General features: G+C 32.2%; 19 protein-coding genes and 1 long non-coding RNA gene across 30 annotated transcripts; 12 read left to right on the forward strand and 8 right to left on the reverse strand.

The window, feature by feature from the left end:
• Positions 1-2,300: 2,300 nt before the first annotated feature.
• Positions 2,301-6,473, forward strand: LOC114191683 (glycogen synthase kinase-3 homolog MsK-1). Of its 2 annotated transcripts, none has more exons than XM_028081028.1 (13): positions 2,301-2,407; positions 2,994-3,162; positions 3,269-3,361; positions 4,011-4,070; positions 4,176-4,448; positions 4,522-4,596; positions 4,756-4,812; positions 4,939-5,079; positions 5,159-5,209; positions 5,377-5,472; positions 5,592-5,675; positions 5,854-5,956; positions 6,063-6,473. In XM_028081028.1, exons 2-13 carry the CDS (start codon positions 3,046-3,048, stop codon positions 6,143-6,145), a joined length of 1,233 nt encoding a protein of 410 aa, XP_027936829.1. In that variant the 5' UTR covers positions 2,301-2,407; positions 2,994-3,045; the 3' UTR covers positions 6,146-6,473. The 2 variants fall into 2 exon arrangements, with proteins under 2 accessions (XP_027936829.1, XP_027936828.1); XM_028081027.1 differs by having other exon boundaries at positions 2,364-2,668.
• A 2,951-nt stretch (positions 6,474-9,424) lies between these two features.
• On the forward strand, positions 9,425-10,289 carry LOC114190566 (zinc finger CCCH domain-containing protein 3). Of its 2 annotated transcripts, none has more exons than XM_028079508.1 (3): positions 9,425-9,678; positions 9,750-9,834; positions 9,983-10,289. In XM_028079508.1, exons 1-3 carry the CDS (start codon positions 9,496-9,498, stop codon positions 10,078-10,080), a joined length of 366 nt encoding a protein of 121 aa, XP_027935309.1. In that variant the 5' UTR covers positions 9,425-9,495; the 3' UTR covers positions 10,081-10,289. The 2 variants fall into 2 exon arrangements, with proteins under 2 accessions (XP_027935309.1, XP_027935308.1); XM_028079507.1 differs by having other exon boundaries at positions 9,959-10,174.
• On the forward strand, positions 10,287-11,152 carry LOC114190567. The gene is made up of 2 exons (XR_003605828.1): positions 10,287-10,346; positions 10,788-11,152. It is a non-coding gene; the product is annotated as an uncharacterized LOC114190567 (long non-coding RNA).
• Positions 11,153-18,880: 7,728 nt separating this feature from the next.
• Positions 18,881-22,529, reverse strand: LOC114191659 (pyrrolidone-carboxylate peptidase-like). 2 transcript variants are annotated; one of them, XM_028080979.1, is made up of 5 exons: positions 22,303-22,529; positions 21,277-21,610; positions 20,170-20,274; positions 20,014-20,061; positions 18,881-19,458 (listed from the first exon to the last, which is right to left on the reverse strand). In XM_028080979.1, the coding sequence occupies exons 2-5, from the start codon at positions 21,550-21,552 to the stop codon at positions 19,219-19,221; spliced, it is 669 nt and encodes a 222-aa protein (XP_027936780.1). In that variant the 5' UTR covers positions 21,553-21,610; positions 22,303-22,529; the 3' UTR covers positions 18,881-19,218. The 2 variants fall into 2 exon arrangements, with proteins under 2 accessions (XP_027936780.1, XP_027936781.1); XM_028080980.1 differs by lacking the exon at positions 22,303-22,529 and adding an exon at positions 21,864-22,254.
• A 6,020-nt stretch (positions 22,530-28,549) lies between these two features.
• On the forward strand, positions 28,550-29,179 carry LOC114190692 (protein NIM1-INTERACTING 3). Its single transcript, XM_028079674.1, has one exon. The coding sequence runs from the start codon at positions 28,714-28,716 to the stop codon at positions 29,065-29,067; it is 354 nt and encodes a 117-aa protein (XP_027935475.1). The 5' UTR covers positions 28,550-28,713; the 3' UTR covers positions 29,068-29,179.
• Positions 29,180-32,768: 3,589 nt separating this feature from the next.
• Positions 32,769-34,799, forward strand: LOC114192589 (WAT1-related protein At1g09380-like). The gene is made up of 7 exons (XM_028082357.1): positions 32,769-33,036; positions 33,126-33,188; positions 33,316-33,432; positions 33,524-33,776; positions 33,850-34,008; positions 34,087-34,238; positions 34,342-34,799. Exons 1-7 carry the CDS (start codon positions 32,858-32,860, stop codon positions 34,562-34,564), a joined length of 1,146 nt encoding a protein of 381 aa, XP_027938158.1. The 5' UTR covers positions 32,769-32,857; the 3' UTR covers positions 34,565-34,799.
• Positions 34,800-35,579: 780 nt separating this feature from the next.
• LOC114191120 (ADP-ribosylation factor-like) lies at positions 35,580-38,818 on the forward strand. Its single transcript, XM_028080303.1, has 7 exons — positions 35,580-35,766; positions 36,311-36,468; positions 36,652-36,722; positions 37,789-37,908; positions 38,190-38,308; positions 38,404-38,485; positions 38,568-38,818. The coding sequence occupies exons 2-7, from the start codon at positions 36,321-36,323 to the stop codon at positions 38,571-38,573; spliced, it is 546 nt and encodes a 181-aa protein (XP_027936104.1). The 5' UTR covers positions 35,580-35,766; positions 36,311-36,320; the 3' UTR covers positions 38,574-38,818.
• A 1,209-nt stretch (positions 38,819-40,027) lies between these two features.
• Positions 40,028-42,520, reverse strand: LOC114191117 (ABC transporter I family member 20). Its single transcript, XM_028080298.1, has 7 exons — positions 42,120-42,520; positions 41,898-42,031; positions 41,560-41,679; positions 41,012-41,107; positions 40,773-40,925; positions 40,621-40,698; positions 40,028-40,515 (listed from the first exon to the last, which is right to left on the reverse strand). Exons 1-7 carry the CDS (start codon positions 42,298-42,300, stop codon positions 40,279-40,281), a joined length of 999 nt encoding a protein of 332 aa, XP_027936099.1. The 5' UTR covers positions 42,301-42,520; the 3' UTR covers positions 40,028-40,278.
• Positions 42,521-43,062: 542 nt separating this feature from the next.
• Positions 43,063-44,651, reverse strand: LOC114191118 (galactinol synthase 2-like). Its single transcript, XM_028080299.1, has 4 exons — positions 44,220-44,651; positions 43,811-44,131; positions 43,580-43,714; positions 43,063-43,483 (listed from the first exon to the last, which is right to left on the reverse strand). The coding sequence occupies exons 1-4, from the start codon at positions 44,550-44,552 to the stop codon at positions 43,286-43,288; spliced, it is 987 nt and encodes a 328-aa protein (XP_027936100.1). The 5' UTR covers positions 44,553-44,651; the 3' UTR covers positions 43,063-43,285.
• A 1,921-nt stretch (positions 44,652-46,572) lies between these two features.
• On the forward strand, positions 46,573-51,125 carry LOC114191119 (Golgi apparatus membrane protein-like protein ECHIDNA). Of its 2 annotated transcripts, XM_028080302.1 has the most exons (6): positions 46,574-46,781; positions 47,086-47,142; positions 47,236-47,439; positions 47,564-47,623; positions 48,698-48,824; positions 50,717-51,125. In XM_028080302.1, the coding sequence occupies exons 1-6, from the start codon at positions 46,767-46,769 to the stop codon at positions 50,803-50,805; spliced, it is 552 nt and encodes a 183-aa protein (XP_027936103.1). In that variant the 5' UTR covers positions 46,574-46,766; the 3' UTR covers positions 50,806-51,125. The 2 variants fall into 2 exon arrangements, with proteins under 2 accessions (XP_027936102.1, XP_027936103.1); XM_028080301.1 differs by having other exon boundaries at positions 46,573-46,781; positions 47,086-47,439.
• Positions 51,126-51,929: 804 nt separating this feature from the next.
• Positions 51,930-54,409, forward strand: LOC114190040 (AP-3 complex subunit mu-like). Of its 4 annotated transcripts, XM_028078793.1 has the most exons (9): positions 51,945-52,163; positions 52,276-52,375; positions 52,458-52,568; positions 52,649-52,738; positions 52,839-53,086; positions 53,174-53,193; positions 53,281-53,383; positions 53,548-53,755; positions 53,968-54,409. In XM_028078793.1, the coding sequence occupies exons 1-9, from the start codon at positions 52,129-52,131 to the stop codon at positions 54,214-54,216; spliced, it is 1,164 nt and encodes a 387-aa protein (XP_027934594.1). In that variant the 5' UTR covers positions 51,945-52,128; the 3' UTR covers positions 54,217-54,409. The 4 variants fall into 4 exon arrangements, 3 of the variants coding, with proteins under 3 accessions (XP_027934595.1, XP_027934594.1, XP_027934593.1); XM_028078794.1 differs by having other exon boundaries at positions 51,930-52,163; positions 52,501-52,568; positions 53,174-53,383; XR_003605761.1 differs by having other exon boundaries at positions 53,174-53,383; positions 53,548-53,875; positions 53,968-54,190.
• Positions 54,410-56,727: 2,318 nt separating this feature from the next.
• LOC114189626 (60S ribosomal protein L5) lies at positions 56,728-59,242 on the reverse strand. The gene is made up of 9 exons (XM_028078248.1): positions 59,097-59,242; positions 58,585-58,654; positions 58,405-58,496; positions 58,101-58,227; positions 57,934-58,013; positions 57,743-57,859; positions 57,529-57,663; positions 57,256-57,425; positions 56,728-57,050 (listed from the first exon to the last, which is right to left on the reverse strand). The coding sequence occupies exons 1-9, from the start codon at positions 59,097-59,099 to the stop codon at positions 56,939-56,941; spliced, it is 906 nt and encodes a 301-aa protein (XP_027934049.1). The 5' UTR covers positions 59,100-59,242; the 3' UTR covers positions 56,728-56,938.
• Positions 59,243-67,851: 8,609 nt separating this feature from the next.
• On the forward strand, positions 67,852-72,145 carry LOC114192331 (alkaline/neutral invertase A, mitochondrial-like). The gene is made up of 6 exons (XM_028082022.1): positions 67,852-68,806; positions 69,544-69,703; positions 69,866-70,077; positions 70,453-70,946; positions 71,114-71,162; positions 71,551-72,145. Exons 1-6 carry the CDS (start codon positions 68,108-68,110, stop codon positions 71,875-71,877), a joined length of 1,941 nt encoding a protein of 646 aa, XP_027937823.1. The 5' UTR covers positions 67,852-68,107; the 3' UTR covers positions 71,878-72,145.
• Positions 72,146-79,385: 7,240 nt separating this feature from the next.
• LOC114190582 (DUF724 domain-containing protein 3) lies at positions 79,386-82,226 on the forward strand. Its single transcript, XM_028079528.1, has 3 exons — positions 79,386-79,993; positions 80,075-80,569; positions 82,002-82,226. The coding sequence occupies exons 1-3, from the start codon at positions 79,535-79,537 to the stop codon at positions 82,014-82,016; spliced, it is 969 nt and encodes a 322-aa protein (XP_027935329.1). The 5' UTR covers positions 79,386-79,534; the 3' UTR covers positions 82,017-82,226.
• Positions 82,227-83,424: 1,198 nt separating this feature from the next.
• Positions 83,425-84,270, reverse strand: LOC114190573. The gene has a single exon (XM_028079518.1). It carries the CDS (start codon positions 84,204-84,206, stop codon positions 83,694-83,696), a length of 513 nt encoding a protein of 170 aa, XP_027935319.1. The 5' UTR covers positions 84,207-84,270; the 3' UTR covers positions 83,425-83,693.
• Positions 84,271-90,388: 6,118 nt separating this feature from the next.
• On the reverse strand, positions 90,389-103,775 carry LOC114190680 (intermediate cleaving peptidase 55, mitochondrial). Of its 3 annotated transcripts, none has more exons than XM_028079658.1 (14): positions 103,653-103,775; positions 103,175-103,252; positions 102,685-102,948; positions 102,106-102,198; positions 101,672-101,878; positions 101,430-101,533; positions 101,195-101,261; positions 101,015-101,122; positions 98,618-98,710; positions 97,964-98,054; positions 97,764-97,834; positions 92,939-92,994; positions 91,895-91,955; positions 90,389-90,868 (listed from the first exon to the last, which is right to left on the reverse strand). In XM_028079658.1, exons 1-14 carry the CDS (start codon positions 103,698-103,700, stop codon positions 90,767-90,769), a joined length of 1,443 nt encoding a protein of 480 aa, XP_027935459.1. In that variant the 5' UTR covers positions 103,701-103,775; the 3' UTR covers positions 90,389-90,766. The 3 variants fall into 3 exon arrangements, 2 of the variants coding, with proteins under 2 accessions (XP_027935459.1, XP_027935458.1); XM_028079657.1 differs by having other exon boundaries at positions 103,175-103,264; positions 103,653-103,765; XR_003605838.1 differs by having other exon boundaries at positions 90,669-90,868; positions 97,769-97,834; positions 103,175-103,264; positions 103,653-103,766.
• A 612-nt stretch (positions 103,776-104,387) lies between these two features.
• LOC114190679 (rhodanese-like domain-containing protein 6) lies at positions 104,388-109,851 on the reverse strand. 2 transcript variants are annotated; one of them, XM_028079656.1, is made up of 8 exons: positions 109,567-109,851; positions 109,215-109,485; positions 108,849-109,029; positions 108,099-108,180; positions 107,708-107,790; positions 106,441-106,573; positions 105,600-105,767; positions 104,388-105,347 (listed from the first exon to the last, which is right to left on the reverse strand). In XM_028079656.1, the coding sequence occupies exons 1-8, from the start codon at positions 109,726-109,728 to the stop codon at positions 104,649-104,651; spliced, it is 1,779 nt and encodes a 592-aa protein (XP_027935457.1). In that variant the 5' UTR covers positions 109,729-109,851; the 3' UTR covers positions 104,388-104,648. The 2 variants fall into 2 exon arrangements, with proteins under 2 accessions (XP_027935457.1, XP_027935456.1); XM_028079655.1 differs by having other exon boundaries at positions 104,388-105,400; positions 105,605-105,767; positions 109,567-109,850.
• Positions 109,852-113,238: 3,387 nt separating this feature from the next.
• LOC114191330 lies at positions 113,239-113,800 on the forward strand (the record flags this gene model as incomplete). Its single annotated transcript, XM_028080498.1, has 1 exon — positions 113,239-113,800. A coding segment is annotated over one exon (321 nt), but the record flags the coding sequence as incomplete, so codon positions are not given.
• Positions 113,801-119,059: 5,259 nt separating this feature from the next.
• Positions 119,060-121,575, forward strand: LOC114190623. The gene is made up of 3 exons (XM_028079584.1): positions 119,060-119,278; positions 119,393-119,541; positions 121,163-121,575. The coding sequence occupies exons 1-3, from the start codon at positions 119,152-119,154 to the stop codon at positions 121,238-121,240; spliced, it is 354 nt and encodes a 117-aa protein (XP_027935385.1). The 5' UTR covers positions 119,060-119,151; the 3' UTR covers positions 121,241-121,575.
• Positions 121,576-132,409: 10,834 nt separating this feature from the next.
• LOC114190367 (transcription factor bHLH149-like) lies at positions 132,410-133,372 on the reverse strand. Its single transcript, XM_028079217.1, has one exon. It carries the CDS (start codon positions 133,173-133,175, stop codon positions 132,582-132,584), a length of 594 nt encoding a protein of 197 aa, XP_027935018.1. The 5' UTR covers positions 133,176-133,372; the 3' UTR covers positions 132,410-132,581.
• Positions 133,373-134,202: the final 830 nt, after the last annotated feature.

The following is a 134,202-nucleotide window of genomic DNA, read 5'->3' on the forward strand; positions in this document are numbered from 1 at the left end:
TTCGATGTTTTGCATGTGTGAGCAAGGGGAGGAAATATGTCGTTTTCGTCCAAGCGGGTGACCCTTCGCCTAGGCGAGAATAGTAGAAACAGAACCTCGCCCTTGGTTTCCGCTTAAGTTGTCGCTCAGGCGATGAGCCTCTGTTTTGAGCTCTTGCTCAGGCGAGAACGCTTAGCTTAAGCAAGAGGCTTCTGTCACTTAGGCGAAGGCCCAACTTGAGCGAGACTGGTGTAAGGACGTGCTCCCACGCTGTTCTCTTCCATGTTTTGATTGTTTGGTTACATGATTGGGATATTTACCTTAAATGCATGAAGTATAATGTCATGAATGGTTTATGAGATTGAATGAGGCTGAGACTTTGTTGTACTGTGCATGGAATGAATCGTGGATTAATTTGTTGGCGGAGCATTGGCTTGGAATTATAATGCTTGAGATAAAATTGTGGTTCTGGTATGAGAAACAAGAATGTGGTGTAAGATAGACGTAATTCCATGAGACTCTTGGTAAGATTCCATAGTGGTGTTGTAGTGTATATAATTAGATAATGATATGTAAGGATTGCATCCTGAAACTCTAAAGAATCAGTTAGTCTTCTCACCTAGAGCAGACTGATTCAAACTGATTCAAGTGGTGAGAGTTAGAGTAGCGAAAGACCATAGTCTTTGGCAACTTGTGCGTGGTAGGGTGAATCCAATCTTATTATATGTGTCCGGATAATTGAGTCATAGAGTTCTCCTATTTGATTTCTATCACATGTTTGAGTGCCTACTGTTTTGTCTGTTTAAAGTCTGTGTAATGTTACTTGCTCAATGTTATGTTAAAAATCAATTTTTATCTCTAACTTCATTAAATCCTCGATATAAGTAGACTTGGAGATTTTTGGAAATCATTATAGTAGTGATGCTCCTACCTAGTTTTTGACTATATAACATGTTTGTACTACTGTAGTAATAATTATTACTTTTAAATAAATCATCCACATTTATTCCGAATTTTGAATATGCCACTACATTTAAATAATTTTCTCATAATTTCTAAAAGATCCACGTTATAACAGATATGGATAATAGAAATGTTGTCATGCATTATAGTTTTCTTTTTCAAAATCAAGGATTTGCTAAAAAACATATTAACAAGGATAAAAATTTAATAATGGTCCTATACAATTTTAGATATTATCATGCTGATATTTTTTCAATTTTATTGATATTTTAGTGATTTTTATTTATATAATATGATAATGAGATATGTATGAGTTGACTGTTACTTATAAGGTCTATATGCTTAAAACATTATTGTAAGAGATGGAAAAAAAACATAAAACTACTATTTTCATTAGCAATTAATAATTTGTAATCTTTCTTCTTTTGAATTTTTAAATGAATTTATTCAAACATATAAAACTGTTAAAATAGTATTTTTGTTTTAAAAGAACAACAGAACCACTTATAAATTTATTATCTTAATTTAATATCTTGAACAGATCAGATAATAATAAAGAAATAAATTATTAATAATTTATTATTTTATGATTTATATTAATTTTGAGAGATTAATTATTTCAGAGAATAATCTAATTCTAAATATTAATGTGTTGTAAACACTATTTGATTGTTTTATTAATTTCATTAGCCCATTTTAGTTATAATGATTATTTTGAAAGTTAAAATCTAAATAAGCTGTTAATATTTGTTAATATTTATTTAGCTAAAGCTCTCACACTATCTATGAAAAGGAAACTCCTTCCCATATCCTTATTTATTTATTGCATTCATCTTATTCAATGTTGATCAATAAGAAATAAACAAAACGAATTAGATTTTATCTAATCACTTTAATTATTAACTAAATTTATGATGACTTAAAAGTTATTTCAAAAATATGAAGTATATATTAATGTAATTTTTTATCCAGATGTACATACTCAGCCAAATTATTGAGCTCACTTATTCATTTCACATGTTAATTTGAGAACAAAGATAATAATATAAATTATTAAAGTGTCTATTCATTTGTTTGTAATTTTTCACGTGTAGTTGTAAATATTATAAATATATATGATTTTTGGAACTATAAAAAAAAACGAGGGCACTAAAGAAGGCGCCTAAAAGACACATGCCGCGGTGGCCAATTAATAGTTGTTACCATTTCAATACAGTGAGTTTGAACTTTGAAGTTTGAACGGTCAAAAGTGAAGGGAAAACTAGGTCACATTTTTCTATATTTTATTTACTCCAAAATACACAATTATTTAATTTTGTAATTAATTATTTAATTAATAATAAATAAATAAATAAATAGTTAGAATGGGTTGGTTTTCTTCTTTGACTGTCACCAGCGCATTATAGCACACCACACAAAAAAGCAGAGAACAACTGTTACTCACACAAATCCAAACACGCCATGGGTATGCCTCTCATGGATCTAACCCTCTCTTCCTTCTAACCGCCCTTTTCGCCTCCTTCTTTTCCATTCCAGACTCTAGATTCCTTATCTCTCTATTTTCTCTTCTTCATTTTCTTCCTCTTCCGTCGAACTTTTTTTTTCTCCGACGTCGCTGCTTTTCTTTCTGCTTTTCCTGTGTTTTCAACGCTCTGCGTTTGTTAATTTTGTTTTGTGTGTTCGGATCGTGTTGTTTCGCCTTCAGTTGCGGGGATCTTCGGTTTAGGTTTGTTTAGGGATTTTGTTGTTGTTGTTGTTGTTGTTGTCTCTTTCTGTTTCTGTTGATGAGTTTTCGGATGGATTTGTGGCTGTCTGTGAGATTGATGGAGTTTTACGTTGCTTTAATGTTTTCCTTTTTCACATAATGGATATTTATTTATGGACAAAAGGGATTTGCGTTTTTTGTTTCTTTAATTCGTGTTTGAACGGTGTTACTTTCCTATTTGGTTCAGTTTTTATTGTGTCTGTTGACTCCAGTTTTAATGCTCAAATTAAACGAAAAAAGTTGTCCATTTTTTTTTTAATTATGGCGTGATTGTTCATTCTGTCAGGTGTATGAGTGGTTTTTGAGCAGAAGTTAACGGAGAAAGGGATTCAGTGAAGATGACATCCGTTGGTGTGGCGCCAACTTCGGGTTTGAGAGAAGCCAGTGGACATGGAGCAGCAGGTGTTGATAGGTTGCCGGAGGAGATGAACGATATGAAAATTAGGGATGATAGAGTATGAATATTTGCACTTTTTCTTATTTTAGCTTTATTTCAGGAATGTCTTTGTGGTTGATTTTGAATTTGAGGCTAAGTTACTTTCAATTTGCATCATCTTGTAGGAGATGGAAGCCACAGTTGTTGATGGCAATGGAACGGAGACCGGACATATCATTGTGACTACCATTGGGGGTAGAAATGGTCAGCCGAAGCAGGTATATATGTTCTCTCTCAATTTTTCTACCGCCTGTTAAATGTGTATGTGCCATCTCACTTGTTGTGTTTACCATGAAAGGCTGTAAACAATCAATGTTCCTCCAGTTTCATATATTGTTTGTGCAAATGTTTTCCCAACTTCTATAGCTGCTGTGATTTAGAATAATGATATTTAAATTGAGAATGGTTGTGTTTGTCCTTGAAATCAAAAAATGAAAAAATAATTCTCAGAATTTGGCTATGATGCCGAGTCACTGCTTGCTGACTAGAAACTTTTTATGTCCATTTGCATAACTTCTTGCTGTGTGCAACTTGTTTTGTCGTGTCTTATCTGGTTGGTGATTATCCTTGCTGACTGGTTTCATGAAGCTCATGATATTATTGAATAGGATGAGAATGCCGTGATCTTGTGATGCACCTTTTTATGGTGTCTTGCATAACTCCTTGCTGTGACGTATTTTGTTGCTTCTTGTGATTGGCGATTATCCTTGCCAATTGGTTTCTGATTGATGAATCTCATGGTATTATTGGATAGGATGATAGTGCCCTGATGTTGTTTTTGATATTCTATTTAACAGTGTACTGTACTCCTTGCCACTTTTTTCTATATGTGCTTAACATAAACTTGTATCTTTGTTAATATTTCAGACTATAAGCTACATGGCAGAACGTGTTGTAGGTCATGGATCGTTTGGTGTTGTCTTCCAGGTAAAATCATGTTTATAGTTGACTAAATAAGATGTGTTGCTTTAGCCTTTTTAACTCATATGAAGATAATTGTTCCCTTAGTTCTGACATTGTGTATGATTATAGGCTAAGTGCTTGGAAACTGGTGAAACTGTGGCTATCAAAAAGGTTCTTCAAGACAAGAGGTACAAGAACCGGGAGCTGCAAACAATGCGCCTTCTTGACCACCCAAATGTTGTCTCTTTGAAGCACTGTTTCTTTTCAACCACTGAAAAGGATGAACTATACCTTAATTTGGTACTTGAGTATGTTCCCGAAACAGTTAATCGTGTGATCAAACATTACAACAAGTTGAACCAAAGGATGCCTCTGATATATGTGAAACTCTATACATACCAGGTATGCCTGTTGCCCTTCCTGAATTTAGCTTACATCCATGTTCAGGCTTTAACAATATTTTGATATATTGCAGATCTTTAGGGCATTATCTTATATTCATCGTTGTATTGGAGTCTGCCATCGGGATATCAAGCCTCAAAATCTATTGGTATGGCCTTTATTTGGTTATTTATTTGGATTTTATTTTGGTTCCTGCTTCATAGCTATGGTTGTGTTTAGGGTGGCTAAAAGATAGGGAATGACCAATTGAAACTCTGGTGATAGGACTGTTGGGTGGAAGATAATAATTGGATGTTTTTCTGTGCAGGTCAATCCACACACACACCAGGTTAAATTATGTGACTTTGGAAGTGCAAAGGTTTTGGTATGTTAAATATATGTCTCTGCTTTTCTGCTTCTTCCTCAAATCATTCCTTTCCATTGAAACTTCTTTTTTTTCTGAGTTAGATTGTCAGCTTTATTTTTCCTTACTTGGTTTGAACTTTGACAGGTAAAAGGCGAACCAAATATATCATACATATGTTCTAGATATTACAGAGCACCTGAGCTTATATTTGGAGCAACTGAATATACTACAGCCATTGACATCTGGTCTGTTGGATGTGTCTTAGCTGAGCTGCTGCTTGGACAGGTTGGTGGCTGTTGCTGTGAATTCTTTTACCTTTTGTGGTTTAGCATATTTACCTAAAATCAAAATTTTCTGTTTACAGCCTTTGTTCCCTGGTGAGAGTGGAGTTGATCAGCTTGTTGAGATTATAAAGGTAATCTTCTGATGTTTAACTTATTTCACTACTGTTGTACATGTTTCTTATTTGCAAATGTTTTGAACTGTCAATCTCATTTTTCTGTGGTTTCTTAATATTGAAATGGCCTATTTGATCCATTATATAGGTATGTGAATGATATCATTTGTTGTTTGTGTTGATAGGTTCTCGGCACTCCAACAAGGGAAGAGATTAAATGCATGAACCCTAACTATACAGAATTTAAATTCCCACAGATTAAAGCACATCCATGGCACAAGGTATCACAAATAGATTTAATAGCATTTCATGCTTTATTCTTGAGCTCATTATATTAACGCATTTGAAAATCTTTTGTTGAACACTGTACTAACATATATTTGATGTTTTCTTCTACTAGATCTTCCACAAGCGCATGCCTCCAGAGGCTGTTGATCTGGTATCTAGACTACTACAATACTCCCCTAACTTGCGGTGCACAGCTGTGAGTATCTGAATTGTTAAACATTTAGTATCTCACCGTAGGAAAAATATAGCATTGGTTCCCTGTTTCAGATAACGGTTTTGCAAGATTCTATGTGGCAATTTTATGTTTTCAAATGACTGTTTCTCATCTTCTGATAATGTCTGTGTAATTTGAGATTTTGCTTTATGTGGTTCAGTTAGATGCTCTGACGCATCCTTTCTTTGATGAGCTTCGTGATCCAAATACTCGCTTGCCAAATGGCCGATTCCTTCCACCACTATTTAATTTTAAATCTCATGGTATGTTGATTTGGAATAGGCATTGTGTTTGTGACTCCGCTCGTCTTTTGTTTTCATTAAATAGTTTTGGCTAACTTTATGTATGTTTTCGGTGCGTGGTTGCCAGAACTGAAAGGAGTCCCAGCTGAGATTTTGGTGAAATTGGTTCCAGAACATGCGAGGAAGCAATGCCCGTTTCTTGGCTTGTGAAAAGTGTAACAGAACTTCAAGTGTTGTTTCCGTATGAGAATGCTGCGCTTTCTTCTATTTGATGATATGATATGATATTTGTTGGTATCTTTATTGTATTCGGTTGCCCTGTAAAAGCAGATCTAGAGATACATGCTACTCCTTATTACCCAACCCCCGAAGGGTATGCAGAATACCCTGTTTCCTGTATCACAGCAGATTGTAACATACAATAGAAGACAAATGTCTGCAATTATCTATCTAAATGTTGCATCAGTATTTGTATTTGTTGAGACAATGACGGGTTGTTTAATTTAGTTAATGCTTAGCGTGGTGGTTGGAAGTTGTAGTGGCATTGTCTGTGCATTGTTTATTTTCCATTCTTTAGGTAGTCTCTGGCCGAACGACATGGGACGAAGTCTCGGGCCTGTCTTCAATGAATTGGCTCGATTCGCAAATATTAAACGTAGTAAGTGAAAGCGATATTTCTCATAGTTTAATCAAACAGTTAGAATAGAAGACTGGCTTTTTGTTTATTTTCTATTCGAGCTTGAGGTGTCTGAGTGGACTGATGCGAACACTGAAAAAAGAATTTGGATGTGTCTCTTATGTACAAAGAATATATACAAGCGCGTTCTGGTAAGTCACAATTTGCTTTGGTGTTTTATTCTCTCTGTACGTTGAAAATATCTTCGTCAACGGAGGTTATATTTTCCATGAGGCATTTTCATGTTAATAATAGGCATTCTTTAACAACTTTGAATCTCAGTATTCATCACCTACTTTTTTTATTAAGGGGTCTAACGTCAATTTGGTTGTTTCTGTCGTTGGCTTCTTTAGCATATGGGATGACTTTTGACCACTATTTTCTTACATCTAATTTTCTGTCTACTGTGATATTAAAGTAAAAGTAAGTTTTCATTTTGAAGATAGAATAACTTTTTCTTTGTAATCACATATTCCTCGTATTTTTTAATATAAAGTCAAGCGAAATAATATTTATTCTTTATGTAACTCTAATCAGAGGATTCTTTTGTTCAGATTCCTTATTATTTTAGCAAAAACTCAATTTTCAATCAATACAAAGTACACTGAAATATTTATAAACCACTTACTAAAAAAACGTTTTATTATGTAAACAAATGTTTAATGTATATTTAAATAATTTTGTTCTGTGTTTTACATTGAACGTATATTTAAATATTTTGGTAAGATCAATTATAAGTTGACTGATACAACCAGTCAAGCATATTTTTCGATAAATATTGGTAAATAATACATTATTTTTGTTAACAGAAATTCGAAACCCCTAGCTATCATTTTCTCGCTTAAACTATTCAAAGATTATTAACATTAAAGTCATAAATTTTATAAAAATATATAGGTTTAAATACCTTTTTGGTCCTCATTTTCGTAGTGTTTGTTGCGGATGGTCCTCAACGAGGTAAGTGGGTTTAGAGTTTTCTGGGTTATGTTTGCTCGTGGGTTAGCGTTTTCGTAATTTTATTTTGGGGTTTGTTTGTATTTCGATTGTTGTGATGTTCTACATGGTTTCTAAATTACTTCCATGATGGTTGTTTTTTAAAAGGAAAATACGGAGGTGAGTTGTTGAGTGTTGTGGGTAAAGATGCTAATGATCATTTATTGCTCTTAGCGTATGCTGTTGTGGAAATTGAAAACAAAGAAACTATTGAAAACAAAGAAACTTGGACATGGTTCTTGGAATTACTTAATGGTGATTTTGGAGGTATTGACATGTGTGAGACAATGAACTTTATCTCTGACCAACAAAAGGTATGGTTAATATATGTTCAACAATATATTAATTTTTGTTTAATGTTGTAAGTATTAATAATCTTATCATTGCACATGAATTAGTGCCTGCCATTCAGGACCTATTACTCGCTGAGCACAGGCATTTGTATGCAAATTTCAGAAAAAGATTCTCTGGCCAAAAATTAAAGATACTCATGTGGAAGCTGCTAGGAGCACAGTGAATGTGGATGCTCAACATTGCAGTTGTAGGAAATGGCTTCTGACTGCTATCCCTTGCTGCCATGCAATGAATTTCATCAATGTCAATGCTGAGGACTTCATCCCAATCATTGATGTAGTGCATTTTGATGAGGATGAATTAATGTTATGAATTTAACTTCTTCCAGACATAGATCAATTTAATTTTTCCCAAGCTTAGATCAATATCACTTATTTCAATGCTCAGATTAAGATGTCATTTTGAACATGTTGGGACTAATATCAACATCATCAAACTAATTCATTTCTTCATTTAACAATAGTACACAACAAATTGGACTTTAAAATGGACTTTAAAAGATTACACACAATAACAGTATGAATAATACAATAACAACACAAGTGAACCCTATTACTAATTGCAGCCTCTTCTCATCAACCTTCAATAACTTCTCCAAATCATTAATCTCATTAATCTGCCTCATCTGTGTCAAGATGAGGCCATCCTTTTCATCAACACCACCATTTGAAAAAGTTGCAGCCCACATTATTGGAACCACCACTCTGTAAATCAATACACCCAAAATTAAAACCAATTTATTATTAACACAAAAATAAAAACAGATTGTACCCAAAATCTTCTACCATTATTCTTTGGAGTTCTTGCCATCTCTCCGCAGCTACAAATCGGGATTAATCCATTTCTCGTTGAACCACCAACAGTGCAGGAAGTGATACAACACGATTGCCTCCAACGATTACGACCAAAGGTAAAGGAAGAAGATTGGGACCGTAACATACCTATATAATGGGATTGCAGGAAGAAGAAGATTGCAACAACACCAATTGGGAATGGAGGAACAAGATTGTCAAAACTCACCAATTGCCCAAATATTCCTTACCAAAACCCTAACTCACTTATTTATCCCAAATATCTAATTACCACACCTGTACAGTACACGTAACACACCCTAATACAAATCGTGCCACCTGTACAATGCTCCGTTAATTATTTAAATGGTGTTATAGAAAATGACCAAATAAAAAACGAATTGCGAAAATGAGGACCATTTTAAACATTCGGTAGAAATGAGGAACATTTTAACCATTATGTTAAAGTGAGAACCATCCGCAACAAACACTACGAAAATGAGGAAAAAAATATTTAAGCCAAATATATATAACATATCATATGTTTCGAAATAACTAATTTATTACATTTATTGTTAATATATAATTAGAAAAATATTAAAAGTCGGTGGCCAAGCCGTAGAGATATGGAGAAGTTTCCGTGAAATTTAATTTATCTGGTTAATCGCTTATAATAAAATAATAGAATTTGTTAGTTTATTTAGTCTGAAAGCGAAGGTGGTGGTTGAGTGAGTGTGAGCGTGAAGATGCCAGCAAGGAAATATTACTGCGACTACTGTGACAAGCAATTCCAAGACACACCAGCTGATCGGAAACGACACGTTAAGGGTATTCAACACCTCCAAGCCAAAGCTCGCTGGTACGATTCCTTCAATCAACACCACCAACAAATCCCTAATCCTCCCCTTTGCTTTCACTTCCTCAACACGGTACGTTTCCTTACGCTACCAATTCTTTTCTTTTCTCAATTTCATTTCTCATTCACTCTCCTCTATTTTAGGGTTTTTGCCGTTACGGCCACTCTTGCAAGTACCTTCATCCCATTCCCAACAATGCTACACACCACGCTCCAATCCCTTCACCAGGTAATTAACCAATCGCTTATCACTTTCTGCCTTTCAGTTCGTCTCCTATATGAATGTTAGCCAAACATAACAACTACAACAATTAATTTTACGAATGTGTAGTTTAATGATAAACAAATATTAGATATATGTGCAATTGTGCATGCAGGTAATGTGGTAGGAGTGTCATTGGGAAATTTGCCCCCGTCGCTGCAGCCTCCGCCGGAGGCTGGATATCCCCATCTCCCCTTTGTGGATTGGGGATAGATTTGTAGCTATTGAATCTGTGTGTGTAACGAAGAACTCTGTTCAGTCCCTTTTTTTTTGTTATTATTATTATTATATTATTATTATTATTTAACTTTTTATCTCCCGTCACATAACTCCACATCTTATTTGGAGTTTTCATATATCAAACACTATCCAAATCTATCTTAATGTTCAATCAATACTAATATAATATAATTTGATAGTGGAATGGTGATTTTGCTTTGGCACATTACCAAGTTAAAGGCATGCCAGCTTCTTCATTTGTAAGCATTCTCCACCTCATTATTATCTAAAGATTATAGCTTGAGGACAAAATTAAGAGCAATTGTAAAATTAATAAAACAATCCTACGAAACTTAATAGGAAGATGCAATTGTATCATTTGATAGGACTAAATTAAGAACAAAATGGTTATTCACATCATACGGCTGCCTGCCAGAAAAGCTTTTGGTGGCAGTTATGTCAAATTCATAAATTATAAACATTAATTTTGATTAATAGAGCGGTACCAAATATTGTCAGCCCACAAGGACACATATATTAATAGCTCTACAGAGTGAGTTCTTTAATACACAAAATAGGGTTTTAAAGAGGTAGGTTAGTGAATGTGATCTTGGTTGTCAAGATTTTTAGGATTTTTATCATAGTTGCAGAATCACAATTGTAATTGCATTGGTAATGTTTGTTGGCAATTTTTTTCGTAGTATAAAAAACATAATGGATGGTGACAGTAATGTAAATCCTTATCATGAAACAATTGATTGGCGACAAAGTTGACCCATTCCCATTTCAAGACCTTGACATGAAACGATTGGTTGGTGACGGAGTTGACCTATCCCCAATTTAAAACCTTGACACGGAACAATTGGTTGGCGGCGGAGTTGAGCCATCCCCAAGCCAATATTGGTTTGTAATGTTTAGTTATTCAGCTTTGCTGTATATGATCCATTCCTAAAACAAAAGTCAGAAAACGTTTGGTTTTGGACTGAAACACTCAACACCTTTAGAAGAATTTATGAATTTACAATGATGCGAAACAATTATGTAAATGAAGCATTATATTATGTCACTTTTAAGCTTTTTCTGTAATAGCAAATCATTTAACTGTTTGTGTAAGCCACCAACTAGGAAGAATAATTTGCTTTTTCGCTGCCTGTCCAAATTGAGGTGAAAGTGAAAGATGCTGAGTAAGTTATTTTACAAAAGTTATTGACTTCTTACGATTAATTTAGTGATGATAAATTTGAATAATTTGCATAAGCTAGTATTTGCATCCAGAGAAGGGTCTTCAACTATGATTTTAGCCTTCTGCGTTCCATTTTGAGGTTTCCTTTTCATCATTAAAAATCGAAAAATGCGTCCTAGAATAAAATGGATGTGTAATCAAGAGCATACAAAATATAGTATTATGTATTGGAACACTATTTAGGCAAACGAGTTATGGTTTGGGGAAAAAGAAACAACATTAAAGTACACCGCATGCGACCAGAGTACCCTCAACTCCTTTCGATCATTATATAGACTCTATTCAACATTTGTGCTAGAAGGAGAATGGATCAAACTAGAACCGGATAGAATAAAATTTCTTCCAACTTGTGAGAATATGTGAAGAGCATCAATCACAATAGAACACACAAAAAAGAAAAAAGAAAAAAGGTACAATTAGCCTACCCTTCTCCACCTAAGTAAGTGAGATACACAAACTTTAAATATTTGAGCATATTCTCCATATAAAAAAGTAGTACAAAAATCCAACCAAAACAATAATCTCATCAAATTTCAAATTTCCTCATATTATTGACTTAATCAAAACATCACCATCATTAATTATCATTAATATAAATACTTGCTAATTTTAACAAATTAGGATCTAAAGCATCTTGTATATATTGATATTGAATGAAAATCCAAACTCTTTCCAAAATGAAGACGAACAACACTTTGACTGTCTATTTGTGGTAGATGTTTCTTCTTGAACAAAACCAAACTTGTGTAATAATTTCTTCGTCTATAACAACTTCTTACATGTTTGTGTAATAAAACTCTGGTTCTTCACCATTTGTCAAAATCACAAACTCGTAAGGAAAGTACATATTAGACGGTATCTTCTCCATGTTACACCTCTTGGGTTGAACTTAAGAAGGTCTAGTAGCATCACTAATTTTTTTATCCTATGACACTTAATGTTCCTCTTGATCATCATATCCCTGAATAAGGACATAGATCCATCTTTATAGTCATCATGTTGTTCTTCATTCTAAGCAACTACATAAAAAATACGGATAGGTTTTGAATTGTTCAATGTCAGTCACGACATTATGCTCTTGACTATGTATCTCGTTAATGTCTTTACTGGTTTATCTTCCATGAATTTCGCATCACAACTTTTTACAAACTTTGTTATTTGTTCCATTGAACCCTCTTTCTAAAGGAACTTTGACACACTTTGAAGGGAAAATAATAATACCTCAATAACAAAGCAATGAGGAATGAAATAAATTTTTTTCTCAACTTGTAAGAACATGTGAGGAGTACCAATAAAAGTAGATGACAAAAAAACCAAATAAACAAGAGCATATGAAACACAAATTTTTAACTTAGAAAGCCCTCAATGAAAAGATAAATATCATAATCAATAACACTATGTTTACTTGAGGGAGAGTATTTGAGAGAGATTGAGCGGATGAGTTTAAGTGGATTTAAAAGTGAATTATGTATTGTTTTTTTAAGGGATTTAGAGGTGATTGTGAGTAAATTTAGAAGTTATTTTTGTAAAAGTTTGTGAGAAAATTGATTGATGTGATTGATTAAAAGATATGTTTTAATAGAATTATTTGTAAGATTACCGTTTTGTCCTTAATTTAATAAGTAGTATAAATTGATATTTGTACGAGTAAATTTACTTTCATAATTGTTTTTAACCACTAAAATTGAAAAAAAAAAAATATTTCAGAACCAAGCCACCTAAGAGATCCATTTCCATGCATATGGGGATCGAATCCCTCACCCCTAGATCCGAGATCGAATCCCTTAACAAATGGGATCGAATCTCTCAAGCCATGCCATGCACGTGAGAGAGAATAGAGGGTAAAATTGTCATTCAATAGATAAATCCACTCAAATTAGTGAGAGAGAATAGAGGATAAAATTGTCATTCACTAGCTAAATTCATTCAAATTAGTGTAGAAGTGGTGAGATTACAATCGTTCTGCATCTCGCAAATCATCCCTGTACCTTTCTCTTAAATCCTGTCAAACGAACATAAAAGAACATTCACAATCCATCTTCGTCTTGCCACTTTTCCTCGAACGATTATAGCATAAGAGTCTCCCGCAAATCCATAACCAATATACATATCAAAGATATAACCTTATATCAAAGCACCACTAGAGTAAAGTTCTCTGAATGTGCAAGCAAAATTTTTGTTCGGTTTGCATGTCTAATCACATATCGAAGCTCTTTGTGTTATTGTTGAATTTACAAGAACTTAAAACCAAGAAGAGCCCTTAAATCCATTTCCGAATTGATGTTTGTGTCAAAGTGTCCATACAGAAAAGCTTAAAATAATATCACCAGCTGAGTCCCTTCACTCATTAAAAACAAAAATGATGTCAACAATTACAATTCTGTCATTTCCAACTGTAATTCTATTAACTATTTTTTTATTCAAATTAGCATTTTGAAACAGTGGTCTTTTTTATTTCAGTTTATTATAAAAGAAGAAAAGTAGTTACAATAACTAAGAGAAAATAAAAAGTTAAAACACTTAAATGTAAGAGAGTTCAAAACTAAGTTCAAAAATCGTACTAAAAGATTTTATCAAAATTACTTTTTTATTTATTTTTATAATACATTTTTTCTTAAATTTAAGTAAGTTTGGATCTTGGATTAAAATTCAACGACTCAATTAAACCGCTTATTCTATTTAAATATAATGTTACATGTTTAGGATTAATTAAAAAAAAATAGCAATTATATAGAATATTTGTTTTATAATTTGATTGAATTGTATTTACAATATATTTATATTTGTTACAAAAAATAAAAACAATTTATTGTAACTTTTATTTATAAGGTTATGTAATTTATTTTAAATACAAGATAAGTTGAAATTATAAATATAAGAAAAATAATCCCAAAATAATTCATAAACATCTACTTATTAGAATTTTTTTATTATAAAATACTAAACATTTTTTTTTTTGTAAAAAGATACTTGACAATGAAAAAAAAAATCAACTCAAACTTTATGTAAAATATTGATTTGATTTGATTCGAATTCAATATTATATTAAACTTTTGCAGTGTGATTATTTGACTCGGTCTCAATTTTGTAAATATTCTACATTGGTCATTCATCCTTTGAATTTGTGTAGAAAGTAAATATTATATTAGTTGCAGAGAAAATTGATGAAATATTTATTTTCTGCATCAATGGGCCTTTGATACTATTGCGAACATCAAAGCCCAATAACATGATAAGGATCATGAAGACCACGGCCTAATTTAAGATTTAGGTGGACCCATGAAAAGAGGAAGGTTTAGAAAGGTTCAAGAGAGATCGCAACATAATGTGACTCATCTTTTGGAGGCTTAGTTGAAGATCCCACATCTTCGAGAGACCAAATTAATTACATGTATTAGATGATTGTAATATTAATATAAAAATATTTTAACTTTAGACCATTTAGAATGTGTCAACATGATTACAAGAACATATTATCTTTTTTTGGATTTTAAGGATTGCAATTTTTTTTATTTACCTGCAAATGAGGTAAGACTTACGATTTAATTTGTATTTATAAACCTTTTGAAATTTAAAGTGGATCATAACACTTTTGCCAAATTAATTGTAAGATTATATTAGCTAAGATTTCCCTCCATCTTGTGATCTTATCAACAATTCTCCAATTATTGTGGTGGTCATTCTTAGGCTTATCAAACATTTTTGCAGTGCCTTCCCTTCTAGGTTTTCTCTATTTTATTTTCAATTTACAATTTTTTGTTAATTGATTTCGATCCTTAATTATCCTTACATTTTTTTCACTGTTCACCTTTGCTCTATTTCGCATTGTTATGCATTGTTTCAAATTGTTCTGGACTGTTCACGTGGTCTTTGATACTACTGTTCATATTATTTTTTTTTTCAAAAAGAAAAGCATAAAAAAGGGAAAAAAGAAAAAGAAGAACAAAAAAGAAAATAAGAAGAAAAAAATTATAACAATTGTCTTGGGCACACAGTTTGTTCAAATTCCTAAGTTTCAAGTGTCTCCTCTATTATTTTTGTCTATACATTTTGTAATTGTCTTTCATGTGAAATTGTTCTTTTGTTACTTCTTTATGTTAAAATTTTGTTTTAATCTTTGTGATTGCTACCTGTAACATCAGTTTTTGATTATTGATTGCTTGATACTTGAAGAACCTCAAGTTAGAGAACAAGTGTTAAGAGTTATTGTGAGAATCTTTTTCTAAAAAAAAAGCTTTATTGTCTTAAACACGAGTGTGGAGTGTAAACATGTAAAGGAGTGTTGTGAGGAATAAAATTATTGTTATTTCTAATTTCTCTACTGGAGTATAGCAGGGGAAAACACAAAATGTTGGACTTTCACAAATTCAATGGTGGAAACTCATATTCTTTTAGTGAGACCAAGGGAAACACAAAATGTTGGACTTTCACAAATCCAATGGAGGAAACTCACATTCTTTTAGGGAGACCATGACAGTTTGATACCAAAGTCATCCATGATGATTTCACCAACATAATAACTTTCATGCACAACATGAATATCTCCTAGAGAGGTATGTGAGGATCAAATGAAAATGAGAAAAAAAGGAAGTGCAAGAGAAAAGAGAGATGGGTGAAACACATAAACATAGCAAGAGTTTGAAACACTTGAAAAGATAGAAATACATGAAAGAAAAATAAGTGGATTAGTGAAAGTGAGTGAAGTGAAGAAGTTGCTACTTTATAGCAAACCTCTTTATTTACTTTATGGCAAAAACAATATTTTGACTGTTGACCATTCTAATAAAATTAATCTTCGTTCTAGTGTTGAGTCTCTTTTGCAGGATTTCAAATATATGTTTCCAAATGAAATACCTAGAAGACTACCAGCATCACATTGACATTCTTCTCAGAACATCTTTACCAAATAGGCTAGCTTATCGAAGCAAGAGACAAACAGATTCAAACTCAAGTAGAAGACTTGATTAACAAAGGATGGATGTAAGAAAGTATGAGCCCATGTGTTCTTCCAGTCATTTTAGTACCTAAAAAGAATGGATCATGAAGGATGTGCACAAATTGTAGACCATTGAATAACATCACCATCAAGTATAAACATATCATCCCAATGTTAGATTATTTATGGGATGAATTGCATGGTGCTTGTATATTCTCAAAAATTGACTTAAGAAGTGGGTACCATCAAATTAGGATTAGGGTGAATGGAAAATTGTCTTTAAAACAAAACATGGGTTGTATGAGTGGCTTGTGATGCCCTTTGGGCTAACTAATGCCCCAAACACTTTTATGAGATTAATGAACCATGTTTTGAGAGTTTTTTAGGCAAATTTGTTGTGTATTTTGATGACATCTTGATTTATAACACTAGTCCACAATTGCATGTGGAACATTTGTGTGTTGTTTTACTTGTGCTTAGAAAGGAAAAGTTGAATGCTAATCTTAAAAAATGCACATTTTGCACTGAATAAATTACATTCCTGGGTTTGTTTGGTATGTGCCAAAGGGGTTCAAGTATATTATGAAAAGGTGAAGGATATTCAAGAATGGTCTACCCTAAATATTAGAGTGAGGTTAAGAGCTTTCATGGCCTAGCTAGTTTCTACAAGAGATTTGCAAAGAATTTTAGTACTTTGACAATGAGATTGTTAAAAAGAATATTGGGTTTTAAATGGGAAGAAAAACAAGAAAAATCCTTTATTTCCCTTAAGCATGAGTTGACTAATGCCCAATGAGGGTATATGGACAATTTTGGTGCAAGAAGGTCATCCAATTATTTATTGTAGTGAGAAGTTAAATGGGACCACTCTAAATTATCCCACTTTTAATAAGGAATTGTATGTCTTAACGAGAGTGTTACAAACTTGACAACACTATCTTTTACCTAAAGAATTTGTGATTTAAAGTGATCATGAGTTTTTAAAGTACTTAAAGGGCCAAAGAAAATTAAACAAAAGACATGTGAAATAGGTTGAATTTTTATAACAATTTCCATGTCACAAAACATAAAAACGGAAAAGGAAGTGTTGTGGTTGAGGCTTTGTCTAGAAGAATTTTTTTACTTTCTACTCTTGAAGCAAAGTTATTTGGTCTTGAATTTTTGAAAGAAATGTATCCACATAATTCAAAATTTGCTGAAATTTTACTGCTTGCACAAATGTTAGCACCAATGGGTATTTTAGGCACAATGGTTATTTATTTAAAGAGAAAATATTGTATGTACCTAAGTGTTCTATTAGGGATCTTTTAGTAAGAGAAGCACATGAGGGGTTTAATGGGACACTTTGAGGTTCAAAAGACTTTAAACATCCTGCCTCAACATTTTTATTGGCCCCCATATAAAACGTGATGCGCAAAAAGGCCAAATCAAAAGTGAAACCACATGGTTTGTAGGATGTTAATGAAACAAATGTAGGATGTTATTAAATTATGACACATTAACATCTTTTCTCCTCACTTTGGTGTTGCATGGACTCTTAATTCTCTCTTTCTTCCCTTATTTCTTTGTTCTTTGCTCGTTTTTTCTTTATGGTGTGGCAACACTACTTAATGTTCTCATTCACCATCATGACATTGCATGAAGTCTTCTTTCTCCCTGTGCTCTTATTTGTTCTCATTCTCCATCATCATATAGCAGGAACTCATCCTTCATCACACCACCTTTTGTACCTTTGTGATAGAGCACATAAGCGTTCCTGAGTCATTTTCTTTTTCCTCACACTATCATCCTTTACACTTCTCACACTTGTCATAACAAGTTAAATTTTTTTAATTTATTTGATTTTTACATTTTAGAAAATATAGGAATATATGTGTTACTTAAAATATAAAACTATGTTATATATATATATATATATATATATATATATATATATATATATATATATATATATGTATGTATAAAAATCACTAAGTTAGAATTTAGTTACATTGGGTAGTTGTGAATTTTTATTGTAATTTTGCAAGGTTGAAACAAAATAAACAAATAAATTTTAAAGAAATACATTCTACGCTAGTCAAGTCTATAATCAATGTAAAAAGTATTATATTACTCAATATAGAAAATATCATATTAGATTGATTATATTTTCAACTAATGTAAAAGATATCATTTATGTTCATTTTATACAGATAATGTAGAAACATCCTTATTTTTTTAAAATTACATTTCATTGATTGATGAATCAATTGATATAGTATTTTCTTTTTTGTTTTACATAATAAGTATGTTGAAAACTCTGGTTGGTGACATCTAGATGATTTTGCGGTTGATATAAAGCGTTCAAAATAATTAATATAAAATATTTAAAATAGTCCACTTAGAAATCTTCTATTCTAGCTAAAGAGAATGAGGAAGTAAAATTTGTTAACACTCAATATGTCTCTATTCATGAACTCATTCTCAAAAGATTGGTTGTCCTTTTTTAGATAAGACTCTTGTGTAGTTGATGATATTTTTTTCCCCCTAAAATATCATAATATCAATTGATATGCAAGTTATATGCAATTCCAATTTAATTATCTCAAGTAGGTTCAACATACTCTCACTGCATAAACTGAAACAACACTCAGAATTATTAGTTTTCAGTTTTACTGAGGTGTACCTGATACAATTCATTCATGCAAGTTACAATGAAAGATAAGAGCAGAGCATTATGGACAACCAAAAGGAACAAATATTCACAAGGTGACACTGAAGATGTCAACAACAAGTTTTGACAATTTGCCGAAGCCTTTAATCATAAACATTCACTGATAAAGCAAACACCTCTGCTACACATGCCATTTGCAATAAATCATTTTCCACCTCAAAACAATATCTTTTAATATCATCTCATTCAAAGTACACTCGTCCACTTTCACCAGAACATTTACATGATCTGAAAATGTTTCTAGCATGATGAAACAAGTACCTCTAGCAAGGAAGCAGCAAATTGCATTTGGGTCTCTTCATTGATTGTAGAGAAGAGTGGCACGTGCACAAAAAGGGATTTGATCCCGTTCTGCTCCGAAATGCGAAGGGAATGATAGTAAACATAGTTGCACACAAACCTGCCTGCATCATCAGATGTCATTACATTATAACCCTTACTTGTCAGGACTTTGGTGAAGTCCTCCACGGGAAGTGTAGTCTGCATAACAGTTAGGACACAAAATATCAGAGAATAATTATGTTAACTCATCATGTTTTTTGTATGCAAATCAATAACTTTGTATTTTGAATCTGTGCATGTCTCCATCAAGAGGCACAGACTGCTAAACCAAAAACTTTTTCTATAATTCCTTACTTTTAAGTTTTTGACAAATGAAGAACATAAAGGGTCTAGAGCTATATCCCAAAATACAGTCGAAAAGTCTGCTAAATGATATCAAATACAGTTTATGTAAAGTTAAACCAAAACCTTTTTCTAACTCCTTCCTTTTAAGTTTTGACAATAGAAGAACATAAAGGACCTAGAGCTATATCCCCCATATACAGTTTAAAGATCTGCTAAATGATATCAAATATGGTGTATGTAAGCTACAGCCTTATGACCATCAAAATAATTCAACAAAAAACAGGCACCTTAAATGCTATAAATTGAACCTTAACATTACAGTATCAGGACCAATAGATTGACACTAAACCAAACAGCAAACATCAGTTCAGGAATTTAAGTGTCAGTAAAATAAGTGAGTCAATTTACCTCACGTATTCGTGTAATTGGACCATCTGAAGGAACAATAGGCACTTTCTGCAACATAAAATTGTGGAAATTTCACTAAAGGAGGACATAGTTCTTAAAATTAGGTTTGATGAAAGCTGGTTTATAATGCATATATTAAAGTGAATCCAATTTAACCTGGGGTTTCCATCCCATTTCATCAGGGCAGCGGAAGGTAGCTTCATTGACAGCTTGACGCTCTATAGCAAACCTTGTTGCACCACTATTAACCCCAAAATGCAGCTAAATGACAAAAAATCAGAAACAGCCAAAGAATAAGATTATGGATGCTAAAATGAAAGAAAATTTACTCCAATGACTACAGATTTAAGATACATGAATGATTCCAACTCGTCAATTGAATAAAAATGCCTCAGAGTTAAGCTATCAGTTATAATCCAACTCCTTCTAGTTCAGGCTTAGTATCACAGTTAAGGTATTGAGAATGAAATCCAACAGAGGTTTCAGTTCTAATCCAAATTTTTCAAAGAAATCTCAGTTGATAGTCTAGTGATTATCTCTCCTAAACCTTAATTGTCTGAATCTAACTACTCTAAGGTTGGTAATGATTGTACATATGTAACAGATCATGAATGTAATGAAATACTAGCCATTTTTTTCATAGACATCAACAACAAACAGTACTTATTTTAACTTTGCTAGCTTTAATGGAGCCAAATCCTAATTGTTGAATCTATCTGAATATAGATCCAGCTGCTTTAAATATTAAGATACCAATAATTGTACAATAGCTCTAAAAGAGAAACTTTGATAGAGCAGAAGAGACAGACTACACTTGCCATGGTTTACATTCTGAGTTGCTTATTGAGATATTAAAAAAAAAATACATTTGCCCGCAGTTACTGCAAAACGAAACAGGTGTAGGCAGGTGAAGAAGAGAAAGTTCTTCACAACCATTTGTAGGATAAGAAAATCGAGTTTCTCTGTGATCAATAATCAACTTAAGCACATTACCCTTTGGAAAAGTTAAATGAAAAGAGATTAACTAATTTTACTTTATCATTTTTTCTGCTATAAATGTTTATGGTAAATTTTATTTAAATGGATCCTTAGTTTCATACTGTGTTAATGATATTGTCTCACTTTTGGTTTTTTATTTGTAAACAATTCACCTAGAAATTCATGGAGAGGTAACAATCTTGATCTGATATTATAACCAATAACTTCATAAAAAGATTAACAAGAGAGCATAAACTGAGAACCTATATAACATAGGAAACTCACCCAGATAATTCTGTTGGAACTTGGAGATTCAGACTCCTTGGAAGTAATGGCAGACTGCAATGTCTGATAGAGGGGAACGAGTGCTCCTTGACCAGCAGTCTCAAGAATGTTGCAGCTTCCAATAACTAACCCTTTTGGCAAACCCTTCTTCTTCAAATACTCCATCAAATTATTCACAATTGTCTCCGTTGGATTCTCTGAAACCCCATGGAATTTCTTGAAACCTGTTACATGAACTGTTGTTGTTACAGCTGCTGGAGAACCTTCAGACCCCATCTGCTGATGATGGTCTGTTAATATTCAAAGCTTCAAGGACAAACTATTTCCTGAATACCTGCATTAAATGATGAGAAAAATTGAGTGAAAAAGGAACAAAAACTGAATTGGTTTCTTCCTATTAGGTGGATCACATACTAAACAGAATCCATCTCACAATCCTAAACCACAGAAGCCGCCCCTATCAAACTTTATTTCAACCCAGAATTACTTCGATGAATTGCAAATAATAATAATGACAATAATCAAATTTCAGGGTTTTTTTGGAAAAACAAAAAGAAAAAACAAATTGGAGAAGGTGAAAAGAGCACCCCACGTAACCAAACTCAAAAAAGTCGCTAATTTGGCAAGGGCAGTTATCCTAATTTGAGGAGGCAAGGTGGCAGCAAGAAAGGGTCTTCAAATAATCTTGCAGGCAAATCAAAGATTTCAATTTTGACACAGAAGAAGGATAATTGAATGTCAAAAGAAGGACAAGGACAAAGACAAGGAGACACACATCTATGGGGTTTTTTTTTTCAAGATTTTTCAGAAAAATTTACTGTCTTGAGGACCAAGCACATGGCTATGTTATGGCCGAATTACAGTACACCCCTCAAAAAGGAACCTTGGACCAAAACACTGTACATGAAAACCAAACTGATCATTGATGATCGCAAAGCCAAATAATGAATCAGAAAAGAAGATAATTAAGATTAATCGTGCGTTGTGTGTCTGTGAGAGAGAGAAAAAGAGAGTGTTTTCCCTTACCAGGATGAAAAAAATAACAATATTGAACGTTCAATAAGAGAGATGACACATCCACGAGTCTTATCTACTCAAAGCTCTGATTAACTGGTGAAGATTCCGATTAGATTTATTTAGAGAAAAAGAGAGAGAAGGAAGAGAATATGTATATAATAATAAAGGCTTCGTGGGAGTCACCTTCAAACAACAAAGCATTAACGTCGTACTGTAATGTAATGGATTGTTATCATGTTCATATCATGCCACCTGCAACTGCTCTATTATTACTATAATTATTGTTATTACTATTAATCTTTTTTTTATCATTATTATCTTCACTAATAAATCAACTTATTTTTACCTAATCAACGCAATCTTTAATTTGTGAAAAGTTACACTGAAATTAGAATTAACGTTGTTTCAGTAAACGACACTAATTCTCTAGTATGACAAATTAGCTTAGATTTATTGATAACGTTGATTGACCCATTAATAATTAACTCATAATGAAAGAGTAAAACACTTTTTTGACAGCACTAGAATTTTTCATCATTATTTGGTAAACTTTACTTTTGACAATTGTTAATATGTTCTTATTTAATTAATACATGGTTTGACAATTGTTGGAAAAACTTGTAGTTATCTAATCATTAAAAAAAAAAGTGATTAAATTTGATGGTGGCATTATTTTTGTATTCAAACACATCAATGACCATTCCGCCGTCCATTCTAGATTATTTTTGCTTTGATTTTCATTAAAGTATTAAAAAAAAATCATTGTTTGAAAAGAAAGTAAGGATTCTTTTATTCGTTTTTTTTCTACCATTTCAAATCTTCACGGCATGCCCATCATTACTCGTTTCACAATTAAGCATAAGAATATTAAAAAGCCTTCACTTTAATTCGTTTTAAACCAACAACAAACTCTTTTTTGTCCTTTTCCTTTGAAATAAACCAATAGAAAAGTATCCCATCTTATTAATTAAATAGGTGAAAAAGTGAGATAATCAACCCCAACAATCTCAAGGATAATTTCCTAACAAATATATAAGCTTTTAACAAATCCAATGCTACCGGCTAAAAATATTCCAAAGTAACTAATTTATTCAAATAATTATTGTTGTAAAATACGAGTTGAATTTTTTTAACAAACAAAGGAATAAACAAAATTTTGAAAAGGTTTTCAAATAAGAAAAAAAGTAATATGAGGATTTTATTTTCATCACACTCTTTTCAAAATCTACTTAATTTTCTATAACATTTTTTTTCTAAATTAATTGTTATTATTGTTTTTATTGGATTTCGACAAAAGTCTTCGCGGTGAATTAACCCTAAAGATTTATTGCTGATGGATTAAGCTTTAAAAAAAATCAGGGAGGAAATCTACTTGTAAAAATATTCTTCAATACTTAAGTCGATCGGCAAGAAAATATAGTATATAAATAAAGTATATATAGATAAATAAAAGTTATTCTTCCTGTTATAATATATATAATCAGCAATTATGTTAATGTTTCATATATAATAACAGGATAATGAAATAATAATTATATAAAAAAAAATAACAAGTGTTTATATTCACCGGATTGAGTCGAAATCATCCAAACTTTATATTTTTAAAACTAAATCTCTCTATTAAAACTGACTTTGGACATTTACTTGGCCGTACAATTATTGTTATGATTAAAAAATTGTTGAAATGTATCATGTGTTAGATCTACAAATAATCAATGAAAAAATTGAATTATTATGAGTTTAATTGTGGGCCAAAGGATTAGGCCAGCCCAATCTGATTCGGCTATGACCGAAAGTTGCCTACAAAATACATTTTCTTCTGATTATTTATCATTTCGTTCAGTGACAGACAGATATCACTCCAATTATGTAGAATTAACATTATTCATTTTTTTTATTCAGGTAATTATCTTTTTTAATAATATATTTATAAAATATTACTTCCTAAAATATCTCACCTCTTTTATTTTATACCGGTATTATTGGATAGTTTGTTAAATTTTAAATATTTAAAAATATAATTTGTTTGTTAAAATAAACTAAAACATAATTAATTTTAAATTAGATAGATTAGACAAACACATAAAAAAAAAAACTTATTTCAATAAAAAAATAATTGTTACCAAATACACTCCAAAAACTGACAAAATATCATCACTATATGCATCACTCATTCATTTCCAATGGGTCCCATGTCTGTGTATGTGAGGTTTTTTTTTTTTATTCAATAAAAAAGCTAGAATATCCGAATTAGTAGTAACTAATAGTATTGATCAAGCATTTACACATTAATGCATTCAGAGTATACCTTAATATCAATAACACAAATTAGATCAATAAAACAGACTCTTGTGTCTATACCTCAACATCAAGCAGAGTAAAGAGAAAGGGTTTTGAACATGAATTTGTATTTGAGCTTTGTAATCACACTAATCTAAATTATCAAACGTTATTGACTTTATAATTGATCTTTGTGCAATTGGACACAATAATCTCCTCCTGTTCTTAAAGTTAATATATATTTTTTTAATGTAGAAGTAAAACTTAAAAATGATAAAAAAGTATTGAACTTATAAGAAATAATGAATTTAAACATGATTAAAAAAGATAATACATTTTTTATTTCCATGAAACTTTTAAAAATTAGTTTTAGCCTCTTGTTCTATTTATAATATTTTTGTAGTCTCTAAAAGAATACAAACGTGTTGTGTTAATTAAAATGTCTAACTTCTAAGTTGGTGTGTCCTTTTTTAATTTTTATATTTTGTGGGAAAGGACAAAAAGAATGGTGATGTAGTCGCTCTATTCAATTGCGAGCATCATCACATCCCTGTTCCATTCCCTGATGATATCATGATATGGGCCATATGGTGATGTAAGCCTGGGTCAGGCCCTCTTCGGCCCACATGAGCCTGGCCCATACGGTAAGACTGGGCTAGTTTCGGTCCTGTTCGTTATTGGCTAGTCAAAAAGAAACTCGTGAACTCGAATTCGTGACCCGTCCCGTTAATTGAACACGCCGATTATTTGACCCTCGGTACGATAATTATTTTTTAAATTTAATTTTATATATTAATATATTTAATTATATAAACATTTTTAAATCAAATTAATTATTTTTGGATAAATAAAATAACTAATATAAATATATTTTATTATAATTAATAATTTAAATTTAATTTGTAAGATCAATTATTTAAGCTACAATTCTATATTTATATACTTAAAAAAATATAAATAAAAAAGTTAACACTTTATATTAATTATTATTTTAATTTATAATTTAAAAAAGGTCAGTTAGTCAATCTATCCTATTCCATTTTTTATCTGCCAATTTTAACGACAAGACAAATGAGAGGCCAAAGCATGTGAAAAAGTTAAAGATTCAATTTGACCCATTTGGTTAGTTGAGAGGCTGCCAAGTTGTGACACTTTATAATTCCTTATTTTTAGTTGTTAAATTTTGACTTAATATATTTTTCTAATTTAATATTATCTTAATATTTTAAATTTTTTAATTTTATATGATTCTTAATAAATGAATTCATTTTTCTTTTCAAATTAATGATAATAATGTTATTACATCGATATGTATTGTTCAATGCGTCAATTTTAATTTTACATTGAGAACATTTAAATTAAAATAATGAAATAGAACTAAAAACTCTGCTGCATGCTGGAATTTTTGTGTTGTGCCTTTAAAATCACTTAATATTTTTAAGACGCGTGTAATAAATAATAAAAGAAATCCAACAAAAATCTTAACAAAGACATTCTCTCTATATATTATTTTTATAAAGTAAGTAATTACAATAAATATATTGATCTTAAAGTAATGTAATTATCCACATCATTTTTGTTTAAGTGAAAAAAACTTTCTTTAACCTAAAATATAGATTCTATTTTAGGGAAAAAGTAACTCACTTCGTCATTATTTCTTCAACTTATACATGCCTCAAAAACACATTTTTATATAGAAGGAAAAATTAGAGACAGTCAAGAGGTAGAAAAGGATTGATTTTAAGTGGGAGTGAAAATTTCTACATCAACTCCTTTTCTTTATATTCAATGGCAATATAACTTTGAAACACTTTTTGAATAAAGAGCTAAATATGAAACATGAGATTGATGGAAGTGGAGAATTATAATTCTCCCATTTATGTATCATTTAGAAAAGACTAATGTTATTGTAAATGTTTTCAGTTAAAAAATTGCTCAAATATCTATAACGATGTTGAAAGAGTTAAAGTTGATTCAATAATTTAAATATATGAATATGATAGTAGAATATTCAAATAATCATATCAGTTTTACACTAACAAAAATCAAAGGATTGTACCATACTCATGCATTAAGTAGTTAGTGTATTCACAACACAGATATGTGATATTCTATATTACCAATGTAAGTAATATTATTTTGTTGTTTCGAGTAAAACCAAAAGTAGATATTTTTAAACAAAGTAATCCGAAGCATGGTTATGCTTTTCTGGAGACCAATGTTAGAAAAATTCGATAAATGTTTCGTGTCAGCAATACAATAAAAATATGAACAAATTGATGCGTTAAAATATTAATAATTAACATATTTTACAACATTTCAAAGTCTATTTACTCATACACATGCCTATGTAATTTCGATTGCCAGTAATAATTATTTGTCATAGTTGATTTAACAGGAAAAAAAATATTGAATATTGGTATAGTTTTATCATAATTTATATGGGTGCGGGATGAAATAAAAGAAAAAGAAATATAAATTAAAAATGGAGTAAAACTAACAACTAAGTAAGTTGTACAGAAATAGTAGAAATTAAGCGACTTTTTTTTTCAATTTATTTATTAGACTAATAAAATAGTTTTTTTTTTATAATAATTAGAGATGTCAAAGCGGGTCAGGCCCGTCAGTCTGTTAAGAAAAGGATGGACCAGGTTGGAATTTTTAACCCGTCAAACCGCTGTAACTCAGCCCGCTTAGCTCACCAGTTTACGGGCCAAAACAGGTTGTCTGTCTTGACCCGCCAACTTGGTTTTTTTATGTTTAAAATTAAAAATAATTAAAAAATATTTTTATATTATATAAATAAATTTATGTATATAAAAAGATTTATAAACAAAAATTTTAACAAAGTTAAACAGAATTAAAAAAAAAGGAGACGGGTTAGCCCGCCGGTTCGTCAGTTCATCCTAAAACAGAACAGGTTATAATATCCAACCTATTTATTTGTGACAGACTAGTCTAACTCAGTCTATTTTTGGCAAGTCAAGATTAATCGGACCAAAAAGATCAAATCGACCTATTTTGTCACCTCTAATAATAATAAAATCACCGATGTAATAAAAATTAAAACTTATTTCTACATTACCTTCAAATATACGGTACCTTCGATAAAACTGTTTTAATTTCTATATATTATATAAAAAAATTAAACATTATAAGTAATTAAAAATAGCTTGCCGCCACCTTAGAGAAAAGTACTCTTAATAATTACCCACTCCATGATGGTTCAATCTCCTCCGTCCGTCCTCTCTCCCAACAATCACACTTCAAATAACTTTATAATAATTAATTCACAATAATCGATCAATCGCCACCATAATTGGTTCTTTCCTTTTCCCTAAAATCCAACTAATCAACTACAGTTCTTTTTCTAAAATAAACTTACCAAAAAAAATGAACATATATAATGTTTTGGTACACAAACACATGCAAAGATACTTTCAGAACTAAAAGAAAAATAAAAATCACTGAGTATGATGAAGACAGAGACGTGTTACCTCCTTGTTGAGACAAACAAATTTGTTGAGATTTTAATTTACTTTCTGATATTTTTTTTCTATTAGGGTCCATCTCCATCTGCAGCATGACCCACCAAAAAATATTATTCTTCTTCTCAATATCTTCCCAAAAGTGCATCCCTTCTTCTCATAAAAGCAACCCTCCTCCATTCCTACACCATTCCACTCTAAGCTCATAAGTAAAGACACAAAATTTTAATATTTTAAAAAGTATTTTCCATAATTAGAAATCAAATGAGTGACCTCTAGAAATTACAAATTAACAAAACTCTTTTTTCAATTATGAGAAGGATATAATAGTTTAGAAGGTAACCTTTGGGATCCATCTAACCACCATGGTACCCTTGGTGTCCTCAAGTTAAAACCATGTCTTTAATTACCCCTCTTGCCATTCAATTTGAATGAAGAGCATTGAAGTGGTGAGAGATCCTCTGCATGCTTAACTATGGCAGGTAATAGTAATCATTCCATTCTAGAATCGTTCGCTTTCACTGTATACTTAATTTAATTTGGATTCACTCTGTTTTTTTCTTTTTCTTGTGATTCGTGGTTTACAAAGGCGTGAAGTAAGGAAAAGGGAATAGTGAGTGAGTGAGTGATTTTGCTTTAAGAAGAGAGAAGAATGGAAGGAGGAAGAAGGAAGAGGAAAATGGAGGGGGAGGAAGAGAGTGAGGAGGAGCAGATGGAGAAGTTCTTTGCACTGATTAAGAGCACCAAAGATGCACGGCTTCGGTTGTTTAAAGAGAAGGAAGAAGAAAAGGCAAAGGGTGTTTGGAAACCGAGTTTTGAAGCAGAAGATTTCATGGATGATCAAGAGTTGTTCAAGATTAAGTATAAAGATGCACCAGGTCATTCTGGGAAAGAGACAGAGCAAGACCCTCTGCACAAAGAATCAGCAGAAGCAACACCAACCACAGAGCAAAATGGAAATAACAACAAACCAACCCATGATTTGGACTTAACTCTTTCTTTATAATGGATTGCCTTGCTTCTCATTAATTTCAAGGCTACCCAATTGCTTTCTTCCTTCGGTTTTCCCTGTATTTCTGAAATCAAGATATATATTTTATAGTTTTAATTTTCTTATCTATTTTAATTACTTTTTTAAAACAGTTTTAGTAGTTATTTATATATTATATATGAAATATGTTTTTGACAGTTTTCATGTGCGTGTGAAACTGTCAATGTAATCATTGAGTGTACAACTGCCTCAATTTGTTGAACTTAGCATGTTGGGAGAAAGACCACCATCACTTCAGTGGACCGATTTTCCATGCCAACAAGAAACAAGTCACAACCACAGACATAATAATAATAATAATAATAATAATAATAATAATAATAAGAGAGCGAGGAAAAATTCAGTGGAAGGGATGTACATAAGAAAAGTTAGGAAAATGATTTTTTAACTATTAAATTTGATAATTTTTTTTATAAGTTTAGATTATATTTTTTAAGTGATTTTTTATTTTTTTTATTTTTTTATTTTTAATATTTTAAAATTATTTAAAAAATAACACATCACATTATAAAAAAGTTATTAAAATTTAGTAATCATAATATCGTACGAAAAATTATTCCAAAATGATACTTTTTCACGTACAAAACATTGGACACAATCAAAATACAATTTACAACAGTGATGGTAACATTTATACATAATACAATTAAAACCATCACAAAAATAAGAAATTCATATCAAACAATCACAGAAAGTAAAACAAAATTTAATTAAAACTAGAAATTTCTAACCACTCTAATTTTTTTTACATGTAGTATCAAAATCATTATGCTCCTTACCTATAAATTCAATACCGGCAAAATGTGATGTTTACACGTGATCTTTCGGAATGCAAAAGTTGCATAAAGCATAATAACTATGGTAAGGAGCACAAAGCTTTTGTTTTTCTCATGATGAAAGAAAAAAAATGTATATTTTGAAAAATTTTCTGTCAATTATTTTTATTTAAACCCTAAGCTTACAATGATTTGTGATTCCATTCCTTTCCAAAAATTTTCATTTTTCTTTCAAACCGGTGGATTTAAGTAAGAATTCAAGTTTTCTCTCTTAACTATTACTCTTTAAACCCTAACAACCTAGTTGTGTGCCATTTCATTTTTTTCTAAAAACTTTCATTTTCTTCTCAAACCAACGGATTGAAGCAAAAATTCAAGTTCTTTCGCTCAATAATTTCTTCCAGATTTGTCTGCTTACTCTCGCTCTTCTATTTATTTTAAGTTTTGTTGCATTTGTTTTTTGCTTAGTAATACGTTTCTTAGATTTTCATTTCTTTTTTCTTTTTTTCATAACATGGTTACATTGACAAAAGGGTTTTTCAAATTTGTGTTCACATCTTTATTTTTAATTTGTTAAAGTCTGATTTGTTTACCCTTATTAATAAAGTACTATGCATATGTGCCGAAATTGTGTGCTTTGTGGTTGGACCTCTGATAAAGTTTGCATTTAGCTAAGATATTTTTCACACTTGATTTTTAGATTTTTTTTCTTGAAATTGTTGACCAAAACAGACCATGTATTTGGTTTTAGGTTTGTTCTACCAAAACCAAATTTTAATTCAAATTCAAATTGAAATCAAATTGTGCTATTAAAAGATGAGTTTTTCTACGATTACATTTGTTCAAAGTTGCATATTTTCACAATTATCTATTTTGGCGCATGAGTTTCACCATGTCTATTTTCCAGAAACACTCACACTTAATAGTAAAACTGAACTAAAAGAAGTAAAGCTGGAATATCATTGTTCTAGTAGTAAGGTTATTGTTTGTTCAAGATTATGTGAAAGACAAATCTCCATTATGGGAAATTATCCTCCAAGACAAAGAGGTTTTTTAATATATTTTTAGGCTTCAATTTTTAGTTATACGTGTGATTTTTTTTAAAAGAGATCAAATTTAATCTTCAATTATTGAAAAGGTTACTACACATTAAAAAAAAAAAAGGAAAAACTGTCCGAATATGAAGGTAACATTGACCATCTCTTTTTATGGTAAAGGACAAGAGAAAGAATAGAAAACTTATTTAAAGCTTTTAGCTTTAGGGAAGACCCACCTTGTCCTGCTCTTTTATGATTGTGTAACTTGCAACGGAAATACGTCATCCATAAAGATGAAGGAAAATCGTTGATCACAAGCACAATCCATATAATTTGTTTACTTCAATTGAAATTAAAAAAATAAAATTAAAAATTAAAAGTTTGTTTGAGTGAAAACGTAAGTTGAGAACAAAAAATTATGGACCATAAAAATAGCCATAATAATTCTGGAAAAAAAAGGAGAGTTAGTTTTTAGCTTTTCAAAAGTTAAACTATTTTAAACATAAAAAGTAAATCATAATTTTTTTTATCAAATTTCTTTCGACTCAATAACTTCAAGGTTTGAGTAAAACTGAAACATTATAGTATTGTCGGTGTAAGCACGTTTACAACAAGCTAGTTACGCCAAAAAGTAACACCAAAGAGATACGTACCGAACGTTTTCCTTATGTGTATTGAGATTGTCCTAAAAGTAAAAGAAAGATGGCACGTGTTAAAATAAAACTTGTAAAAGTAATATAGCTCATATACTTTAAATATGTAAGAAGTTGATATAGTTAAAATTCCATTTCACAAACACGCACTCCAAGTTTCAAATGATCACAAGCCATGCATTTGCTTATATATATTACAGTTTGTGTGGTGACCTTTATTCCAAACGAGGAAGAGGTTCTGGTGCAAAAATGTCTTAATCCAATTATTTCTAAATCTAAGATTACTTCTTAAAAAAATTAACAAATTCTTCTTAATTTTAAAGAAATAATGATTTTTATAAAATGCAATTTGAATAATTGTAATTTTTTCTATTTATAAGTTTTCAACTTTAAACAATAACATATTCATATATTGTCTGAGTGTTTAACTGGGTACTTGCATATTTTGTGTGACTGCTCTTTTTAAATTTGTCGCTTACAAATGTGAAGTAACCTAAGTAATGTGCTATCATCTATTGATTAAGCTCAATATACACATTTATTTATATACATTTATGTTTTTATAATCAATGTTTAGAGAAAAAAGTTACCCTTTCTAGGAGTTAACTTCAAATACTTTAAGATGCACATAATAACATTTATATATTCTTGTAAGTCATGCATACAGTAACTAACACTTAATGTATAAATGATGTCATGTTTAATGTGATTTAAGTATACTATTGTTTTATCCTTCTCAATAAAAACCTAAACATACAAAAAAAAAATCTTCAAGTATGAGTCTCTTGTATATTTGTTTAATTTACTTGAATTTCTAATTATTTCTGTCAAATATGGATATAAATCTCATATTCAGTAAAATATTAAATAATATTATATTAAAGTTTTGAATTCTCTTATATGAATTTCATTATTGTTAAATCTCTCATGTGAATTTCTAGACACAACATCAGAGACATTCATACTAATAATTACCTAAATTTGTTGTATTTTTCAATAGAAAAAGGCTCTTGTCATTTATATAGACATTGGCAAGAATGTTGGTGTTTGCGTAAGTAATTAGGCAATGTTTACGGTTCTTGTTTCACTTTTTACTTTAGGAACACTTGCGACTGTTTTCTCACGCTAATGCTGTATATCCACGATATCCTATACTTGTGTATATATTTGTACACAGCGACATACATATCTCATACTCTACAACATTTCATTTCTCATCCTTTGAACTCTTCTCTTGAACTCTCGCCAAATTCCCAAGAAGAACCTTTGAAGAGAGAATATGGGTGGTGGTAGCGTTATGCCACTCTTGGTCATGATTCTTGTACAACTGATTTATGCAGGGATGAACTTTTCCTCAAAGCTTGCGATACAATCTGGGATGCACCCTCTTGTCCTTGTTGCTTATCGTCAAATTTTTGCCACTTTCTCCGTAGCTCCTTTTGCTTATTGCTTTGAACGGTAATACACATTATACCATGCACTAATTACCTCCCTTAAACACTTTTACTTACACATTAACACCTATTATTTTCGTTTCCTTTCAATAGGAATACGGCTCCCCCAATGACAATGCGAATTGCGATGCAGATATTATCATCTTCCTTAACAGGGTAAGTTTAATCTCGTTAATGTGTTTGAGTTATAGTCTAATCAAGATAAAATCTCTTGTTTTGTTTATTGGTTTAGTGTTTCACTCATTCTATTGTTTAGTAATTTTTAGTTTGAACCTGAATGCAGAATAACAGGAAATCAGATACTATATTTCGTGGGTCTTAAGCATTCAACCGCTACAATTGCATGTGCACTAAACAACTTGCTCCCAGCATTCACTTTCGCTCTTGCAGTTCTCTGCAGGTAAGTATATATCAAGCAAACAAACGTAACATTTTCTTTAAAGTACACAAATTCACGTTGTAATTGATTCAATTTATGTTTTTATGAGCAGACAAGAGTGTTTGAGGATGAAGACCAAGGCTGGGGTAGCGAAGGTGTTTGGGACAATCCTTAGTGTGGGTGGAGCAGTGGTTCTATCATTTTACCATGGAAAACTCCTTGGTCTAGGTGAGTCAAAAATTCAATGGAACTATGCTGAGAAAATTGATAGAGAAACCTCTTCTGGAGGTGAAACAAACTTGCTTCTGGGTCCTGTTGCTGTAATTTGTAGCGCTCTTGTTTGGGCAGTATGGTTCATAATTCAAGTAAGCGTCATATAAACTAAGTTACTTAAACTAAATAAACACTGTATCTTAAAAAAATTGTTTCTTTGTTCAGGCAAACATAAGTAAGAGCTACCCAGTTCCTTTTACCAGCACTTTCTACACGTGTTTGATGGCAAGCATTCAGTGTTTGGCCATTGGCTTGTCTGTTGAACGCGAGGCCTCAGCTTGGTCACTGCGCAGTACAATAAGACTTACCTCTGCACTTTATGCGGTATATATATTATACATTTTCTATGATGAGTTGGGTTATTCATTTCGCTAATTTTTGCATTTTACAACGTTGTTTCAGGGAACTGTTTCTACTGGGCTAACGTATGTGCTTCTCTCGTGGTCTATTGAGAAGAAGGGTGCTCTCTATGCGTCTGTGTTCTCCCCTTTGCTGCTTGTCATCATTGCTGTCGTTAGCTGGGCACTACTGCACGAAAAATTATACATTGGCACGTACGAAATTCACGGATTCGCTCAAATTCAATAAAAGTTGTTAATTTTTGTGTTTTTCAATTGATTTCTTTGTTCCTGATTTAAGGTTTTTGGTCTTGTTCAGTGCCATAGGGTCATTGGTGATAGTGATCGGGTTGTATTTTATGCTGTGGGGAAAGAACAAGGAGGTGGATGAGAATGATGGTATTGATGAGATAACGGAGGCAATGGAGGATGATGTGAAAGACCTGGAATTGCAACCTTACAATCCTTTCAACGGTAACGGAAAGCATCATGAGGACGATGATAAAAGGAAAGAGAAGGTGACAGGCAGATTAAGTGCATGAAAACAAAGACGTTTCTATAGTTTAGTGCATTTTGACATGTCATATTTGAAAGTCTAGATCGAAAATTGCTCCTACACATTTCAATTTATTACTTTTATCTAACAACAAGATCGAAGGTCTCTTTCATATTCAGGAAAGATGATTGTACAAGTTACTATAGATGATATGAGTTTTAAAGTAGAAGAATTCCATAGAATTTTTCTTTTTCTTTTATTCCTATCATCACATTATTAGTTTCGTGATACTGATTCATAGTTCTTTTTTGCCTTGTTTTTAATAAATGGCATCCTTATTTCCAAATTTCCCTTCATTAGACTTTTTCTTAAAACAAGCAAGAATCATAACCTGAAATCAAAGTTATTACATAAAATACAGAAATATATATAAATTTAGTTTAAGGACAACAACATATAGATTTTTAAGATAGCTTGAGTTAAAGAACATATTTAACCTAAAAATTAATCGTATCAATAAAATTTTAGCTATAAATGTTAATAAAAAAGATTTGGACTATTACTGAAAAAAAAAAAAATACTCAACCAATAAACTTATAGCTATCACATTATTACATTTTGTTCTATTTTTTATAAACTTACGATTTGATTCTTTATAGTCTGACAACGGTTTTAACATAAAACTTTGTATTCATGTCTTTAAATACTGATTCTTTTATTCTCGTTCACACACATGGTATCAACAATTTTTAGGTTCACACAACGATAACAGTAATAAAAGAGGACAATTTTTAGGTTCATACATAATATAATTTTTTTTAATTCTACAGTATTAAATAATATCATTCTCATTAATTAACATTTTTCTTAATTTCTAATCTAAATAGTATATTTTATCACAAAACGTTTAAATATTTTATATTAATAAGCTATTTTAAAAATATTTTATATAAATAAATTTCCTTTTATAATGTAATCCTTCGGTATACGATCATGTATAATTAACTAGTGTATTAAAGAGTATATAGAATAGACTAGCATTTCTCATTTATTATTATATTAAATAATAATTTTTGGTACTAAAATAACTCAATAATATTAAACGCAAGAAGCATCATTCATTCCCCTTCACCACCACCGTCTGGATTCGCTTTGGAGGGAGCTTCTTCTTGGATCTACCCTCTCCATTTCTCTAATCGTCTCAATTATCTGCCTCTGCTTCTTCTACAACTCCTAAGTCCTCTCTCTGTAAGATTCTTCTCTTTTGAACTGTGACTGATTCATTTTTGCCTCTCGCTTGCTCTAGATCTGATTACCTTTTGTTCAAGTTCTGGATTGAAATCCTCGCCATCTTCTTACGCGTTATGGTAGCAGATCTGTTGCATGTAAAACAGTTCCTCATCTTCAATTAGAAATCAATCACGTTTTTTCTCAATTGCGGAGATCTTAGCTTTCGCATTTCCTGTCTTATGCTCAACGAAGAAATCGATTCGTTTTATTTTCTAATTTCTTTCGTCTTTGTGTTTAACAGACTGTTCATCTTAGCTCGCACCGAATTATGTTATTCTATTTGCTTGATCGATTTGGCGAAATAAATTAACACTTGACACCGCCTTGTTAGTTTTCAAAAATTCTGGGATATCACTTGCTTGTAGTATTTTTTTTTTTTTCTGTCTGAATTTGGAAAATTAAAGTTAATGGTTCTCATGTACATTGATTATGAAAATATGAGATTTGACTGCGACTATCTGATTTTGTTGACATGTGCCCTCCCGTGAATATCTGCATCCAGTTGAAGCAGGATGGGGTTGTCTTTCACCAAGCTTTTTAGCCGGCTCTTTGCGAAGAAAGAGATGCGTATTCTCATGGTAGGTCTCGACGCTGCTGGTAAGACAACCATATTGTACAAGCTCAAGCTGGGAGAGATTGTGACAACCATTCCCACTATTGGTATTCTCCTGAATTTATCTTTTACATGCTTCAGTTTTTGCTGATGTTGCGATTCTCCTTAGTTTTAGAAGTTCTAGTGCTTTTATGATCTGATTCAAACTTACCATCCAACTTCCCTTGTGTACATCTTTTGTTTGTTGAAGAAGGAATTGCCAATTGATGCTGATGTTTGTTGTTATACAGGATTTAATGTGGAGACTGTGGAATATAAAAATATTAGCTTTACTGTATGGGATGTGGGTGGCCAAGACAAGGTCCGTTGCTTGCATATTTGTATTAAGATCTGTTAAGGTTTTGGAGGAATCGTTTATTATTTTTTCCTGTTCCTGTTTTCTTTGTTGATAAAGCACTCTGAACCTAAGATAACAGATGTGAACATGTGGCAGTAACTACTTCTTTCTTTGTTAAACCTACTTTTGGCGATCAACATAAGCTACATAAATCTTCTTACAAGTTTTATTTGAACCATTTTAGGGAAAATTATCAGCGTTGTGCTGTGACTTAGCTTTTAAAAATAATTAAATAGAATTCATCTAAACAGTGGATGGAGCATTTCAGAAAATCACCCGAAAGTTTGATGGGGACAAGAGCTTAATGAAGGCTTCTATGTAGTTGTGGTGAAAAAGCTTCAAGTTTTGATTGTGACAGAAGATTTATAACAATACAAGAAAGATAAAAAATTGGGGAGCAACTGCCACCCGTCTCCCTAGAGAAGCTCCACCACTGCCAATGAACATATACGAGCTTTATGTTTCCTTATTTATAGACATAAGCTATCTTTCATAATTTATTTTAGATTTTGCTGCATAAAATTTATAGGTTTTGATGAAAATATGCTTATTGATAGTCCTATGCCTAGCGGAGTTTCTCTCATTAACACAACACAAACATAAACTACATATTGAACCATCGATGTTTTCAAGTTTTTCCTGTTCATGTTGTGACTTACAGTTTAGATATATATATATATATATATATATATAGACAGTCTGTGTCGAGTAGTGCGTAGTATTTTTTAATGCATTTTTGTTAAGAACGTTCATCATTTGTCCATTTTTTTGCTCTGGAAGTATTTTCCAAATATATATTCTATTTATGTGCTTTAGATTGACTAAAATTTTTGTACTCGTGTGTGGTAGCAAAATTTCTACTGCGTTCTTGTTTACTTTTGAAAATTTTTTGGATGGTTTCTGTGGCTTTTGCACCGTTATTAGAGTACATACAATACAAGGTCTATTAGGTTAGCTTCTAAATTTTTCTTGCCTTCATCTTGATTCTTGCGTGTTAACATTAATGGTCTTTTGTACGGTGCTCTCACAGATTCGTCCTTTATGGAGACACTACTTCCAAAACACTCAGGGACTTATCTTTGTTGTGGATAGCAATGATCGTGACCGTGTTGTTGAAGCTAGAGATGAGCTCCACCGGATGCTGAATGAGGTAAATGGATTAAATTAAGAGCAAGATGAGTGTAAATTAATATGAACGGCATCACCGTGATTGAAATGTCTTGCATGTTCAGTTTTTTAAATAATATTGGATTTGAATTTTGATACTTCTCTTATTCTGTCAACTACATACATGGCATTAGGTATACTCTTTTCATTGGTAATCTTCTGGCTGTAGCCTCTCTCGATTGATCGAGTGTTGATAGTGAAACTGCTGCATCTAAGACTTACATTGTGGTAGAAAATTTATTTATCTACTTGGTTAATTGATAGGATGAGTTGAGAGATGCAGTTCTCCTTGTATTTGCCAACAAACAAGATCTTCCAAATGCTATGAATGCCGCAGAAATCACAGACAAGCTTGGTCTTCATTCTCTTCGTCAACGCCACTGGTATCCAAATGCATCTCTGTTATGTCTGCCGCCTGCTGCCATCTTTATCGATTACTTATGATAATTGGATTTTGGATTCTTCTTGTTCATCACAGGTATATCCAGAGCACATGTGCCACCTCTGGGGAAGGGCTCTATGAAGGACTGGACTGGCTCTCCAACAATATAGCTAACAAGGTAGGCTTAGATTCTTCATCTCTTGCGTTCGATCCTTGACCTGTATAACTGTAGTTGATTTCTGTTTACTTTTCTGGATCAGGCTTAGGGACATTTTTGGGGAACGCTGCTATCTTGTTCGGTTTTACGATTATATTTTGAAGTTGATCGGTTGATGTTCTCTTAAAGCATTAAAGTCGCTTTCAACTCCTTATTAAGTTCTTTTTTGTCTTTATTTAGGTGTTTGATACTATATTATCATAGCAATCGTATTTGTTCCTGTAGAATTTCTAAACAATTAATAATATTAATGAATTACAAACTATACATGCAGCGATCGTGCTTTCCTTAGAATTCTACATGAGTCAATAATCTCAACCATTTCATTTTAAGCCTCGACTACTAGTTGTTCCGATGTACAATGTACCAGTTCTAATTGGTATATGATTTTGATTTCGCGGAAACGTTGGTACTTTTCAATAGTGGTACTGCTATTTTTTTTGCTCAAGAGAAATTAAATTACTTGCGTCATGATCCTAGCTAGGGTGTCAAAATAGATTTTAACACCTGAGTTGGGTTAGAAAAAGAATTTAATTTTTTTTTATGTAAGTCAAATTGAATCTGTTTCACTTAGTTAAATGGATCGGAGTAGAGTAAAAAGTGAATTCATTCAGCAATGATTTTTTATAGTTTTTCTCACAATTTTTTTATTAAAATTATATATTATTTTTAATTATTTATATTAACAATTTGATATTTCTAAATATTGTAATCTTTCTAGATATTATAATGATGTTTAATAATATTTTAATAATTTGAATATTTAATTTATTTTTTTATTAGATTGGCATTTTAATTTTTAATTATTATTTTTATAATATTTTGTAGTGATGTTTAATAATATTTGAATAATTTAAATATTTAATTTATTCTTTTATTAAATTGACATTTTAATTGTTAATTATTATTTTTATAATATTTTGTAAAATAGATAAACATTTTAAATTTATTATTATAAAACAATTGGTCACATAACTTACTTTGATGTAATAAATATATAACCATGGATTATAATGTAATAAATATATAAACAGAACAAAATTTAGTCAACTTTTTAACCTGAAATATTTGGTTTAGAAAAAGTGAACTAGGTAGAATTGATACTCAATTTGTAATGAACCGAACCAACCCGTACGAGGATGACTTACTTTGAGACCTTTAAGCCTATCGTAGTGATGCGGTCGCAGTGCATAGCAAAATCTATGTTACTTAGAGATTGGGAACCCAATATGTCTTTAACCGGCATCACATGATTCCAGGTAAATGGTTTATTTTTTTCCAAAGATGGGGAACGGACATACGTTTTAAAGTGCAATGTTATATTGCTTATGCATTCTAATTCCTATGATAAATAAAGCTTTTCCTTCTTTGTTACTTTTTAAATATAAGGTAAGTGGAGAATTATAAACTCTGTTTTTAAAAGCTTATTTTTCGTGGAAGTGGAATTCTCGGATATCTGGATTTACAGTGAAAGACTCCAACTTAATGAAAAGAACACGAAAGTAACTGTAACGAGAATTTAACGAGGTTATTTTCTTTATTCTCATATATCGGGCACAAATTTGCAAATACTAAGGCCACATGAGACATTACACTTCCAAAGGTACATATATTAATTACCTCACATGTCATGCTTCCTATATAACAACAACTCATCATATATGCCAGAAGGCACTGAAGAAGAAATTTTGTTCTGAAGTTCATAAAAAATAAGACGAAAAAAAAAATGCTGATTGCATTTGAAATTTTATCTACTACCTCAGTACTCGATTAGAGCTGAGGATAAAGTTTTCCTCACCAGCAACGGTGGAATTTAATCGTCCTGCTGCCCAGCCATTGTTAGTTACTCGAACTGCAGCACGTGCAGGATCCCCTGTTACACGGCTTCCCTCAACTTGCTTTCCAAATTCAGGAAGACCAGCTGCTTTTCTTTCTTTTCTTTTCCTTCTATCTTCATCTCGCTCCTTCCGCAGCCAACTTTCTACTGTTCTCTGCATATTCAACACCAATCACCAATACCCTCACATTACTACCAACAAATAAATAATCGATCAATAACTCATTCAAGTCTTAAGATTATGCACAACAACTCTAACCATCAGTGACAATTTGCTAATTTCTTTGACTTTCTCCATAGGCATTGCTAGTTGCAGCTTTCCATGGGCTACATAAACCTGATAAAAACAACATTAAGAATGGAATATGCTAAAACTGACACAAAAAGAGTTCACAAATAGCCCAAACGTACAATATGTGTTGGCCAATCCTCAAGACCGTCAAATATATGTGTTGCATAGATAATGGTGGCACCCCTCTCTTCACATTCCTTTCTTAGAAATCTAAGAAGATCAGCTCTTGCTAGAACATCAAGGTCAACAGTTATCTCATCAAGAAGAAGAACCTATATAAACAAGGAACAAGCTTGTACATGTATGTGTAACGAGGATAAACTGACTTTTTGACAGATCAAGCAAAAGATGAACATACCTTGAACGGTTTGAGAAGACCCATACAAATTTGTACTCTTCTTCTTTGACCATCAGATACTTTATGCAATCTCCATGAAAGATCAATATCCAATACCTACCCAGTTGAACAGAAAAACTATATATAAACAAAGAACAAGAGAAAGTAACAACTTGGTTTTAGAACATATTTCGATAAGTATCTACATAAACACTTCCAGGAAATGAAAAATAAAAGTTTATCCTTAAAGTAGCATATGCGATCCAAAATTATCTTTTAGAAAAAACTGATATGGAGGAATTTCTACAGATTATCTTAGTTTTTGAATAAACAGACCCTAGTCAAGTACCAAGCTCAGTCTTCGTGGAATCAAATAATAATATCAAATTGATGGATATAGAATCAGATACCATATAAAACATATTTAGGTTCTTATGTTTTCCACCACAATGAGTTCCTTATATTTCATTAACATGAACTACATAAGTTAATAGAAACCACATACAGAAATGAACAAATAGTTAAAACAATGGAAAAAGGAGGAAATAATAGGAAAAGATTCATCCAACCTTGATGAGCTCCGCTCTTCTTTGAGGATCAATCCCAGCCACACCAAATATCATTTTTTCAGCAGAAACGTCCATCTGTATTGGCACATCAAACCCCGCAAAAGCAACATCTCGCCTCCACTGATGGAATCAATTTCAAACAATTTAAAGAGTTTTATAGACACAAGAAATAAAATAAAAAACGCAGATCGCAATATCAATTTCCGACAGTCCTAAAGTGTAACTGGGGAGTGGAGCATTTAACTAGTTTCTAATAGCCGAAATGAACATTAGTTATTGATTACATGAACAGCAGTAGTAGAGTAGAGGGTAAAAGTAAAATGAAAGCAGGAACGAACCTCGCCACCGAGATAACAGAGATCACCAGAAGACACCAAAGTGGTGTCGTGAAAAGCTGATCTTCCAAGCACGCGAACCATGTCAGGTTCCACCAAGTGCTTCCCACCCAGTATCTTCAGGATCGTGGTTTTCCCTATAAATCGCAAAGCCAATAAACTTACAATTGAATACAAAAAAGGGGTCAATTGCATATCCCCAAGATTCAGAGAGAGAGAGAGTACCGGCGCCATTGGAACCGACGAGAAGGCAGCGGTCGGCGGAACCGAGAGTGAGAGAAAAGTCTTGAATGAGCGGTGAGGAACCCGGCGGCGGGTGGCCGTCGATGCCGGGGTATGTAAATTTGAGATCTTTAATGACAATTGTTGCAGCTTTTGAATCTGAATGGGTCCCATTACCGGCCATTTTGATTTTAACGTTTAACAGCGAAACGTATCTGAGTGCCTCTGCTTCTGCTTATGCCTGGGAGCTTTTGATTGGCGAATAAATTGATTCATGAAGCGGTGTTTGGTGGCTTTGAGGGGAAGGGAAAGGGGTTGCGTGGCTTCTTCTCAGACACTCGCGTTCGCCTCAGCCACCAACCCAAACGACCATCAAAAATTGAAAACTAGAAAACTCATGTCAATGATGTCTTTTAATGAAAACGGTGGATCTACTTCACTTCTTTTTAGTGACATTTGTCAAACACGGTAAGGATTAATTCTTGGATGATTTTTTTAAAATATTTAAAAAAAAAATAATTTGACATTCATATTAACCAAAATTAAATGAAATATATGATTTGAGAAATTGTTTAACATATATTCAATACCTAACTTGATAATAAGTGATTGAATTTCACAATCTTATTTCACATTTTCAGGATTTATTAATTAATCTTTTCCTCATTTTAGATATTTTTCTGATACCACATTCCTACTCCTTTAGAAGAAAATAAATTTTATATCTTATTAAATGTTCTAAAAAATTTTATAGTTACTCACAATTACATCTTATCAATATGTTTCATAGAATAAATTTATCTATGTTTAAAAACTAACATAAGATTAGATTTTATTTTTCGAAGAATGGTTCACCTTATGCAGTAAAATTTTAGGATTAATTTATTATTCAGTCGTAAAATTGAATTGGAACAAGTGCAGTATGAAGAAAAGTATGTGCATCATATAATGTATAGGAAATACCATTACTATTAGCAGATCCCTGTCATACCAAAATCTGGTTACAATGGCAGAGTTGAAAAAAAATAAAAATATGAAAGAGGACACATAAAAAAGGGTCCTCTTCACTGATTACAAATCCATAAAACTTAATGATCTATGTATGAGTCTTATATATATATATATAGTATCTGTACTTGGTGACACTTCCAAACACCAGCAAAAGCACTTTAAGCAGCAGATGGAGCAGGAACGTAATTCAGTCCACCAGCCTCCAAAAGCGCTTCTGTGAATCTTTCTGCATTCAGTGAATAGTTATAATCCAAAGTCTCATCCTCATATATATCCCACCACTTCTTCACTAACATCTTTATATCTTCTCTCTGCATGTTCTCCTCTTTCCCAGTATACCTCCAAGGCTTTGATCCCTGTCACACCAATGCAACTAAATTAATAAACATTATACAACTATAACAGATTCCAACTTCATTTCAATCAAAATTGAACCAAAATTGAACCCTCACCGCAGCACAGTAATGAACCACCTTAACTTTCTCAAGCTCAACATTCTCAGGATGACGCCATAACATGGCCAACACAAGATTGTACACATTAGGAATTGGCCTATACTTATCCTTGAAGTACATGTTCAGAAAATCCTGCAACACAATACACAAAATAATCCATCATAACTATACTGTTTCTGTCATCACCGAATTTAACACTATCATATTTGTTGTATCAGTAATTCGTACTTGTTCAGCAAAGGAAGTGGGCTTGGTGACTTGGACTGTTTGAAGAAGGTCCTTGTAGGTAGCCAGATTGGGCTGGTAAACAAACATCCCAGCGTTGAAATAGAGAGGAGGCTTGGGCCCAAAGTTAGTGGGCCACTGAACCTTATCAGGGCACTGCTGACAGTAATGGATCTTATACTGCGGAGTATGGGCCCAAGTGGGCTCACAGAAACAATCCTTCACCGCGTAGAAGTAGTTGTCAGGCAAGTCGAACAAGTGGTCGATGTTGTCAAACACTTGGATGTCACCATCTAGGTAAATCATCTTAGAGTATTCCACAAACTGAAACATTTTGCAAGAAAACAAACACATTAATACATGTTCTAAGAAAATGAGAAAAAGAAGAAAAATTAAAAGTTGATGTATTTACCTCCCAGATTCTTAGCTTGGAGTAGTTGATGACGTAATATGCCATGGCGAACTGGGTCTGGTTTTCCGGAGGGTACACGGGCTCAATCTCTCTGACAATGCAGCCTTGGGAGATGAGGATGTTGCGATGCTCTTCAGGAACATCCGGTAACATTGCTACCACCAGAGGGTACATGCTCTTCACCTTCCGAAGACCTTTCGCCAACCCAACCACACCTTTCACGTAGTCACCGTTTCCGGCGAGGAAGGTGACGTAGGCACGGCCACCACCCTCGGCGGTTTTAGCTTCAGCTTTGGTGAGGTTGGGTTTCACGGTGGTCATAACAGGGGCCATGGTGTCAGTGAGTGGTTTTACTTGCTTCAAGGGTTTTTTGTAGACAGACACTGGAAAGTTGCAAGGAAGATCTTGGTTTGTTGTAGTTGTGTTGGTCGGGAATTGGCGGTTCTTTATATAGAGCTCTGAAGGGTACTATCGTCATTAAGTACGCTGTTAATCCAACGGTTAGGAGATCGTTCTGGGATCGCACGGTGAATGATATCTAACGGATATCTTTCATTGATTGATTAAATTATAATTCCACTGATCACGCGGTTATAGATATAGTCTTTTCGCGGGTTAATCAATTAAGAAAATTATGAATCAATTTACATTATCCTTTTTGTCTACTTTTATAACATTAGAGGATTCTAGTATTCTTTCTGGGTGAATTATTGGCGTTATTAATTGCTGTTAGGTGTAGTTGTGATAAATCCTTGATTACGACGCATAATATAGAACAATAGCAATCGTAGCATGCGTGTTTTATCAACTGATCAATAAAATCCTGACACCAATGTAGCCAACAATTACAAGCAGAATCTTATGTCATTACAAGCAAATCGTAGTTTATTTATTTATCAGTGGAAAATTATAAAACATGAGTCAGAATCTTCAATTTCTTGTAAAGAAAACACTGTAATTTTTTACCATGCGAACGGGTTTTCTGTTTTAGTCAAAGTAGTTATTTTTCTGACTAAAATCCTTTGTGTTGAAATGCACATATGCAGGATAGAAAATTTAGAGTTTGAAAAGAAAAACCGACATCCAAAAATTTGGGAAAAGTTAAATTAAGGTGACATGATGATACGTAGATATGGTCATACATAAAGGAGAAAAGGAGAGTACAGATAGAATATCCGTTAAGAGGTTAACTGCCACCGCCCCAAATAGTGGATACCATCCACTACCGACTTCCACGTCGACCATTATTGGACACGTGGCATTGAATGAGGGTATTGTTGGGAAGTGTGCATATATTTGTGGGATCCATGAAATCCTTTGCGTGTGTAAACCAGGGTGGCGCTGTAAGGTGCAGAGAGAGCCACATGGCTGTTAGTTTAACTTCCTATCACCATCGTTTTCTGGTTTTGTTAGTTGGTGGAAAATCAACAAAAACGACCAAATCTAATTCATTTATGCGACTCCTTTTATTTATTATAAATTATAAAATATAGTAAGCTCACTAAACAAAATTTAATTTAAAAAACACGACACTAGTCCATGTTATAAGATGCCGCACGTAGCATGAAGAATAGTCAAAAAGCCAAGTGAAACGTAATTTTATATTTTTAGGATAATGCTTTGATTTTCGTTTTCCTACACCGACCATCTTAACTTTATGTTCAAAAGTGTTGCCCTCAATTTTGACAAAAGAAACTCACTGCCAACGCCTAGGAAACATCCTTCACAGGAATATTCTCTGAAATCCTAGATTCCTTTTTTCTTTAGATCTTATTTTGACGTCAAAATGAAAAAAAAAAAAGCTTTGTAGAAAAATTTGATTGCTTTTCTATCTTTGTAGAGATGTATTAGTGAAATTCTAACACCGTAGAAGTAGGCACCACAAACACTCTACCATTCACAATTTGCTCGTTAAGTTTAAATACTCACACTTTCACTTTTATACAAGTTTCTGTAAACTTCTAACATGCACATGATTTTCACTGTTTTAAGTGAAAACTGCTTTTAGCAACTTTTAAACCTATGAAGCATGTATACTTTAAATGATCACTAGGATTATTTATATTTAATATTTCATAATACTTCAAAAGATATTGTTCTGAAAAGAAAAGAAAAAAAAATCTGTTAGAAACTACAAAATATATACCGAAATGGGTAAGGGAACGTTAGAGCTTCCACCAGGCCCACTAATTTGTTTTACGGTTTGTACTGGGCTTGAAAGAAAGCCCAATTTGAAACTAATGTTTGTTCAAGTAAAGCCTAATCCAACCCAGAGCTCTTTTTGTTTTGCATTTTCCTTTTTTTTGAAAAAGCCCAATGAACATTTATCATTAGCCCAAGTAAAATCCCATTCCGGCACACACCGTTTTTGTTCTACAGTTTGCACTTCCTCGAAGTAAAGAAGTTCTTACTCCAAAAATATTTATTAAAGTGTTTTGAGAACAAATTTTGGTCCGAAATTGGTTGGAGGGTATGAGATCTGGTATGCTATAGTTCCCAAGAGTCTCTTTACTTGCAAGCTTCGTTCATTCTCTCTAATCTGTACACATGGATCCCAACCAGGTTAGTCAACCACCTTTCTACATTTCTTCGCAATTTCTAGATCTGGTGTTATCCAAGTTCTTTCATTCAATTTCCGTTCGTTTCTTGAAATAACGTTTATTTCATTTTTGTCCCCGAGATTATCTAACCAAACAACATACATGCTTAATTTCCTCTCATGATTTACAATGTCTTCGATTTTCTGCTCGATTTTTCACTTGTTGCACTGGACACTGAAAATGGATAGGTTTTATGACTCATCGTGGTATTTTGAATATTGATTCTTTCCAGATTTAATTGATTACATAAATTTTGTTGTGTGCAGCCTGTGGGTGAAAACTACGCTAATCCCAGGACTTGCTTCTTTCATGTCCTCTTCAAGGTTTTGTTTATCCAATTGTGCTCTTTAATATGTATTTTTATCCAAGCCATGTTCATTTCATTATGGCATAACTTTTTCTCTGGTATCTTGCAGGCCGCATCCTTGGCATTTTATATTCTCTCGGCCCTCTTTATCGATAACTTTGTCATCATTTTTGTGGTGACTGTCCTTCTTGCTGCCCTTGACTTTTGGGTAGTCAAGAATGTGAGTGGGCGAATTTTAGTTGGTTTGAGGTGGTGGAATGAAATCAATGATCTGGGTGAGAGTGTTTGGAAATTTGAGTGTCTTGACCATGAGGTAGGTAGTCCTTCTTCGGATCAGTGGCATTTTTGAAATGATATCTCTGTCATAGCAAAAGAACAAGCGCTTAATTCTTTATAGATATTTGCTTGCACCTTACACATTGATTTTACCCCTGCAGTCATTGTCTCGGATGAACAAGAAAGATTCTTGGCTTTTCTGGTGGACCCTGTACCTTACGGTAAGTAAATATAGATTGATTACCGTATGCAATGGCATTCCAGTTTTCTCTTGGATTCTTTACAGTCAAAATGTGGGTGTTGGCAGTTTTGATAATGGGGGCTTTATGTAATAATATTGCTGATCAGATTCATTCACATGGTGCATGTGTTGGTTTGGATTAAATAGTATGCTAAATAGGTTAATACCCGCCAGATGGAGAGAAACTCTAGGAATTAACATGGCACGGTGTGTTAGTGCTTGGGGTCATTGCGTCTGAAAGGTGGTTCTGATGTGATGATGGGATGGCATGACCAACTTTCAACAAGATGCCATACTGAGTCTATGGTGTGCAGATTCTTGTGGTCATGCCATCGTGAATATCATGCTCACCACGCCATAGAGCCAAAAAACAGTTATGGTGGCAAATTCCCAGGAAAAAAATGGGCCATCTAACATGACATGTTAGACCCATATTCATGGATATACCCATGATCCATAAGTTCAAGGGAAACTGTGTTTACAATCTTCAGGAAACCCAAATCTTTCTCCTCAGTTTTCATTTTCAGCACTCACTCACTCCCATTCTCGTTCTTTCCTCGTCCACCTCTGCCAGCCTAGACTATATTTCCAACAGTTTCCTCCCTGTTTTTGGTTTTTATGCTCCCTGACCCCTTTTTTTCTCCTCCATATCCTTACCTTCTCTAGCTAGACACTTTTTTTTTTCTTTTTCTTTTTCTTTTCCCTTCCTTGGGTTGTTTTTTCATATTGATGCCGCACTCCATTTTTTTCCTAAGTGCTTATTTAGGTTCTAGTGTTCTGTGTCTAAAGTTTATGAATTGAGTTTTTTTTTTTGTACTGTTCTTTAACACGTTAGTTTTATGTTCGATTGTGTAGTTTTATAGCCACATTGCTTCCACTTTGAAATGCTACCCCATCTAGCATATTTTTATGGGCTTTTTTTACTTGTTTCCATAAACCATGATCTGTCATCAACAAAATTGCTTGTAATTTTTATACAATCCCCTCCGAGAAGATAAAATCATAATCATGATCAACATAAGAATTGATATTTTTTATTTGTATTTTTCTACAGGCTATTGCATGGATTTTTCTGGCAATATTCTCGCTCATAAGGCTTCAAGCTGATTATCTCCTTGTTGTTGGAGTTTGTCTGACCCTCAGCATTGCAAATATTGTTGGTTTTACCAAATGCAAAAAAGGTTAGTATGTTTACTGATAGTATTCTTAAAAGTGTATGTTTTACACTCATAATATTCAAAAATTGATTTGGAATGGAGGAATTATCTTCATATAATAATAAGATACATTTATTTTTATTGTTTATGATATACTATACATATATCTCATCATGAAGTTATTGAAGCTTAATCTTGCAGTGCCCTTTTCTCATCTCATTTCGAAAATTGTGAACTCTAATTTGCTGCACTCTCCTACTTCCTTTAAGGTTGTTGGCATATTAGGATGCTCACTAATAGATAATTCATGTTTAGAGTCCACCTCTTATTTGTGAACTGCCAATTTATGTTCTTTTTTTTCAATTCCCTGTTGGTGAAAGGGCTTCATTGTGCTCTTAATCTTATGTAGGGTGCTCTTAATCTCATTCTACATTCACAACGAATTGGAATATATTACTATTGAATTTCTGGCAAGCGCACCATTAGCATCAGTAGTTTTAAAAGTTAAAGTGTCAAATCCATGTGGACTATACTGAGAATTATACTAACTTTGATCCTTCTAGGCATAAAATAAACGATCAAGCATGAAGTGAGATTAAATAGAAATAACTTAAAAAAGTAAAATTTAAACACTACAATATTTTTTATGCTTTTTAAATGAGAAAGCTAGTCGGGTAGAAATATATGATAGATATTCTTGGGATTGGACTTTACCACCTCACTCTCCTGATTCATTAAGCTCAAAAATAAAGAGTTATACTCCAATTTCTTAAAGCAAACCCTAAGTATACTCCAATTTAGAAATTTAGAGTAAACCCTAAGTATACCCTATTGAATTACAAATCCTTGTCAAATTAATAAAATAAGCATGCATTGTGTTCAAGGGATTTGAAGATGATCAACCCATTCTCTTTCCCAGACAATGATTTATTGATTGTTTTATCTTAGGTCAAGAACTCATAAGAGTTTTCCAACCTCTTACAACTTCAACTAATTTATGATTGATTTGGCCACAATAAACAATAAGCATAAAGAGTAAACATCAATGGAGAGGAGTAATATAACATTGTACATAAATATAATCAAAAATACACAAGAGAATGAGGTGATTATATCTAATCCCGATAGAAGAGGGTTTGGTTACTCATGGAGTTGAATAACATGGAAGCAATGTTTTCATGCTCTTTGCCTATAGAACTCACTAGGCTAGGCTTATCTCTTGCTGGGCAAGACCTGATCCTCAATATATGGTAATCTTTGGTCTATGTTTTGGCTGAGCAAGGAGAAGACTGATTAAGAGCGAGGTCAATTCTGGGCAAGCAAGGAGTCATGTTAGCTTGGGTAGCTTTGCTTCTTCCATGTTCCTTTATTCACTAAATCCTACCAAAAGTGTTTGAAAATGTTAGATATATCAATATCAATAAAAAAGTATGATAAAGCTCTCTTTTCCTATAATTATAAAGATTAAAGAGAAAACTACGAGAGTCATCTTAAAGTATCTTAAAAAAATGAAATAAGTGCATATCATGCATAAGCATAAAGAATACTGTACAAAATAATTGCAGGGGGGTGTAAACGCCATGTGGAACGATATTGTACGTGAAACGGAACGATATTCCTTTGTACTAGCACCCTGTTTGTGTCATATTGGGAGCTCCGAGTCTTGTATTTACTTATTGTATCAATATTTTCTGCATTCCATCCGGTTTAATTGATGTTACCACGGAGGCATGTTTCATTCTGAATGATTGTGATTTTTGTGAAACATACACGCCAAAGGAGTTCTCTATAAGTCTAGTTTTACTCATCTTGAGAAGAGTGGTTTCCAAACCTAACTGGAAGGATATTTCTTTATACTCGAAATGAATGGCTAAAAACTTGCAATGGTATAATAGAGCTTATTGGTTTTGTTTCAGATGCCAAGAAGCAGATTCAACAATTTGCCTCTCAGACAATTGCCACTCGGTTCTCATCTACCCTACAGTCAGCATTCAGTGTCGTCTGATTATGAAAGATGAAGTACAAGTTGAATTGAGATGCGGTGGAAGTTTGTACATGATTATACAGCACGTGCAAAGTTTTGTACTTTTATATTAAATGGCTTGAATGAGACTTTTATGATCGAATAGCAAAACAGTTCTTTTTAGGCGTAAATCATGTTTTTTCTTGTATTCTTTTTCCATTGAAGGATATTCAATATTGACTGCAAAAAAAATCCTTACGGCATATATAATCAGGATATTGACTCATGGAAGTGAATGATAATATATATTCACTGAAAAGAATATATGCAGAACTTGCATAAAATTTATGATTTAATTTTAATCACCTTTTCCTATCTACAGGTATAACTTCTAACTGTTTCTAACCACTTCAACACAGGACCAGGAAAATGGAGTTTCCGCGAATTTATTTGAAAAAAGATAAGTTAACAAAGTTTTTTTTACAAACTATGAGAAATTATCTATTTATGGAAAAAAGTACTACTGCATTACTTTTTTTTATTAAAAAGTAAAAAATTAATCTATTTTAATTCTATATATGAAAATTTTATCAAGTTTGTAAAACAAATTGTCAAAAGAGTAATTTTCCAATTTATTCGTTGCAGAACTTTCGAACTTAACATTTACGAAATAGTATAAATTCCTTCTTTTTGTTTCTTCCTTTTTTTTTTACGTTTCATTTTCTCCTGTTTCTTCTCTGTAACACACTATTAATTATTTGGCGAAGTTCATTTCATAATTCAACTCCGACCTTTCCAATTTCCCTCTATCACAAGATTAATGTATTTTTTTTATTTAGTGTTTAAAAGTGTGTCAAATCATTTTGGTAATCATGAATATATCAATTTATAACAAATTATTTCTTTAACCAAATTATACAACTATCATGAATTAATTTTTAATATATCCAAAACAGAATTGATATAAAAAAATATTAATCATTCATAATTCATAGAATTAGTAAACATAAAAGTAAATTATATAGTTAAACACTTTAACTTTTGAGATTAAATGAACATGTGTGACTACGTGAAAAAAAAATTACAGCAATGTTGTATTGTGACAGAGTTTTGTAATAATTATTTAAAAATCAGATATAAAATTATTTGTATTTGATCTTCACATAGGAGTAAAGATAATAGTTTATTGGATATCCATGTCAGCAGGAAAGTTTGCCAGCTTCTTTGTGGTTGGAATCATTGCAAAGCTGACGAATTGTTTATAGTTTCACAATCCTTTGTTTCACAGCAAACCAAAGTTCTTTCTCCTCTTCTTCACTACCAATTCTGCTTCCGATTTTGGGTTTACTCCTGAGAAAGACAGTGATGCTGCAGTGCATATTTCTCCTCTCAGATGCCGGGTAAGAAAAATCAAACTTCTTAATCTTCATTTTATTTTAAATCTGCTCTACTTGCTGCAAATTCAGTTAAATTTTATTGCAATTTTGAATTTGAATTTGATTCCATGTGAAGAGAGGTAGTGCTAGAGAAACAGCTTTCGGGGCACCGCGTCGATCGCTCCATTTGTGCCTGGTTCTGGGAACAAGCCGTTTCGCTTGGCGACTCCTTCAAGGTTTTTTTTTTTCTTCTTTCAGAATTTTTAACTTCATTGACCTTATTTATTTGCGCTCTTGATTCAACTATTTTACTTTTAGCAACAACCAGTGATCACCTCTCATTCGCATTACATTTTCCAAGTTTTTCGCGATGGAATCACTTTTTTGGGGTGCACGCAAATTGAAATGCCACCCTTGATGGCCATTGAGGTATGTTTTATGCTACTCAGAATATGAAACCGAATGAATGCCACTCTGTATGATTTTTCCCTTAACTATGTCTTTTTTAGTTCCTTTGTAGGGTTGCTGATGTTCTCAATGATTATTTTGGGGCCTTAAACGAAGATATAATTAAAGACAACTTTGTCATTGTGTACGAGGTATTTGTCTCAAGTACTAATCTCTACTGATATATCTTTATCAATTGGTCTCTGTTGATTAGATGCAAACTTACCAGTTTACTTTGCGTTATTCTTTTAGCTGTTGGATGAGATGATAGACAATGGCTTCCCCTTAACTACAGAACCTAGTATCCTGCGAGAAATTATTAATCCACCAAATGTGGTTAACAAAGCTTTGAGTATTGTGACTGGTAGCAATTCAAATGTGAGTGATGCCCTTCCGAGGGCTACTGCATCTTGTATTCCCTGGAGAACAGCAGAGCCAAAGTACTCCAACAATGAAGTATATGTAGACCTTGTCGAAGAAATGGATGCGATTATTAACAGGTGTTTATACACATTCTTCTTTATCACTTCTTAAAATTTCACTTTTGATATTGATAATATTAACGCTGTTTTACTTTATTGATTCAGGGATGGAGGTTTGTTGAAATGTGAGATCTATGGTGAAGTTCAAGTAAATTCTCGTATTTCAGGTTTTCCTGATTTGACCCTTTCATTTACAAATCCTTCCATCCTAGATGATGTCAGGTTCCATCCGTGTGTTCGTTTTCGGCCTTGGGAGTCTCATCAAATTCTTTCTTTTGTGCCTCCTGATGGACAATTTAAGCTTATGAGTTACAGGTACAAAATCCTCTTGAGTGTTGCCTGGATCAAACTTTGAAAGCAGCATGTGTGAGCTTTGTTTCTCTTAGCTGTGTTTATCAAGCAAGAACCAAAATCTTTTCGGAAAAAGTTGTAATGGATTCTGAATGTTGTTTCAATAATTCAAGCACTTGACTTTTCAGAGTAAGAAAGTTGAAGAGCACACCAATATATGTAAAGCCGCAGTTAATATCTGATGGTGGGACATGCCGTCTTAGTGTAATGGTTGGAATAAGAAATGATCCTGGAAAGACAATCGACTCGGTTACTGTTCAGTTTCAGCTCCCTCCTTTCATCTTGTCAGCTGATCTCACTTCAAATCATGGAACAGTGACCATCCTTGCTAAAAAGGTACTTCAAATTTCGCTACCATCATCAGTGTTTCATATTGACAATTAATCATCCACTGTGATCAATCATCAAAGACAAGCTTCTGGGTCCATTTTTGCAACATCATTATAGATTGAAAAGGTTTTCATGCTTTCATCCAATTACAAATCCATTGGTGAGTGATTGCAAGTAAATTTTTATACTAACATTACTCTTTCTTTATATCATGGCAGACATGCATATGGTCCATTGGTCGGATTCCAAAAGATAAAGCTCCTTCCATGTCTGGATTATTGGTGATTGAAAGTGGTTTGGAGCGGCTTCATGTCTTCCCCTCATTTCAAGTGGGGTTTAGGATTATGGGTGTCGCCCTCTCTGGTCTGCAAATAGATAAACTGGATCTGAAGAATGCTGCAGCATACCGATTTTACAAAGGTTTTAGAGCTCTTACTCGGGCAGGTCAATTTGATGTAAGATCATAATTTATGATCTACCATAAGTCATTCTGTATAACACTAGGTGGTTTCTTTTGTAAAGTAAGTACACAATGTTTTGTTGTAGTCATGAGTTATTGATCCTTACGTATGCTTCTTTCCCATTATCAAGTGGCTGCATTTCTTATGTAGTTAGTATCTCAAAACTTTATTTAGACGTACAAAATTTTCATGCTCTTAATCTCATCTCATCACTATCCGATTTTGTTTATACATTTTGTTAGGAAGGAATAGCTTTTATCATAAATGGTTTAATATCGTACTAAAATATGTAGACTTCTATCGTTTGTGCTTCAAGATGTTGCATGCAGTATATAAGAAATTTTTTATTACAAGTATTCTTAATTCTTTGAGAAAATATATATTTTTTTAAAAACATGATATATAAATTTATCCAAGTTGTCTAATGCTATCAGTATGCGACAATAATTTATGTGATTATGTTTTGTTTGAATACTTTTCATCTTCTTAGTTTTATATATATATATATATATATATATATATATATATATATATATATATATATATATATATATATATATATATATATATATATATATATAAAACTTGACATTAATACCAGTGTATCAACACATTATTTCTGTGTTCACAAACTTTTTAGTGTTTATAAATTAACATATTATGAAACAATTAAATTAAATTGAGAATTTAATTGAGCTGATTAATAAACATACATGGAATTATTAAATAAAAAAAATACAAATATGTAAGTCGATTACATATAAACTAAATATTTTTTTCGTCCTCATTTTCGTAGTGTTTGTTGTGGATGATCCTCATTTCTACCAAATATATATAACGGTCCTCATTTTCGTAGTGTTTGTTACGGATGGTCCTCATTTTTACCAAATGTTTAAAATGGTCCTCATTTTTGTAGTGTTTAATTTAGTCATTTTCTGTGACGTCGTTTAAATCAGTAATGGAGGACTGTACAAGTTCCACTATTTGTATTACATTGTATTGGGGTATATTACGTGTACTGTACATGTGGGTTATTAACGTGACGATTTGTTCGTTTGATTTTAATTTTCCAGTTAATCATCATCGACGAGGTAAGTGTTTTGCTTTTGGGTTTAGGGTTTTCGGAGTTGTGATAAATTTTGCACATTTGAATCAGTTAGGGTTAGGGTTTTCATAATTCTGTTTTAGGATTTGTTTGTAGTTGGAATGTTGTGATATTCTCTCCATAGTTACAAATCAGGGTTAATCTCCCATTTCTCGTTGAACCACCAACATTGCACGAATTGCTACAACATTGTTGCCTACAACGATTACAATCAGAGGTAAAGGAAGAATATTGGATTGTGACATGGGATTGCAGGAAGAAGAAGATTGCAACAACACAAACCAATTGCCCAACAATTCATTTTCAAAACCATAACTCACTTATTTATCTCCAAATATCTAATTACTACACTTGTATAATACACTCCAGGTACAAGGTAATACAAATAGTGCCACCTGTTATTGATTTAAACGACGTCACAGAAAATGACTAAATTAAACACGAATTGCGAAATAAGAACCATTTTAAATATTTGGTAAAAATGAGGACTATCCACAACAAATACTACGAAAATGAGGATCATTTTAAACATTTGATAAAAATGAGGACCATCCACGACAAAGACTACGAAAATGAAGAAAAAAAGGTATTTAAGCCTATAAATTAACATATCATGAAACAATTAAAATTAAAGTGAGAATTTAATTGAGCTGATAAATAAAAATACATGGAATTTATCTCTGAAAATTAAATAAAAAAATACAAATATGTAAGTCAACTAAAACTATACATTACCTTGTCAAAAATATACCTAATTTCTTATGGGTTAGCCGAAAAAAAATACTAATATTTTTTTTTCTAGAAATAAAATAAACACTTAACATTTTGTGTGAAAATTAAATATTCTTATTTAGTGATAGACAGATTGAACTAAAGTGAATGGTGGAACCCCTACTATACTTTTCATTCCACCTAAATTTTTTTGTGTAAATACTTGTTAATTATAAATATATTTCACTTTATTCTGAACTTTGATATTTATTTTTAAGGCATGCATGCTTTAAGATCAATTGTTATATTATTTTCATACACCGCATCACGCAGCTATCCATATAGTACTTTTGTTATCAACAAGTTTAAATTAAAATTAGAATAAAATAAACATAAAAATGAAGAATTAAAACTAAAAACAGCTATCAACCGAATGCAAATGAAAATAAATAAAATAAACATACACAGGAAGAATAAGTATTTCAAGGTGAAAAATTAAGAGCGTAATCTTAAACACGAAATTTCATCTGATATCGAAACTATATTTCCTAAGTGATTAACAGAATAATTAAATCACTCAACATCTCAAAATTACGTGATTTTTTTTCTTAAAATTCATCTTCGTTACTATCAACAATTATTATAGAAAGATTTTGCTATTTGTAACAAACTTTGAGAAACGACAAATACTACACGCTAGGTTTAAAAACTGTAAACAGCTTATTATACTACTAAAGAAAATATCTTGAATAAACCATTAAAATTAAATGTCAACACAAAAATCCAGGATGAAAACGAAATTGAGCAAAAATAAAGATACTCCACTCCAAAAGTATCCCAAAATTGTGATCTATATGCAAGTTAAAACACCTCCTATTAATGCAGCAATTAGACTGCGCCGATGATGAAGTTTCACTCATCATCATCATCATCTTCATCGACATCAGCGGCGGAGTTGAGAGCCTGCAAGCGTGCAACCAACTTGGCCTTTCTCTCTTCATAAGTAAGCTTCTTCAGGTTGTACCTACGCAAAGATGGAAATACTTTCAGAAACATTCTCCAAACCAGACATTACAAATGTCAAAGCAAATAATGTGCACAAACTAGATTAAAAACATATGTTTAATCTTGAAACTTATGCAAATCCGAAAAATTGATAGAAAATACATAGTTCATTATTTGTAGAATATATAAGCATTCTCAAAAATTATCATAGTGATTTAATTTACCTCTTGTGCTCCTTTGGTGGCTCTTTCTCAGATTTCTTGAAAGTAGGATCTGCACGGATGGCAGCATGAACCTTCTTGTAGAGCTCCTCTAGACCATCAGCCTCTATTCCACGCTTGATATACTCACTGAAGTGTGTCTGATATTTTTCTGGCTCATCTTCCATTAGGCTCTGCAAAAAAAGATAAAATGGTTTGCCTAGCTTATCCTTTGAAAATTCACAATAATGCTCGAAAACATTACACCAGCACGATGCTAAATAAAATATGCCATACCTTCATATAAGAAGCAACATGTCCACCAAAGACATATTTGCGGTGAACATCAGCATCAAGCTCCTTCTTATCCTTATCAAATCCAGCAAATCTTTTGTCACTGTGAGGAATATCCAAACCACCATCCAAAGCTCCCTGAAAAAGATTAAGATTATTCAATTTATCAACTAATAAAACATAAATCACACCAAGTAGCATATTGCGCATAGACTACCTTTAGGGCACCAAAAACACGATTTCCTGTGGTAGTCCTGATTAGACCAACATCTAGGAGAGCCCGGAATGGTCTCCTGGTATCAGCAGGTTCAACTGAATAATCCTCTCCAGTGGCCTAAAAAGTGAAACAATTCAACTAAATAAGAGGGAAAAACGAATATAAATACAGATCATAGCAAACGCCTATACCTCAACATTTCCTTCGTACTCCTCGTCCATTTCAAGCTTTTTGAGTACTCGACGGGCCAATAAGAGCCCAGTGCAATAAGCTGGTCACAGACCCAAAAGAGTGAGATATAGACACAAAACACTCAAACGATAAGAGGGTTGGGGAGATAAACTCTCGAAGAAAATACCTGCAGCATAATTTGTAAGGCCTACTTCAAGACCATAGCGTGGCAGCTCATGTGCATATGCTGAAGCAAGAACAATATCGCCAGCAATGCTAGCAGATGTTATTTGGGCGATGACGTCCTTGTTGGTCTAATAACAAGGTCAAGGTTTGTACACATACACATAACAAAACATATACCGGTAAAATAATTCACTTATTCACATGATATGCCCAATTATGTCTCAACATAAAAATAGGACGATTAATAAATTCTAAACACGTAAAACCATCTCGTCATAACATAAAATAAAATTAAAGTAGGATACAAATCGAACCACAAAGCGATATTTTGGAGTGTTGTACTTGTTCTTATCCTGGTTGATCAACCGAATCCTGGCTCGGTAATCGGTTTTCCCCTCTGCGATAATTAAAATTACAATTATAAAAAAATGTATGCAAGAAACAATATAAACATTAAACACGGAGAAACAAAACAAACAACACACCTCTTCTTCTCTTAAACTTCACTTGATATCTCTTGAAGTAGGCCCTTGATTTCTGAGCCTTAACAAACGCCTTTCGTATACACACAAATGTCGATACAAATTATGTCAGAAAGGAAACATCGGGTAATTCACGTACTTAGCAAATCTTTGTTTGAAAGAGATCCATTATATGTTACCAAACACATAAAAACTCGGAACAAAATAAGAAAACAATGGAACAAGATGCAAAACCCCATCATAATTGAAAACTTAAGAGGAGACGACCATTGAATTTGACACTTTGTTAGCAAGATGCGGTTAGCGGAACTCAGTTCCACGACCTACTTCTTTGATGCCGAGACTAGATTCGAAACAAGAGATTGCTCTTCTTATTCAGGGAAATATAACTGTAATTACCCAAAACCCTTACTATAACAAAGAACACAAACTCTAAAACATGTATAACTGATGTTCAAGTTCTGCACGAATACAGGACATCTGAGGAGATGAAAGAAGAAGAATCCAATACGCACCATTGTTGTGAAGCTCGGTCTCTTCGCTCCACTGATGGAAGAGTGAGAAAATTAGGGTTTGTCAATGTTTTGCTTATAAGACGTTGAGTTTTGGGTAGACTGGTTTGTTGTGGGCTTAGGGTTTTGTAGGCCCAAATAAGTTTATTCTTTTGGACTAACCTGCTGTTTGAAATAATGCACCATAATTTCTACATATACCCTAGAAATATCGCATGTGGCTTTTAACTTAATCGTTTCAAAAACAACATAGGAGGAATTACTTTTTGAACAATTAAGGAGCCTGTAATTGCTTTCTAGAGTCTAATATAAAAAGGTTTAATAATATTTTACAATTAAATTTAAAATTAACAATAATATTCAATATAGTAATTTGTAATATACGATTACCCACAGTGAAATATTTAAATAAATTTTACTCATTTTATATTAATACTAATTAGTTTAACAATTATTGTTGTGTTTGGATTGGAGTGTGAATTTAGAGGAGTGGATTTACATTGATTTGAGTTTATCTGCATGTAAATATGGGATTGTTTGAATTAAATGAAATATGGTATAATTTAAGTGGATATGAGTGAGAAGTTTATCAAAATTTATGTATGACCTGATTGATAAAATTTAATAAATTATAATTTTTAATAGAATAAATTATATGGTTACCATTTTACTCTTCAATGTAAATAAAAGAAATGATATTCAAATAAAATTAAAAATGTTATTTAAAATTACAAAAATATAGTTTATTCATATTATAATTAATAACTTAAAATAATTATTATTATTCTTAATTATAACTTGAAATAATTTATAATATAAACGGTTTAATTTTAACTCCACATTTATTTAAATATATTTTATTTTATAGAATTAATTTATTTACAAAATATATTTATAAAAATAATAATAATAATAATATTACTATTATTATATAATAATTATTATTATAATAATAATTAAAAATTAAAATTATATATAATAATAATAATAATAATAATATACAGTGTTATTAATATCCATATTGTGACATCCCATTTAAATAGAATAATTATACTAAGTTACAACATCACATAATTATAATAATAAAGAGCAATCAGATGAACAGTATGCATGGGGATTCACTATTACAGTCATCTCAGAAAGTATGTAAAAGATACCAAGGCACACCAAGGATGTCATACAAAACGTGTTAGACAAGAGTTTTACATTTTGCAAAAGAGTGTTCCTGGAACAAGGAATTACAAAAAGGCACTAGGGCCATGAAACTGGTCCTAAGAGCCACCGCTAAGAGGATAAGCTAAATTGCATCGCTGCTACCGTCAGATCCACCTTGAACATTTCTCCCCTCTGCTCCCACCAAAAGGTGATCATCGCAACAAGAAAATAAAGCAAGAACAAACAAAAATAAAAGGGTAAGCTAGTGAAAATACTCTTAACATAGTATAGCAGGCAAGTACTCAAGACAGTTCCAAACAAGCAACACAACAGACACAAAATCATGTTATAGCAAACAAGCAGGACATTATGACTCAATTATCCGGATACATATAACAAGATCGGATTTACTGGACGCTTGCACTTATGGTGGCCTCTACTGCTTTGCAGAGCCATTGCCAATGGGTTTCACCCTACCACACACAAGGTTAGCCTTCAAGCATCTAAGGTCATTTTCCTGCCAAAGACTAGGGCCTCCTGCTACTTTCACAACTTGGATCAGTTTGCTCTACATGAGACTCACTGATCCTTTAGAGTTTCGGGATGCGATTCTCACTTGAATCATTATCTTAATTGTATACACTACACACCACCATGAGATCTCCCCATGAGACTCATGAAATTACGCCTATCTCACACCAAAATCATGTTTCTCATACCATAACCACCATTGTTATCTCAAACATCCAACTTTCATGCCAAAACACCACTGACCCATAAATTCATGATCAATTTCATACCAAGCATGCTAATTTCAGTTCATGGGAATTAAACAGCCAAGCATATTCACATACTCCTCGTTTAAAAGGGAAATTTTAAACCAATCATGCCACACATCATCCAAATATACAAGGAAATAGGGTTAGAACACTCCTTTGCACTAGCCTCGCTCAAGCTAGGAGCCCTCGCTCAGGCTAGGGAAGTTGCCTCGTTTAAGCTGCAGGCTCTCGCTTAGGCGAGACTGCAACAGTGGCCCCTGAGAGATTTCACGAGCTCTCACTTCAGCGAGACGAGGTGTCGCTCAAAACGTGAATTGGCCGCCTAGGCGAGACGAGCTCGCTTGGATGAGAATATCAGTTCTCCCCCACTGTTCCACGCATGCAACCCAGAAACAATCCAACCAAACATTATATTTTTTATCTCCCACGAGCACAAACATTTCCCAAATCATTTTGTGCATAAACAGAAGTGAGAACAAGCACATACAATAAAATGACAAAAAAACTAGCTTCCCTTACCTTGCTTAGGTGCCAAAAATGCAATAGACCCACAACTAAAGAGTATCGCAGCTCCAAGAACTATGGTAGTGAGCTAAAATGGGGAAACCAGCACAAATACAAGGGTATGGAGTTAAACCCTAACCAGACCAACGTACTAAAACGTTGCAAAAGGGAAAAAACAAATCAGGAACCTTAAGGTTTAACTTACTTGGAAGTAGGACAGACGTAGCTAGCCAAAAGGTGGGAGGTTCGTTGTGCCCTAGCAGAGCTCTAGCTGGAGGAAATATCAGGGGAGAGAAATATGATTTTCTGCAAATGAGACAAAGTGCATGGGTTAGGGGCTGGAAAGGGTATTGAGTCCCTATTACTAGGTTGGTCTTTGGCCTACAAAAGGCTAAGCCCAAACGTTTAAAGGCCGAAAGGAAATTGGGGCTTACACATATAATTATTATATATATTTTATTATATAATACTAATTATTATGATAATAATTATAATTATAGTTATTAATATATATATATATATATATATAGTGAATTAAATTGTTAAAAAAGATGGACAATGAAGTAATATTAATACGATTAGCTGACTTTCCCTGCATATCTCTTTATTTTAGAGAGTGGCAAAATTTGCAACTCACATGCAAATCCACACTCATAAATCAACGCAAACAAGCATATCCAAACATGTTTTCAAGTCACTTTCCATCCGAATAAACAATACTCATGCAGATCCAAAGAGAGCATAAAGTCGTGTGTATCTTCCATTAAAAGTCACCTCAATGTTATTAATTTCTTTAAATGTTGTATTCTTCATCCAACACACCATTTCTTCACTTCCAAAACTCTTTTAAGTTCTCACTTTGCCTCTCTGTTTAAAATTAAATATATATTTTTTTCTCTTCTATTTAAGACACACTAATTAACTGATCCCACCTCCAATTTTTTTCTTATGAATGTCAATATTTGGTTTCTCCTTTTGTTTTACAGATGTCGACATCCAATATTTTTTATTTTTTATAATTTTTATCCGTTACGGATAACCATATCAGGTTACCTTTCTCTTTTTCATTTACGGACGTCGACATTCGATTCTTCATTTTATGGATGTCAACATCCAATATTTTTCTTTTCTCAACCGAATCTCTACATCCAGTATTATGCTTTTAAATTTACTTTGTTTAGAATCTTCTCTCCACATCCTGTATTGCAGGTTTAAGTATCAAATCAATGGTCCAAATGATGCCTTTGGTTCAAGGAGGTACAATTAGTGATGCTATACACATGTAGAACATCTAACCACTATTGATTTGTGAGGGATCAATTTCTCCAACATACCTATTCATAGTCATAATAAACACCGAAATCAGAACAAGTCATCCATGAAAATATATATATCAAACAATTACTGTAATTTGTAACTCCAAGACCATTTCAGGTACCAAAGAGATGATGAAGACAAAATTTTTGAAGTAAATACCGGATATGGAGATCCGGTTCTAATGTACACCCTACTTTCTCTATGTATTTTAATGTAAATACCACAGTATCACTAATTCTCCAAAAATCCCTTATTATATTCTTATTTTGCGGCTTTCATGGTTCACTCGTGCATTGTGTAAACTTCTTAATCCTAACTTCTATTTTATAAGATTATTTCTTGTATGAAAACTATATATCTTCCTTGGCATACGATGGAAAGCGATGATGATGATGATTAGGAATAGGATAGTTTTTAGTATTAGAGACATGTTATCTTTGACAAAATATACGGGGAAAAAGACTTGTAATGCATTTGCATTGCTACATAGAACTTTCAGTGAAATACACCACAAAAGTTGCCATTATGTGGTATTATGTGTTGTGTTAGTTTCACTCTAATGTCTTCCACTTAACTAGGGTTTACTTCCAAGTCTCTGTACCCAACTTTTATTTTTTTACAGAAACTTTGTTAGTTATTATGCTACACATGTCCCGCATAAAAACAAATTATTGAGATAGTTTAAGTAAATACGTAATAGTTGCATGCAATTATTGGGAGAGTGGACATTTTTTATTGCTTGCACAATTTTAAAACTTATTTATTGAGAGAATGAAATGAGATGGAGAAGGTGTTGACTGCGGTGGTGGACTGTGGAGGAAGAAACATTGGTCTAATTAGTTATCGGATATAATACCGAATTTGGAGAGCCGGTTCAAAATAAAGTAAATTTAAAAGCATAATATGGATGTGAAGATCGGTTAGAAAAAGATATTGGATATCAACGTCATAAAATAAGAATCGGATGTCAACATCTGTAAATAAAAAAAATAGATATAAATATTTGCAATGACTAAAATAATTATAGAAAAAGATATTGAATGTCAATATTCATAGCACACAAGAAAAACTAGATGTTAAGAGAAAAAGATTTGGAGGTGAAGTCAATTACTTAATGTGTCTTAAATAAGAGAGAAAAAATATATATTTAATTTTTAAATTGAGAGATTTAAAAGAATTTTCGAGGTGGAAAAGAAATGTTTGGAGGTGCAGAAAAAATCCCCTATCTTTTGGTTTGATTGAAGCTTTTCTTTTCTATTCATTTGAAATTTATCTTATTTTCCTTTCTGACTCTGTTTTTCATTAATGAAAAAAGTCCTATTTTAATATCTGATTTTTCGTCTTTTCCTTTTTTTTACCTGCGCCTTTGAGGATTTCATTTAATGTTAAAATTACCGCAATTGAAGACCTTCAACAATTCAAAACCAAATCTCTTACTTTTTTTTCGGTAATCTATGTTTCGAATACTTTAACCATTCTTCAATGTTATGTTAAGCGTCTATTTTGGTGAAAATTCAATTCATTTTGGTTTGTCATGTGTGATATGTTCAATGTTCTGTGTTGTTATGGATTTTCAATTTCAATTCTAAATTTGATTTTTTCTAGCTACGAATTTCAAAGTTCTTTTATTCCTTTAAAATGTTTATATATTTTTGAGCGTTATATGGTTCACACGCTTATTGCGTTGTTTGGAGTTTAAGTCTGTGGTTATCGTTTCTCTCTTGAGTCTATCTCTTGGGTCTATTTCTTTGTTTAGTGTATTGTTTTCGGTTTTTATTTGCGTTCATAGCATTTATAACAAATATAAACATGAATAAACAAAAACCAGTTCATTTGTTTAATGAAATCAGCTGAGATAAGGAAAATTAATAATTGACAGGGTATTAACTAGAACAAAACCAATTAAAAAAAAAACACCTCTTTTAGATTTTAGAGACACGTCATATATATGATAAGAAACTCAGCTCTCACACTATTTAATTATGTGTCATGCATGCATGTGTATCCCCGTTAATTGTGGAAAAGAACGCAAGAAATATTTACAAATGATTTTCTTTTTTATCGATGCTCAACGTAATTAGAGATGACAACAACATAATTAGAGATAACAACATGTTGGGTTGGACACGGATATTGCTTACCTGCAACTCGACATGTAAAAAAAATATTATTCACTATCCGTCTATTTTCTTGTAAGATACCCGTTTATAAAATATATGTAGATTGTTTAAAAATTTGCATGAACACTCTCATACTCACAAATATTTAAAAAGATATATGTTTTATAAATTTTATAAATAAAATTATAAAATTATATATATATATATATATATATATATATATATATAAATTTTAATTTTCATAAAATTTAACCTAATAAAATATAATTTTAATTTGTTCGGGTAACAGGTATCCACACCTGACCCATTTATAAGTGGGTATTAAAATACATACTACCCACTACTCACAGATAATAAATATATGCGGGTACTAACTATCTGCAGCGAACTTTATCCGCAGATATTCGCATGTGCGAGTATTTTTGTCATCTCAAAATAAAATGTATTTATTAGCGTTGTCTTTGCTATATGTGTAATTTGATGTATAAAATCAGGGATGGCAAAGCGGACAAGTCTGACTTGTTTTGGCCTGCACCACATTTTGGCCCGCAAAGTGTGAGTTGGGTTGTCCCACCCCACAGTTTAATATCGAGTATACTTTTCTGTCCTGCCCCGCCTCGTGAGTTGGTCTCTGAGCTCGCGGGCTGGCTCGTATTTGTGGTGAGAGAAATAACCTTTTTTAGTTATGAGCAAAATAAAAACTTTTTTATTCTTATATAATAATTAATATTCATTTTCTATCGAAATATTTCCAGTTAGTTTACCTAACCAAGTACAAGAAACAATAGCAATGAAGATTATAGTTAAAGTACAATAATAACATGTCACCTTACAAGATAGGTACCTAAAAATGCATAAAGAGATATTTCATATTAAAGAACTAAAATCATTATTTTAAATACAAATGATTATACATAAACATAATAATAATAAAAGTAAAAGGAACTTATATAAACAACATGATGAATCATGTGAGAACTAAAAAATGAAAATATTCAATTTTGTAAGCGGGCCAGTGGGCCAGCCCATTCCTCCCCATCTTTAGCCCGCGCGGACTTCAGGCCTATGCAAGGCGGGCTTGTGCAGACCAACGGGTTCAACATCCTAGCTCGCTCCGTATTTTTTATGTGGGCCTACAGGACAGTCTGCCTGGCCCGCCCCAAACTGTCATCCCTACATAAAATAGTTTCTTTCTTTCACTTTGTTTCTTAATCGGGTAAAACATTTTTTTAGAATATGGAAACTATAATTTGTTCAGCTGACATAAACTCACCAGAATCTCTTAACAGTTGTCGAGTCCTTTAGATTCGCAGAAATAACTTGTAGTCTAACAATCACCCTTACCATATCTCCATCAACAATAGGTGCTACCTAATAACTGAACTTAAAACACGAGCAATAGTTAATTAAGTAGATGTAGTCCTTTTAATCCAATTATATTACATTTTTTTTACGTGTCAAACACGTTTCATGCTAGTATTTGAGTTGTTTATACCGTTTGACACATTCTCACTTCAATATTTGTTGAAAAATGTGTTTTACACGTTATTTGGTTAAAATAACTATATTTATTTATTTTAAAAATTTAGAGACAAAAATGTATTAAAATTTCACCCAAAAATGAATTTCAATTTCATTTCATAAAAAGATACTTAATCCTTAAAAATATTTCACTAGACAACAACTTCAAAAATAATCAAGAATCGACACCTGACACTAGAGTGTTTTTTCTCAACACTTTCTTTTTATAAGATTCCATCTTAGAACTTATAGCTCACAAGATGGTGGTGATATATAAAAGTTAGAAAACAGAGCGAACAAAGGAATTATCAGAGAACTAAACCAAAGCCTATGTAAACAAAACACAAACATCTTCAAACTATGAAAATCTGAGTTCCAATAGACCAACTCTATTTGTAAAATAAATAGGAAAACCAAGAAAACTCTAATTGCATGTCAATACCAATGTTAACCAATTTATTTGCGCACTTATTTCATTCTCTATATTTGTATAATCAAAATTTGTATCCGTCTAGCACTTTGTAAACAACTCTTTCGTCTGTATTGAATGTTCTAAGTCACAGTGTTTGTAATTCTTAAACGTCTGGTTAACCAAAGTGGAGTTTGTTTCAATTCAAATAGATAACCAACCTTTTCAAGAGCTAATTCAACACTTTTTTTTCAATCTCAACATGGTTTCTTTATTTTGGTAGTGAAAACATGATTCTAACACTTATCAGAACTTAGAATTGTGATGGGCGTAACAAATAATTTGTTTAAAATATGATTTGGTATTGTCTAGTTCTTGGAAATTTAAATTAGGTTTTATAAAAGAAAAATAATATTTTTAATTTTACATTTGAACGAATTTCTGATGAGAGATTCCAAAATGATTTATGTTTGGTTATTATAAATCTAAACACGTATAATTCTTTATAAAGATTAAATATCTGGAGACATTTATACAATGAGAAATCGTGTTTGACACGTTCAGTCCAGTTGATAATTGACGGTCATATTATTACGAATTAAGTCAAAAAGAAAATAATATAATTAGAATTGTAAGATTTTTATCTGTGATAATTAAATTTAATACTTTTTTAGGAAATCTTGGATTTTTTGAAAGACATTTCTTTTCTTTTATTTTTATTTTCACTAACGAATCACTAACAAAACTCAAACTATTATTTTTAGTGGTGATATTGATAATTATTTTATTTTGCCATTTTAGGAGAACAATTATATGTCCCAGAAACGATAAGAAAATTCTTGTTTTTCTTAATTTTCCATGGGAAGAAATCTGTGTCGAATTTATTATGTTAGAAAAAATTGTAGTAATATTACAAGGACGGAAGTTATAAAATTAACAAGAAAGAACAAAATGTATTTAAATTTTCAGGGAGGTGATAAGATCAAAACATTGAAGTGAAATCGAAAAGGTGTCGTAGAATTTTGTGTTCCCCGCCGGCAACAGCACCGCCTTCCGCCCACATGCCATGATGCCATAGCCACTCAACCTAAACTTTAACATTCATTCTTACAAACACGAAACCCCCAATGCTAATAGCTTCGTCTTTAACATATTTCTCGTACAAATTTCCTTAGTTTTGGTCTCTGTTGCCGTTCCTATTACTTTGTCATGATGACCACAATTGCGCTTATTCGCAACCGCGCCATGAAATCCATTCGCAGGATTCTCACCAGTTCTCGGAACTCATCGCCTTTTCTGTCCACACCTGCAAATTATGGTCATGCTCCTTCAATTGCTAGCAATTCGCCGAAACCTCGTTTCAATCAACACCACCCTTTGCAAACGCATCGCATAAAGGGTATTGCACAGGAAATTTTTGGCTTGCCCTCTTCGAATTTCGCCCCTTTATCAATGCCCTTTATTTTAATCACGTCCAACAGGGACGTATCTACCTTCAAGGTTCGAAATTGCTCAACCTCTGTGGAGAACCGTGGCCATGACAACAATTTTGAGAGGATTTACGTACAGGGTGGCATGAATAACGTGAAACCGTTGGTGGTGGAAAGTTCTCATGAGGATGTTACAGATGAGAGAAATTTAAGTGGTGAAGTGAATGTGAGTGTGGGGAAGAGTAAATGGGAGGAGTCAGAGGTGGAAAAGGAAGCATGGAAGTTGTTGCAGGGAGCCGTTGTGACTTATTGTGGCAACCCTGTGGGGACTGTGGCTGCAAATGATCCTGGGGACAAGCTACCCTTGAATTATGATCAGGTCTTTCTTAGGGATTTTATCCCGTCAGCACTTGCTTTCTTGCTTAGAGGAGAAAGTGAGATTGTCAAGAACTTTCTTCTTCACACTTTGCAGTTGCAGGTAATCTACCCTTTTAAACTCAGACACCTAATGATTCAATCACGTCCTTCATCACTTGAATACCTTCTTTGTTGGAAGAATAAGAACTGTGGACGTCACAAAATTGTTATAAGTCTGGATTTTATTTAACAAGTTTCATGATTTAGTAGTTTTTAATAAATTCTGATAATAGTGGAAAATGTTAGAAAAAGTGAGTTGCTAAAAAACTTTTGTTTGGGTTTCTGACACACATAGTACTAAAACAACCTTAGTAAGGGCAGATACACACTGTATTCTATGATTACTCAAAATATTATGTAAGTTTCTATTTATGCTTATGGAAATAGGCCTGTCTTTCTTTTTCAATGAGATGATTAAGAAGATGATAAAATGTCCTAAATGGATTAGATCCTCTTTTTACTTTTTTATTTATTTTAGATAGATGGATTAGATTCAATTTGTATTTGGTAAGAATATATTTAAATTGTTATATTTTTGCTAATCTTGTATATAGATAATTTTAAATATATAAGTCTTCATTGTCAATTTAGATAATTTGTAATGATTTTCAACACACACACACACACACATATATATATATTGCTAGCACTCCTTTTTGGATAAATATATTTTACAGTACAGTGTTTTGTCTGTACTTGATTGATCCTGAAAGAAAGTGGTTTTTGTGTAGCAAGATTCATTTAGTTTTAAAATTTTTGTTGAGAACTGATTGTTAATATTATACATTTTTGTTATAGAGTTGGGAGAAAACTGTGGACTGCTACAGTCCAGGGCAGGGCTTGATGCCTGCAAGTTTCAAAGTTAGAACTGTAGCTCTGGACGAAGATAAACGTGAAGAAGTTTTAGATCCTGATTTTGGGGAATCAGCTATTGGTCGCGTTGCACCTGTAGATTCAGGTTAGCAGTTGATTATTTAGCTGTTTCTTAAATACTTCACATAGAGTAACATGTTGAAAATTGCTAGAGTTGTGCATACACAATGAGAATTCTGAAAATTATTATTTGAGTAGTATAGTGAAGAACTTTCATTTATTATTTCTGTTTTTGTTTTCTCAATAGGATTGTGGTGGATCATACTCTTGCGGGCTTACGGGAAGCTCACAGGAGATTGCAGCTTGCAAGAAAGGGCCGATGTTCAAACAGGCTTAAAAATGATCCTTAACTTGTGTTTAACAGATGGTTTCGATATGTTTCCTTCTCTGCTAGTCACTGATGGTTCTTGCATGATAGACAGGAGGATGGGGATTCATGGACACCCTCTTGAGATCCAAGTGAGCTTAACTATGCTATGCTTTTTCATTCTTCTGCTGTTCTTTGTCTCTGTTCTGTTTAAAATTGAACAATGCTCTGTATTACACAGTCGAAATGGCCCAAGTTTTTGCATCTATCATTATATGCTCCCATTCCATTGATGTATGTTATTTTAGTGCATATGCTTCAGCTGAAATTAATCTGTCTGCTAAATAACGATAAAACTCTGAATTCAGGCAACGTGGTTTCTGCAATGTACTTCTACTTTTATACATATTATCCTTCCATTTAGTTGTGGCAGTTTTGCTTTTCAGGCATTAACGTGGTTTCTGCAGTGTACTTCTATTTTTTTACATATTATCCTTCCATTTAGCTGTGGCAGTTTTGCTTTTCAGGCATTATTTTACTCAGCTCTTCGCTGCTCACGTGAGATGCTTGTTGTAACTGAGGGAACTGATCATCTTATTAGAGCTATTAACAACCGACTCAGCGCTCTGTCATTCCACATTAGAGAATACTATTGGGTGGACATGAAAAAGATGAATGAAATATACAGGTATAAAACAGAAGAGTACTCCATGGATGCCATCAATAAATTCAACATCTATCCAGAGCAAATTCCACTGTGGTTAATGGATTGGATTCCAGAAGAAGGTGGATATCTGATTGGGAATTTGCAGCCAGCTCACATGGACTTCAGGTTTTTCACGCTTGGAAATCTTTGGTCCATTGTATCGTCATTGGGCACCCCAAGACAGAACCAGGCTACTTTAAATCTGATAGAAGCAAAATGGGATGATCTTGTGGGTCATATGCCTCTTAAGATATGTTATCCTGCCTTGGATAACGAAGAGTGGCGCATAACTACTGGCTCAGACCCAAAGAATACGTGAGTTTTTATTTTCCGTTTTTGTTGTTAGCATACCAGAGAATTTTGATTCTTTTTATTATGAAGTACATTTGTTGAATTCCTTTTTTATTATTTGTTAGTCTTTGTAGTCAGAATTGCTTCTACTGTGTGCATCTTAACTGAAACATCATGCTTAACTTTTGCAGCCCTTGGTCATATCACAACGGTGGATCTTGGCCAACCCTTCTGTGGCAGGTAAATTTTTCCTGATGGCAATGGGTGTATTTTAAGGAAAGCTAAGATGTGTTGTTGGCTATTCTCTTTGTCCTGTGTCTTACCACCTAAACCTTTGAACTCAATGGGGAATAATAAGTGTGGGAGGAGTACTTACGAGGTCCCCAATAGAAACTCATTTTACTACAATGTAGAAAAGTGGAAATTAAAACCATAAACTGCAGAACCTGAAGTAAGAGAAAAATATCCAGAGAGGTTATTTTCTGGGTTTTTTAATTGAGAGCAAAAGATTTATAAATTAAACAAAATTATTTTCCAGTTTTGTTGCTGGGACCTTGCATGTCAACTGTCAAGTCATGAACTGTTGCTTTAATTTCTGATATATTCCTTTGTACCTCATCTCATTCAGTTCACGCTGGCATGCATCAAAATGGGGAGAACTGAACTTGCCCAGAAAGCAGTTGCTTTGGCTGAGAAAAGACTGCCAGTTGATTCTTGGCCTGAGTACTATGATACACGCACTGGAAAATTTATTGGAAAACAAGCCCGGATGTATCAAACATGGACCATAGCTGGTTTCCTTACATCCAAGATGCTTTTGAAAGATCCGGAGACGGCATCCAGGTTATTCTGGGAGGAGGATTATGAGCTTCTAGACATATGTGTTTGTGGACTTAGCAAGAATGGCAGGAAAAGGTGTTCCCGTGGTGCTGCCAGGTCTCAGATTCTTGTATGATGAATACCTAGTGTAGTGTGAAATTCATAGAGTTCAGGGGATCATTGGTATATGCTTATAGTAAAAGTTACATAGGAAGGTTAACATATTCTGCCTTGCTATAATTATGGTTAAGAAGGCGTTCCTTTATACTAGGATGACAATTCTTACTTTTTCTTAACAATGAGGACATAGAAGGTTAAAAGTACGTCCTCTTGTTTGTATATGAACTAATATTCACATTGATTTATCTCACTATACGCTCGCTCCTTTGCAGCATTTTGTAAAAGAGTTTCTTTATCTCCCTATACAATTGTTTTTTACCTTGTTCTGGTGCGTGTTTGACTTCACTTTCTCATCACTGGTCCTAAGATTAAAGGAAATTACTAATCATATAGTCAAGGTTGCCGCATAGGATGTTTGCAGAGAACAGTGACTTGACTGTAACACTAGTAAGATTAAGGATTCACAGTTTAGTTTAAAAGGACACATTACAAGGTAAATTATAATTATAACCTTTGACTAAAACATAATAGATATTGTGAAAGAAATATTGAGTTGAGAAACTTACCAAGTGATCATTTGAGTAGTTATTTTAAGTATTTTGTTGTTAAGAATTTTTTACTGGATCTAGAAATGCAATATCCTAAGAACTAGAGGAACAATGAGAACTGTTGAGAAGTAAACTTTAAGTTTAATTCAACTCTACAAAATTAGTTTGTAGGTGAGGTGTTATATATTATGAAATTGTCTTATTTGTAATTGATGTAGGGCTTCCAACAAGAATCACGTATAGAAACAGTTCTGAAAGCCATATTGAATTGAGAAGAAGAATAGTAAGAGAAAAGTCAACTGCATGTCTTCACATAAGGTCAGAGTTGCTTTACATAGCAAAACTGATCAACTAACTTCTACCAGAGTTAACTCCTCACTATTGACATACTGCAGCCTAGTCCTAGCCGACTAATTGCTATACAAATTTCCTAACATAGCCCTTCCCTTGAAAGAATCCTTGATCTCAAGGATAGAAGGTTGGGAATTCTTTTTTAAATTGTAGTAGTATTTCCAAGTTGCATCTTCTAGAAGCTGGTGTTTCCATTTCACAAGGCCTTTAGTAACATGCATGCCTCTTCTTCTAACTATCATACAGTCAAGGATAGATTCAAGCTCCTTTTCCGCAAAAATATCTTCTTGCTGATAAGGAAGATAAGAGGCAGTAGCCAAGTTGCCCAAATGTATGGACAATATCCTTGTCCATACATTATTTCGTAAGGAGTAGATTTAGTAGCAGTTTGATAGGAAGTGTTGTACCGGCATTCAGCCAATGGCAGCCACTTGTGAGGGACATTATTACACATACATCTCATATAAGTTTCCAAGCATCTATGAAATATTTACTACTTCCATTTGACCATCCACCTGTAGTAGATGGTAGCTTGATGACAACTGAACCTAAACCCCGTTCAAGGTCATGAAATTTTAACAGAACTAACTGATAAAAATGGCATCTTCGTCACTGGGGATGGCGCTTGGGAATCCACACAATTTAAACACATTATCCTTATAAGACTGACCACATCACTGTCTATATAAGGATGGGAGAAATCCATAAAATATGCAGCTTTGCTCAATCTTTAAACCACTACAAATATCACTTTCTTACCGAATGAACTAGGCAAGCCCTCAATGAAATCCATAGTGACATGCTTCCAAATTTGTTAGGAACGGGAAGAGGTTGAAGTAAACCAGGAGTCGCTACGGTGTCATATTTGCATTGTTGGCAAATTGTACACTGCTGGATGAACTTCTTGACATCACTGAATAGCCCTTTCGAATATACCACATCTTAAACGCATTTCATTGTACCATTGATCCCTGAATGTCCTTCCCCAGCAAAAGTGTGCAACCACTTTAAATTTCAAGCCAACGCATCGAAGATCGAGCTGAGTCGGCCTTAGCTGAACGTTGAAATCATCAACTTTGGTTGAAGGTGAGGCAAATCAACCCGGGCTAAAGGTCGGGCCTAGTCAGTTCATGTTGAATCTTTGGGGTCGACTCGGATCAAAAGTTGAGATGAGTTGTATTGGATCAAAGATTAAGCAAACTCAACTTGGGTTCAAGGATAGAGTTCAATTTGCCTTAAAATGAAAATTAAATTGCTTTATTCAAACGAGAAAATTGAAATATATGATATTTCAATTACTCCATTCAAACAAACTATTTGAGAAATGAAGAGAATTCAATTATATATAATTCAAATATTATGTATTTCAATTTCTTGGATTTGTTAAAATCCCTTATCCAAACACAAGGCTAGGGTCCAACTAAATCCATTTTTCTTTAACATATTAGTTAAGGGTTTTGCTACTACTCCATACCCTTTCACAAACGTTCTATAATATCCCTTTCAATTGTTTGATCCAAGAAGGCCAATCTTGGATAAGATTGAAGATCCAGGAAGGTCATTTAGCAAATCATCTACCAAGGGTATAGGAAACTTATTCTTCACACTGTTCTTATTCAATTCCCTGTAATCAATACACAATCTCCATGGTCCATCTTTTTTACCCACCATAACCACTGAACCAGTAAAAAGACTGGTACTATTTTGAATTAATAGAGTTGTAGAACTGAAATGTCCTCACCTTCCGCTAAGGTTTTATTGAATTGTTGAGCCTTGGTGAACTTGACACTATTATTTGATTCTGAATTCCATGGTTAACTGATCAAAGTTCCAAATTATGACCCAATGGAATTAGCCACTCTGTCCCTTACACCAAATCAAAACAACCAGGTGGGATTAAAAACATGTTTGAGGTTCCTCGATTTGGCATCCCACTTTCTGAGCCATGTCAACATCCAGAAAATTGTGTGTGGATCCACTATCAATCAAGATGTTTAGAGGCTTCTTTTGCTTGTATCATGTGATTCACATGATTCTGACATTTGCCACACCAGTCAACGCATTCATTGATATTTGATGAGAATTTTGATCAGAGTCATTAAAAGAACTACCAACAGGGTCTACGATTAACATAAGTCCTCCTCCTCCTGAACCTCCAAAACATGCACCTAAATCTTTTTATATGTAAAACTATGCTCTTGCGAATATGGTTCATGACATAAATAACAATTTTTTTGCTCTTCTTTCACTTATATAAGCAGGGGTCAAACTCCTGCTATTTCTGACCTTAGGTGCAGTCATAGTAAGATTAACCGAGGCGACAAGTTTGGATCTAAGATTTTTTTTCTGATGCTTTAGGTAGCACAGAAGAATGAATAGAAGGGGAATTGGCTGCTTCATACATTCTTGCCAAGGTAAAGGTTCGTCTCACTGTAGTAGGCTGAAATATCCTAACCAACATGTGGATTTCTATCTTGAAACCCCCTAAAAAGTAACCCAACATATACTCATCACTAAGATTCAGTTTCATCACGATTGAATCAAAGTCCTCGTGATACTCAGACACAAATTTCTTCTGCCACAAACAACCTCATCAACTCAGCTATAGGGTCATCAGAAACTTCTCCAAACTGCTCTATGAATAATCTTGTATATTTGGTCCAAGAAATCATTGGAAAATATTGTGCTGACCTGACCAAGCCGTATGTCATTACAAAGTGTGTCCCCCATATACACAATTGCAAGTTTGATTTGAACATCGTTAGGCATATTTTCAATTAAGAAGTAGTTTTCACATTGAAATATCCATCGATGGATAACTTCTCCTTAAAAACAACGGAAATCGATTCTTGCCAATCTTGTTCCGCAACAATATGAAGAATGATGGTTCTCACCTCTAGAATTAACTCCAGTGGAATTGCCACAAACATCATCAAAATTTTGGTTGACCAATTCTTGAATTTGATCTTTAAAAGAATCACCCAAGGCTTTTTGCATTGACCCCACAAGCTCCATTAGGTGCATTTCTAATCTTGTACACACGTGTTCTTCCAAATCTTTAATTGCCTGCATTTCGACTACCCTATGCCATAGCTGATACTGTGAATGGACCAATTGTTAAGAATTTTTTTCTAGTTCTCTAGTAATGCAAGGTCCGAAGAACTTGAGGAACAATAGGGAATCACATAAAGAAACAGTTTCGAAAGCTATATTGAATTGAGATGAATACAAGAATATGAGAAAAGTCAATTACAGGTTTTCATATAAGGTAAGAGTTGCCTTATATAGCAAAACTGACAAACTAACTGCTCACATGGTTAACCCTTCTCTATTGACTAATTGCAGCCTAGTCCTAATTGACTAATGACTATACAAATCTCCTAACATATTTATATTTGTGTTTCAAACTTCAGGCCAAGTTCATAAAAGGCCAATTATGCTAGTGGCCAAAACAGTTCTCAATATATGAGCCTATTCAGGACATGTGATTGTGAAATTTCAACAGCTATATCCATCCCAAACATGTATCATGGTATCATCGTGACAACACAAATAAAAGGGTTGGTTGCATGGGCATTTGTTGGAAGATGATGTTTACTGAGAAGTTACGGTCTTCATTTGATTTTTCATTCAACCCATCCCATTGGTGATAAAAAGCTGTTTCACTGCATCCAATTGAATGAACTGTTTCCCACTAAGGATTTGACCATTTAGCCAACTGATATCTTTAATATTCCTCTTGATAAGAGCTCAATCAAAGAGGCACGCATTTTGTTCGAAGAAATGGCCCTTGAAAATGTGGTCACCTAAATGCCATCATCACTGCTCGAAACCACTATAAGCATCCATGGAGTGTCTTTCTTCAAATGCTCAGAGATGGGACATATCCCAATAAATTCACCATATCTGCTATTTTGAAGTCCTTCAAGGGTTTGAAAGCTCTTTATGTGGCCAATTAGCTCATGCTTTGGCCATCAAGATTGGTGTTCAAGGATGATCCATATATGTTGACAATGCACTCCTGGACATGTGTGTCATGCGATACCATGGACCACACAAAAATGGTTTTGAAGATATCACAACCAAAACTTATGTCTGCTGAACTACTCTGACCACTTGATACACTCAGAGGAGACTTCTGCGATTGTCCTAGAATTTTCTGTCAAATGTTTCTGGTAAGCCTTTGCTTAATCTCTTGTTTCAAAGTCATTTCTATTTTTACTTAATCTCTTGTCTTGTTTCAAAATTTCTACTTTTACTTAATTATTTTGTTTATTGGTGTTCTAAATAATCACAACACAATCTCTTGTGACAAACAGGAGGAAGGATCACCAAGTCCCTTTAGCTTCTCAATTGCTGCAGGAGCTTGTGTCTCTATTGGTTTGGGTTATTAGGGCAAGCAGGTACATGCTGCAGTGGTTAAGCATGGAGTTGAGTCCAATCTTCCTATTATGTTTTCAGAGGAAAAAAAATTATTAGCTGAAATGACTCAAAGACATCGTGACATGGAATACTTTGATAGCTGGAAGAAGGTTTTCACGGAAATATCTGTCCTAAGTTATATGTATGCCAAGAGTGGAAATACAGCTGATTCACATGAAATATTTAGCAAAATGCTATGCACAAAATTGGTCTCTTGGACTTCAATGGTGAATGGACACTGGAGTCATGGATATGGTGGAAAGGGGGTTGAACTTTTCCATTGTATGATTAGGTATTAAACCAGATAGTATGTAGTTTATGACAATTGTTTGTAGCCATGCTGACCTCGTGGGTGAAGAAGGACTGACACATTTTAGATGAATGACGAACTGTTATCTTATAGTTTTGGAAGAGTGAAGCAAGTTTATCAACCCACTGAGAATATGCAATTTGAGTCACATGAGTCTATCTGGAGAGCCCTTCTGGGAGGCTTTTAAATTGCATAATCAACCCAGTGTAGCCAAATTAGCAGGTTATAGGGATTTGGGATCAAGCCAATTAGGACAGGAACTTATGCCTTGATATCAAATATTTATGCAGTTGAAGTCAACTAGATTGGTTTTTCTAGCTTGAAAAACAGAGAAGTATTAAAAATAGAAGTGACTTGAGAAGGAATTGGATTAATGTGAGACCAGGTCTGCAGTTTTGTTGTTGGATTGTTGCAAAACTTTTGTAAAAGTGGTAAAAACAATCAAATTTTATGTGATTAGAAAAACATTTCATCCCTAACAAGTTAACCTATTTAAATAACTATAAATAATATTTCTTTTGTTATTATTGTTATATTAAATTTTGTTATAAAGCATTAGAATCATATAATTTATTTATCTTTGTTGATCAGTCTTGTGTATACTTTTAATAGTTGATTATGCACAAATTTTCTTTTATATTCATTACTTTTTAAATAAATATAAAATATAATGGTGCATAAATACATCTTCAAATAGGACCAACGGAAAAGATATTATAAGTCATTTAATATTTTATTTAAAGTATAAAAAAATAATTTCTTTAGTAAAAAGTTTAAACTGCTGTTAGAAGAAAGATAAGAGATTATTAGATATGTTCTTGGTAAAAAGTTGGAACTCAGAATTAGTAAAATAATTCTATATTTTTGTTTAAATTTTAAATAAATAATATATTAGGTTATATTATATATATTATTTTTTGTATGAAATTGAGTTGTACTATAAGGTATGGTATGTCCATGCTACTTTCTCGAATATGTTTCTCCCCGTGGTTTTAGATGATCTATATTCCTTACACCTTGGTAATCGGCTGGACATGTGTAACTATATAAATACTTTGATGTTAAAATTAGTTACAGTCAGTCAGATATATGATAATTTAGGTAATAATATATATCCTTTACTTGGAGATTGGATCATTTTTATATATCTAAATTTTATTAATTATTTTAAAATCACTTTAGGAAAGTTTAGATCTTATTATAAATGTTTTATATACGTGTTGAAAGGAATTCGATTATGTCCTATGTAGTATACTTACAAAAATTACATAAAAAATTGTAATAAAGAAGTTATTTTAATATGTAATATTTTTTTCATTTTACTTGTTTTAACTATTAAAACATAATTTGTTTACTTAAATATTATTATTCTACATATGTCCTTAACAATTCCAACAAAACTACAACTTTTAACCAAGTTTATTTTAACAAAATTTTAGAATTGGGTTGAACAATCTTGCACATTATATCTTTTTTCCCTAAATTTTTTATTTTCACAAAAATTATTTCTTAAATATACTTTCAAATATTTTCATGTAATGAAACCTTTACAAATATAAAGATTATATGTGGGTGATGAGACCACAAAATATCGTTTAAGACTCAAGTATCACCTTCATTGAATATTGAAATGAACTGTGCTTGTGCTTCAGCTCTGTATCAATTCCATTTTTTTTTATCAACTTCAAAGCAATGTCCAACTTGCATTACTAGTTAACTGTTCCTTCCCAATGCTGCTTAATATTTTTGTTTCCTAAATTGTGGAATTATTTCTATGGTTTCATCAAACCATTTGTAGGAAGTCCTTTTTTCTGTACATATTTTGTACATTTTTATCCTTATTATAAAATTCTCTTTATAACAAAAAGATAATAATTTGCATTCCAATAATTAGATCTACCCTGCTGAAGGGTGTGAAGCGTGCCCAAGAAGAGACTACTCTCCTCACATTCCCGCCAACTGACACATATAAAACACGTTCTCTCTAATTCCGTTCCGTTTAAATTTCCGCAACCGATACGAACCCTAACTCCGGGAGTGCAATGGTTCCGAAGCCTAAAACCAAAACCAAAGGTGCCTCCGCCTCCGCCGTCTTCTTCAAACCGGGCACTGTGGTGGAAGTAAGCTCAGAGGATGAAGGCTTCCGTGGTTCTTGGTTTTCCGGCACCGTCATCCGGCATCTTCCTTCTGACAGGTTCCTAATAGAGTACCACAACCTGATGGCAGACGATAAAAGCTCAAAACGTTTGAGGGAAATCTTGGATATACGTCAACTGCGGCCCATTCTCCCACCGGAGATAGGCGAAGTATTCAAATTTGGGGATGAGGTTGACGCATACTACAACGACGGTTGGTGGGAGGGTTTTATAACTGAGGAATTAGAGAATGACAGATTTGCAGTGTATTTCAGGGCGTCCAAGGAGCAATTGGTGTTTTCCAAAGAACAACTCAGAATCCATCGAGAATGGTTCGATCACAAATGGGTCCCGCCATTCCAACAGGCACATTCATCTCTCAATTTTATTTATATCTCGTAATTTGATTATAGTTTAATGTTATGACGACAGTGTTGTTAATCACAGGAAAAGGATGAATCCAATGAAGCTGCAAAGCCTGATGAATCCAAAGAAGCTGCAAAGCCCGATGAATCCAATGAAGCTGCAAAGCCTGATGAATTTGGCCAAGGGGCTACAGTCGAGGTTAGCAATGATGAAGATGGGTTCAGTGGAGCTTGGTTTGAAGCCACTATAGTTGAGGCAAAGGGAAATGACAAGTTCGTTGTTGAGTACCAGACTCTGTTAGCTGATGATGATTCTAATCTTTTGAGAGAGGAGATTGATGCCTTGCACATAAGGCCTCCTCCACCCAATACTAATCTTGATGGTCAATTTAGTCTTCTTGATGAAGTCGATGCCCTGTACAATGACGGTTGGTGGGTGGGTGTGATTTCTAAAGTTCTTGCGGACTCCAAGTATGTGGTTTACTTCAGGTCTTCTAATGAGGAACTAGAGTTTCATCACTCCCAATTGCGGCTGCATCAGGACTGGATTCATGGCAAATGGATTATGCCTTGTAAGGTATGGTATTCACTGAAACTCTGTGATCAAGCATGCATGTTGTGACTTTTATAAGAATTCCACTGAAAGCTGATAGTAAAAAGTAGGTTGAGATTGATTTCAGTCGTCTAGTAAATCTTTATGTTAGATTTTATTCCTGCTGGAGGCTCCAGGAGACATCGGCACCAGAAAATGTATATTCTCATGTTAAATTCACATGTGAAAATTCAGCATATGAAAGTTCATTCTCATCATTTGACAGCTTCTCTGGAAAATGTGCATTTAATCATGTTAGGATGATTACCAACAAAAATACCTTAGTGCCTAGGTTTAGTAGGTCCGAATAAGATTTTAAATAGCGCCACCGTAGGGTTGTAGTAGGACTATTTTTGGGATTTCAATTTCTAAACTTGAAATCTATAACTGCAATAGTGAAAATGATAGAGACTTGAAATTTGAAGATGATGATTGATTATTCCCATTTGAAAACTTGTACTTTAATTTTATTGATATATTGACTTGTAAGCTTTTTTGGAACCTTCTGGCTCTAGGGCAGCGTAGTTTTTATTATCCTTGATCATTTTTGAGAATTCATGTCTATAGTATGCTGGCATAAGCTAATAAAAATTTTCAGAATTGCTGCTATATGCTATCCTATTATAATGTTTTGGGGTCAGCTGCTATATTGTTCTTTAAAGGAACAATATCCAAACTTGTTTCAAATATGTTCTACGTCTGTGGCAGTAGGCTTAGTTTTCCGTCACCCTCTTCTGCATCCAAGAGACGCATGTATATTGTTCTTTGCAGGAACAATAAACTTGCTCCAAAATTTAATCTGTTAGCTTAGTTTTGCATCCTCATCTGACAAATCATGCTGTGACAAGAGACAATGGGTTCAGGGATGTCCTAAAACAATAATGAGTAAAAATCATACCTGCATACCTAAGAAACGAGTAGAGTGAAACAACAGCTTTTGAGGTATGGTAAGTAATCTTTGTTTGGTTGCGATATATTGGATGTGATACCAAAAACAGTGTTTGGTTATACTGATATATAATACCAGTAGAATTAAAATATCCCTCATGACGTTTTAGTAGTAGATTATTAAGTTGTTGATCAGTATTTGACCTTGACATAATGGACAAGGTTGTTCTAGACTGAAGGTGTGTTTTTCTTTAATTTATCATGCATTCTAATCTCATTTCACTAAAATTAAGATGATATATACCCTTGCCAAAAAACTCAGTTTAGGAGGAGAGTGATCTCTTGACTTGAAAGTCTTTTTTTAATAGAGACATCTCCTCTGCAATCTCAAACTGATAATATGTATTTGATTGAGTTGTAACTCGCTTGTTCTAGTTGATTAAGACGATTAATTGATATACTAACTCTTGCAAACAATGTTGTTTAGATGATCACTACCGTTCAATGCTTTTGGTTAAAAAAATTTCAGGTGATGAAGTTGTGAACGCTGAAGATAACAAGAGGTAGAAGAAAAAATCCGGATTCGGTTAAGTCACTCATCAGGGCTTACCAGTTTGTTTGGATCCAAACACGAACTCATCTCACTTTAGATTCTGATTATGTAGTTTTGCTTTAGACATTAACCTTTGACATTTCCTGGTAAGTATAGCCAGTACATAATTCTCTCGAAATTGCAATTTGTGCTTGTGTGCAAGTCCTTTTCTGTCATTTCGATTTGCTACGTGCAACACGAATATTTTTCTAATGACAAAGGTCATGGACTGCACTTAAATAACAGATAACCCATAACAAGAAAAAGGTTTTAGTAAAAAATGCTATTAATATACTTACATTATTAGTACTATGTGTCGTGTATTGTGAGTATTTAGTTCGAATCAACAATGTGAAAAGCAGCATGATATAGCTTTTCACTCCTGTGAAATAGAAAAGTCCATTGTGTTTGTTGCGAAGCGCGACTTTCCTTTTGGCGCATTAATGTTGGTTTAGTTTGGCAATTAAAACTTGATAAGTGTTGGTTGGTAGGGCCTAATGCTTCTTTTACGTTGTAGATTAAACATCTCAATTCTTAAATATTTAAAATTTAATCACGTAAATAAAGATAAGGAAACTGTCTATACATTTTGATCAGATCAGGATTCTCTGCTGTTGATCATTAAAAATAAAGTTAAAAATTATTCACCCTTAGATTTAAGACTCATGATCCTGCTGTTTTTGTTTTTCAATTGCAGATGTTCCTTCATCGATCTTTAATTTTCAGGCATACTGTTATCTTGTTAGTGGTTTCATTTTCTAGTTTTTCATTTTTTTATAGAAACTAAATGGTGAATGACAAGCATATTAAGCTTTTCTCTTTTCAATATATTTATTTTCTCACGTCATACTTTTCAATGACAGCATAAATGTTTTTTATACTCAAAATTATAAATTATCAGAGGATTTTTTTTTATCTCTTTCTATAATAAATGGTCATATAATTAAATATTATTTAATTTTGCAAAGAAATCATTTAAAAAGTCATTAAATATAGTTTTTAATTAATTTTTTTTAACGAAATAGGTATAGAGAAGGACCACTTTACCATCAACTAGATTGAGGCTCTAATCAGCAATACTTTTTAATTAATTGATAGGATAATGGTGTATCAAAATCAAATTCTGACCATATTTAAAATAAAGAATGATATCCGAGCTTCATTTGCTCATCACACCTAATTTTAACCTGAATCACGCAAATCACTCGTTAATAAATTTTTCAAATTGAAGAAAACCCTTAAAAATAGCTATGGATTTGCTTCTCATCATTAAGTACATAAAAAAAAAGGAAATATCATATTTTTCTCCATCTTGCACAGTTAATATTTTTTTCATTCCAAAGAATGAAGACGAAAGCTGTTTACTGCACCACAATAGGTGCTGAACCACAATAAAAACTGTGGATCAATTTCACTTAATCAAGAAAATGTGGAACCATATTAGAAACATAAGACAACAAATTTTAATACTAACATAAATTTATAACTTAAGCATCGTTTTCTCTTTCAAGCTGGTGCAAGAAAGAAACTGAAAGCATTACAACTGAGACATAAAACAAAACCTATAGAATATAATAAACTCATACATAGCCATGGCTGCCACCAGATGAAGAAGAAGAAGAAGAAGAATCAAACCTCTTGAACTTCAACAGCATTACCAACTTGTTTCACTTCCTTCTCTTCTTCTTTTTCTTCTTTATTCTTGACTTCCTTAACTGGTTCCTCAATCACAAAAGCTGAAACCGGGAATGTTCTGAACAACGCTGAAGGGGTCTTGAACGTGATCTTCCCACTGGGTGGATCATCCACAAAGATCTCACTCAGTGTCACCCAAACCAAGAGCTCCTTCGCCTTCACACCAGTGAGCTTCTTTATCTTCCCAAGCTCAACATACGCTGTGATCTCAGTTGCATACGACACTAGCTTCCCAATCTTCTCAAACTTGTGGTTTATGCTCTTCTTCTGCTTCAGCCACACAAACCCACTTTCCTTCTCGTACCCACATTCCTTAATGTCCTTCAACGGTAAAAGCCCATTGGGTAGCCCTACCTCCTTCAGCAGCAACTTGGTCTTTTCTTGGCACACTTCATCTCCATGGTACACCTCAGATTTCGCCTTCATCTCTGCAGAAACTTGACTCATTTTTTCTCTTCTTTTCTGATATTATGATCGGTTAACGTTTGGTATGTGATTGTGAATGATGAAGGTGGGGTTGATATAGCTCTGGTGCTATCTCTTTGCCCTTGTATCTCCCATAAACTTCAACAAATGCCATTGTCACAGTTCATAATGTGTCCCCATACTCACTTTAAATTTTGTAATATGTTACATGTTGTGTAGCACTCACTATTAAGGTAGTTGGTGAGTAAAAACGTGTGTCTTAAATGCTTCTCTGCATGTTATGGCTGAAGGTGTAGTAATTAAAGGGTATTCAAAATGAGGGTGTTTTTGCAGTAAAATTTTCAATCAAATTGGTTTGAGTTGAGACAGGTGTACTTTTCTTTCTTACTATTACGGCGATGCCAAGTTTTAGGAAATGGATTCAAAATGGTCGGAAATGACAGCATTCGTGTAACAACACTTTACTTCTGTCTGATAAAGATTGGAGGGGTTGTGTTATAAATGTTTGTAATGTTCTGAATCTGATTTAATACGAGTTGTTCGATTGTCACTGGTGACGGTTGAGATCTGGTGACTGGGTGAATGAATGCATGCTATTGCCGGTTGCAAGCAATTAAAATTCTAATTTTACCGTTTAATGAAGCTCATATGATAACCATCTTAATTGTATGCACATATATTTGTTTGAAATAAGTGGTTTTTGTCCAAACCGATAATTGGGTCCCATGTCAATCTACTAAGGTTCATCAATCTAACTCGACTTATTTATTAGTGAGTCAAAAAAATTTGAACCCGACCTATTGATGGATTAAACGGGTTGATTCACAGACTTACTTAATTAATAAAAAATACAATGTTTAAATTTTTTTATCAGTCAAAACTAAATTATAATTCTAATTAAAATTTAAATAAAATTTAATACAATTTAAATACAAACCAAAATCACAAAAATATAAATTCTTTATGAGTTGGCTAAAAGAAATAATCTAACATGATCCAAATACAAATCCCAACTTAAGAAAAAAATACTTGTGTAACTCTTTATTTGCAGTTGAAGAGCTGATCTGACTCACCACAGATTCAATCCGAGTGAGTCAGGTTCTAGGTAAACCGGGTCAAAAATCAACCCGTATTAAAATGTGTAAAAAAGTTTTAATTCAATCCGATCTGAACTTGTGATGGACCATATTGGCTCGCAAGTTCTAACTCAATTTAACAGATCTAGTTTTCATTTAATTAAAAGAAAAATATCATATTATTGTAGTGTTTATTAGATTTATTGATGATTATTTTTTATTAAATAATTTGGCTGATTAATTTTTATTTATATAATGCAATGATATTTTAATTTAGATTTCGTATACGTGATATATATATATATATATATATATATATATATATATATATATATATATATATATATATGATAATTTAAGATATTATCAATAAAACATTTTATTTATAAAGTAATACATAACAACAATTATATTTTCAATGACAATTATATATATTTATAATGTTTTTAATATTTATTTTATATTTTTAACATTTGTATATCACGTAACTTATTATTTTCATAAATTTTTAACGAAATATTTTTCCATAATTAAATTCTTTTTGCATAAAACATTAATCTAATTAAATTATTGACCGACTTCTGTTTTTCTTTCTCTGCAACTACAAAGAGTTAGGTCACCTGTGGATATAGTTCATTTTCTAATTAACAAAACACATTTATATGTTTTTAGTTATAAACAAATTATTTATTCTTTCAGGAGTTATTTCCTGAAAAAATTGATTATTAAATGCACCTGACAACCTAAACAAATTGACAAATAATACTTTTAATATATATATATATATATATATATATATATATATATATATATATATAATCTTACACTATAAATATTAATAATAGATCGGTGATACAATTAAATATGACCAAATATTTTCTTTCTTTATGTTGCTTTTTAATTTGACTGAGAGCTCCTCCATACATGGTTGTCGCGTCTAGGAACATAGACATATGTCCTATCATGTGCCATGAATACTCACTACTATCATAACATATGTTTCTTTACTATTAAGAATCATATTTTTCTTTTGTCAAATGTACTTGTCTTCTTATATTAGTTTGTTTATATAATTCTTTCTTAGAAATAATACTACACAATACATCATAATAATATGTATCAGATTTTTTTAGGCTTCATTTCTTTATGGTCACTTTTATTTTCTTGCGGAGTTTTCTAGATGTTCTTTTCAAAAGTTCAATTCTTTTATCCCCAATATTTCTTATTATTTTGTTTTCAGATTTTTAAGTTTTTCAGACAACCATGACACAATTTAAGCTTTTTCTTTTCTTTTTCTTCTTTAAATTTTGATAAAAATTATCACATGTTAGATAAATTATCTTATGGTAAAAGTTAAGTAAACCATGGCAGAATAAAATAATGACGTTTGAACTCTTATATTCAGAAACAAATTACATTCTCAGAATTTACTATAATATTGTTTAGCCCAATAATAAACTATAAAAATCCAATTAAAGTTAAAATATTTTGATATGGAAAATATTAAATAGAAAAAAAAATAATTAAAAATATTAACGTGTTTTTGCATAAGATAATATGTCATGGTCAGCACCAATATTAAAAACAATCCAAATTTCTTGAAACCACAGCACTATACATTTTCATACGGTTGAAAAATTTAATGCGTAATAATGAGTGAATAGAGAAAGTAACAACGTGTAATATAACAGTTGGGAAGGTCACCTATTTATTTGTTATGAATGAAATATAAATTTTATGAACCATCAAACATCACCTAACATCCTATTCAATTAGTAAAGTTGTTACTTTAATTAATATATAGTTGTACCTTTTTAATTAAATTTAAATTTTTATATAAATGTGAACTAGTATCCTTAATGGTTAAGAATATCTTTTGCTGAACTTTTCTATACTTTTTTTTTTCTAGAACCAAAAAAAATTGACATTGTCCTTTTTATAAAAATCATCTTCAAAAGTTAAAAACAAAAATTTAGAAATTTTTTGTAAAAGAACTTTTACAAATTATTTTATAAATGACTGAATTTTAACTTATAAAAAAAATACTAATTTCGTATAAACATAGTTAAACAAATATTAAAATATTTAATAATTTTTAAAAATAGATATTATCTGCACCGGTCGTTAGTTTCTTTATTACTGTTATAACTACTGTTTTAATAATATAATAATTATATAAATGGGAAATCATATTAAAACTGATTAATTTTGGTTGTGATCGTGACAAACTAACTTGATGTTTTTTCATAAATCTTTTCCAAAAGAAATTATTATAATTTTAAACATAAACGTGACCCTCGTACATGACCTGAAACGAAATAAAAACCGCAAAGTAACTTTCTCACTACTTTAATGATTAGGAAAAAGTAAATTATATGCCAAATTTGTTTAATGAAGTACAGAACGAGTAAATTATATGTTAAATTTTAATTACATTTTGTTAAATTTATTTAAAGTATTAAATATTTTTTTATAATATTTAAGTTGTTTATATTATTTAAACGTTTTTATTTGATATTAAGAAATTATCATAAAATACGTTTGAAACGTTAAATAAATTTAATAAAATATAGTTGAGAGGATTAAATTCACGTATTTAAAAGACTAATTTTAATTTTCAATAAGAGTTAAGGGACAAAAACATAATTAACCCTAATAATAATTATTAATTACAAAGTTATTAAATTAAAGAAGATAATTTTATTAAAAGTTAATCTTAAAATACTTTGATACAGAAGAACCAAGAACAACAACAAGAGAAGAAGTTTGGCCCAAAAGGCAGAAACCTAAAACATTTACACGAAAAGAAAATAAATATCTCTTTTTGAGGCAACCATGTTTCACGAATGCTTCCACCTTCCTTAGCATAAAGACAAGATAATCAAAGGTTCACTTAATTAATAATGCAAAAGATGGTTTATAGATAAATCAATAGTCTATAATAAACAAATAGGACTCTACATTAAATACACCAAAGAACAACGTTAATGTTTTTAAGTCTTTTACTTAACTTGATTGAAGAAATTTGTGAAATATAATACTTTGTGTTTTCTTTTTTAGATGTCATGTTTTCTTATTTTTTTTTTATTTTTACTTTTTCTCAATATTCAATACAATATTAATTACCTTTTTTGTTATCTATACCCTTGTTTTTATTTAATTTTTAATTACTTTACGTATACGTATTTATTATAATATAAAAACATAAAAAAGATTAAATGTAAGTTTATAACCTTTCTTAAAGTTAAGAGAATTTATTGCAATTCTTGATTTCTCTAAAAGAACCTTTAACCCAAAAAAAAAAACAAAGCATAATAAAATGGAGTAATTATTTACTAATGACTTATAAAAAAAATGTATCACTTCTAAAAATAAAATTCAAACTCGTTAATTTGATTATAATGTTTTTAATAATTCCAAACTCAATCAAAATAAAGTACATTGTCTATTTCCCTTAATAAATATTATTTTATTCTTGATAAATATATTATATTTAATATTTATTAAATATATGACCAAATTATATATATAGAGAGAGAGAAAGAGAGAGAAGCACATCCTATCTTACAAAATCAGTTTTGTACTATTTACCTAGGCTTACATTTTACTTTCTTAAATTGTATCAAAATTAATTTTAATTAAATTTGTTGAATTTAATGTGTCAATTGTTCAAGTTTCTTCCTATGTTTACGTTCGAGGTAATCAAAGATTTTGGTGTTAGATGCTTTAAAAATTATATAAATCTTGAACAACAATTTTAGAGAAACCAAAATAATAGTTTTAAGGGTTAAGTATGTTTTTAGTCCTTCAACTTTCGCCAAAAATTGAAATTCATCCTTGATCGAAACTTTGATAAATTTTGATCCCTAAACCTTAAAAATGAATGAATGTAATCCTTTTAAGCCAATTACGTTGATTTTTTTCAACATATGAGATGTGTTTCGTGTTAATATTGGAGTTGTTTACACCGTTTGACACATTCTCGACTCATTATTTACTGAGAAATGCGTTCGAAACCTAAAAACAAAGTTAACAAAATTAGGTTAAAATGACTATATTCATTCATTTTTAAAGTTTAGAGACCAAAATTTATCAAAGTTTCGACCAAGGACGAATTCCAATTTTGAGTCAAAGTGACTAAAAACATAATTAACCCTAATTTTAATGTATAATTTCGGTGCACTCTTACCTTTCACATGGGTAATCCACTATCCTTATTTCATAAGTGACAAAAAAATATGAAAAATTATACCCTTCTTGTTTGTCTATATTAACACTATCCTCCATTCCTATTAAAATCTGTCCTTAATTGATACAATAAGTCGATTATATAAGATTTAATTAAACTCAAACTTAACTATTCTTAAAATAATATTAAAAAATTATTCAAATTTATCTTATTTTAATCATGTTTACTGAATTTACCGTATTACCTATTTTTATATTTTCCTTGATATATGACGTTATATTTATTTATTTATTTATATATTCGTCGGAAAACAAAGTAACCATGGTCCATATTCAAACTTAATAATACTTTAATACAATGAAAAATTAAACAATAACCAAATATTCATTAAAAATATTAAGTGTAATTCAATAAAATATTATTCAATGATATTTTATAAAAGCATTGCAAACACAGCTATAAAGTATTACATTTCAGTTCAATTTCTGAATAACAAATTTATAAAAGTCCAAGATTAGTTAAAAGGTAATACTACTGCGTTCCTCTATTATTCATTTAGGATTTGTTTCATCCAAATAAAGAAAAATATTTATTAGTACATATTATTTTGAAATTTAAAAAATAATATTTTTTTATTCAGAAAAACATAAAATTAAAACAGAAACAATAAGTTGCAGTTATGCAATCGCAAAGTCAAATTAAAATTATTGCAAAAGCTTATTTTACTTAAAAACATTGCTTTGGTCCAATTCCATCAATAAAAATTAAAACACACAAAACAAATTATTAAACCACGCACAAAAGTCGTCAATCAAATAGAATAATGTGATCACTATTGTCTTTTCCATATTTCAACCATTACATTCCAACAGGACTGAACCAATTTATCTGCAGTCATCAATCATTTACAACTATGAAGTAAAGAACACAACAGAAAGCATGAATAGACAATTTTGAAATTTATACCCGAGAAAATATAGAAAATAATTTCTTTTCTATTTTCTTCTCATTTTGCTATTCAATCAAATCAAATAAAATGTGTCGTTATCCATTTCTTCTCTAACTCATCTTTTATCATCCAAATCCTAACACTAACACACCATAAATAACATATGCCCACCCTCCACCACCTCGTTTTCCTCGTCAAGATTATAGAGTACATGTTTCACAGGTTGAAAAAATATGCAGGAGATCAAAATAAAGGATAAAAATTTAGTTCCTGCTCCAAACAATGGCATGCACTTCTCAAGCATTCACTGTTCTGGTTGTTGTCTGCAACTGCTGATATAAGGAATATATGAGTTGGGTTAACCTCTTCAGTTGTTTTGGCTGTCCAGCGTTGTTCCCATTCCATGGCAGAAATTGTTTAGCAAGGACTCAATATGCTTCACCTCTTTTGGGATTGATGCTGTCAGAACCTGTGTTGTTTCCCAACAACTTAAACATTAGTTATTAATTAACTGTAAATATTCTAACGACTTAATTCTGATTGATTAGACGATAATTGATGGAGATTAAAGACGTTGATTAGTTTCTAACGCAACAATATCCTTCAATTTATTGGTTTGTGATTTGACAACTATGGCTCACAACTGATTACTAATGTAATGACACTGTATAAGACGACTGTGTGTGACTACGAAACTATACTACCACTAATAATACTAAACGGATTTCAGAGACCAACTTGTGAGAAGCAGCAATCCCTAAATTCTTGACAACTCATGAAGGGTAATAAAAATACCGTACCATAGCTGCGCCTACCACAAAATCATTAATGATATGTTTGGTAGGGAAGAAATGGAAAAGGAAAGAGAAGATGGAATTAAATTGAACTGTATAATTTTAAAAATAGTAAGATTCACCTTATTATTTTTAATCTGTTTTCTTTCCTTTCTGTCTTTACTTTTACGACTTTTCTATTTCTTTAACAAAAACATTTTTAATTTTTATTTTATCCTTCACCTATTTTTTATTCATGCTATTTCTCTCCATTTTTTCATACAGCTTTGACAAGCATGGATGATGATGCTGTGTAAAGAATCATCCTCCGTTTTTGTCAGCTAGTAAGTTTCATATGCGGGAGTTTTTACCACTGAGCCTCCATTTGAATTTTTTATGCACCACAACACATTATTATCCAATATGTTCCCCTTTTTTTTATGGAGTGAAATCGGCTTGAAGAGGTCGAGTTCATAACATAAAAAAAAGGGCATATTAGATAATAATATGTGAAGGAGGGCATTGTGAAACTTAAATGGCGCATGTGCTTAGCTGTTTGTCTTTTAAGGATAAAGTATTTACTTGAACTCATCTATTGCAACTTCTTGCATCTTTCATTCATCATTCTAGCGCTCAAGAGAAGCACACTTAGCAGATTACCTAGCTACCCCAATCTACATACTAGTTTCAACGTTCAACTGCAGAACTTTTAGAGAAAATACCTCATAACCAGTTTCTGTGATGAGAACCTCATCCTCAATCCGTATCCCAATGCCTCGATACCTGAAATTGGAAATCTTCCAAGATTTACTATATTGCGCAGGAAACAAACATTTAATGTCAAGAGTGAAAACATCTTAAATGTTCATACGGAATATACGTGAACAGGGCAGCTATTGACCAGAAAAGACAAGTAGAATACAGGTGAGAGGAATAAAATCCATATCATGCTTGCCTAAATGTCCAACTGGTACTACGATTGAAACAGATTAACTCAAGTAAGACTCTTAATTTGCTTAGGAGAAATTTGAGCTACAAAAACGGACACATGTCTCTTAATGGCTTGAATAATTTAGGAAATATACATCTCTAGAACCTCAGGCCCCATTGAATAGGACTGCGGATGAGAGCGGAATAGCCATTTCAACTGCCAAGTGTATATGATTAAATGACTATTCCATTCGAGTCCTATAAATGAGAGTATAATAAAACGTTATTTATAACGAGATGGAGTTGGTGCAGTGGTAGTTGGGGGTTGAAGGTATGACCCTGATGGTGCAGCCACTGGTAGAAAGTGATTTTTCTCATTTTTAGGGAAGACATGCTATATAGAGGTATTGCAGTAAATCTTGATGGAACGAAATACAGTTCCTATTTTGGAGGGAATGGCTATTTCCTTTTTCTGATGGTATAAGAACATCCTAGACAGTGAATGAATAGTCTCATTGCAAAATTCCAAATAAGACCTTAGGGAATGAGAAGATTATGAGAAAACAGGGTTAATTGGTGCTAAATCATACTTGGAAATTATTTAATCAGGATACTCAATTCGGTTTAATAAACTGGTATACGAAACCAGATTCTTGGACGGAGAAATGAAGGGTAAATTCTTAGAGCTAGTCAAGGGAAACAAACTCCTGTGAATTAGCATTCTTTAGTAGATTTAACTGGTAAACCAGAAAATTTCCTTAGACGAGTAATGGGAAATCATCAATTCGAAAAAACAGTTCGTAAAAAATAGCTATTTGATCAACCTTAATAATTACCTCTCTGGACCATTAAAAGAAGACGGGATGTAGACTCCTGGTTCAATAGTTATTACCTGTACACAGACACACCACACAAATTATAAAAAAGAACAGGCTGTCAGCTAATATGGGTACACGGTGCAACTCTGAAGCATATGTCCCCAAAAACAGGCAATCAAAACTCCAAAAAGAGGTTATCTTGCTCAAAGAAGGTTAAAATTAAGTGGCACGACTCACCTGCTTCAATTCGCCACCTAACCCCCAGCCCAAAAAGATTATATTTGTTAATTGAGCCAGAAATCGTTATGTAGTTATATAACATAAAATATGTGTTGAAAAATATTGGCGAAGATCCCTAGGCTGTAAATTTTAAAAATTAATTCAGTTAGCACTAGCTTTAACATATTTTTATGCAGCAGAGTTCTCCTGATATCAGTTAGCTGAAAACACCTATACACTTGAGTAAGAAATATGAAAAAAATGCTTAAGTAATTACATCATCTCTTATAACTAATTCATTAATTAATAGAACATACATCAAAGATATCGAGAAAAGTAATGAAACGATCAACCTAGAAATAGGTCAGATAAGTAATAAAAAGCATAAGTTAACCTATTCTAACAAGTTAACCCATTCAAATAAATTAAACAATTATGACAGTCCCGCTTAAACACAAACATACAGATTGTATGTACCAAACTAGGAACAAATTTGAGGTCCTCTCGAGAACTTATCAAAATATCGACAAGTTGATCTTGGAGTTTTGTGCAGATTTCCTTTGATAACAAGATCTCTCAAACAAAAATAACAATAAATCTCTATATTGGTTCTCTCATGAAAAATATGATTGGTTGCAATGCAAATAGTTGTTTGTTTATCACAACAGTACATGCTCATTTGTTGCATTTCACAAAATTTCACCTCTTGAAGGAATTGTTTAATCCACACAGGTCCACAAGTGAGTGATGGCATCGCCCTATACTTAGCTTCGTCAATAGATCGAGCATCCACATTTTGTTTCTTGTTTTTCCAAGAAACAATACTTCCTCCAATGAAAACACAATATCCAATAGTGGATTGCTTATCTATTGGAGATCCTAACCAATCAGCACTACAATAACTAGTCATTTGATTATTTCCCTTAGCAATCCTTGTCATGGAGCCTTTTTGAGGTATCTAAGGATGTAAATGACAACGATCCACAAATCTAGAAGAAGAGCCTATATAAACTTAGTATTTACTACAAATGCAAAAGATAAGTTAGGTCTACTAACAATGAGATGAATAAATTTCCCAACAAGTCTTTATCTCTGTGGTCTGAGAAGAGCTCAATCTACTCTACCATTAATTTCTAATTTATATCCATAAGACTATTCATAGGTCTACAATGAAGCTTGTTTCTTTTAAAATTGTTGAGTTTCAGGGATAACCAAGGGATCACAGGATGGTAAAAGAAGGACCTGTTGAAGAGATGAACTCTCCTCCATGGAGGATAAGAAAAAAGGTGTGTCCTCAAAGAATGTAACATCAGCAGATATATAATACCTTTTGGTTGAGGGAGAATAACATTTATACCCTTTCTAAAGGCAAGAATATCCCAAAAAGACACACTTAATAGCCTTTGCAGAAAGTTTATCAAGACCTGGAGACACATTATGAACAAAACAAGTACATCCAAACACACGTGGAGAGACACGATACAAAGGATCATTTGGAAAAATTATCGAGTGAGGAACTTTATTTTCAATAGAAGAAGAAGGCATCCTATTGATTAGAAAACAAGCAGTGAGGACTGCATCTCCCCAATGATGAACAGGAACATTAGTATTCAACATTAGAGAGCGTGCAGTTTCTATAAGGTGTCTATTCTTTCTTTCGGCTATGCCATTTTGTTGTGGAGTGTGAGGACATGTTGACTGATGTAAAATTCCATGGGAAGATAAAAATGAGGAAAACGCAGCAAAAAAATATTCCTTAGCATTATCACTTCTGAGAATTTTAATTGTCTTCCCAAATTGGTTTTTAATTTCATTAAAGAAGGACACAAATATGGATAAAAGTTCAGATCTTTCTTTCATTAGATAAACCCAAGTACGACGAGAGAATTCATCAATGAACGTTACAAAATAGTTAAAACCAAAAGAAGTGACACGACTTGGTCCCCAAACATCAGAATGAATAGTAGAAAAAGCAAAATTACATCGTGTCTCAGACTTTTTAGGGAAGGAAGATCTAACATGCTTTCCTAACTGACACGATTCACAATCTAAGGCTTGAATGTGTTTGAGACTTGGAACCATCATCTTCAACTTGGACAAACTTGGGTGACCCAAACGATCATGCAAAAGTTTTGGGGATGAAGTTGCAAAACAGGATACCGAGGAGCTTGGTTTTAGGAAATAAAGTCCCCGTGACTCATGTCCTTCTCCAATCAGACGACCCGTACCATGTTCCTGTATAGCAAAGGAATTAGCAGTAAAGGTTACAGAACAATTTAAGGAATGAGTCAATTGACTCAAGGAGATTAAATTGTAAGGACAATGAAGAATGTACAAAACAGAGTTTAAATTTAGTGAAGGAGATAAAGAAACTTTGCCAATTCCTTGAGATGCCACTTTGGATCCACTTGCAACAGTAATAAAATGAGGAATTTTGGGAGAGGAAATGGAGGAAAATGAGGAAATGTTACCAGAGACATGATCGGAGGAAGGCACCTGAATCAAGAATCCATGGACTAAGACCTTCCACAAATTGAGAAATGCATGCAGTTGACATTGAAGAGGATGGGCCAGGATTGTTGGATTTCTCAAATTTGTACCTCAAAAATTCTTGGTACTCTTCATCAGAAAATCTAGATTCTGAATGATCTGACTTGGACACATGAGCAGCTTTATCAGGAAAACCATGTAAGGAATAACACTTGTCTTGGGTATGGCCCATTCTATTACAATATGAGCATTGAGGACGCCCACTTCGACCACCACGTCCTCCACGGTTGCTCCGACCTCCTCCTCTTCCTCGTGGTGCTACCATTGCTGAAGTTTCAAAAACATCAATTGAACTTTCATCTTTGACCAATGTAGGTACACGAAGAAGTCTAGTAACTAAGTTGTCCATTGAAGGAAATTGATCACCAACTAAAACTTGATCACGCACATGATCAAAAGTCGAGTGCAGGCTCCTCAAAATTAAGACCATGTAAAACTTATCAAGTTTTTTGTTGATATCGTCTAATGAATCAGCCACAAAAAAACTCTTCAATTCTTCTACTGTAGCCCTAGCCTTTCCTATATGAGAAACCATATCATGATTCATTTGCTTGAGTGAGGCTACTCTTTGAGTTGCATCAAAGAGGCGTTGAATGTCGTTAGCAAAAATGTCTTGTGCCCTTTTCCAAAAAGAGAAGCATGTCTTGTAAGGTCTCAAAATGTCTAAGACCCCTTGCTCAACCGATTGCCATAAAACAGCACACAACTAAAAATCCAATTTCTGCCACTTAGGTTTCTCTTCCTCTGAAATAGTAGAGACCTCTTTTTCAAGATGATCATGATAACCTTGACCAAGAAACCACAACTCCACCGAAGCTGACCATGAGGAGTAATTTTTCCAGTTCAGTTTTGCAGAAGTAATAATAGGAGTAGCTGACAGAGAGGGAGCCATTCCAGCAGCCGTAGAAGCCATTAAAACAAACTTGACTTTTGAGAAGAAACCCTAGGTACAAGCTATGGCCACCGAAACAGAAAAACAAGAGCACAAATAGGCCCAGGAGGCTCCGGTGAGTCGAACGACAGTGGCGCGGCGCAATTCCGGCGCCGGGAAGGCGGCGCGTGGTGAACACGCGCTTGAAGGCCGCCGGAGAGTGGCGGCGCGTGGCGGCACGTGCGGAGGATTCCGGGGACGTGACTTGCGGGGATGGGTTGCGCTCCTCGAGGCGCACCTAACCCTGACTTCACCGGAGTAGACACGGCGGACGGTGGCGGAAGACAGCGTACAAGCGGTGAACTCGACAGTCACTGTGACAAACAGTGAAGAGAAACCAGAGAAGATGTTCTGGCTCTTGATACCGACTTGAAGAGGTTTTAGAGAAATGAAAACAGTGAAAAAACTATCACTGTTACTGTTTTACCATTGTTTATATAAGAAAAAATAGGCAGAATACAAAGAATCATCAGTCCTAACCCTAACCCTAAAGAAGGAATCCCATACATGATAATAAAAAAACATTACATTTCAACAAAAATATCAAAGGATTTTTGTTGAGAAATCACAATACTTTCCTTTGATCAAATCACTTCAATAACAAAGAATTATGTAAGACGTCTAAGATCTTTGGTCTAAAAGTGATTGCATTGCATACATGTTTCTCTAGCTTAAAAGTTTTAGTGGCATCATTCCTTGAAATGACTATGTTCTCAACGTACACAATTAATTACACACATTACTCCATAGAGGTATGACAATAAAAGACTAAATAATCTATTTCACTAAACCCAAAGTTCTGTAAAATGGCTGAATTTTCTAAACAAAGCATTTGGTGATTGTTTAAGATCATAGATAGATGGAGAGATTGGCACAGTTCACAAACAAACCCAGAAGGTTGCTCTTGTAAATGTCCTCCTCTATGTCTCCATGAAGAAAGGCATTATTGCTCCATAAATGACTATTTAAAATTTTTAAATTATCTATATTTCAATTTCTCCATATATATTAATAGTGGATTATAATTTTGGAGGAATAAGGCAAAGATATCTCCACTAACCACATGTGACAAGTGATTATTAAATATTATCTGTCAGTGGTTAGTGGAGATAAAAAATTTGCTTTGTCAGGGAAACTACTTACAACACCTGGCTTCAGAGGACTGTCAAAGCTGACCATTGAACAATCATGGATGTCCATCCCTAGATAGTGACCTGGATGGACCAACAAAGTGTGATTAGATATATATATATCTGCAGTCTTACGAATCTACAAGACAATTATTTTTCTCATGGCTACATATTGCACACTTTGTTAGCAAGCAGATTTGAGCACATAGGTACCTATAGAAGTTGGGTTAAGCTTATGGTAGGAACTGCTTCCAACACCTCTCAAAATCCCAAGCTCTTTGAGTCCTTTCTGCAGCATTTCAACCTATGCAACCAGATCTTTTCAGATTACACTTTGTATAACTTCAGCTAGTTGAATGAACAATAATAAAACATTCAGAAGAGCAAAAATAAAAAGTAAGATGACAATCAAAAAATAACGATGGGTTTGTGAAGATACTCAGGCCACTAGCACAGACTAATTACTGTTACTGGTTATAAGATGATGTCTGTCAGGTGCAAAGCAAATATTGAAAGTTTTTTTTTTGGTGGAGAGTTGGGTGTTAGTGCAAAATTAACGCTTAAAAGAAAATATTTGAATATTAACTAAGCCAACATAGGTTCAGATCGACTTGAAATCTTGAACCAGAATACAGCTGAATTATAGGACATTTTCAACAAGCCTACAACAGAAACCAGAGATAATTAAACTCCCTCTGCTCTGCCTTTGGTATCTCCCAAACTGATCATAGAATAAAATAAGAATTAATCAAATGACAGTTCTAATAAGATTTACTGATGAGCTATTAGGTGGTTTTATAGTGATAGTGACCTTATTACTTATTATATCTTTCGAAAATAGAAAAGGGGATAAGAAAAAAGGGATACCGAATGGTTGTGTATTTGCCGAATACTGGCACCAGGCTTACAAAGTTCCACACAATGCTTATTCGTTTCCAGTATAAGCTCGTAAAGCTCCTCCTGAAATATAGAAGAAACCATGATATTCATATGAAAAGTGGCAAGAATAAAAGGGCAAAGCAATAAGTTGATTTTGACGTTAAGAGAACAAAGCAATATGGAGATCAGGAGTTTCATTTTGTCTTGATTTCACAAGGCATGAATAAGGAGCAAAACACTTGAACTACACATTGAAACAAGAAAATAATCTTATTGATGACCATACCAAATACATTATGAGGTTCTCTATTTGTAACAATCAAATTCCCTAAAATAAAGAAAGATGTTAAGGATATTTTATCCTAATCAATACGGAGATTCTAAAAATAATTTTATCTTCATAAACCATTATTGACAATAGCTTCCCTCAAGTTAGTAAATAAATATCAATCATTCTCAACTTACCTACAAGATCCTGGAATCTTTCCTAAGGAAGCCCTTTAGTGAAAATATTTATCTACTATATTAGACTTAAGTTCTATAGGGACATGGGTTGTATCCACACGGTCTATCTAGATTATCTTTGATGAAGTGTTTGTCATTTTCAATATGGTTTGCCTGGTGACGTACTAGATTATTGACAATGCTCATGGTTGACTTGTCACGATAGAGCTGAATAGGAATGTCTACCTTGATTTTAAGTTCATCAAGAATTATTTTCAACTAGAGTCCTTTATACATATCTTGAACCAGGGTTCAAAATTTAGCTTTTGCATTAGAACAAGATATTCTATCATGTCTAATGACAGCTCCACTAACGATGCAATTGTCAGCATAGCGGTTGCCGACGTGAACCACACTGTTCTAACACACCACTGGCCTCACAATAATGAAGGTGGCAAAAGCAACAGTGCATCCTTGTCTCATTGTTTGCGAAGCAGAAAAAATAGAGCTTCCAATATCAAGAGCTCTGATTCTAACTTGAATCATGCGAGGAAACAAGAAAATAATTTTATTGACAGCAATCCCACCAATTACATTCTCAGCTCATCTATTTATAACAATCAATATCTCTTAAATAAAGAAACAATATATTGAAATAAATTTGAAGATTCTAAACATATTTTATTCAAAACATGGAAATCCTAAAGATATTTTATCATAATAAATCGTTTTTTCCAACAAAAAACTAAGCTTCAAACATTTTTACATCATAGTATACCTAAAGCAAAGAAAGATTCGACTTGTATTACATAATTATGTCCCCAACGGTTTTGGCCCATTAGATCCCTTGAAGAAAAGCAAGAGGAGATGGCAAATCTATCCCTAATTGAATAACCAGATATGAATAAATTATTCAAAGTACCTCTCACCAATTCACTATATTTCTATGTACAGAAACGTCCATTTTTGCTATAATAACTGATCAACATATCATCTTCTGTGACATGTCATGGAGCACCAACTACTAGCGGTAAACTTTATGTACTTTTAAAGTATTCACCCTTCCCTTCACCATGAGGCTATATGCGTAACTATAATCTGCAATGCTTCTTCCCTTAATCTAGAAGTATAGAGTATAACTATAGGCTTAACCAAATTCAAACATCATAACCACTAACACTTACCATTATTTGTTGAGAAGGCAATCTCATAAATAACTCCCTTCCCTCCAAAAAATTGCAAGAAAAATAAGTTATGCTGGTTTGAGAAGACGTTTTCTGTTTTAACTTTTAATTACGTATGATATTATTTTCATTATATTTTCCGTTTTTAAAGGTTTGTATAGGAAAGAGTGAAAACAAATGTTTCCTTTACAAATCTTTCACAACAAACAAAATTATTTTCATTATTTCTTTTACAACCTTTGACTACAAAAAACAAACATATAGTTCAAAACAAAGTAGCATTTTTAATAATTGAAATAGAAAACATTTTCATGAAGTAAAAAAGCCATAATATTTCATGTCGTCAAGTTTAATGTTGCAGAGTCTCAGCCTTGAGTAGCAAACTTAGCAAGCACAAGATGATGGCCACAAAAGCTCATTACAAGAAACAAAAGTGAAGTTACTTTAACATCATAGAAACTTGATCCAGAACAAGTGCATTGTGTATGAGAAGACTTATACGTCTACAAACAAGAATACATACAAGTATACAGCCATCATGGAGTGAAGTATGCAACAGGAAGTTGAGAACATGAAGTCTGCTTGTCTTAGATTGCTATTAATTGATCAATTAATTGGATATCAAATGAGAGGAAAAATAAGAAAGTGATATAGACATAAGTTTACTGCATGTGCTGAAATGAAAATAAACCCTTCCTTATTAAGCTCTCCTGCAATTAGTAGATTGAATTGCTAAACGGACATCAACCATGCTAACCTGGGCAGAAGAAAAGCTACCACAAGGTGGCCAGGTCCTGGTAAGATCACTGACATAACCATGTAACTCACATCCAATATCCATCAAAACAAGATCCCCTTGTTTAATCTGCCAAACAAGTAAAGATTAGAAACACGAAATTAAAGTTACTAGGAGATGGTATTTATTAAATGAATTTACTCTCTGATCATTCCTAGAATAATGTATAATGCTTCCATTAGGTCCACCACCAACCACAGGATTGAATCTGATACAGAGAAAAAAAAGGAAAGGTTGTCATTAGTTATGGATGAAAGTGATCCTTAAACTTGAATTCCTTTTCTATTAATGAACTTCTTTACTTTTATTTTTTTGTGGAAGCTTCTTAAATTATCAACAGCAATAGATGAAGTTTCAGACAAAAAAAACTCCTCACCCCATCCGCTGGGCACCTCTAATTTTGCATTCATATTCAACCTTCGCTGCTAGTGTACCTTCAAAAGGGTATGTCTTTGAGTGTAGCATTGTCAACAAAAGAGCCTGTTCAAAGACCACATGGATATCATTCTACATGTAGGACCAACTAATGGTATCACCAAATGTGAATGCAACAGCCTCATTGGGAGTTTGGAATATTTAGTTACCAAATAGTTACAGTTGCACTAGAGATGAAAGTACCTGACAAGCAATGGATGCAGATTCCTTCATCAGCTTAAGCTCTGCTGGTGACTTTATCCATCGCAGTTGATGGGTATAAACAGCTAGATCCATTACATTGTTACAGTAAGCTAGTTTTTTGAATGCTTCAATTTCCATATATGCTGGAGTTACAGTCTGGACATTGTGGAACACTTTTGAGGATCCCTTTATCATATCGGGAAGGATCTGAATCAGTAGTAAAAAATGTTAAATAAAAATCATTATAAATAACAGTTGTAACAGTTTAACCTAGGAGATGACAATGCACTTTTATAATGGAAAGATGTGATAACATTGGCTTCAAGCTTCCAGCAAGCTAACCAATGGAAATATTTCAGTCGTAAGGACAAAATTGTTTACTATATAATTTCTAATGAAGTAAAAGCTTTTGATAGTCAATACCAGTAATTCACCTCATGCAATTTTCTCATTGGATATGCCTTATCAGCCTTGAATGTATCTAATGCTGCATCAACTCCTGCTATCTGCCCTTGCCAAATAACATCCTACACAAATATTAAGTTTTTAAGACTATGTTCACTTGAGATTAGGTAATTCTCTATAACAAAACTCCATAGAAGTCAGAACAAAAATCACACACATAATGACCAAATTGACATATAGTTAATCTAACATGAAAAAACAATTGAAATCATAGATTTATATTGATAATCAGATATTTATATAAAAGAATATTTTTATACGAAAGTAAATAACTGAATTAAATTTAAATAAACTGACAGTGTAAAAGAAATTTACACTGTCATCAAATAACAGATTGTTATAAAATAAAATAGTTGAACTTTGTAATAACTACTTTAAAAGTCACAGATTTCTAATTGGTTAACTGTGTAAAATCATTACATTGAAAGTACATGAAGATTAAACCCATAACCAATTTATGTCAATTAATTACATCATCTTTACACTGGCATTGTATGCCTATTGCAAAACATAGTTCTATTTTCAAGAAGATATAATGTCAGACACACATAAGGCTTAGCTTCTGGCATGAACATGCATAAACCACAGTCGTGTCCCAAAATGGCCACACCACCAGGCTGTTGGCAGCCTGTGATATACAAGTAATCAGCATCTTGTCGAAATGTATAAGGCACAACATCTGTCATCATCTTGACTGGGGCTGCAGCGATGATTGCCAAACTCTTCTCTGGGAGAAGTTCCAACAACTTTTTTCTTCTTAGGATGTATTCCTCAGTAGATATGCCCGGTGTGAGTTCCCCATCTTTTAGTAGCTACAATGTAACATAACATAAAAAAATGCTAAGTAGACTTAACAAACAAGCATTTTAGCTAAATGCTCTACACAATAGTGCCAAGCAAGGAAGCCCTACTTCAAAATAGTTGGCGTGCATGTGGCAAACACATGATAGACACTTGAAATATTTATGGTTACGTTTCACAATATCTTTTACTTCTGCTATTGAACTTTTAACAAACACAAATGGAAATACAATAAACCTGAGGATGAGATGCGGAGGTTGGCTGTCCAACATCAAACGCAACCCCGCCAGTGCAATAGGAACGAAAACCTACAACCTGCGAGCGAAACTTGCAAATGCTAAGTAGTCAGAGTAACCCAAATGAATTATTTGAATAATCCCTAGATTTACCCATACAAATAATAATAAAGAAAATAGAACAAATGAGATCATCAATCATGCATAGCTTCCGGTGAGAAGAACCGGTTAAAGGCCGAGAGTATAAATTGTTAAAGTATTTGCAGAGCGAGAAGATTGAATTGACTTACAGAAAAGCAAGAGTTACAAGCATTTGATAAAATGGGTAACACAATTTGAAGAAACAAAACAAAATTCCCATGTTCGAAACCACAGTAGCATCAGAAAATCATTTATTAAAACATACTAAGCAGACAAACAGTTCGGGATGCTATGAATACGAAGTACGAGGTGGCAGAAAGCTATGAAAGAAGACATACTTGTCTGTGTGAAGTTATGCTGGTTAGTTTTCTTACGACGCGCTGCATCTTCTTTGTGTTCAATAATACACTACGGTGCAGAGGTTTAAAGGGTTTTAGAATGAGTTAATCCTCACAAGTTTGTACTGTCACTTCATTTGTCTCGCCGAATCGTTTTACTATTGTTACTATTATTATTATTATTATTATATTATTATTATTATTATTATTATTATTATGCCCAATTTATTTTCCCTCTATAAATTATTTTTGCCGTAAAACGTTGGAATGCCCTCTCTTTCGAATAACATTTGTACGGTCTTTTATAATTCAAAAATATATGCTGGGAAATATTTAATATTAATATTTATATTTATTTGATACAAAAACAACACCAATAAACGATTTAGTATTACTGACTTCATTGTTATTTAAAATTTTGATTATAGTTTCTTAAAGAAAATAATACGTGACCTCATTATGAGAACCAAAGATGGTTTCAACGATTTGTCTCATGAACATACTTACAATAGATAAATTCGAATTACAAAATTAATGCTTCAATTCTAATTGAGGCAACACTCAGTGCACAAATGCAGTACTGTACTCATCCATCATAGTAAAACAAGGCTGGGACATGGTACATTTCCCTCGCAGTCTAAATACTATCAAAATGTAATTACTAAATACTTCAAATGAAATATAACTGTTAAGATAACATCTAAGATCATTATTGAGAAAATCAACAAAACTTCCTTTTCCTATCAATGATGAAAAACCATTCCTATTAGGCACATGTTTTCGAGATGGCCTAACATTTTCTTTTCACATGGGGTTCAGTGGACAACACAAAATATAACCAAAAGACGCGTCCCATTTTGCTAGTTCCATTGCGGCAATCGCATAATAATTGAGTATAGTACAATTTTTTGTGGCCGTACATAGAAAGACAAGATATCAAACAACAACATAAATTTGAATGGCATCAAAAACTTGAGATCATTTTTGTTTGATCTCCTACAGAAAGCGATTAAGGAAATCCTTGATCTCATCAATGTAAGGGGACTTGGTAGGAATTATATGACCACTATCATGCTCAACAATCACAGAACAATCACCATCATATAGAGAAGCAAGTTCCTTGCTTGTTTGGTTAGCTATCTGTCTGTCTTTACCATGTTCATTACCAAAAATATGAAGAGAAGGACACTTGATAGGGCCAGACTCCATGGCCTTCATCCGGAGAGCAAAGCCAGAGCACAAGACTACAAATTTGAAGTCCATTTCACCTTTCAGCTCTTCTTGTAGTGCAGAGATCAAGGCAGCCATTGCTGCTCCCTGTGAAAATCCCAAGATTCCATCAAATGGTCCTTCCTGGGAAAACACATTCTTCAAGTGTGATAGTGAAATATCATATCCAACAGTTTGCTGCTGGTATTGAAGTGGATCAAATGGGCCATCTGCTACCTTCCAGTCAACACCACTGCTTCCATCAAAGTTGGGTGCCACAAACCATGCAAACTTCTTCTTGCAATTCTCCAATGGTGGTGGAGGACTAGATGGTAATGACGATGATGCACAATTTACATTGGGCTCAAACATGGGGGTTTGGTAAATGAATGGCAATTCATGGGGAGCATCAATAAAAACAAATTCAGTGATTTTCTTTAGTTTCTTCGCCAGTGATGCTGTTCTGCCTTTGAAACTGGATGCATTCTGCCGAAACCCATGCAAGCACAAGATTCTCAGTTTTCTTGAGGTCCTTGGATCTGAACATTAACGTTAGGAATTGCACGGTTATAGTAAATTACTGAGGGCACTTAAATTGCCTGGGTTTCAAATTTTAAAAAAACTTGAATTTTTCAGTAGTCATTATAGTGACAATTGTAAAATTAAACACCGGTTAGTTAACAATTTTACAGAACGCAAGTGAACGTAAAGATTTGTCGAGCAATATGGATCACAGACCTTACCATCTCCCCTGGGCACTCGAGGTAAACATATAGTATCTGAAGAAAAGTTGTTGAACTCGACACCTGACAATGATGTTTTTGATTCTCCATTTTCAATTAACTGTGCTGACTCGGCCTTGCCCTGTTTCTGACATAGCTCACAAACATAGGCGGTAGATTCATTCTGGTGGAACACAACGATATCAGAAGCAAGAAAAAAATAAAGAACCCAGCAATCAAATAGACAAAATACTAGACTCAAGAAATTAAAGATGGTGGAAAAGGAATAAATTTTCTGGAGTACCAATTAAGAAATGTAGTTAATCCAAGATATAGGACACATGGCATAAGGACAAATGTTATTCAAATGCAAGCATGCTAGAAGCTGAATTTTGTGACCCAATGACCAAAGCAATAGCCAGGCTGGGGCCATACAAAAATCAATTAAAACTTGAACCTAATTTGGGAAATATCCAACCTTTTTACCAGTAACAAAGTTAAACTCTTGACCAACATCAAGTCATATTATCTGTATTACCCAGAACCAGTTACAAGTAAACCAGCACAAAAGCAACTCTAATGTTAGCTCTATTAGTACACAAAAATAATCAGAACCAATATCTTATTTTGAATTTCATGGACACTTCACAAACTAACATATATAACAGTTCTAAGTTCCCTAGACACAAGCAAACAGCATCATGATTGCGACTGCTAGATCAGGAGATATTAATTACTTCCTTTTCTTTTCTTTTCTTTTACTTTTTCTCCTTCCTAACTCCTTCAAGATGGTTAAATTTACAAAACTGCAAACAAAAAATATGTAGGCATAAATAATACAAATTATCAGATCATACCTCGCAACTACGGCAAACCAAAACAAGCATTCTGCAATAAGCACACCGGCAGCGAGAAGTGTAATCATCAAATGAACATTGACACATAAGGCAGGTACCAATAACATTAGCATCTGAACTTCCAACTGATATCCTACAGTCAGAATGAATAAAATAAGATTTGTCTCATCCACTGTTGCAAAACTACCCCTATGATTTTGACCAGCTTTCAATATTACCCCCACTCTTTACTAGACACTAGCTGACTTTCAATAAATGAATATGTGTAATAAACGAAACCACCAATGCATTGGAAGCCACAAATGTTATCATCGGAAGACAAGAAAAGTGAACCTCCCCTCCCCCACCCCAAAAGTTAAAAGGCAAAGATATTAAACTGGAATTATCAGCATGTACAGCAAGTTATGTGAACAATACACCTGAGCAGTGAACGCATTAAACCATGATAGTTTGTCCAGTTTCTTTAAACTAAGATTTAAAAGCATAGGCAGTAATTTGGAAAGAATATACATGTGATTATGAAAGTAATATTGTGCATAGTAAAGCTTGCCCTCCATTCCATACACAATAGTGGAAATAGCACTTCTAGAAAAACAAATTAATAGATTAAGTCATTCCATCAAATTTAACATAAGCACAGATTAAATACACTGGAAATTGAGAGGAATGAAGATAGGGGGGATTAATGGTGATCTGATAAAAATAAGAATTGTAGCATTGTGAGAGTGTGAGGAAGAGAGAAAGAAAACAAAAACTTTAAAATCAAATTTGGATGAAAAGCTTACAGCTAATGCTAAAACTTTAAAATCATATAAAAAACTGAGAAATGAGGGGGCAGAATCACCAAGTAACTCCTAGTTAAAACATGAGAAAATTAAAATCAAGGAATAGCATAAAAACATTATTTGTAGAGAAGGACACAGTTCACAAATACAATCAAGCATCAAGCTTATATATATATATACCGTGTATACTTGTAAAATAATCATATTTTGTAGTATGAGATACATACACATATCCTGTTTGTTACATAGAGGTTAACTATATCTTCAATCCAAAAACAAAGACTAATGGTTATAGTGTAATGAAGCTTAAATTACATTTGCAGGTCATTGCCTTTATCACTCCAAAAACAAAAATATCTACCACTATATCTCGTTACCAAACACAAACACTAACAACCAGAGAATTTAGCATAGTATCACTATTCCTATCACTACAAGATTACAAGATACTGGTGCAAATTCATGCCTGAAAAGGGGCATACCGGTGATCAAATACAAAATTCTTTCCTTTGAAAAAACCACCATCTGGGAATTGCTCCAAATACCGTTGTATGCCACCAAATAACTGCAATTAATACAAAATCATAAGAAATACTGCTAATCAGCATTAAGGCTATTCTTGATCATGTATGTAGCAACTTCTTATAAAAGGGTACTCCTCAACCACAATATTTCCACACCCCAAAGTAGGTATTCCATCACACACTAATACCAGGGACCTTTCTTATGACTAAATAGGCTCTTTTATAAGGCAATAAGTTGTGCCGATATGAACACCTTGTTAACATTATACATTTCCATTGCATAACAATCGAGATTTCTTCTTTTATTTTCGAAAAGAGTGGGTAGAAAAAAAGAAAATTCAGGATTTACCTGAAACACATTCTCAAAACCGGCACCTTTAGACTTAATATATGCTGATGCCATCTCACACCGAATTCCACCAGTACAATACCTGCAACCATTCGGTGGAACCACAGGATAAGTAGTTACTAGTTACTCGAGCACAAAAATGATCAGAACATGGAAACCCTACTGCCAAATCACTGATCATATAGGAAACACCAACAACCCTGTAGAATAGCACCGCGTATGGAAATTTTTGGATACAACACCCGTTACATGTCTGACACTCTTCAACCATGTCACAATTAAAAAATACTTTTTTCAGCTCAAAAGCCTTCACATGGCTTCAGGTAAAGAAAGTGAACCAACATGTAATCTTGGCTAAGCACTTACTAGACACTACTATCATAAGGAAAGGTAAACAAAGAAATTAAAGGAAAACAAGTTATATTACAAATAATGCAGGACTCACTTTTGTAGGTTTGTGTCCTTAAGACTTAACTAGTTATTTAAACTATTAAGATATATGTTTCTTGTTTAGGAATTCTACTGAGAGCTGTTATTATAGGAAAACTATAGCAAGTTGCCTATATAGTATAATACATAAAATTTAATTTTCAATAGAGACTTTTGTCGTGTTGATTATATATATCAGCAATATCACCGTGTCTTACATTTTGGACATTAGTCTGACCTTGTGTACCGGGAGCTTCATAATCTATTATATCATACTTCATAATTAAAATCATCCTCAAAATGTCATAAAAGAAAACTTACATGAAGATATTTTTTCCTTTCAACCGGTCACCATTATCATCTATCCACGAGGACAAGTCACTGTACTGCCTAACTTTTGGATCCAAAGTCTCAACATTTGGCACGTCAAACTTCCCAATCCTTGTTTCATACAGATTCCTTGCATCAAGTAAAACAAGGCCGTTTTCTGGACTCTCGTTGTCTACAAAACAATGGATTACACAAATGATGATACAAGACTCAAGTTCCAATACCAATTCCCCAAACATAACCGAATGCTGAAGATAGAGACAACAAAAGTGAGGAATAAACAAATTAACAGGGTAACATTAAACTAAGGAAAAAAAAAACTGCATAAATGAATGGTGTGAAGTTATAGAAACTTACTGGCATTGTGAAGGGAAGAATGGAAGTCAAGTGCAGATAGATGGCTTCCAGCATTGGAGATATCAGGCGCTTTTAACAGTGGATGAGAACTGAGAGTAACAAGTTCATCCACAATCCGAATAGAGAGAGAAGTGAAGCCACACTCTTGGGCAACTTTGTCGTTTAGTGGGTGATGACACGTGGCGAGCTTGAAATCGGTGCGGTGAAACAAGGAGTTGTAGGCTTTGAGGGCTTCGATGTGGGACTCGAGAGAGGACAAATTGCCACCAACCTGTGCGAAGAGAAATGAGTAGCGATAGGAATTGAAAGATGAAATGGAAAGAAAAAAAAAATAGCATTTATGATTACTAACAGTGACATTGACACCATGGGTTGAAAGGCGAACACGACCTCGTAGGTTGAGGGAGGTGCAGTTGGAGTGGTAGAAGGTGAGGAGGTGGTTGAGGTCTGAAATTTCAGCGTAATTGTAATAAAGGAGCACTCCGTACTGCTCTTTGTCTTTGTCTTCGGACATGGTAGGGTTTAGGGTTTATGCTCGCCGGTTCTGTCACAGAGGGTGCAGGGTTGCGCGATTTAACGGCGTACTTGGCTCCTCCGTTTGCCCCCAGATCCTTTTGGTTTTTTTATTTTTTTATTTATTTTTTATGTTTTTCTTATGTTTGTGAAAAATATAAATTTATAAAAAAAAATTATGCCAGACAAAGTTACACCCTTAAATGTATTGAGAGGTCAAATGTTTAGTGACTATCTATTGAAGTTGGAAAAAAGTTAAATAAAAATTAACGATTACTTTGTTAAAAGAAAAGCAGATGTTAGAAGAGATATTCAAGATTTATTTATATTGAAAAAAAGAGAAAAAATTATTTTTAAATAAAAAAGTGGCTATTTTTGTTTTCCGGCTTATTTCTTTTAATCATCATAAATTTTTTTAGTTAATTCTTTTTAATATTAAAACTTTTAAAACGTCAAATTAAGTAACAGTCTTGATATTGAGTAATTATTTATTTAACTTGTGTGTAAAAAAAAATTAGTGCAATTTTAAAATGTATTTTATACAAAATTAAAATCATAATTAAATGTTATATATAAACCATATTTTTGTTCTCAATTTTATTCTTTAATAAGTAACTGTTTTTTTAGAATTAAATTAATTACTTTATTATTTGTATTGTAAGTAACTATTTTAATAAATTTAATTGTTTCATTAATTTAATTTTTTAAAATTAATTCTTTTAAATTAAAATAATTATTTTTAATAAAAATATTATTCACAAAAATAAATAAATAATTATTTATAGTAAAATTTAAAAAATTATTTATATATTAATTTTTATAATTTTACCCTTTAATTAAGTTTTATTTCAAGTTAAAATAATTACATTTTTTTTATTCCTTAAATGAGCGTTATTTAATTTTAATTTTAATTTATCTTTTTGATAGTCACCTTTTAAATTCAAATAATTAATTATAATAAAAATATACAAATTAATTATTTTATAATTATTTGTAATAAAAATATTTTATAGTATAATTAATTTTGTTATAATAAAAAAAACTAATTATCTATACATTTATTAATATTACATTATTATATCAAATTTAACTTATAGTTTAATAAAAATTTGGTGGAATAAAGAGGATATTATGTACACATATTTTTTTCAATATATAGTTTAATTCAAATTTTATTGTTCTAGTCATCTTCTCCTAAATAGTTTATATTTATATATAGTAGTGGATCTACGTGCACAATGGGGTGTGGGAGCGCACCACATTGTTTTGTTACAATTGTTATCAATATCTGAAATCCGTTACAATTGTTATCAATATCTGATACTCCCTTAATTTTTTTATTTTTATGTGAAATGGTTGTTGAATTCAAAACCAAAATAATTTATAATTACTTTACTGACTTAATGTCTCAAATATGAGGTTGTTGAATCTCAAGTTCTTAATAAATTTTTCTTACATTGAAGTTTTTCCGTATTAAGACGAATTTTGCATTAATTGTCCAAAACTAAAGTTGTGTTACTATGACACGATTTTATTTAAGTAGATCTTTAACTTCATTGAAGTTATATCAAAATGAGATTACTTCACCTTTGTACTAAAGTATTACCATTTTAGCATAATTTTAACTAATTTTAATTGAAATCTTATAATTGTATACAACTTCTTTATAATGAAGTTATACCATATTATTACGACTTTTATTGTGTAGGAATTTCTTTTAAAATTACACCATTTTTAGAATTTTATATTTAAATTACATCAAAAATATAAAAACCCGTTATTTGTCACTTGATTGTGATCATTTTGTTGGGCATGCTCCTAATAAAATTTTAAGGTAAAAATACCTTTTTGGTCACAATTTTCGTCAAGTTTGGTTAAATCGATCCTAATTTTGTTTTTGTGTTTAAATAGATCATAATTTTCGTCAATTTTGTTCAATTAACACCGTTTAAATCATTAACAGTCGTGAACCGTAACTGTCATCAATTTGGTCCATATATTTGTTATTTTTGTTCAATTTAGTCCTAATTTTGGTTAAAATTGATTAGTTTTGTATGTCTAGAAAATGAGACCAAATTTAATTTTTATATAAAAATGATAATGATGTGAATTTTAATATATTATATAAAAATATTTATTTAAAAATGTGAATTTTAATATAAAAATAAAATTTGGTTTCAATTTGGAGAGAGACAAAATTGGTTCATGTTAACAAAAATTAAGACTAAATTGAACAAAAATTACGAATATAAAGACCGAATTAAATATAAAATATTGATTATGACACATGGCACGCTACTAGATTGACATGTGGACATTTAAAAACAAATTAAATAAATCATGAAGTGACACGTGATAGTCATTGTTGCCATTAATAATTTAAACAGTGTTAGAAAAAATAAAATAGATGAAAATTAGGACTTATTTGAATATAAAAACAAAATTAGGATTGATTTGACAAAACTTAAGATAGAAAATATATTTTAACCTTAAATTAATTAATTATATTTATTTTTTATTTTAATATTACTTTTAGTTTTTTATTTTTAAAATAAATTCATCAATAAATAACAATAGTAAAATTAATGTATTATATAAAATTTTAGATATAAAAATAATATAAACATATTATAGTTACTAGCGGACACACCGGCGCTGTCACGCCTGTGTATTCGCATTTTTTAATTTTTAAGAAATTTAAGATAATAACAAATATATAATTTTTAAAATAGTTGTTAAATAAAAAATTAAAAGAAAAAGATATGTAAAAAGAAAATTTAAATAATGATTTAAGACAAAAGAGATTTGTAGAAAAATGATTAAAAGTAAATTATTTATAAAATAATGAATTTTTAAAATAATTAATTTTTAAAATAACTAAGGTAAAACGGGTATTATGAAATGTGGACAGAAAAAGAGGAATCTCCTTTTATAAAATAATTAATTTTTAAAATAACTAAGGATAAAACGAGTATTATGAAATGTGGACACAAAAAGAAATTCCCTTTATTGTTATAGAATAGATATATAGATACAATTGGTTATGTAAGAATTTTGTCTTTCATGTTATTTTAGTTTAATATATTTTTAATTGTTTTCTTAATATATATATATATATTATTTATTTTCATAGTTTTTCATCATCCAATTAACTATACTTTTTAAAAGCAGTTACAAAGTATTATTCCACCGGAAGCTAGCGGCGGGATTGAAAAACAAACTTTTTTAAATTCAAAATTCTCCCGCTTCAACCAAGAAAAACAATGTAGAGTGCTAATTATTTTTGTCGTACTAGGTGTTGTTAACCTTGATTTGATGGGAACGTTGTTGGATGTTTGTTACAATGTTACTGTCTCACAACACCTTGCATTTGTTGAACCGCAATTTATGCCCGAAACCCATACCCTTGTAGGTCCTACTCCCACTCATGAAAATTACTTGACTAGACCATTTTCAGAATGCATCTCTCAAATTCACCTTCAAAATTTATCATAACAATTATTTATAACTTTTACCTATCAGTGTTTACCATGATCAATATTTGGAATCAATAAATACCCACTCTCCTTCACAACCCTTTTCACAAGCAGGTGAGAGGGATTCAACATTTGGTTGGACTATGTGGGAGCTCTCGATGGTGTCGTCCTGGCCGGGAACATTGGCATCGTACATAACTCCTCGTTGGTCGCCGGCGAGGTTGCTGAGGTGGTCGGGGATGATGAGCGTGTCAATTGTGGACGAAGTCGTGTGGAGAGTGGTGACCGCGTTTGAATCGGTGGCTCTCGTTTCCATGCTCTGCTTCTTTTTCTTGTTCTGTGGCTGCACCATTTGATCTCAACTCTCAACCCTTAGGCCTCGATCTTTCTTTCTCATTTTCAATTTAGCACTAGCTCTCACTTTATGGTTTTTAGAAATTTTTGTAATGGAAAATTTGTTCTTTTTTAAAAGTAGAAATGCACTGAACTAGGTTGAAGTTTTGTCTACTGTTGTGTGTATTGTTTGTTCTCAGACTTCTTGAACTATGTGTATAACAACAGTAAAGGAGAAAATTAATGGCGTTTTATTTGTGCTGATCCTCTGAATCTGGTAACACTTCCATTTTTTTTTGTTGACGGAGGAAACTATGTTGTGTTCTGAACTGAAGGCGCGTGTTGTTCGGCTCGTTGTTTAAATTATTTTTTTAATAAATAATAAAAGATAACAAAAATATGTAAGTTCTGGTTCATTTAATATTAAAGTGTAAGAAAATGTGACTTTTATGCTTCTTTAAATAGTACATACTTTTTATTTGCGGTTTACTACATTTTTGCAACAAGGAAAGGTATACAATAAAGTGTTTACTAATGAAGAAGAGTTTTTTTTTTCTTTTCTTTTCTGTATTTATATTTCCAATTATTTTTTAAATTAAAGAGATCTTCTAATTAATGTTGTTCATATAACCTTTGTGTCAGTACTAAAATATATGGTAAAAATATAAATTGTGAATCTTGAGACATGGTTAAGTAATACATTTAAGCATTTATCTATAATATTTAAAGTAAGTGTATTTTTAAGGAAATAAAATACGATTTAATTATTAACACAACATTCCTAAAAATAAATTTTCAAATTATATACATTAACAATATTTAGTTAAATAATTTTATTTATGATTTACAATTAGAATTTAATTTAAAAAAAATAACTTTTAAACTTTATTTTAACACATTATTAAATAGATTATTATTTGGTTCTTTTGAAGATCAAATGAATTTTAAATTGTTTTTTCAATTTATTAAGAATCAAAATTAATAACTTCATTAAATTTATTGAATTAATCATGTAATATATCAAATTTTATCTATTATTAAATTGAGTTGCGTTAATAAAATAACATCTTATAGTAATCTTCTTTTTTTAAAATATATTTTTCTTACATTTTTTAAATAATGTAATATTTTTTAAAATGTTATTGTATTATAATTTAAAATTTATGTACCTATCTCCAACAAATATTGTAACACCTCATTTAATTAATAGCGTAATTAAAAGAAGCGTCACACTGGAATAATATCTTAGCGCAGTCCTGGAGTTTAAAAGTAACTCCATACAACCAACAAAAACGCGTAACGGTGCTAGAGGAAACAAATATAAAATATTCTACAAAAATCAAACTGAAATGTAAAGGACAGATGCTATATGGGTCGTGGCCCTAAAAGAAAGATCATGGATCAGGATCCAGCCGAGGCGGGCTACGCAGCGGAGTCACCATTCCCCGGTTGACCTCGAGAACCTCTCGCTTCTGCTCACATCAATAATTCGATGATCATCGCAAAAGAGAAGCACCACACACGAGACATTCAAACAAGCAAAGGGTAAGGTAAAACCAAAATCATTTCATTAATGAAGTCAGATACATATTCACAGTCCATTATACATACATCACACAAACATGTTACGACCTTCCAAGCAATACACTACGACTCGACTCGACTCATCCGGATACATATAACTTGGTCAGATTCAGCGGATGCTTGCACTTGTGGTGGATACCTCTGCTCACCCTCGAGCTATGTGTTACAAGTGTTATAATGAATTAATTTTCCCTTACCACAAGGTTAGCCCTTAATGAATTTCGGGCCTCCTACTACTCTCACCACATGAGTCAGTCCGCTCTAGGTGAGACTAACTGACTCCTTAGAGTGTCAGGATGCAACCTTACCTTGAATCCTTACCTAGTTATACAGATGGGGCACTACCATGGACATCCACTAACAGGGGCCATGGAATTACGTCCCGACCACTGAAGCACGATCTTGTGAGTCTCACATAGAGGCTCCAAGGAATTATGCGCTGACTCATACTAGACACATTCATACAATCAAGCAGCAATAATCATGCATTCGAACCTTGTGTCCACATTTGTGACCAAATTCCCATTCATTTTCCATGTTGAACCATACCATGTCATTCACCAATCTCATGAGTATAGAGTCTCATCTCATACCAATACAACTGCCATTTCCACAACATCCATCTCATTCACTTTACATGTTAAGACCACATCATTATATCAATTCAATTCACACCACATATATTCCATTCTATTTCTCATGCTGCATACATAAACATACCAATCAATCAATCAACCATCGTATATATAACATTCCAGCGTAGAAACAACAAGACCCCAACGTATCTCGCTCAAGCCAGAAGCCCTTGCTCAGGCGAAGGGAGTTCCCTCGCTTAAGCGACAGGCTCTCGCTTAGGTGAGATCACGACAGAGACAATGGGAGGTTTCTCGCGCACTCGCTTAGGCGAGTCCTCTCTCGCCTGAGCGAGCCCACCCCTCGCCCAAAAGTGAGGTCCCTCGCTTAGGCTGCACTGCAGCGACACACCTTGAGCTCCCACGCGTTCTCGCTTAGGCGAGCGTCTCTCACTTGAGCGAGATGGTATTTCGTTCAAACCAAGACCCTCTGCCTGAGCAAGAGCTCGAGCGCGAGCTGGGGTTTGTCCTCTGCGAGTCTCGCCTAGGCGAGATAAAGTCGCTTGGGCGAGAATAACAGGTATCGCCCACTGGTCATCCTGCAACAGCCATATTTTCATACCCAAACAATAACTCTAACCAGCACATACATCCACAGTAACATACGAACTCAGAAAAACATAGAACAAGGAAAAACGAACACTAATCACGCCAAAAAGAAGGTTTCTAGCTTCCCTTACCTGGAAGGGTTTGGCAGAAGACTCCTATACCAAACTGGATTAGCACCGTAGCTCCAATGCTAGCTTTGGGGGGAACTTAACGAACTGGAAAAGAATGGCAGTAGAGGCATGAGCTACACAGAGTAACAGTAGCAAGAGTTACAAACACTATGGAGGGAATACTTACGTGAGGAGGGAGAAACTGGTTCAAGCTCGATTGACCACAGTAGCACCAAATCCTAACGGAGCGGGAGACGGCTGTGGCTCTTAGGATCTTATGAGAATGAGCAGCAAAGTGAATTAGGACAGACTCGGAGTTCAATTATAACACTTGGGCCAGCACTAGGCCCAATTACAAGGAACAACCCTTTACTTTAGGGCATTAGAATGTAAGACAAATTTTAATGGGCCTTACAGATATCTTTAAAATATTTATCGACAATATTTTATAATATAATAACTTGTCATATTGTTTTATATTTCTAAAATATTATAATATAATATCTCATTATATAATAATAGAATTAGTATTTTTAATATATAATATTTAACATAGATAAGTAAATTTGTAAATTTATTAGAATTAAAAGATATATTAATTATTTAATAGTATAAATATAATTGACAAAATAATAATAATTTCTTAAAAAATATAATTTTAATGTAAGTTCGATCTTGAACTAGAATTCAGATCTATTTTTTTAATCATTTGTCAAAACTCGGTTTTCAATCAAATTTGTAGGTGAATTACAAACAATGTTATTTAAATAAATATGTCATAAAAAAAATATTAGAAACATTATTATTATTTATCTTCTTTATAAATATTATAAATGATAATATTTAAACTTTTTTTATTGGAAATTGTGATATTTTTAAAAAGAAATCACAAAAGTATGGATACGGGGAAGCAAGAAACTAACTAAGACGATCAACCAATGTAACAAAAACATGGACAAAGAAGTTTTAAAAAAATAAAATAAAAATAAAATAAAACATATTGAAAAGGACATGAAACTCCTTTAATGAAGAAGTAATTAGAGTTTCAACTTCTTATACGCTGTATTTGATAAAATATAAAGTAATGCTTTAAATTTGTTTGAAAAATAATTCTAAAAACTGTATATAAGTTTTCTATCATGTTATTAAACATTTTGAAAGTAAAACAATAAATTAACCCACAGAACAAAACTCGCTCCAAAAGGATTGTATTTTTTTCTTTTTTTCTTTTGTGCAGATTACTTTTAATTATTTAGTATCCTGATAATCCAACTAGGCCTTCTACAAGTAGAGCTTTTTGTGTGGACAAAAAATAGAGTTTTGCTTCCCGCACCCATAACTGCTACTGCACTCCCACAGTAAGATCAAAATACCCTTAACGAATTGTACTCTAACTTTCCGTATTGATTATTATACAAGAGTTATGAAGTGCAGTTAGCAGTTTTTGAGGTGTATAATGCCAAAATCTGAAAATGAAAAAGGGGCCTAATCTCATGTCGGCTCTTTCTTCCTGCATTTCCAAAATTTCTTCTACACCTCCAAAAAAATTTTAAATCCCAAAAATACCTTTTGACCATTTAATTAAAGTCACGCACATCATACTTCCAAAATTACTTACGAATGTCGACTTCTGATAAAGAATACTTTCGGAAGTTAAAAAATATAACCGGAAATTAATTTCTGGAAGTCAAAATATATCATCGAAAGTCAACTTCCGAAAGTTAAAATATATTACCGGAAGTCAATTTTCGGAAATCAAAATAAAGTCGACTTCCGGAACTCAAAATAAATTCGATTTCTGAAAGTCGAAATATATGTTTTTTTTTTCGTTTATTTTTTTTAATTTAAAGTTTTGTTTTAAATTTTGTTTTTTAGTTTAATTTTTTTAATACATTATATAAAAAATTATATATACATTTATATAATTTTATTTTTTAAATATATATATATATATATATATATATATATTAAAAATACTTAAGAAATAAATTAAATTAAAAATACTTAAACTTTATATTAAAAAAATATTAATTATGTTTTAACTATTTTTAATCTTAATTAAAGTTTATGTTTTTTAGTTTATTATTTTTTATTTTATTTATTTTTGTATGTTTTCATATTTCTTAATATAATATTTTCAAATAAATTAAATTAAAAAACATTATTTTTTTAATAAAATACTTTAAAAAATTTTAAAAATGGAGAAATATTTTTAAAATATTCTTTAAGAAAAAAAAATTAGAATATTAATATATTACCGGAAGTCGAATTCCAAAAGTCAAAATATATTATCGAAAGTTGACTTCCGAAAGTCAAAATATATTATCGAAAGTCAAAATATATTACCGAAAATATAAATATATAAGTCGATTTACGGAAGTCAATATATGTTACCTAAAGTTGACTTTCGAAATCAAAATATATTACTGAAAGTTAACTTTCGAAAGTCAAAATATATTACCGGAAGTCGACTTCTGATAATATTATTTTTGGAGTGTAGATGGTCAAAGTTAAAAAAGTTAAAAGGGTATTTTAGATAGTTTAATAAAATTTGGGGTGCTAAAGAAATCGTTGGAGGTGCAGGGAGAAACAGCCCCTCATGTTTGGACCGGTCCGGCAAGACGAAGTAAACTTTGATGTACTTGCTTCAACGACGTCGTACCCTGTGAACACAGTCCAAAACTCCAAAGTCGAAACCCTGTATGAACCTGAAGTGTCTGGCGAAACATTGGGGAGGGAAATGGGAATGGCATGGTTGCAGTTGCAGAGAATCATCACCAAAGGAGGTGTTAATTTGATCTCAACACTTCCACACTCTTCGCCTTGTTCTTCTTCTAGATTCTTCTCTAAATCATCCCCCTATATGGGTAATCTCTTCCTCTATCTTCGTTTTTGCTGCATTGATCAATAACCAACAAAGAAAAAAACATGCCCTAATGTGTCAGCGAGTTATTAATGTTTTTGATTTGTGCTAAATGCAGTGAAGGTTGGAATACCAGAGTTTCTAAACGGAATTGGGAAAGGGGTTGAGTCCCACGTTCCAAAGCTTGAATCCGAAATCGGAGATTTCCAGAAGCTTCTTGTCACTCGCACCCTCAAGCTCAAGAAGCTGGGTATTCCTTGTAAACATGTATGTATTCCTTATTCCTAACACTTTGGCTTCGTTGATGATTGGTTTCTGTTTCTTTAGTTTAATGTGTGAAATTAATTCATTACTCTTACCAAATTCGCAAATAGAGTGATTTTTTTTCTTCTGCCTACTCTGTATAAAACTTGGAGTATTATCCAAAAGTAGAATTTGGATGATTTGTAGAGGAAGAATAGGATTACCACTACTGTAGGTGCATATGCCAAAAAAGGCCAGTCTTGTGCGCATTATGTAAAATGGTAATAAATAACAATGAAGGGACATTGGTGAATATTGGCAAGTGGGGTTAAAACTCAAACTAATACAGGCTGAGCTACACACAAAGATATATGCAGTTAACTAAAGAACTAATTGATCTCATGAGCCTATTTACACGTACTCAAGTTACAATCAATCAAGTAAGACAACTAATTAGTAAAGGAATTAAATTTCTCAAGTTCAAGATATTTGGGTGCTGTGTTCATCAGCTTGATTTGTGTTTAGTAAACTCCTGATGAAGCCACTTGATTGGCTTTTTTGCTTTATTAGTTCAATCTATGTTGAATTATGTCCTGGTTTCTTCCTTAACTCTGTAAGTGGATTTGTGTTTGAATATTTGAATTTTATGACTGGCATTGTAACTTTTCATTTTGTTTGGTTGGAGGGGAATTGAGGAAGGGAAATGAGGAGCTGAGCATTCCTCCCCTCCAACATCAGCAGATGTCATTTTCCTTTCAGTTCTCTCCCTTGTGTTAAATGGTCCACTGAAATGAGGATTATGAAAGGGCTTTTTAGAATCTCTATAGGGCTCATAGTGCACCTTGTTCTACAATATAATTTGTTGGACATTAGTAAAGCCATTCCTGTGAGCCGTCATTCAACAGTTTATCCTTTTAAGAGTACTGGTATTTGACATAAATTATAGATCTGAAAAATCCGTATGCAATTTTAACATGCTGATTTTTCTGTCCTTCACAAAATTTATTCTCCTCTCAATGTCTGATACCTTTTCTATAAATTTCCCTTCTGCTCTGTCATTAAGCCATTGGACTGGCTCTGACATGCTAGTAGAAAAGGGTCACATGTAGACATTGTTAAGTGATTCAATTTTCTGCATGTTTCTGTGTTTACTGAGATGTTTGGTGTACAATTTTCTTCTTCATCCTGGCACACTACCTTGGTACATATTTATATTACTGCATCTTAGATGTCTTAGGGTATGTGATTTCCATCAATTACAACAAAGTCAGGTTTTATGATCCTAAATTATCATTTTTACCCAAAATCTTAACATGAGTTATCTTAGATGCCACTATAGCTTGTATTCTACGTCTTACGTTCGCGTATACACAATAAATTTGCACAAATCATAGGGCTGTTATTGACTCTAATATTGAAAGTAAAACGACTCCTTGTCATGGTAGTCAGTTCTTGTGAGACAATTCAGGTCAGATTTTCAATCCCATAACTTGTTGACTGGGATTGAAATGGCCTCACCTTCTGTTAGGATTGAGTTTTTTGTACTTAGATGGATTTAAGATACAATGAATTGATTTGTCCACAAGACTACAAATTGTTCGGTTAAGTTGCAAACTCTTCCTAACGACTAGTTTTTGCTTTGCAGAGGAAGTTAATATTGAAATACACACACAAGTACAGGCTGGGATTATGGAGGCCACGTGTTGAGTCCATCAAAGCTTGATTGTTCTAACCAGTAAGCAGTTACAGTTTGTTAGGTCATATTCCAAATGTTTAGCAGCAGCAGCAGCAGAATGACAATGCTCGACTTTACATGAAAAGATCAAGTCACTTTCTGTAGAGACCACAGATCTTTTCACCACATTTATCTCTTGCGCACAGATTTTGGTATTTTCACCAGTTATGTATAATGAACTTGTCTTAATTTACAGTTGTTGTTTGTTATTTCGTATCTCCGGTGACATCATTGCATGTTATGTGATGCACAACTTATTTTTAGCGAAAAGAATATTGATGGGCTTAAATCCAAAGATGCTATTGCAATCTTTTGCAGTCTGACATTATTTGGTCAGCAATCGACTCAATACTATGTTGAGCTTGATAAAACTAGGCATTATTAGTAAGGTATTATCGGTTCAGTAGAACAAATATATTTTTGTTTTTAGTACAAATAAGAAAAAAAAATACAATCTTGTTAGACATTTTAATTCTATTATTTTTTTAACTATATTAATTATGGAGATATTTGAATACATATTTTTTTAGTAATTGTTACATGTTTGTTAATGGGAAAATAAAATAATAAAATTAAATGCATATTAACATTAATTAAACATATGTAATAATTACTAAAAATCAAATATGGATTTAATTATTTTAATTATTAACTAAGTTCAAGCAAAAATTAACGTAATAATTTTTTTTTCGTAATATATTAAAAATAAATTATAATAATACTTGTTGTACTACATATATTATTTACCCTTTATCTAATTTATGGTAGTCATTGATCGTCATATGTTTGGGCTCCAATCTTCTCTGAGTCATTATTTAATATTTGGACTTCTGAACACAGTTGAGGACCAGTTGGGGTTTTCTATTATGGGCCGAACACGGGGATGTTTACTATTTTGTTTTCTTCATTCGGTCAAGTTTCATCATTATGCAAATTTTGCTTTTAGATGACTACTGCAGTAACAGAGTTATTAAAAGTTGTCTGAGTGATATACTGGTTTAGGGTTCAAGAATTGCAAATACCAGTATCACACTATCGGTTTAGAATATTCTATTTCAAAATGTTTATTTTGAAATTTAAGGTACAATTCTGTTTTAAATGAACTTATTTTTACATGAAAAGAGAGAGATAAATAAATATATAGGATATATAGGAGGAATGGTGGATTTTATTTGATATTTGATATGATTTGGTGATACATATTCCATGACTGATACATGTTTCAGTTGAAATTTGTCATTTTTCTATACATACTGACATTTAGGAAATAGTTGAGGAAAATAAAGACAAAAAATCTTATCCTAAAATTGTTGCGTGAAAATTATTAGTGATAGATCCACCAAGAGTGTGGGAGGGGAGGGGACCCTATGCATGAAGGGTTTTTGTCCATCATTCCAAGAGGCCACGTGTGGTAAGGGACACTTTGGGCCCACTCCCAAAAATAGTAGTTGTTGTATTTGTACCACAACCCTTTCTCCTTTGTTTCTTTCCCCATTTTTTTTCTTTTGCCTTTTTTCCCAACCACCACCAATTTTTGTTTTTCACAATAATAACAAATTCCCAACAACAATGCGAGAAAAATCAAGATAATGTGCATAAAAAAAAGTATGTTTATATATATGAAATAAAAAACATGAATATATTAAATAGTTTGCGTTGTGCGAGTGAAGGTGGTTTTTTTGACACACATTTTGTCGGATAGTGGGCTTTGGGCCCAACCCAATGTGACCACTCTTTGTTTGAGGGCGTTGTCGTTGGACTCTGACAACTCAAAAGTAATTCTTATGTTGTCGTTTATGAGTTCCACTATTCTCTTACTCTTCTTCCTATCTAATCATATTAATCTATTCAAACATTGGGCTTAACTGCTACTTATTGCTAAACCAACCACACAACTCAGATGTCACTTCCATTGCACTTTTCCTTAAACTTTACTTATTATCCAAAATACTTCTAAAATTGAGTTGTCAGAAAACATTTTCTTAATTCTAATTGCAAAACTAGAATTATACAATAAAAATGTTTTTTACTTTTTCATTCTTTTGAAAGTTTATTTTTTGAAGGAATGAGTTGTGAATCAGTGTAAGCATCGTAAAAATAACATTTTCTTAATTCTAATTGCAAAATTAAAGTTGTACAATAATGAAATTTTTTTACTCTTTCATTCTTTCAAAATATGCGACTTTGCTCAAATTTTCAGCTGTCCATCTAAGGTAACACCAGGACATAATTTAATTAACTAAAAAACATATATGAAATTGAAAATCGTATACCATCTAAAAAGTGGATAAAAAATAAAGGGACTACAATTACAATTTATTCTCAAAATTATCCAATCAGTGTACGATTCAAGAAATCAACAAATATTTTTTAATATTGCGTTTATGAACATTTAGGTACGATGATATGGATATTTTATCAAATTATATTGACCTTTTAGAATTTGAGAAGTTCACAATTTTAATAAATCTAATCTGGTGATTTGTTAATTGAACTAATAGCTGACACATAGATGAGTTCAATTATTAGGACGTTGAATTGAAAGGGTCATTGTTGTTTTTTCCTTTCTCTTTTGGCCATTTGCTTTGATTTCGATAAGACCAAGGCAGAAGAAAAAGAAAAGCAAAAGAATTAATATAATTTCTTTTGTTGGCTTCTGGATTGAAGAATTTGCAAGTTCTTTCTTTTGATCTAACTGTGACATGTCATTTGGCAGCACATGCATCCAGTTATACAATCAATTACAGTTTCATCTGAATTTCTGGAAGAAAGTGACACCCAGAAAACATAGCATTTTCGCATAATGTAATATAAAAGAATAAAAAATAAAATATATAGTATTCCGATCAGAGACAGAAATTCCAAAAATTTGGAATTTAATATATAACTTGTTTAAGGAATTTCATGATCTTATCTTTGGATTTGTGGTAGCAGGTTAAACAGAGAAAGATAAAGTGGAATGATAATTTTTTTTTCACATTATTTGGTTTCTGAAAATAAAAATTAAGTATAATTTATAACCTATTTTACTTTTACAAAATTTAACCTCAGTATTTTAAAAGTAACAAATTTAAAATATGAAAATTGTGAAAACTAAACAGTATTTTATTCTATTATAAGATCGATTGAACATACCACATCCATTAATGATCAGACAAAGGTAAATTTATAAATCTTACTCTATAAACTAATTTTATAAAATTAATTTAAAAATAAAAAATTATGTTTCGTTACATTATAAAAAATATTCAAGTAGTAGAACATAATATTTTGTTCCAACTTGTTTAATTGTCTGTCTCGTGCTATGGAGGGGCTTGGCCATCCAAATTTCTTTTACACAAACAAAAAATAAAATGAAATAAAAGTATATATTTTTCTTTAAATTTTAAATATTTGATTCCTTAAATTTATATACACTTTTAAGAAAAGCTTTCGCATCTTAAAATATATTTTGCAGATCAGCCTATAGTCCCATGATTACAATAAGCAACCAGGGAAAGACATTTTAAGGATTTTGATTAAAAAAGAATAGATTGTTTTGGTCGTAGTTGAATAGTTTAATATGATTTGTTGGTCAAAACATATGAATATTGAGTGAGACAAGAACAACATACAGGTAAAAACAGCAAAACTAACAAAGAAAATGTTATAAATAGTAAAGAGGTTATAGTCGTTACTTGATGATGCTCTTTAATCAGACAATAAAAGCAACATGGGTCATTACCCAAATTATGATGGTTCCTAACATATCATTACCTCAACATAATAATAATAATAATAATAATAATAATAATAATAATAATAATAATAATAATAATAATAATAATAATAATAATAATGTGCAGTAAAAGTGAACTAACGTAAATCAAGATTTTGTAACCATGACACGAATGATGACGCTAAGGTAAGTTAGTTTTTTTTTTTTTTAATATTCAAACAAAAGGTTTGGTTTGTGAAAGAAAGCAATGATCCATATTTTATCTTGTTGAAAGAGGTTAAACTCAATTTTCAAAATCATTGATGGAACAAACTCCATTTTACCTAGTACAACAGAGTAGCTAGGACCACATTTGAATGTTGAAAACCAAATTGTTGAAAAAAAATGTTTTCCAACAAACAAACTCAAAAGTTTTTTCATGTTTTTTATAGAAAGACTTACATAATTTTCGGTTAATCTTATTATTTCACCTTGATGATTACTTGATATACAACATGGTAGTTACAAAGAAAAATGCATTCTCTGTACTTAAGAGGGTATTTTTTTTTCTTAGTATTTTCCATGAATTAATTTGAGGCAATAGTTGATGAGGAAAGTAACAAACAAAAAGGAAGATAAAGGTGAATGGAAACCAAAAGGAAGAGAAAAATAAAGAAAAGAAGAAAAGAAGAAAGAGAGAGAGAAAGATGGCTTCTTAAATGGAGGCACATGGATGCATGTGAAATGTAGTGACTAATGAGAATGAAAAAGAATAAACCAAAGGCCATTCATAATGTGATTTCATGCAACTTCGAAGCGGCAACCCAACAAAATACACATTATATGTATTTGTGGTCCCTTTCAATTAACCATCTATGCAATCAATTCACGTTTTCATCAATTTATGAATCATATATCAACTAACATTTTTTTGTTGTGTAGTTTTAGTTTTGGATAACATATAAAAATAATCAATTTTAAAATTATGTATCCAAAAAGACAAATAAAATACGATAAAAATTTTACCACTACAAAAGAAATGAGTATATGATAATAAAAATTAACAAGAGAATGAAATTTTAAACTACATAATATATATAATTTTTCAGCGTTAAAAGTTGAATAAATTAAAAAACACAAAAAATGATATAAAAAGTCTCTCTCTCTATATATTAAAGAAGTCACCATTTTCAATAATAAAGACTCGACTTTGATACACAAGAGTTGAAAAATGATTTTATCTTTTATTTCATTAAACTATTTTTCTATTTCTGAAATTGCTGTGTGGCTGCCGTGAAAGGAAACCCTACCTTGAGAATAAAAGTGAAATGTGATTGCCACGTGGATAGACCTCATCAGAGAAAACTATTTTAAGACTATACATAATTTGGTCAGTGAGAATGTATACCTAACACTACCACATCTTTATATTATGTGCTTTTTTTTAATAAATAATTTAAAAAAAAATTACAATTAATTTCTTCACGAACAAAAATATTTTTATTTATTTTTTCTAATATTTTTTATTTATTTTTAAGTATGAAAAATAGGTTTCGTATGCATGGGATGAGAATGGGCTTGTCACAGTCTGAGCATGTGGAACTTGACAGTTGTAATGTGGTTGCCCTTCAGCCACACGTGTCACCCTTTTATTAGAAAAAAGGTACCCCTTAAAACTCGCTAATCCCTTCATCCAGAGGGTAGGGTACGTAGGGTAGTGTAGGGTCCAACCCTAGAGTCTTTATCCCACCCTCAATCACTGTCTGTTCAAGAAGAACAAAGTTTATGCAAAGGTGCATTAAAAAAAAAAAAAAAACACCCTTTCTTCTTCTTCTTCTCAAAACACCATGTGAAACTCTTCCCCATACACTCACATTCTCACATGCAACCCAATGCATAACTTAACCCTTCCTTAATTTTGTAGGACCTCCCTCCCACATGATATACATATCAAACTTCACCCTCTTTTCATTTTTTCCCCCACTTCACTACCTTTTCTCAATTTGTCGCCTTCTTTAATTACTTTCCCTTTTCACACAAAAAAAAAATAAAATCCAAAACTACCATCTTCTTCATCTTCCTCATCTACCACCTCACACTCTTTCTGATCCAATCTTGCACCTCAACCACAAGACACGATTTTTTTACCTTTTTCTGAATAACGTGGCTATAGTATTAAGACCCTTTTGAAGATAATTATCTGGGTTTCGTGGTGTTAAAGCAGGAATGGGTTTGGCAAGTAAATAGTTGAAATGAGTAGAGTTATTGGTTAAAGAGATTTAATGAGTTTAAGCATGGTGCAGTGAACTGGAATGATAGGTCACCAAAAATGGTGAAGCAAATCACAGTGGGATAATATACATGCCGCTAAAGCTGTCATGGACCGTCGATTACGCGCCTCAGGTGCTTTTCTTTATGGAAAATTATATTATAATTTTTATTTTTACTATACGATATAATTTAGGATCAATCATTGATTTTTTTTAAAAAATAATAATAATATATTAATTAATAACTCACATTATACAGAAAATAAATACGAAAAAAAAGTTATAGTGTTATTATCATTTTATTTGTATTTATCTTTTTCTTCACCAAAACCTGACAAAACACTTAATTTTTTTATTAAGACTGCAACTTTTTACTGATTTAAGTTTTGCAAATAATAATATTTTGGCCTTTTTCTTATCTATTTTAATTTATAATTCTAATATTTTTTAATTATTTATTTTGACTTTTTTTAATAATGTAATATATAATGATCGAAAGTGTGATAAATTAAAAATAAATAATTAAAACATATTATCTTTTGTATAAATTATTTAGTACTTTCGATTAATTCGCAATGGTATAATGGTATAACGTGACTAATTCGGTGTTTGTCACGAGGTTTGGTTTTTGACCCATTTCCATAGGTCATGTTCAAGATTTCTAATATATATATTAATGAGATATAATGAATAGTGTGATTTTAACAAGTTTCTTAAACAAGTGAATGATAAAGGATTTTAATCACACTGTGAAAATGTACATTTTTTTTTTCACAGAGAAAAAACAGACATGTATAATTATTTCACATTTTATTTAAAAGAATCTTGTAAGCTGATGTAACTTTTGATGTATCTTGAGATGTACAGCAATATATAATAACTTTTTAAGATATTAGTATTCTGGTTTACTTTTCTATCAGTAAAGGTCTAAACATTTAACATTTACTGGTAAAATAAATAAAATAAAGGTTAAATATATATTTTCTTCTCTTTAACTTTTTAAGTGAAAATTTGAATTAGTTTTTCTTGAAAATTTTAAATTAATTTAGTCTTCTGTATTTATGAATATATAAATTTAATTTTTTAAATCAATTTTTTTAAGTTTATTTGATGTTTCGAACGTATTTCTAATCTAATATTGAATCGAATATGTGTCAAACGGAATAAACAAACTAAAATACTATAAGGAAATATATTCGAAACATAAATAAACTTAATAAAATTTAATTAAAAAAATTAAATCCACTCATTTATAGACTTGATGAATTAAATTGGTTAAAAATTTTCAAGAGGTACTAATTCTAATTTTCACTAAAAATTGGAGGAGTTAAAACATATTTAATCCATAAACTAAATAATTATAATATTCTTTAATTTTTAAATTTTAATATATAATTGATGCAATTATAGATGATTTTTATAATTTAGACAGACCGCAAAGTACATCACTTTGTGTGTTTTCTATTTCTCATATGTTTTATGTTTTATTATATATTTTTTTCTGTTATATTTTCATTTATTTTCTACACACAATTTAAAAATTATATATAAATTTTGACAGTTTATAATATATATATATATATATATATATATATATATATATATATAAATTTTTATTTGACGGAATATAAAAAATATATAAGTAAGTTTGCCTATAATTTTAGTTTTTTGTGAATTATATTTATTTGTAATTTTCATACTTTTAAGTAGAAGTATAGCTAAATTGTAGATTAACGTGATATTATAAATATTATTACATTTATTTATTCTTTTTTATTATTAAAAATATTATTTTCAAATTATTGAACTTATTTGTTGGAGTTGTAGCTTTTTTTTATTTGTCATAGATTTTGAGTTGTTAGTTGGTAATATTAAAGTACAGATATATTTTTCTTACACCTTTACTTTTGCCCTCTCACCCGGTCAAAAAAAAAAAAAAGATCATGGTATATATGTTAATATATGGAAAGTATTATTTTTCTAGTAAAAAAAAAGTGAACACAAATTATTTACTGACCGAATGAGTTAATAGTTATAGATGTTCTTATAGAGTTTAGAAATTTTCATGATCATTCTTGTTCCTACCTAGGCTACAAAAATATTTGTATTTTTTGATGTTATCAATAAAATCTAAGGTAACCATGTGTATTTATTATTTATGAATATTTTAATACTAATTTATAAATGAATCGGATGTGATATCATATTATTCATATTTGTTATATTATTTCATATTTGTTGATATTTATTATTTGTAAAAAATTAAAATTAAAATTTAATTTATATTTTATTAAGATAAATTTAATTAAAATTAAAATTTAATATATAATTTATTAGATTAAATTAAATTAAAATTAAAATTTTATTCATTTTTTTTTTTGTAATTCACATGCACTTGCAAGTATTTTTTGAATGAGTATTCGACATGTAAACCAGGTAGGTATTATCCATGCTTGACTCAACCTACTGTCATCCCTAGTGCAGACTTGTAATGTACCTAACAAACTTTTCTCAGTCACTATCTAGTTCTTGGTTCTCAACACTTGTCATTAGACTTTCGGTTCACAACTCTCGTCATTGGACTTTCAATTCTAAGTCTATAGGTGGGGGTAAAGAAACTCCAACTATTAAGTCAGTAAAGAATTAAATTGAGAGATCAAAGTATCATTAGACTATCTAAAAGGCTAACCTTTTACCCTTAGTTCTCCCTCTCTTTATAAGGATGGGTTTTTTACCCTTGGTGGATTAGTAAAAGCCCAATTATAATTAACCTTGTTTCACATTGTTTACTTAACACTAGTGATCATTATAATTAGTGTGAGGCTCGGCTGAATGCCATCCAGACCCTGCTCGTGGTTATATAATCATTGGAAAGTCAATCCTAAACACGACTCATTCGATCAGCCAAGTGTCAACAAAGGTTTTACTTAGATTTCAGGTACCAACACGATAGTCAAGATGTCCTCCAATAACTTGTGGTGCCGATTCAATATCACCCACCACGCTATATGTGGTTTTATTTTAAATTTTATGTTAAATTATTCTTTTTGTCTATTTTTTGGTCAAGAAATGTCAAGTTGATCCTCCAATTTTTTGTCTCAATTTGATCCTGATTTTTGTAAAAATGATTCAATTTGGTCTTTGCCATTAGTTTTCACAAGCGATGTTAAAGTGAATGTCACGTGTCAATTTGTGATTTTTTTTTTTATTTTTATTTTTTTACATATGTTACTACAAGGTTGGTGGAGAGAGTCTTAATTTGGTCCCTACATTTATTTATTAATTTTAATTTAGTGAAATTTTTCTAAAAAAGAAGCAATATTATCCCCTTTTAAATTGAAATTCAATTTGCTTTTGTATAAATTTTATGTTAATATTCTTCCTAAAATTGAATTTTTTTATTAAATATTTATAAAAATATTTTAAAACAAACTTTAAAATCTATACAAAATATTTAGGACAACTCACATAGGTGAACTAATAGAGTTAATTCTTAAATTTGAGAATTATACTATTCAACTTATTACTTTTAATTTGTTCATGTATTTTTTTGTTGCACGATTTGTGTTTCGTGTGTTTCACGTTAGATTTAACAATCACATTCAAAAGATTTAACATAAGATTTATACAAAAATTAAATTGAGTGTAAATTTAATATGGGACAATATTGCTCTATTTTTACAAAATTAAAACTAAATTAAAACTAAAAATAAATATAAGAACTAGATTGAGACTCTCTATCCGTGTGACACATATGTTGAGTGTGGAGTAACACATGAAAAAAAAATTAAAAGAAAAACTTAAAAAAATTCAAAAAAATTACAGATTGACACATGACATTGACTTTAACACTTTTTATAAAAACTAACAACAAAAATTAAATTAAAAAACTTTTACAAAAATAGAACTAAATCGAAACAGAAAAACAAAACTGAAAAATCAATTTAACACCTAACAAAATCAAGGATAAAAAAAAATTAACCTAAATTTGATTTCATCAAGCTTGGTCCGACATAATTAGCCATACTTAAAGGGATAAGTTGTGCATGATTTATCTCGAATGCAGTCCACAATGTAATGAATTTTTATTATACACGTTTTTAGGTAATTTTTAGTTTAACACTAATGTTACAGTAATTTAAAGTGAAGCATCTTGTGTACTAATTTTAAACCGAAGAAAATCTCCTTCCCAAAAAGAAATTGGGAATCCCAAACTTTTGGATTTTACTGTATCTAAATTTGAATTGGCCACTTATTTTTACAACATTTTATTTTAAAGAGAAAATAAAGAGCTGAAATCAGTAAGAAAACTAATTAACAGGGTATAAGATAGAGTTGTTTCTTCATAAATAAAAGAAAAAATTAAATTAATTTTAAATTATGAAAAAAATAATTTATAAAAATCATCTGAGAAATTTTTATAAATTTGTTTATTAAAAATATTTTTTAATTTTTTTTTTGTTAAAAAGTTGATATCTCGATCAAACATGTCCAAAATTCATCCACAGAAAAGGAAAAACTCCCAAAATAAATGAAGATTACCTAAAGCTATTTTGCTTACCCATAAAGCCGAATGTGAAGTTCGGCCTAATCACATTGGATCAATTTGTATTGCTTCCCTTTGTCATGAGCTTTTCATTTTTCATTTTTCACTTTTCAAGCATAAATGAAAGTTCCTATTGTTACACGGAATGTAATTGCAATTATCTGTAAACCTTAAATTCCTTTCATTTTTGTAATTCGGTGTTGACAGTAATGAACCTTAAATAGTAGGCGGATAGATTTTTACGACCTTAAAAAATCAAGAGCACTGTGCATATTTTCCTTTCCTTTTTTTAGTTAGATTTAACTAGACATCAAAAACTGTAAAAATAAACAAAACTAAAAAGCTCGAGATCTTCCTATGATAGACTTTAAATTTCACAACCACTCTTTAGAAGCATTCAGGATGAATTAAAAAAATTCTATAGAAATTTGTGAAGGAAGAACAATAATATGACTTCGGAAGATGTTATTTCAAAGCAATAATTTGAAGTGATATTTTATTTATTTTTTCAGATAAATATTGCATTAACGAGAGTTGTTCATTTATGAAGGAAGTGGTTAAGAAAAGAATAAAAGTAGGTAGCATGTTGACATTCAATTAAATATGAAAGAATAAAAGAAATAAAAAAAAATGGAAGGTGGAGATGATAGTGGAACTCGAAAGAAGGAGGAATAAGCAAATGGCATGTACAGTGTACACGATAAAATACATGAATCTGGAAACCAATAAAAACGATATAATTAAAAAAATAAAACAAAAAAAAATAAGAAACACCTGGCGCAATATAGCCTAGGCTGTTGTAACCAACGCGCGCGGTCAACTCAACGCGCCACCGTCGAGACCAGCCGGAGCGCCGCCGGAGAGTAATTCTGCTAGAGCCGTCATGGTTCGCACTTGCATCTCCAAGGCGGAGATATAGTCCGTGGCTTCTTCCAGAAGGTTCGGGAACGAGACCTTCCGGCAACCGGGAACCAACCGGCTGAGAACGCGCGCTTTCTTCTGCACAGCCGGTAACCGGTTCCTCCTCTCCCCGCCGTTGATCCTCGTTCTCTTCAATCCGGTGGACGACGTCCTCTTCGCCTTCTTGTGCTGCGTGCGGAGCTTCCTCCACCGGCCAAGAATCGCGCGGCTCCACCGCGTTCGGCCTCTGGCGGAGGCGGCAAGAACTCGGTCGGCGGTCTCGCGGACTTGGCCAGCGGCCCTAGGCTTGGCCGCCGATGATGGAGTTCGGCGGAGAGCCTCGACGAGGCGGCGGGAGTAGATCCGTTGCTCCGCCTCGGATCTCCAAGGGATAGCGTTGGCGGAATTGTGATCAGCGGCGTGGTCTCCGATTTTCCTGCGCTTCTTTTGATTAGATTCTCGCAACGTTTCTGAATTACTTGAATCTACGTTGGGCTCCAACGACTCCATAGATAATTGCAATTGAATGATTTGTCGGTTGAGGTGAAGAGAGACGAAGAATTCGAATGAACAATGAACTGTGAAGAAGATGAAGAAGAAGTTGATGGTGTTGGAAGCAAGTGAGGGGAGGAAATTAGAAGAGAAGAAAGAGTATAAAAGGAGTTGAAGTCACGGGGAACCACGCGTCCTTTAGTTACTCACATTTATTGCCCCTACTCTTTCCTTTCCCATCGTTTTTCTGCTGTTTTTATTTAATAATAGTAGCAATCTACAATATTACAAAATACAAAATGGAATTAATAAAATTCTGTCATTTTATAAACTGTGATACATTTTTATTTTAATCTGAAAAAAAAAATGAATATAATTTTTTTAAGTGTTAAATAATGAGTTCATACCGTGATTTAAGTTGTTTATACAAATGTTATTTTTAGATTTGATGGTAAAGTTGTGCGCTCGTTGTGAAAAAGAAGTATATAAGGCTTAATTCTTAAACAAAGGAAGAGAAAGAGTTTTTAAATATATGGAAATAATAAAAAAAAGTGTATAAATAATCTTGGGGTAATAAGATAGATAAGGGAGTGGGAAGTTTAAGTATGAGTTTAGTTTGACTAATAAAGCGAAATGAAAGATTAACCAACAGCAACGATGTGGTTTGAATATGATAATAATAAAATAGGGAGAGATAGAGACCTCACATGGGGAAAGTTGAGGTTTATTTGATTGGACAAGATGGGCTAGTGGACAACTTGCCTAATTAATCTTATCGTATTCTCCCCCAGTTCTAACTAATTCCCCAATTTTGATCCCTTTTCAATTTATAATTTTTATTTGGGTTGAAGAAACTTAAAAAAATTGCAAGTCACGGGAGGCACAAAACTATTTGTAATTAATCACACTATTATTTTCTGTGCCTCTTACGGATAAGATCTCCCATGTTCCCTCAATCATCTTAACTTGCTTACAAAGATAGAACCTAAGAAGAGAGAGAGAAAGAGAGAAGAGGGGACAAAAAAGAAAAAAATTGAAACATGAT

This window comes from Vigna unguiculata, chromosome 7 (genome assembly GCF_004118075.2).
Source record: "Vigna unguiculata cultivar IT97K-499-35 chromosome 7, ASM411807v1, whole genome shotgun sequence".
In the NCBI taxonomy this organism is placed as follows: domain Eukaryota; kingdom Viridiplantae; phylum Streptophyta; class Magnoliopsida; order Fabales; family Fabaceae; genus Vigna; species Vigna unguiculata.

What these genes read in the sequence shown, in the direction of transcription:
- LOC114191683 (XM_028081028.1), top strand. Translation starts at nt 3,046, where the DNA reads ATGACATCCGTTGGTGTGGCGCCAACTTCGGGTTTGAGAGAAGCCAGT. An exon ending in TCAAGCCTCAAAATCTATTG is followed by an intron (nt 4,597 to 4,755) that starts GTATGGCCTTTA and finishes TTTTCTGTGCAG; the next exon opens with GTCAATCCACACACACACCA. An exon ending in AAGCACATCCATGGCACAAG is followed by an intron (nt 5,473 to 5,591) that starts GTATCACAAATA and finishes TTCTTCTACTAG; the next exon opens with ATCTTCCACAAGCGCATGCC.
- LOC114190566 (XM_028079507.1), top strand. Translation starts at nt 9,496, where the DNA reads ATGCCAGCAAGGAAATATTACTGCGACTACTGTGACAAGCAATTCCAA. An exon ending in GCTTTCACTTCCTCAACACG is followed by an intron (nt 9,679 to 9,749) that starts GTACGTTTCCTT and finishes CCTCTATTTTAG; the next exon opens with GGTTTTTGCCGTTACGGCCA. An exon ending in CGCTCCAATCCCTTCACCAG is followed by an intron (nt 9,835 to 9,958) that starts GTAATTAACCAA and finishes AACAAATATTAG; the next exon opens with ATATATGTGCAATTGTGCAT.
- LOC114191659 (XM_028080979.1), bottom strand. Translation starts at nt 21,552, where the DNA reads ATGGGGTCTGAAGGTTCTCCAGCAGCTGTAACAACAACAGTTCATGTA. An exon ending in GTTCCAACAGAATTATCTGG is followed by an intron (nt 20,275 to 21,276) that starts GTGAGTTTCCTA and finishes TTTGTCATTTAG; the next exon opens with CTGCATTTTGGGGTTAATAG. An exon ending in CAATTACACGAATACGTGAG is followed by an intron (nt 19,459 to 20,013) that starts GTAAATTGACTC and finishes ACTGTTATGCAG; the next exon opens with ACTACACTTCCCGTGGAGGA.
- LOC114190692 (XM_028079674.1), top strand. Translation starts at nt 28,714, where the DNA reads ATGGAAGGAGGAAGAAGGAAGAGGAAAATGGAGGGGGAGGAAGAGAGT.
- LOC114192589 (XM_028082357.1), top strand. Translation starts at nt 32,858, where the DNA reads ATGGGTGGTGGTAGCGTTATGCCACTCTTGGTCATGATTCTTGTACAA. An exon ending in TTATCATCTTCCTTAACAGG is followed by an intron (nt 33,189 to 33,315) that starts GTAAGTTTAATC and finishes ACCTGAATGCAG; the next exon opens with AATAACAGGAAATCAGATAC. An exon ending in GAAAAATTATACATTGGCAC is followed by an intron (nt 34,239 to 34,341) that starts GTACGAAATTCA and finishes GGTCTTGTTCAG; the next exon opens with TGCCATAGGGTCATTGGTGA.
- LOC114191120 (XM_028080303.1), top strand. Translation starts at nt 36,321, where the DNA reads ATGGGGTTGTCTTTCACCAAGCTTTTTAGCCGGCTCTTTGCGAAGAAA. An exon ending in TCCACCGGATGCTGAATGAG is followed by an intron (nt 37,909 to 38,189) that starts GTAAATGGATTA and finishes GTTAATTGATAG; the next exon opens with GATGAGTTGAGAGATGCAGT. An exon ending in TCTCTTCGTCAACGCCACTG is followed by an intron (nt 38,309 to 38,403) that starts GTATCCAAATGC and finishes TGTTCATCACAG; the next exon opens with GTATATCCAGAGCACATGTG.
- LOC114191117 (XM_028080298.1), bottom strand. Translation starts at nt 42,300, where the DNA reads ATGGCCGGTAATGGGACCCATTCAGATTCAAAAGCTGCAACAATTGTC. An exon ending in CGTCGGTTCCAATGGCGCCG is followed by an intron (nt 42,032 to 42,119) that starts GTACTCTCTCTC and finishes TGCGATTTATAG; the next exon opens with GGAAAACCACGATCCTGAAG. An exon ending in AGGATTGGCCAACACATATT is followed by an intron (nt 40,699 to 40,772) that starts GTACGTTTGGGC and finishes TGTTTTTATCAG; the next exon opens with GTTTATGTAGCCCATGGAAA.
- LOC114191118 (XM_028080299.1), bottom strand. Translation starts at nt 44,552, where the DNA reads ATGGCCCCTGTTATGACCACCGTGAAACCCAACCTCACCAAAGCTGAA. An exon ending in CCAAGCTAAGAATCTGGGAG is followed by an intron (nt 44,132 to 44,219) that starts GTAAATACATCA and finishes AAAATGTTTCAG; the next exon opens with TTTGTGGAATACTCTAAGAT. An exon ending in TGGTTCATTACTGTGCTGCG is followed by an intron (nt 43,484 to 43,579) that starts GTGAGGGTTCAA and finishes TTGGTGTGACAG; the next exon opens with GGATCAAAGCCTTGGAGGTA.
- LOC114191119 (XM_028080301.1), top strand. An exon ending in TTGAGTGTCTTGACCATGAG is followed by an intron (nt 47,440 to 47,563) that starts GTAGGTAGTCCT and finishes TTACCCCTGCAG; the next exon opens with TCATTGTCTCGGATGAACAA. An exon ending in TTTTACCAAATGCAAAAAAG is followed by an intron (nt 48,825 to 50,716) that starts GTTAGTATGTTT and finishes GTTTTGTTTCAG; the next exon opens with ATGCCAAGAAGCAGATTCAA.
- LOC114190040 (XM_028078792.1), top strand. Translation starts at nt 52,129, where the DNA reads ATGCTGCAGTGCATATTTCTCCTCTCAGATGCCGG. An exon ending in TTTCTCCTCTCAGATGCCGG is followed by an intron (nt 52,164 to 52,275) that starts GTAAGAAAAATC and finishes TTCCATGTGAAG; the next exon opens with AGAGGTAGTGCTAGAGAAAC. An exon ending in ATGGATGCGATTATTAACAG is followed by an intron (nt 53,087 to 53,173) that starts GTGTTTATACAC and finishes TTATTGATTCAG; the next exon opens with GGATGGAGGTTTGTTGAAAT.
- LOC114189626 (XM_028078248.1), bottom strand. An exon ending in ATCGCTTTGTGGTTCGATTT is followed by an intron (nt 58,228 to 58,404) that starts GTATCCTACTTT and finishes CCTTGTTATTAG; the next exon opens with ACCAACAAGGACGTCATCGC. An exon ending in AGTACGAAGGAAATGTTGAG is followed by an intron (nt 57,860 to 57,933) that starts GTATAGGCGTTT and finishes TTCACTTTTTAG; the next exon opens with GCCACTGGAGAGGATTATTC.
- LOC114192331 (XM_028082022.1), top strand. Translation starts at nt 68,108, where the DNA reads ATGATGACCACAATTGCGCTTATTCGCAACCGCGCCATGAAATCCATT. An exon ending in CGTTGCACCTGTAGATTCAG is followed by an intron (nt 69,704 to 69,865) that starts GTTAGCAGTTGA and finishes TTTTCTCAATAG; the next exon opens with GATTGTGGTGGATCATACTC. An exon ending in GGCCAACCCTTCTGTGGCAG is followed by an intron (nt 71,163 to 71,550) that starts GTAAATTTTTCC and finishes CATCTCATTCAG; the next exon opens with TTCACGCTGGCATGCATCAA.
- LOC114190582 (XM_028079528.1), top strand. Translation starts at nt 79,535, where the DNA reads ATGGTTCCGAAGCCTAAAACCAAAACCAAAGGTGCCTCCGCCTCCGCC. An exon ending in GGGTCCCGCCATTCCAACAG is followed by an intron (nt 79,994 to 80,074) that starts GCACATTCATCT and finishes TGTTAATCACAG; the next exon opens with GAAAAGGATGAATCCAATGA.
- LOC114190573 (XM_028079518.1), bottom strand. Translation starts at nt 84,206, where the DNA reads ATGAGTCAAGTTTCTGCAGAGATGAAGGCGAAATCTGAGGTGTACCAT.
- LOC114190680 (XM_028079657.1), bottom strand. Translation starts at nt 103,700, where the DNA reads ATGCAGCGCGTCGTAAGAAAACTAACCAGCATAACTTCACACAGACAA. An exon ending in CTGCATCCATTGCTTGTCAG is followed by an intron (nt 101,534 to 101,671) that starts GTACTTTCATCT and finishes GTCTTTGAACAG; the next exon opens with GCTCTTTTGTTGACAATGCT. An exon ending in GTAGCTTTTCTTCTGCCCAG is followed by an intron (nt 98,711 to 101,014) that starts GTTAGCATGGTT and finishes TCTATATTTCAG; the next exon opens with GAGGAGCTTTACGAGCTTAT.
- LOC114190679 (XM_028079655.1), bottom strand. Translation starts at nt 109,728, where the DNA reads ATGTCCGAAGACAAAGACAAAGAGCAGTACGGAGTGCTCCTTTATTAC. An exon ending in TGGTTTGCCGTAGTTGCGAG is followed by an intron (nt 105,768 to 106,440) that starts GTATGATCTGAT and finishes GTGTTCCACCAG; the next exon opens with AATGAATCTACCGCCTATGT. An exon ending in TCGAGTGCCCAGGGGAGATG is followed by an intron (nt 105,401 to 105,604) that starts GTAAGGTCTGTG and finishes GTTAATGTTCAG; the next exon opens with ATCCAAGGACCTCAAGAAAA.
- LOC114190623 (XM_028079584.1), top strand. Translation starts at nt 119,152, where the DNA reads ATGGGAATGGCATGGTTGCAGTTGCAGAGAATCATCACCAAAGGAGGT. An exon ending in TAAATCATCCCCCTATATGG is followed by an intron (nt 119,279 to 119,392) that starts GTAATCTCTTCC and finishes TGCTAAATGCAG; the next exon opens with TGAAGGTTGGAATACCAGAG. An exon ending in TGGGTATTCCTTGTAAACAT is followed by an intron (nt 119,542 to 121,162) that starts GTATGTATTCCT and finishes TTTGCTTTGCAG; the next exon opens with AGGAAGTTAATATTGAAATA.
- LOC114190367 (XM_028079217.1), bottom strand. Translation starts at nt 133,175, where the DNA reads ATGGAGTCGTTGGAGCCCAACGTAGATTCAAGTAATTCAGAAACGTTG.